At 34.5% G+C, this 144,179-nt stretch overlaps 3 protein-coding genes and 2 long non-coding RNA genes across 5 annotated transcripts; 1 reads left to right on the top strand and 4 right to left on the bottom strand.

The window, feature by feature from the left end:
* Positions 1-62,465: 62,465 nt before the first annotated feature.
* LOC113739450 (zinc finger BED domain-containing protein RICESLEEPER 2-like) lies at positions 62,466-64,064 on the bottom strand. The gene is made up of 2 exons (XM_027266669.2): positions 63,936-64,064; positions 62,466-63,155 (listed from the first exon to the last, which is right to left on the bottom strand). Exons 1-2 carry the CDS (start codon positions 64,062-64,064, stop codon positions 62,466-62,468), a joined length of 819 nt encoding a protein of 272 aa, XP_027122470.2.
* Positions 64,065-79,739: 15,675 nt separating this feature from the next.
* LOC140006480 (uncharacterized) lies at positions 79,740-82,444 on the bottom strand. Its single transcript, XR_011814117.1, has 3 exons — positions 82,192-82,444; positions 80,868-80,931; positions 79,740-80,483 (listed from the first exon to the last, which is right to left on the bottom strand). It is a non-coding gene; the product is annotated as an uncharacterized lncRNA (long non-coding RNA).
* A 17,251-nt stretch (positions 82,445-99,695) lies between these two features.
* LOC140014505 (phenylacetaldehyde reductase-like) lies at positions 99,696-109,393 on the top strand. Its single transcript, XM_072065442.1, has 6 exons — positions 99,696-99,973; positions 100,750-100,916; positions 103,318-103,509; positions 105,475-105,637; positions 107,281-107,467; positions 108,980-109,393. The coding sequence occupies exons 1-6, from the start codon at positions 99,868-99,870 to the stop codon at positions 109,134-109,136; spliced, it is 972 nt and encodes a 323-aa protein (XP_071921543.1). The 5' UTR covers positions 99,696-99,867; the 3' UTR covers positions 109,137-109,393.
* Positions 109,394-110,625: 1,232 nt separating this feature from the next.
* On the bottom strand, positions 110,626-111,785 carry LOC113708719 (uncharacterized). Its single transcript, XR_003452630.2, has 3 exons — positions 111,613-111,785; positions 111,032-111,156; positions 110,626-110,940 (listed from the first exon to the last, which is right to left on the bottom strand). It is a non-coding gene; the product is annotated as an uncharacterized lncRNA (long non-coding RNA).
* Positions 111,786-113,171: 1,386 nt separating this feature from the next.
* Positions 113,172-115,483, bottom strand: LOC113714011 (uncharacterized). The gene is made up of 8 exons (XM_072048425.1): positions 115,219-115,483; positions 115,043-115,139; positions 114,819-114,943; positions 114,413-114,719; positions 114,177-114,328; positions 113,953-114,073; positions 113,625-113,853; positions 113,172-113,553 (listed from the first exon to the last, which is right to left on the bottom strand). Exons 5-8 carry the CDS (start codon positions 114,269-114,271, stop codon positions 113,411-113,413), a joined length of 588 nt encoding a protein of 195 aa, XP_071904526.1. The 5' UTR covers positions 114,272-114,328; positions 114,413-114,719; positions 114,819-114,943; positions 115,043-115,139; positions 115,219-115,483; the 3' UTR covers positions 113,172-113,410.
* Between the last annotated feature and the right edge of the window lie 28,696 nt (positions 115,484-144,179).

Raw genomic sequence — 144,179 nt, 5'->3', positions numbered from 1 at the left:
ACTTACTGAAATTGATCTGAAAAATTGTGTGAACAAAAAACAAGTTGTAGAGCAAGTTTCAGCTGAAAATAATGAATACGTGACCTCGAAAACGCGACCTTAGGTCGTGTATTGTATCCCACATATTGTCTTTTGTAGGTTGCTCAATTCTGGACAGATTTCATCCTTGCTCTATTTTTGATCCAATTTCAACTGATATTTTCTCAATGATAGAGGCTGAAATAGCTCTTATACAAAACATGAAAGTTATAGTCCTTTGAGTTAACTTTCTAATGTATCAAAAATCATCCAATTTGGAGCTCTATGGACTGAAACATGACCAAAGCACCTCAACTGATCAGAACTCTGTTTCAAGTTTCGACCATGAAAATGTACTCCTGTATTTCGAATTTTTGACAATGAAAAAGATTCGATTAGACTTTGATGTCTCATACCAAATATATATCTATCTCTTAGTTTCAAAATGATTTAAGAATCACCTCAATCCAATGTTTGTAACTCAAGATATAGCTAAAATACTACAAGGTGTCAAAATTGGAAAACTTGCATTTCATCCTTAGAGTATTTTGCACTTCATGTTCTCTTTATACCACTTCTAATCATCATCAATCATCCAATTATTTTCTCAACTCAATTCATTTGATGATTGAATCATTAAACCTAAAAAACATGAAATTTTCACCATTAAAATCCATAGAAATATAATTTTTACAAACGCATATTTTCACTAGAAACTTAGTTAATTAGATATAAAAGTAGTTAAAACAAATCAAAACTAATTAATAAAACACACTTAAAATATGCACTTATCAAATTCTCCTATAGTTGAACCATTACTTGTCCTCAAGCAATAAGAAATACAAACCAACAATGATCCAAAATTTTGAAAATAAACATATGTGCACAATTCAACTTCATTTCCTTAAAACAAGATAAACAACCATTATGCAATCATTCAATTAAGTTCAAGTACTCATAATATCAAGTAAAGGAGAGCCAATTATACCACAATTGTAATTAGTTCACTTCAATTTCTCATTCTTACCCAATTTCACCATCAAGCAAGTCATATGATCAATAAAAATGCTTCCTAAACTCATGATCATATTTTTATTCAAAATTAAAGAGGAATTATTTATATAGTATATCTACAATATATACTTAAGTTCTGAAAGTGCCTTTTGATGCGACGATTGACATTTTTAGATGAAAATTGCCAATTATTCAACACTTTAAATTCTCAAGTTGTTTTGCATACTCTTAATTCAAGTACCGTTTTACGTGAAAGTCGATATTTTTAGATAAAAACTCCTGGTTACTAAGTACAAGAACCATTGGAGTAGAACAAATTTTATTCTCTCTCTTTTTTGTTTTCTTTTTTCTCTCCTTTTTTTTCAAAATAAAGATAATAATTAGTCCCTCAAAAGAATAATCATGAGAAGATTATTGCAATTATTGGTCATATTTATCACTTAACTTTATAAAATCTAGTAAAAATAAGAAATTTCATTAAATATACAAAATTTAGACATAATTTTCTCCACTTTACAAAATACACTATCCTACAAATGTAATAAATTATAATCACATAATAGTCATTTTCAAGTTAAATAAGAAATGAAGTTTTTAACTCACTATGACGCCCCCACTTCTCCCAAGGGCGAACCCAAGGGTATCCGCGGGACGCCTGCCCAACTCTCGCCAGAACTCAAGACAATTTTAATTCAAACTTAAAGTCTAATACTAATAATGAAAATCAGAATAAAGGTACGAAGTCATTTCCATACATAAATATTCAATCTTACATCACAATTTCAAACTTACAATTACTTTTCCCAAAATATACAACATCCAAAAGTGTATAGTCGATTACAATCAAAACATTAATACAAAAGTGCCTCAAGTCGGCATTTCCTTAACTTCTTCCATTCCAATTTTTCTTAAGGAAAACAAACTAATGGGATGAGCCAATACTCAGTGAGGCCAAGAAAATCATGCAAGCACATAGTTCAAGTAATAAAAACATTTATACCATAAATAAAGCGATAAAGTCAAGTAATTTACAATTAACAATTAAACACACTTGAGTACGATACAGGAGCTCTCAGGAGCTAATTTCCACTTGCTTCGCCATGGCTGAATCCGATACCCCCTCGTAATGACACTCCGTCATTCGAGTAGATATTATGTCCATAGAAACTTCATTTATTACTTCCTTCATCTATCATTCCACCTTCTCGGATCTGTAACTAAACACGCACGAAAAGGGCGATACTCGCCGAATATGCCGAACAAGATCTCAAAATATCAAGTTTTGTTTTGTTATTCTCTTGGTTCATCAAGCTTCTCGACCAATCCCATGCTGGCTCGAGTTGCAAGATTTGATAAGAGAATTGGGCATCCCCATAAATCGAGGAGGTTCACTCCACTTGACATCACGACACGCATGACACGCACGATAACACAACATGCACACGAAAACAATTATATTTTGCCGATGAAATTCACTCCAATTGACTTTAAAAATCAAGTTTAATGCAAGTAAAGTTCGAATAAAGGAGAGCGAGTGCGATAAAGTACATACTCGTCTCATCAAGTAACATTTACGCATATGAGTAAGATAGATCAAGTAAATACATTAAGTTATGCACTTGACACTCACCTAGTCAAAATAAAAGTGGTGCACAATCATGTATTTAGGCGTCCCTTGTGAGATTCTCTTGAAGGTCTCCTTGAGTGCCTGAGCAAATAATTTACAGTTACACACTATCACTTTTAAACCCTTTATTAACAAGAAAGAGATTGTACCCTTGTACAATCTAAGAAAATATCATGAAAGAGAGCCTTAATTACTCGTAAATTGAGACTCAAAAGTGGGGTTTAATAATTCAAGAAAAACTTATTTTCATCTTTAAAATCAAGTGTCAAAATGGTCAAGCAATATCGAAGGGAAATGGAGAGTTTCTAAAAACTCAATTCCCTTTAAGTTCAGAAATTCCAGATTTGAGGTACATTTTTTGAAAAATCATATCTCACTCTCCACAGGTTCAAAATTCGAAAACTTGGTACCGTTGGAAATTACTTCCAAAATACTAAATATTCCTAGAAGGCACTTTTCCATGATTCAAAATGGAGGACACTCAAATTTTGGCTTCAAGTTGCTGATTTGGACTCCCAAGACAGATTTGGGGTTGGTTTTTGGCAAATTTTGGAAATTCGGCAAAATTCACAGAATGTGAACTAGCCTCTCAAATTTGAAACACAATTAGAGTTATAATCAAGGTTTAAAACACAATAAGTGGAACTAAAATTGGAGTTTTGAGCGCCAAGATATAGCAGTTCAAAATTGGCTGAAAATTCCTCATTGATCAAGATATGCACCTCATTGACTCTCTAGCACAGCAACAAAACAAAATAGGTAACTTTGAAAAGCTAGCATGGTTCACTCAAGTCAAAGGGATACCGTTAGAAAACTGGAAGTGTCTAGTTTCAAATGCTACAAACGGCACTCGATTTCGATATTGGAGCAAAGAGTTATGATCATTTAAAGTTCGCTACCAGAGCACCTCTGTACACGTTTTCCAGATTTGAAGAATTTTCGAAAATGCAACCTTTAGCCAACCAAATCAAGTGATTTTTGGTGAACCACACAACCTATATAACATATCTATATCAAAATCAAGACAATTTTATCACAAAAATTTCGGACTAAATTTGCGGCAAGAACAGGGCAGAATCGGCCCTTCTTCTCTTTGGTTTTCCTTTGAGTTTCTTTCCACTTTTTCAACTTATGACCACTAGTTTAACACGAAATCAACATAAACAATACCCAAAATCATCATATCAGTCCAACAAGTCCATTGTGGGATTTCATAGAGTCCACTCACATGACTTTCAACCAACCAAAATTACCCACATGAAGCTACAAGCTTCCAAGTCCAATCTTACTTACAAAAATCAAGTTTAGAAGGTTAGATCATTCACTACCTCTTGGGTGTTGTAACTCAGAAATTTTGGTCACTTTGAAGCTCCAAGAAAACCGTGAGAATGAAGCTCTCTTCCTAGTCCAAGATGATCTCCAAGTTGTTTTAAATTTGTACGGTGAATTTGAGTTGAAAAGGTGCAAGATTGAGTGAGATGAGATGGAGTTTTGGTTCCTTCTTCTTCCTTTGGTGAAGTTCGGCCAGCTTGGGAGAGAAAGTAAGAGATGGTTGCTGATGGTGAAGCTTCTTGGAGAAGCTTGGTAGGTGGGTGGCTTTTGTGCACAAAAGTCAACTCTCTAATAGTACGCGTATGTGTGCGTTTCGTGCCCTTTTCCTTTCGGATTTATTTTACTTGTGCACTAAACCTCTAATGCACTTCCTTAAGCATTCTAATTATTCACTCTTAGCAGTTTAAATCAAGTTTCTTAAATCTTCACTTGGCCGCTTCGGTTCAATTTATGCCAATTTTTGATTCGCGCGCGACAAAGTGAAACTTAAAAGAAATTCTTGTAACGATAATAGAAGTAACTAATAATAGGGTAATTAATCAGAAAAATAGTTATCTTAGAAATAACCATGAGTACTCACACATTGATTCCTCAAGTCTCCAATTTGCCGCGCAGTGTGATTTTCGAAAACCTTTGACGCGAACACGGGGTAACTTAATTAGAACTCATTCACCTCTACTTCCTCAATTAATTTTTTTCAATCTACTATTGATCATTCTTAATTCTCCAAGGTAATTGTACTCTCGGCTAAAATATTGCATCGAAACATGTATACTCGTTATTCCTCACTTAAACGAACTTTCAAAAAATTCAATTTGCTAATGGGACGTTTTAAAAATATAAGAGAGACATTGTTCGATACGAATGGACTTAAAATTGTTGGAATAAATTATTCGAAGAAAACGAGTGAATAAATATTTAAATAAACCAATAATATTTGATAAAAATAAGAAAATTTTTCAGGTCCTCACATCCTCCCCTGCTTAAAAAGAATTTCGCCCTCGAAATTCACACCTAGAACAATATCATTCCCTTCATGGTTAAGCCTATCAGGTCAATCACTAACTTGCGTTTTTCAACCCATACTTCACAATTTCTATTCATCCCACTAGCAATGAAACCTTGATTTTTCCCAATAAGCATTTTAACTTCCAAGTCATATGGCAGCTTAATCGGCTTCATGTCTACCTCATATAGGTATTTTCATTTCTTTAATACAAATATTATAGCCACTAACCCCAAATCATGAGTTGGATACTTTCTCTCGTGATATTTTAACTTTCTAGAAGCATATACAATCACCTCATCATGGATTATTAATATACATTCTAAACCATCCTTTGAAGCATCTGTATAAATCACAAAACTACCTCCTCCGCTCGATAAGGCTAACACAGGTGTATCGGCTAAACACTTTTCACTTTTAAATTTCCTCCTCACATTTAGAATCTCAAATAACTTGCCAAGTCTTGCACTCTTAGAAAAAATCCATGGTAAACCAAAGGTAATATTCGGCTAACTCTAAGAACTCCAAATTTTTTTCCTCTTAAACAGCTTCCACTTTAGCTGAGTCAATAACAATTCCTTCCTTAGATATTGTATAACCTAGAAAGGCTATTTCTTTCAATCGAATTCACATTTATTGAATTTAATGAAAGCTGGCGCTCTCTCGACGTTTGTAAAACTATCACTAGGTGTTTTTCATGATCTTCTCAAACCTTAGAGTATACCGATATATCATCAATAAATGCTACCATAGATTAATCCAAATACGATTTAAAATCCCAATGCTTTAAAGCTATAATTGCTGCTAGTGCATTAGTCAATCCAAAGGGCGTAACTGAAAATTCAAAGTGTCTCCATCTTGAATTGGGAATAGTTTTAAACACATCAGTTTCTAGGATCCTCAACCAGTAATAACTCTACTTTAAATTCAACTTGAATAATACCACGGCCCATTGCCATTGATCAAAATTCTTGTTTATGTGAGGCGATAGAGTATTTGTTCTTAATAGTCACATCGTTCAAGTCTCGATGGTCTATAGATATAGCCTCAAACTTTCATTTCAAATATGATATCCAGTCCCTTAATCATTAGGTTTATTAAATCTATCAAATATTTCCTTTCACTAACCCAAATCTCACAACTTTAATATATCAATTTAGCAATCAAATATTGGGTCCCAACTTCAACACTAAGTTCTCAATTTGGTCCCGATCCCTGGTCACCTCTAAGACCTCGGGGTTGTCCATTTTTTAAGTACAATCTTGACCACGTCTAATATCGTTCGTGTCTTATTATATCCTTTCAAATCAATCTTACTATTTTGAGGTTAGATTATCCATGAAACTTAGATGGAGCGAATTTCAAGAATCAATCCATTTTCACACCTCTCTTGATTCTTAGGTTGGCTTATTGGTCCAGAGTTTTGGTGCTCAACCAACCGTGCTAAGACATCAATCGTATGGTCAATAGCAGTAGCTACGTGATTGTTTTCCTTCATTTCTAGGGTTTCGATTCGGTCCAGCAGTCGCTCCTTAATCATCCCCTTGAGACTGGGGTTGCTTAACCCCTCGCCCTTGATCATTTTTCACTTCTTTGGCCGCTCATAAATTTAACATTTATAAAGGCATGACGTAATATGGGTGCACATGAAACAAAGTTGAAAAGTGACAATTTGATCATGCAAAACGAAAATAAAAGGGAAGACACCGAAATAATCATAAATGTGTACAACCCAATCATAGATTTGAAATCATAAAGCAATAAAATCAAGCGTCTAATAAGTAATGTTCAATTGCTTCACAAGGTAGTAAACATAGTCAAGCAAAACACAAAATGCAATGGCCTTTGAATAAGCATCACCCCGACTAATTTTGACAAAACCATTAAAGTAGACTAAGTCACTAGCTTAGTGATTGGTGGAGCCAGAAGTCTCTGCTATTTCAGTAGAATCATTTTCATTTCTTGCACTAGGAGTTTTAATCTCATGTCCCTTATCGAGTAGCTTACCATTCTCCACTTGTTCAACCAAGGTAACACACCTAGCCATCGACTTATCCGTCTTGTCTCTAATTTCGTGTACTACCCTAACAAGTCAGTTCTTAGCTTTTTGGAGCTACTCACTAGAAGCCTTTGTCTTTTCCTTGCTCCTTAAGTACCTCCGCCTCTACTTCAGGAATTCTAGTAGTCTGGGTATCCACAATTGCCCTCAGTTCTCGATTATCCTCTTAAACTATCCCAATTTTCTCAGACAACCGCCCCTGGTCATCGATTACTGCTAACACCACGTTATTTGAGTACAAGTAAGTCCTCTGAAAATCACATGAAGTTCTAATTTGGCGAGTTGGATTATACCTCCAACGAGCTCCCCTAGACCCCCCGACAATAGCGACCAGCATGTCTCCCTGAGACGGTTCAATACCATTGTTACTTTCCGTAACTAAAAATTAAAATTAAACGGGTCCAAGTATACTAAATAAACTAGATTTGATCATCTCATACTATCTCACATATCTCTTACAAGATCGAGACTCTCAATTGTCCATTAATTCAGACCTGGGTTCCAATTTTCATCCACACAAGCAGTCACTTAAATTCCCAACCAGTTCCACAGTCTGACATCCTAAACATTTAAGCCTAGGATACACTACAATGATCTAAAACCTAATCTCTGATACCAACTGTGACGCCTCCACTTCTCCCAAGGGCGAACCCAAAGGTATCCGCGGGACGCCTGCCCAACTCTCGCCAGGATTCAAGACAATTCCAATTCAAACTTAAAGTCTAATACTGATAATGAAAATCGGAATAAAGGTACGAAGTCATTTCCATACATAAATATTCAATCTTACATCACAATTTCAAGCTTACAATCACTTTTCCCAAAATATACAACATCCAAAAGTGTATAGTCGATTACAATCAAAACATTAATACAAAAGTGCCTCAAGTCGGCATTTCCTTAACTTTTTCCGTTCCAGTCCCTGTTAAAGAAAACAAACTAATGGGATGAGCCAATACTCTCAGTGAGGTCAAGAAAATCATGCAAGCACGTAGTTCAAGTATCAATAACATTTATACCATAAATAAAGCAATAAAGTCAAGTAATTTACGATTAACAATTAAACATACTTGAGTAAGATACAGGAGCTCTCAGGAGCTAATTTTCACTTGCTTCGCCACGGCACGATCCGATACCTCCCCGTGATAACACTCCGTCATTCGGGTAGGTATTATGTCCGTAAAAATTTTACTTATTACTTCCTCCATCCATCATTCTACCCTCTCTAATCCGTAACCAAAGCCGTACGAAAAGAGTGACACTCGCTGAGTATGCCGAACAAGATCTCAAAAGATCAAGTGTTGTTTTGCTATTCTCTTGGTTCATCAAGCTTCTCAACCAACCCATACTGGCTCAAGTTGCAAGATTTGCTAAGAGAATTGGGCGTCCCCATAAGTCGAGGAGGTTCACTCCACTCGACATCACGACACGCACGATAACACGACATGCACACAAAAACAAGTATATTTTGCCGATAAGATTCACTCCAATCGACTTTAAAAATCAAGTTTAATGCAAGTGAAATTTGAATAAAGGAGAGCGAGTGCGATAAAGTACAAACTCATCTCATCAAGTAACATTCATGCATATGAGCAAGATAGATCAAGTAAATAGATCAAGTCATGCACTTGACACTCACCTAGTCAAAATAAGAGTGGTGCACAATCACGTATTTAGGCATCCCTTGTGAGATCCTCTTGAAGGTCTCCTTGAGTGCCTGAGCAAATAATTTACAATTACACACTATCACTTTTAAACCCCTTATTTACAAAAAAGAGATTGTACCCTTGTACAATCTAAGAAAATATCATGAAAGAGAGCCTTAATTACTCGTAAATCGAGACTCAAAAATAGAGTTTAATAATTCAAGAAAAATTGATTTTCATCTTTGCAATCAAGTGTAAAATGGTCAAGCAATATCGAAGAGAAATGGAGAGTTTCTAAACTCAATTCCCTTTAAGTTCAGAAATTCCAGATTTGAGGTGCATTTTTTGAAAAATCATATCACACTCTCCGTAGGTCCAAAATTGGAAAATTGGTGCCGTTGGAAACTACTTCCAAAGTACTAAAGGTTCTTAGAACGCACCTTTCCATGATTCAAAATGAAAGACACTCAAATTTTGGCTTCAAGTTGCTGATTTGGACTCCCAAGACAGATTCGGGGTTGATTTTTGGCAAATTTTGGAAATTCGGCAAAATTCACAGAATGTGAACTAGGATCTCAAATTTGAAAATCAATTAGAGTTACAATCAAGATTTAGAACAAACCAAGGGGAACTAAAATCGCAGTTTTGAGCACTAAGATATAGCAGTTCAAAGTTGGTTAAAAATTCCTCATTAATAAAAAATTTTCAGATTTGAAACATGAACTTTGAGACTTCAGTTGGGCATTGAAATTGACCTGGAATAGCACCAAATTTGGTAAAATTATACTACCATATAAGGGCTACTCCTCTGTTAAATTTCATATAAAAATTCATACGAAAAGTCAGTTAACAAGACCACTAAAGTTCCAGGAATATCCAAGGCAATTCTGCCTTATGATTCTGTTTTCCTTTTTTTGAACCTTTAGCCAATGAAATCATCTCAAACATAGTTCATTAATGAAGCAAAATTCTAAGAAACATCCAACATATATTTGGTAGGTGATTAATACCCAAAGTTTCAAAATAACAAGTCCCAATTTGAGCTAAGCCATCGGCTAGCCCAAAATTAGGGTTTTCTTTCTCTGGTGCAGGTCTGTAATTTGACCATAACTCACTCAATTCAACTTAGAATGGGGAATGGTTGATGGCATTGGAAACTAAATTCATAAGGCTACAATTTCTCAAAAGAAATCATTTTAAAATTCTGTCCATAGCTAGATCAAATTCAAGCAACAAGTAGCACCTCATTGACTCTCTAGCACAGCAACAAAACAGAACAGGTAACTTTGAAAAGCTAGTACAGTTCACTCAAGTCGAATCAAGGGATGCATTTTATACCGTTAGAAAATTGGAAGTGTCTAATTTCAAATGCTACAAACGGCACTCGATTTTGATATCGGAGTAAAGAATTATGATCATTTAAATTTCGCTGCCAGAGCACCTCTGTACACGTTTTCCAGGTTTGAAGAATTTTCGAAAATGCAACCTTTAGCCAACCAAATTAATTGATTTTTGATGGAAACTTTCCACACAACCTATACAACATATCTATGTCAAAATCAAGGCAATTTTATCACAAAAATTTCAAACTAAAGTTGCGGCAAGAACAGGGCAGAATCGGCCCTTCTTCTCTTTGGTTTTCTTTTGAGTTTCTTTCCACTTTTTCAACTTATAACCACTAGTTTAACATGAAATCAACATAAACAACACTCAAAATCATCATATCAGTCCAACAAGTCCATTGTGGAGTTTCATAGAGCCCACTTACATGATTTTCAACCAACCAAAACTACCCACATGAAGTTACAAGTTTCCAAGTCCAATCTAACTTACAAAAATCAAGTTTAGAAGGTTAGATCATTCGCTACCTCTTGGGTGTTGTAACTCAGAAATTTTGGTCACCTTGAAGCTCCAAGAAAACCATGAGAATGAAACCCTCTTCTTAGTCCAAGATGATCTCCAAGTTGTTTTAAGTTTGTACGGTGAATTTGAGGTGAAAAGGTGCAAGATTGAGTGAGATGAGATGGAGTTTGGTTCCTTCTTCTTCCTTTGGTGAAGTTCGGCCTGCTTGGGAGAGAAAGTAAGAGATGGTTGCTGATGGTGAAGCTTCTTGAAGAAGCTTGGTAGGTGGGTGCCTTTTGTGCACAAAAGTCAACTCTCCAATAGTACGCGTACGCGCGCATTTCGTGCCTGTTTCCTTTCGGGTTTGTTTTACTTGTGCACTAAACCTCTAATGCACTTCCTTAAGCATTATAATTATTCACTCTTAGTAGTCTAGATCAAGTTTCTTAAATCTCCACTTAGCCGCTTCGGTTCGATTTACGCGAATTTCCGATTCGCGCGCGATAAAGTGAAACTTAAAAGAAATTCTTGTAACGATAATAGAAGTAACTAATATTAGGATAATTAATCATAAAAATAGTTATCTTAAAAATAAACCATGAGTACTCACACATTGATTCCTCAAGTCTCCAATTTGCCGCGCGGTGTGATTTTCGAAAACTTTCGATGCGAACACGGGGTAACTTAATTAGAACTCATTCACCTCTACTTCCTCAATTAATTTTTCTCAATCTACTGTTGATCATTCTTAATTCTCCAAGGTAATTGTACTCTCGGCTAAAATATCTCCTCGAAGCACGTATACTCGTTATTTCTCATTTAAATGAACTTTTAAAAAATTAAATTTGCTAACGGTGCATTTTAAAAATATAAGGGAGACATTGTTCCATACGAATGGATTTAAATGGTTGAAATAAATTATTCGGAGAAAATGGGTAAATAAATATTTAAATAAACCAATAATATTCGATAAAAATAAGAAAATTTTTTGGGTCCTCATACTCACATACATTTATCTCAAAAGTAGAAGAAATTTGAATTACTAATAGTATGGAACTTGTAGCCCATTGGAAAAATTTTTAAAAATTTAAAACTTTTTTGGGGCATTTTGTAATTTTGGACAAAATTTTGAAAAAATTTTGGTAGAGTTTCTCCTTATAAATGGATAAAAATCCCTACCAACAAATCCAGTTTTGAACAAATTAAAGCACAAAAAATATTTTCAAGGCAAGTCCAAATCATTTCAATCACAACCAACATATACAATCTTAATTCTCCCCCCCCCCTCGCGCACTTAACATGCACATTATTCTCAATGTGTAAAAAGAAAAATCAAGATAAAGTTGGTATATAATAAAGCTAATAAATATAAAAAGAATGAGCATAATAAAGAATTTACAAAAAGTCAGAGTAACCTTTGAAACGGAAGCTTTAAATTGTAGAGCCTTTGAGATGAAATCAAATTTCAAATCTTTTAAATATTGAAATATGATAATAGAAAGATTTAGAAACTAGAAGTAAGAGATTTTCAGAGAGTTTGTTAGAATAGCTAAAATACTCGATGCCTCTACATTGGGTTTTGAATGTTATTTATAGAGTTTTTTGCCTTCGAATTTCATTTTCATTTGATTGCCGACACTTTCATCTGAATTTCATTTGCTTTTTTCTGCCGACACCTTTTCTTCTTCTGATTGGTTGCTTTTGAGATTTTCTTTTGAAATTTGGCTGACAACTTTATCAAAAGTCTGTCGGGTCTTGAGCACAAGAACCACCGAAAGGATCAAAAGTAGATTCTGACGATGACACAACTGATTCATCTTTTTTGTCTTGCTTCTGCAAATAATTCAAATATTCTTTAAGTATCTCCGGATTTTGCATCATCTTCTGCATTAAGAAATCATTTGCAATTGTCTTTGAGGTTGAGCTGCTTGATTTTTCTTTTTCTTTCTTATGTGGAGTTGTTGGGGTATTAACTCCTTCTACTATCTGCTGATTTGAATTTATCCATTTGAGCTTTTCTTCTGTTTTTAAAAATCTCAAAACATTCTTTTGATCACAGAATTCTTGATTGAATCCTATCCACCATTTGATCTTGAATTCTCTGACTAGTGACATTGAATGTGGTTTTTCTAGTTCTTGATGAATTTAGAAACTCCAGCAAAAAATTCATGAAACTTTGAACTCCATGTAGAATAAAATTGGCCTTGTATACTCTTCCCCCCTTGCTTTTTTGAGATAAGTTTGAAATCCCATTAAAACGTTTGGAGGTAGAATTTTTTTTGAGGTCCAAACCATTGCCACCAATGATTAAACTGAATTGGGAATTCTCTGGTGCAAGTTTCTTTGAATGTGAAAAATCGTGAATGATTGAAAGGTCTATACAAAAAAGCACAATACCATGCCATTTTGTAATCTTGATAAGTGAATCCATATGGAATAAACCTAACTGAGAAGGATTTCTTTGAATAAACAGAAGTCCATTCATTAGGAGAACAAACTTTCTTTATAATGCATTTTGAATGGCTGATTATTTTTGGGTACTTTTTATCTGGAATAGGGAAAATTTCCACAGATTGAGTATCTGTGAAAATTAATTTATAATAATCTAAATTTTTGGATGGGTCATCTGGTTGCCAAAAGCATTTTGAAGGGAAAAGTATTTGAGTAAAGGAATTGAGTGTATTATAAAGAAATACTTCTTGAAATCTAGTTAAAGTAATGTATTGAGTAAAAGGTTTGGTGAAATAGGGATTTTCATTGGTTTTCTCAAGGGTTCTTGGAATTTGTTGAATTAGTGTTATTTGAGAAGAAGTTGGAGTACAAGCAGCTTGACTATAAGTCAATGCTGGAAAATCTTGCAATAATTGATTTTGAGTTACAGGAGTAAGACTCATCTCATAATCTTGAGGAGTCTTGGTCTAGAACTTCCTGCTTTTGAATCCATAATCCTGCAAAATTTAACAAATAATACAACTTAATTTTTGTTTTTTTCTCTCTGATCTCATAATTATATCCTTCTATTGACTCATCATCTTCTCCATGGACTCTTTTAGCCCATTCTCTTTGTAATATTGTAAGATCAATCATTCTCCTTTTTGCAAAATATCGATCTCTAATACTAATTGTAAAGATCGAAGACAACCTAAGAGGGGGTGAATTCGGTGGTTTAAAAATTAGCCAAGATATGAGTCACGTTTTAAGAACTCGCCCTCTTTTTTTAAAGGACCACACAATAGAGCAATTGATGAGAAAGTACAAGTGCTTGGAAGTAGAAGAGATAGACAATTTATATTGCAAGACAGTAAGCAAAAGGATAGAATAACAAACTAAGTTTCAAACTCCACTTGAGTTTGAAAACCACTTTATATAGCAAGTTTCTTCAAGTTGATCAACTTATAACCAATCTCTTGTGTACAAAGGAAGGATCACTTCCTCCTCGCTCTAAGCTGCACTTGGTCAAGCAAGAAAGTTTTACTATCACTCGGATAACCCTCACAAATCTACACTATTGAAGAAATAGAAACACACTTGAAAAGCTTATTGAAAGTTACACAACTAAGAGTACAAATCTTTTTTAAAAAGCACTCTCACACTTGAATCACTCAAGATCTGATGTAGTCTCAATGTGCAAAGTTATTTTGAAGTGGTTGACTTTGTTCTATTTATAATAGACCAAAAAATTCTTCAATTAATGCTACCAACGGACAGAAGACAGCTGAAAAGTCAACTAACCATTGGTGGTGTCGAACGTCCAGTAGGCTAATTTTCTGCGTCCGAACGCAGGTAGAGAGTTTAAGAAGTTTTCTTCAAATGTTTAGGACGTCCGGTACCTCCAGAATATGCGTCCAAAGGAATGATGCAAAACTGGAAATTCTTCTTCAATTCGTTCAGACATTCGGTGCCTCCAATGTTTTGCGTTCGAAGTGCCGCAACGTTTGTCGAACGTATGGCACTCAGGTATTGTACGTCCGATCGAGGTCAATGAGCTTAGAGGACTAGGCTTATCATCTTCGGATGTCCGAGAGTGGGTTCTTCATGCGCCCGAAGTTACTCAATGGTTGTCGGACGGCCAATGCAGTCTTTATGTGCGTTCAACAGCTATTTCATATATGTTAGCCTTTGAACCTGTTCTGATCCAATTCTGAAAAGATCTAATCAGAGAATATTAGTAACATCCATTTGTTTTGTAATCATCAAAAGTTACGGATTGAGATAAACAATCTCCCCCTTTTTGATGATGACAAAACAATGGATGGAGTAAAAAGGTTTTGGATACAGCTCCTCCTAACTTAATGCATTCAAGGAGTATTTGCAACTTCCCTTCAGAATAATGTCCACTCATGATTATTCACAACTCCCCCTCAGAATAATGTTTACTCCCCCTCAGAATAATGTTTACTCCCCCTTAAAATGACTCCCTTTCACATATAGATTACATGTCCATTTACATATCCATATCTCCCCCTTTTTATCATCATTGAATCAACCAGTAAAATTGTCCATATTACCAACAATGTGATCGTTTATTGGCTCGCCAATATTATCACTAGGTATTATCAGCAAGATAAAACACAGCAACACCCATCCAAATTGAATTTAGCAACACAGCAGAACAGCAACATCATCTATCTAGAGCCAAAACCAAAACATCATCAACCAGAAACTAATACTGGCAGATAAACTGAAATAAGCAACATTCAACATAAAAGATAAATAAATAGTTTTACAGACCAATAGTGGAGTAAAATCCTTAAGACAGAGCACACCAAATATTTTTAAGTGCAGAAGATGCAAAAACCTACTATGAACTATTATCCTAATCATGAAGTGCAGTAATCTAGTAGTGCATATATGGTGATCTTAGAGGATCCAAGCCTTCTTCTAGCCAGGCGAAACTGGGCAGGGTCTTCTTTCTCAGTGTCCTCATTCTCATCATCATCATCCTCTTCAGTCTCTTCTTCAATCGCCGAAGTTTTTCCCTTGTCCTGTGGTTAAGAACTGGAGGCACGATACTCTGGGGTAGTCTTAGTGGTTGGCTCAGTTCTAGGCTCCTTTCGGTGTGCATTTTTATTTTCTGAAGGAATGGGAGGTACAAGTAGATTCCTTTTGGCAACGAAGGTGGCTTGTTATTCAGAAGTCATGGTTATCATCAATCCATCTTCAAAAAGCAGAATATGTTGTTTGAGGTCATCAAGCAGAGAGATAACCTCAAGGTTGGATGAAGTATGCATAGAAGCTGACCTTCTAGGATGAATGGTGAAGGGTGTCACATACATAGACTAGTCTCGAGGAGTCCTAGGAATTACAGGAGTTGCATGAAGATTTTTTCTCCTAGACTCAGAGACAGTTTCTTTGTAGCACCAATGACCCTCAAAAAATTTCAGATTTTTTCTTTCAAAATAAGTCTTTGAAAACACAGTTGATGCACTATCTTTTGGAGATTTGTTAGTAAGGAAATTTCAAAATGAGTAACAATAGGAGTCAGAAATTTTTCATAGAACAATTTTCTACGACTGTCAGTGCTGATTTTGAGCAGAAATTTGCACATGACAAAGCCAAAATTAATTCAAATTTTTCAAGAAAACAGTAGAACAGATAAAGTTTCATTTTATTTGCATCAGTTCTGTGACCATCAGTGGGCACCAATAGATTTGAAATTATGATAAAAATGATCAGATTTTGAGGACTAAGATCTTCCAATCTTACCTCAGTAGAAGTATTAAAGTGAGACTGAAAATAGGTCGTCAATTTTGCAACATGAAAGTGATGGTATGCAGAGGAAAATTCTTCGTAAGAAAAGAAATTTGCAATTTTACCTTTAAAATCATCTTCAATTTTGGTTTCCAAAATAGAGTTGACAATTTCATGATTCAGTTCTATGTTACCAGAATTGACACGTGAGATGAGACCAGTATGTGATTTACCCTTTCTAAGGTTTACAAAAAATTGATGAAGCATGTCAGGATAGTAGGTGTTTGGAATGATCAAAAAATGGGTCCATTTTTTGAATTCAAAAAAATTGAGAACAGATTCAAGGTCAAGCTTACGGAATTCATAGGGAATGATGGTCCTTTGAATGATGAAGCCTTTCTGCGAAATCCATTCAAACCTCTCCCTAGCTTCATTATCGATGAACTTGGGCAGGGGAGTTGGTTCAACAGCAGTTTGGGTCTCTGGTTGTTCATTTTCTGGCTGCTTTATTTTTCCTCTGTGCTGAGTAGTTTGGCAGTACCCTAGACACCAGACCTTGTCCTTGGTGACTTCCTAGTAGATGGTTCATTAGTCTGCTGTTCCTCAGCATTTTTCTCTGTAATCCTGCTGTTTTCTAGAGGGATCAGCAGTTTGCCTTCACTTGGATTGAGCAATGCTCTTCCTTTTGGCAGTCCTTTTTCCTTTTCTGGGTGATTTCGTGGTGGTTACATCTACATTGGTAGGCTGCTCCAGTTCCTCTTCATTGCCACTTATTGGATGCCCTTCAGATTGATGTTCCTCCATCTACTCATCAAATGGTTCAACAGATGGCTCTCTAGTTTGCGCATTCTGCCTTTTCCTTGCAGATTGCTTCGTTTTTCCACCACGATGTCCAGTTTTCTTTTTGGGTGATTTGATGGAGGGTTCAACAACTTGAACATCTTCATCCTCCTCATCACGAAACTTGAAGGTGCGTCCGGCACTTACTAATTCTCCTCTAATTCTCACCATGATTGCAATGAAGTGTAGTTTTGTTGTGTAATGTGATACAAATATGTATCAAATGATAAGGAGTGCGGTGTGAACTACAGTGGATGCACGAACTGTCCACAGAGAGAGAAATTTTTGTGGTTAGGGTTTTGGGTAAGAATTGGAATTTTTAGTGCAGTTAGCGGTTAGGGAAAGTTTATGATGCACAATAAACTCCCAATAGGTATGTGAAGGTGTCGGTTAGAGTAATTTCTTGGTACTTGTTCTGAGAAGAGATGAAATTAAATTTTGAAATTGAGGGAATATGAAGAGTTGCATCCGAGACAAAAGGGTAAAAATGAACAGAATAACGCAGAGGGTTTCTTTATAAGACGCAATTTTTGAGTGTCGAACAATCAAGCGAAATAGAGCGTAAGACACCTCCGTCCGAACCAAAATTTTCTGGGTAAATGATTAAGAACACTGTCGGATGTTCGTTCTAACACATCGGACGTCCGATAAAGAGTAACCAGAGAATTTTTAGAGTATTTTTTTGAAACGCCCAATTTTGTTCTCAAAAACAAAAATTGATCCAGTGGTAAGACTTTTGTGAGAATATTAGCAATTTGATTTTTTGAACAGACATATTGAACACAAATTTCACCCTTGTGGACAAGATCGCGAATGAAATGATACTTTATATCTATGTGCTTTGCCCTAAAATATTGGATGGGATTTTTTGTCAAATTTATTGCACTAGTTTTATCACAATACATAGGCACACAATCATACATCAATCCAAAATCATTCAATGTGTTTTTCATTCACAATAATTGAGCACAACAAGCTCCAACGGCAACATATTCAGCTTCAGTTGTAGATAATAAAATAGCATTTTGTTTCTTGCTAAACCAGGATACTAAACAATTTTCAAAAAAATTACATATACTTGTTGTACTTTTTCTATCAACTCTACAACCGCCGAAATCAGCATCAGAGAATCCACACGAAGGAAGTTCATGACACTTAGGATACCACAAATCAAAATTCAATGTTCCTTTTAGATATCTAAGAATTCTTTTTACTGCATTTAAATGAGATTCTTTTGGACAAGACTGAAAACAAGCACATAAGCACACAGCAAACATGATATTAGATCTACTAGCAATTAAGTAAAGCAAAACTACCAATCATGCCTCTATACTTCTTTTCATAAATTTTTGTACCTTCTTCATTCTTGTCAAACTTGGTAGATGTGCACATAGGTGTTCCGACCTGCTTTGAATCCTCCCTTCCAAATCTTTTGAGCAGTTTCTTGGTGTATTTTGTTTGATTGATGAAAGTTTCATCTTGGGTTTGAACCACTTGGAGTCCAATAAAGAAATTTAATTCTCCCATCATGCTCATTTCAAACTCTTTTTGCATGATATTTGAAAAATCCTTGCACAAACTCTCATTAGTAGCACCAAATATAATATCATCCACATTTATTTGCATAATTAAAAGATCAATGAACTATGCTTAGTAAAAAAGGTAGTATCCACAATACCTCTTTTAAAATCATTTTCAATCAAAAAATCACTCAAACGTTCATACCATACTCTTGGAACTTGTTTTAATCCATACAAAACTTTTGAGAATTTAAATACATAATTTGGATAAATTTAATTTTCAAAACCAGGAGGTTGATCAACATATACTTCTTGATCAATAAATCCATTTAAGAAAGCACTTTTAACATCCATTTGAAATAATTTAAAGTTCTTGAAACATGCAAAGGCCAAAAACATTCTAATTGATTCCAACCTAGTTACAGGTGCAAATGATTCATCAAAATCAATTCCTTCTTCTTGAGTATATCCCTTGGTTCCAAGTCTAGCCTTATTTTTTACTACCTCATCTTTGTCATTCATTTTATTTCTAAAAATCCACTTTGTGCCAATGATAGAATGATCTTTTGGTCTAGCAACTAATGTCCACACCTTGTTTCTTTCAAATTGATTTAACTCCTCTTCCATAGTTAAAATCCAGTTCTCATCTTTCAAAGTATCAACAACATTTTTGGGTTCAAAGTGTGAAACTAATGCAAAATTATCCATTAGTTATTTAGAGGAGGAACGAGTTTTGACCTTCTCGAATGGATCACCAATGATGAGCTCCTTAGGGTGGTTTTGAGCAAATTTTCAAACTCTTGGAAGATCGTTAGGTGTACTAGTGTCTCTGTCACTGTATTCCCTTGCTGAATTGTCTTGAGTTTCATCTTCCTTTGAATCATTTTCTGGTGAAGCAATGCGTTGGTCAGTAATTGTGAGTTTTTTTAGTTCTTCTCGAATACCTGCATCATCATCTTCACCACTACTTAGGGAAATGTCACCATTAGATTCATCAAAAGTGATATGTATAGCTTCCTCTATAACCAAAGTCCTTCGATTGTAGACTCTAAAATCTCTCTTATTCTCACAATATTTCAAGAAAATTTCCTCATCAGATTTTTTATCAAACTTTTCGAGATGTTCCTTGATATTTAAAATGAAACATTTGCACCCAAAGACTTTAAAATATCCAACTACAAGCTTTTTATCAAACATCAGCTCATATGAGGTTTTGTTCAAGATAGGTTTTAAAAGAACTCTATTCATGGTATAGCAAGCTGTATTTATAGTTTCAAACCAAAAGTATTTTGGTAAATTATATTCACTTATCATGGTTCTAGCAACCTCTTGAAGAGTTTTATTCATTCTTTCAACAACCCTATTTTGTTGGGAAACTCTTGCAATTGAAAATTCATGTGTAATACCATTGTTGTTACAAAATTCTAAAAAGCCACAAAAATGAAATTTTGAGTCATTGTTACTTTTGATTTTGATAATTTTCAATCCAATCAAATTCTGAACTTTTGCAAATAGTGAAACAAAGTTTTTGAAAGCATCATCTTTGAATGCAAGAAACATTACCCAAGTGTATCTAGAGTAATCATCAACAACAATAAAGCAAAATCTTTTGCCACCTAAGTTGGTAGTTTGTGTAGGACCAAATAAATCAAGATGTAAAAGTTCTAGAAGTTTTATAGTAGAAACATATTTCTTTGGTTTAAAAGACACTTTGACTTGTTTTCTAAATTGGCAAGCATCACAAATTCTGTCCTTTTCAAATTTGATCTTTGGCAGCCCTCAACAAGTTCTTTTTAGAAATTTCTTTTAGCCAATCCATATTGAAATGACAGAGCCTTCTATGCCACAACTAGGGGTCCTCATTTGCTATTTTGAGACAACTAAGACTAGAAGAATCAACTTTTTTAAGGATAACTACATAAATGTCATTAACTCTTTTTCTTTTGAAAACAGTGTTGAATTTTGAGTCAAGAACAAGGCATTCATGCTTTTTAAATAACACAAACAGATTCTTATCACACAATTGACTAATACTTAACAAGTTATAGTTCAAATTATCAACTAAAAGAATATTATGAATAAAGGTTTGACCATTCTTACCAACATCACCAATTTCAATAGTTTTGATTTTGTTATCATCTCCAAATATTACCTTTCCGCTTGTTTTTTACTTGAGTTTGATGAATTGTGATGGATCACCAGTCATATGTCTTGAGCATCCACTATCTATGAATCACTTTGATTCCTTAACAATGTTCACCATGTTCACTTACACAAAAGTTCATAAGATAATATTTGGTACCCTTTATTTTTTAGGTCATTGAGAGTTAGCATTATGTCTAACCATCCATATGCATCTCATGTCATTTCTCATATTTTTCCTAACATAACAATTGCTTTTTATGTGGCCAAATTCATAATAGAAGCTACACATAGTTAATGAATTATTCAAATGAATAGGTTTAATAAATCTGATTTGCCTTTTCCTATAGATAGTAAACTCATTTGCACTATGATTCAACCTTTTCTAATGAGTATCAAAATGGGGCTTTGTATCATTTCTTTGAAAACAGTTTTATTTTTTATGTTGAAACATTTGACTAAAATCATCCATTCTTCTTTTCAAGTTACTTTGTTCTTTCTTGAGCATGACATAGAAGTTTGTCTTTCTATCAAGTTCAGCATGCAAATCATTTTTAATCCTTTTCAGGTTCTCATTTTCATTTCGTAGACATTTATTTTATCAAAAAAAACTTGCACTGTCTTGAATCAGAAAGTTAATCTTCTATTTTAATTCCTTATTTCTAACATAGGATTCTTTCAAATTGTTATGCATTCTTTCTATAAAAGAGTTAGCATCATCTTCAGATTCATTATCACTATCAGTTTGAGAGTTACAAGTAGTTACCTCTTCATCACCAATGGCCATGAAAGGCATTTGGGCAGACTCCTCTTCTTCTTCGACTTCACCTTCTTAATTGCAGTCATTCCAGGTGATCTGAAAATTGTTAAATCTTGGTTTTCGTTCAACCTTGCTTTCCTTCCTTTTCTTTATTGGATATTCATTTGCGTAGTGTTCAAGTTAGCCGCATTCAAAGCACTTATCAATTTACTTTTTATTGAGCTCTAGCTGCCCTTTGTTTCTCAAGTTGTTGAACTGATTTGGAAATGAATTGCTGGGTCCACCTTTTCTGAATCTCCTCTTGTTGAGTATTCTTTTGAAGCTTTTCGTGATGAGTGCAATATCACTGTCATCACTTTCCATGTCATCTTCATCTAAGAAGGCTGAATCATCTTCATCTTGTGAGACTTTTATTGCAATATTCTGTCTCATATTTGTATCTTCTTCCTCCTACACCTTGGACTTGAGTTTCAACTCATAAGAGATTAGAGAATTAATAAGAAATTCAATGTGCAAGGTATTTAGATCTTTAGTTTCCTCACTGACAGACACTTTACTCTCCCAATTCTTGGATAAAGCATTCAGAATTTTTCTATTTTTCTCACTTAGAGAGTAATCCTTTTCAAGTACTTCTAAATCCTTAATAAGATCATTGAATCTGCAATACATCTTGTCAATATTTTCAGGAGATTCCATCTTAAAGGATTCATACTTAGTGACCAGAATGAACTTCTTTTGTTCTCTCACATTCTTACTTTCTTCATGGATTTCTGAGTTTATCCCAAATCTCTTTTGCAGATTTACAGCTTTTGATTCTAATAGACACATTTGAATCTAAAGCACTGTATAATACATTCATAACCTTGGCATTTAAAGTAAGATGAGTTCTATCATCACCAGTCAACTCACTCCTTATTTTTGGTCTCGGCTTATGAGTAATTTCATCAATAATAGAGGGCATCATATGGACCTTCATTGACAATAAACCACAACTCAATATCAATAGATTATAAGAAAATAATCATCATCTCCTTCCAACTTACATAATTTGATCCATTGAATATTGGGGGTCTAGTAACGGATTGTTCTTCAAAAAACATGGCATTGTTGATTGTCATTTTTACTCCGAAACTGATTGAGTTTAATCTCTAGGAGATCAAGTTCTGATACCAATTGTAAGGATCAAAAATAACCTAAGAGGGGGCTGAATTAGGTGGTTTAAAAATTAGCCAAGATATTAGTCACTTTTTGAAAAAGTGACTAAAGGACCACACAATGGAGCAATTGATGAGAAAGTACAAGTGCTTGGAAGTAGAAGAGATAGACAATTTATATTGCAAGACAGTAAGTAAAAGGATAGAATATCAAACCAAGTTTCAAACTCCACTTGAGTTTGAAAACCACTTTATATAGCAACTACTTCAAGTTGATCAACTTACAACCCATCTCTTGTGTACAAAGGAAGGATCACTTCCTCCTCGTCCCAAGCCGCACTTTGTCAAGTAAAGAAGTTTTACTATCACTCGGATAACCCTCACAAAGTTACACTATTGAAGAAATAGAAACACACTTGAAAAGGTTATCGAAAGTTACACAACTAAGAGTACAAATCTTTTTTCAAGAGTATTCTGACACTTGAATCACTCAAAATCTGATGTAGTCTCAATGTGCAAAATTATTTTTAAGTGGTTGACTTTGTTCTATTTATAAGAGATCAAAAAATTCTTCAATTAATGCTACCAATGAACAGAAGGCAGTTGAAAAGTCAATTAGCCGTTGGTGGTGTCGGACGTCCGGTAGGCTAGTTTTCTGCCTCCGAACGCAGGTAGAGAGTTCAAGAAGTTTTCTTGAAATGTTTAGGACGTCCGGTACCTCCAGAATATGCGTCCGAAGGAATGATGCAAAACTGGAAATTCTCCTTCAATTCGTTCGAACGTCCGGTGCCTCCAATGTTTTGCATCCAAAGTGTCGCAACATTTGTGGATGTTCGATACTCAGGTGTTGTACGTCCGATCAAGGTCAATGAGCTTAGAGGACTTGGCTTATCATTTTCGGATGTCCGAGAGTGGGTTCTTCATGCGTCTGAAGTTACTCAATGGTTGTCGGACGGCAGATGCAGTCTTTATGTGCGTCCGACAACTATTTCAGCATATGTTAGCCTTTGAACCTGTTCTGCCCCAATTCTGAAAAGATCTAATCAGAGAATATTAATAACATCCATTTGTTTTGTAATCATTAAAAGTTACGGATTGAGATAAACACTAATAATAGCTTTTGAAGGTCTCATCTTCACTTCATCACATTTTAAAATATCATAGACTTCAATTCTCTTAATTTTTTCTCCTTGAACTACATAATGTATTGTATCTCTTGAAATAATACGAAGATATTTTTTTTGTATTATTTTTATCATTGTATCTTTTTCGGATTGCCTTGAGCAATTGCTTACTTTGCTCTATTTCCCTGTAGAAACTCTCTTATCAAAAAATCAGGAAGAGAATTATTTTCTCCTTTGATAAATTCTATTTCAAAATCAAATACTGATAAAATTGTTTGCCATCTAGCAAAAATTTGTTTTAAAACTATATTTTGAACATCTTTTTGTAAAACTTCTTTTGCCGATTTACAATCTATTCTAAGTAAAAAAATTTTTGTTGTACAAATCATTTTGATATTTTGATATACATAATACTATAGATAAAATCTCCTTTTTAATAGTAGAATAATTCTTTTGTGGATCAGACCATGTTCTCGAATGAAATCTAACTAATTCTTCTTTTAAATCATCTAGTCTTTGTTTTAAAATTCCTCCATATCCTAATTCTGATGCATTGGTTTCTACTATCATAAAAGCTTTAGGATGAGAAAGACATAAACATGGTAACGATTCAATTTTTTCTTTAAGATATCTAACCTTTTGAGTATGTTCTTCAAACCATGGTTTAGGATTTTTCTTTAATCTATTAAATAATATGGAACATTCTTGTCTTAATTTAAGAAAAAAATCTGTAATATAATTTAAACATCCTAAAAATCTTTGCAATTGATTTTTCTCTTTTATTTTGATCTGGAAATTTATTGTAAATTTTAAAGCTCTATTTATTGGCTTTATTGTTCCTTTATCTATATCATGTGCTAAAAATCTTATTTTAGTTTGGAATAATTTCATTTTAGATGCTAATACTACCAATCCATTTTTCTTAACTACCTTTAAAAATATATTTAGATGTTTAAAATATTGTTCTAAAGATTCTGAAAATATTAACACATCATCAATATAGACTATACTAAATGAACTATAAGGGTTGAATATATCATTAATTATATTTTGAAATTCTGAATGTGCATTTTTTAATTCAAATAGCATTACTTTCCACTCATAATGACCAAAAGGTGTTGTGAATGTTGTTTTATATCTATTTTCAGGAGCTATTATTATTTGTCAATATCCTGATTTTAAATCAAATTTTGAAAATATCTTTGCATTATATAACCTATTTAATAAATCCTTTTTATTTGGAATTGGATATCTAATCCATTGTAAAACTTTATTTAATGGTTTATAATTAATAACTAATCTTGGAACTCATCTTTCTTTTTCAACTTGATTCATAACATAAAAGCTGCACAACTCCAAGATGATTTTGAAGGTGTTATTAATCCTTTATCCATTAATGTTTTTATTTCTTTCATACAAAATTCTAGTAATTCAGTATTCATTTGTATAGGTCTTGCTTTTATTGGAATATTTTTCTCATCAAAATCCTTTTCATAAGGCAAATTTATCATATGTTGTTTTCTAACCCAAAAGGCATTTGGAATGTCTGCACAAACTTCTTTTTTAATTAAATCTTCTAATTCTAAAATTCTTTTTTGGATTTTTATTTCTTTTAATTGTTCTTCAATTTTTAAATAAAATTTTTCTTCCTTTATGTAATTTATATGTTGTTTAATTCTAGTAATAGTATTTATTGTTTTATAAATAGAGGATGATTGTAATATTTGTAATTCTCTTTGTCTAATTGGAGTTAAAAACTTAAAAGTAATAGTTTTTTCCATAATATTAGTAGAGACTCCTTTATATGCTACTGAAAATGGATATATTTGAATTAAAAAGGGTGTTCCTAATATTATATCATTACTTATATTTTTTACAATTAAAAAATTATGTCTAAGACAATAATTGTTATTACATATTGATCCTTTTGTAAATTTATATTTTACTTGTAAATTTTCTCCATTTGCTGCCATTAATGTTTCATTTGCTCTTTCACAGTATTTTGTGGGAATTATTCCATCTTTTATACAGCTTGAATCTGCTCCACTATCCAATAAAGCTACACATGTTTCTTTAAAATCTTCTACTATTATTGTGACTAAAGCATACCACTTTTGAAATGTCATTTTTTCTATTATATTTAGATATTGTTGTTCATTTAGTGGTTTTCTGGAATAATTATGTCTTCTGTAGTTAATGTTTTTGAAGTAGAAAATTGATCTTTTTTATTTTCTATTAATGTCATTTTGGCTTCTATTTCTAAATCTTTAGTTTTTAATTATATAATTTCTTGTTGTAATTGTTTCACTTGAGTCTTTAAATTATTAATTTCTGCTTGAAGATCTTTAGTAGTTTTTTTTTCATACTATTTATATTAGGATATTTATCTATTAATTTTGAAATACTAAATGGTTCAATTATTTTTGGCATCTTATCTTCTTGTATGATTAAACTCTTTAATCTTTCTAAATATTCTTTTTTAGCTAAAGGATCGTCAATTTTTTCTATTATATCTAATAAAAATTCTTTATCTTCCTTTTTTGTAATTACATTTATGTATTTTGGGTTTGTAATTACATTTATATATTTTGGATTATTTGAACAATTACAATCTTCTTCACCATCTGAACTACTTATGTCATTGTAATAATCATCTTCTGTACTTTATTCTTTTTTATTTATTAATAAGTTGATTAATTTATTCTTTAGTTCTTCGTCTTCTGCACAGATTTCATTTATTTTTTCTTTCAATTTACATTTATTTGTTTTATGCCATACTTTCCCACATTTATAACAAACAATTTTCTTTTTATAAAATTTTTTGCTTTTCTTTTTCTCATAATTTTCATCTTTATTAGATTCTTTATATCTTAAGTATTTTTGTCCTTTTTACTTTTCTTTTTATATGCTGATGATGATTTAATTCTTTTTATACCAAATGCTTCACAAAATGATCATACTTCTTTTGTTTTAGAACCATACTTAATCTAAAGTTTTAATTCTGAACATAATATTAAACCTTCTTTTTTCACAAATGCAAATAATTGTCCAAAAGCAATATTTTCAAATGAAATAACACCTGTTCCTATTTCTTTTTGTAAGTTATCCATTATCCTTTGTGAAAATAAACTTGGTAATCTTGTGATAAATCTTTCTTTCCAAAATAAATCATTACAATCTGATCTTCTTAATACATTTGTTAAAAACATGTCTTTGTACCATCTAAAGTCTGACAAAGTTGGACATCTTAAATTTGTTAAAAATGTTTTATTCGCATTTAACTCTTCTTTTGGATTCCCTACAAAATACATTACTATTGTTACAATTAAAAATTCTGCAGCATTTGATTGTACTTGAATATTTCCTTGATCATCTTCAATATCTTGTGTATGATCTAGTATTGATAATTTATCTTGAAGTGTTAAAGCATTATCCCACCAATTTTTTAATTGTCCTGTAAATCCTGATACTAATAATGTTGCAATATTTCTTTCTTGAATATTTTTAAACTTATAAGCTAATCTAGTCATTCCCATTTCTTGTAAAGTATTTTAATACTTCATATTCTGCTCTTCCATCTGTATTCTATTCATAAATTGAATTTCCATCATATTTAGCAGTATGAAATTTTGAACTTTCTTCATATTGAATATCTGGAGGAGTAGGTCTTGGATAGTAATTTCTAGTGCTTACTAATTGCCAATCTTTTTTATTATTTCTGAAAGATTTTTTTCTTCTTATTTTATTTATTTGATTATCTTCTTCTTCTCTAAATTGATCTTCTATAGGTGAAATCATATTTTCATCATTTTCTGAATAGTTTGATTCTTCTGATGATATTTTTTCATTGACTATATTATCCAATGTACTTATTTTAGGAGTTTGAGTTTGAGATTCTATTGTTAAACTCTGCAATGTCTGAGCTATTCTATTCAATATATTATCTGTATTATTTATTTTTTGAGTATAAACACTTTGAACTAACTCTTGTTCTCTTTCTCTAGTTAAGCTTTTAGGTTGAAAATGTGGTGCTGAAATATCATTAGGAAATCTTGTAATTGGTTTTTGAATATTATCTATTTTTGTATTCATTACTTCTATATGTTGAGGTATAGTGTGAAGAATTTGATTTGTATAATTATTTTGTTGATATAATTTTTTTAATATCTTCCAAATTTATATTATTACTACTACTACTACTTGATTCAATTTCTCTACCCTTTTTAAAAGGGGATGCAATTTTATCTCCTTGTCCTATATTAATTTTTACTTCTTGTAATGGAGGATGAATTGAAGTTATTACTTGATCGTCTTTTAATTTTCATTTTTATATAAATTAGTTTGAACAATTATTTGTGGAGTATTATATGCATCATCTATTCCTACTTTTGAAATATAGAATGATAACCAAGTAAAGAAAGCAAAATCAAACTTTCTTATCTCTAATTCTTTCTTCCATTCTAATATTAATTTTTCTTTACATTCAGAAAATAATTGAAAAAATCAAATTCTTTTTTCTGTATTTTCTTCATCATCAAAATCTTTTTGTAAGCATTTATGATTTATTTTATATTCTCTAATTATTACATTTATTTCTGCTTTCATTTGAGAATGTGTTGGAAAATATCTGATTGATTTTGATTAACTACTTCTAGAACAGGAGTTTTAAACTTAAATGTTGAAGAACTTTCTAAAGGAAAATTTGTATCAATTGTTTCGTAACTAGATCGTCTAACTGGTATCCAAGAATGGCTTGAAGTTGAAGATCTTTCGCTAAATGAGCAAATCTCATTAAAATTTTTTCGTTAGGGTTTTTTATAATATCTTCTGAATTTGTTTGTTCTATATTTCTTGATATTTGTGGATTTTGTATTATAAACTCACTAGGTATAGTGATTTCATTCCATTTTAGTCTTTTTGGAGTATAAGTAGTAGGTCTATTTACATCAACCTGTAATAATATTGTTTCTTCTTTTAAAGTTGGAGTCATAATGAATTTTAGATTTAATTATGAAGACAAAGATCTATAATACATTCTGTAAATTACAGCAAAATTCTTTGTATATTTTTCAAATTCATCACCTTGTAAATGAATATCTAATATTACTGAATTCAAAACATGTGGATCAGTTAAATCTACTGAAAAATTTGGAGCACAATTAAAGTAAATTGGTCCATTACATACATTTGTTTGAATCATAGATAAAAGTGAAGTTTTATATCTTTTAAATCTTGTGTCTCTTAAAGCTAAATATATAGAAGCATCTACTCCTAGATGGAATAAAGGTTTTACTGCAAGCTGAATTAATCCTATATGAATATATCTATATCCTTTACTAAGATACTTTTGAATTGTATTATGATTTAATAATGGAATGGATTGATATTCTTCTTGAATAGATATTGTTTCTTCATGAGTTTTAACGAAGAAATCTGTTTTGAAATCTAAGGGACCTATTCTGTAAATATGTTCTATTTTTTCTTCGGAAATAGTCCATTCTGAATTATTTACAGGCATATGATATTCATGACTTTGTACTATATTTGCTTGTTTTGAACTAGATCCTATCTTCAATTGTCTAAGAAATGCGGCCATGTTTAATATCTTGTTTAATCTTTTATCTTATTAGGAACAACCGAGGTTAAGCGTGGAACATCCTATCCTGGACTTACCAACCGACCTACAAAGCTCCAAAGTCATACCAATGATTAAGATAAAATTTTTAAATGAGATATTTAAACATGAATGCATGAATTAGAAATTTAATATAGGAAATAATTTAAAATAACAATAACTAAGGTATGGCTCTGATACCAGAACCAACCCAAGTATATAATAAAGCTAATAAATATAAATTAAAAGAAAAAATAAATGAAATCTGTGCAAAAGACGAAGAAATAAAGAATAAATTAATAAATTTATTAATAAATGAAAAAGAACAAAGTACAGAAGATGATTATTACAATGATATAAGTAGTTCAAATGGTGAAGAAGATTGTAATTGTTCAAATAATCCAAAATATATAAATGTAATTATAAACCCAAAATACATAAATGTAATTACAAAAAAAGAAGATAAAGAATTTTTATTAGATATAATAGAAAATTTTGATGATCCTTTAGCTAAAAAAGAATATTTAGAAAGATTAAAGAGTTTAATCATACAAGAAGATAAGTTGCCAAAAATAATTAAACCATTTAGTATTTCAAAATTAATAGATAAATATTCTAATACAAATAGTATGAAAAAAGAAAATACTAAAGATCTTCAAACAGATTAATAATTTAAAAAATTATATCAACAAAATAATTATACAAATCAAATTCTTCACACTATATCTCAACATATAGAAGTAATGAATACAAAAATAGATATTGTACAAAAACCACGATTTTTTGAAGTTTGATTTCATCTCAAAGGCTCTACAATTTAAAGCTTCCATTTCAAAGGTTACTCTGACTTTCTGTAAGTTCTTTATTATTTGTGATTTTGTATTATAAACTCACTAGGTATAGTGATTTCATTCCATTTTAGTCTTTTTGGATTATAAGTAGTAGGTCTATCTGCATCAACCTGTAATAATGTTGTTTCTTCTTTTAAAGTTGGAGTCATAATGAATTTTGGATTTAATTGTGAAGACAAAAGTCTATAATACATTCTGTAAATTACAGCAAAATTCTTTGTATATTTTTCAAATTCATCACCTTGTAAATGAATATCTAATATTACTGAATTCAAAACATGTGGATCACAATTAAAGTAAATTGGTCCATTACATACATTTGTTTGAATCATAGATAAAAGTGAAGTTTTATATCTTTTAAATCTTGTGTCTCTTAAAGCTAAATATATAGAAGCATCTACTCCTAGATGGAATAAAGGTTTTACTGCAAGCTGAATTAATCCTATATGAATATATTTATATCCTTTACTAAGATACTTTTGAATTGTATTATGATTTAATAATGGAATGGATTGATATTCTTCTTGAATAGATTTTGTTTCTTCATGAGTTTTAACGAAGAAATCTGTTTTGAAATCTAAGGGACCTATTCTGTAAATATGTTCTATTTTTTCTTCGGAAATAGTCCATTCTGAATTATTTACAGGCATATGATATTCATGCCTTTGTACTATATTTGCTTGTTTTGAACTAGATCCTATCTTCAATTGTCTAAGAAATGCGGCCATGTTTAATATCTTGTTTAATCTTTTATCTTATCAGGAACAACCGATTGCTAATTACTTTCTACAATATTTCCATCTAAATAATTTTGAGCACTTCTACTGACACATAAATTAATTCCTATATTACAGTCTAACCACCTGAAAATTATTTCCTTCTATATTATAGTCTAACCACCACAAAGTCCTTGATATTTACAGTTAGAACTGATTGTGAAGTAATAATAAAATTTTATAATGAAGCTGATGAGAAAAAATTTAGTAAAAGATGGCGGAATTTTGTAAATACTAGGTACTGCACATAGAATAACAAACCATGATTCTCACTTCTGAAAAGCTTCTACACTTTGGATTTGTTCATTCACTAATTTTTTTTCGATCCAAATTAGACAGATTAGTTTGGTAGAAAATTAGCATATGCAGTAAATTTTTATTTAGTCAAGATCAATTAATGCAGATATATAGAACCAACAATATTTAGTAAAAGGCCGGAATTTATTTATGGCATATGTCAACCAGCACAACATCATATCATACTGAATGAACATCGAGTGAGACCATTGATATCTTTTGAGAATTATTTTTGGCAATGCAAAAACCTTTCAATGAGGGGCCAAATTAATCATTAGATAGTAAGGCAAATCACATATGACAGACTCGAAGAAAATGAAGCTCGCTTAAATTGGCTGTCACTTGTTTTAGAAGATGATTATCAGAAAATTTACTACGAATGAAAATTTTCAGATATACAATTTTTACAAAAAACACAGTTGCAAAAATTTGTGGAATTACACATAAGGGAAATTTGTCAAGAAATCCAAGATCCGTGCATGAATGAAGAAGATGATAGGCAAGAACAATTAGAAAATGTCAAGGGTGACAAAGGAATGTATAATCTAGAAAATATGTTAGAATATTAGAAGCAAAAAAAAAGAGAAAAGAGATTAAAATAATCAACCAATCAATTAGAATATTAGATAGTCAGTCACTTTGTTGGCTAAAACAAATGAAAAATAGGTCACAATCAAACATGAAAAACAGGAATGTCGAGATAAGATATCATATCAAGTTACCGCACTAATAGCTTTGAAGCGCTTTCATCGAATACCATGATAACTACCAAGTCCTATTAGAAACTCAAGATGACTCAAGCCATAACTAAAAACGTCAAATACCTATCAAGATGAGTCACAGAACAATTAGCAACTTTGATGCTCATCAAGAAAACACTGTAGTAGCAATAATTTAATAAAGGAACAGGAGTGACGAGCGCGGGGTATACATATATCAATTAACTCATCTACAATCAAGTTTTTATTTATAAAATTCTAAATACCCTACATGCGATTTTTCACAAGTATACGAGTCATTTATTGAGTATAAGGGTTTTAGGTGTCGATTCCACAGGAAAGATGATCAATTACCGATGTTTTTTGAATTTCTTTATTATTTAGACTATCACAAATACAATAAATTAAATCTATACTATAAAAGTAACAAAAATACAATAGAAAACTCCTAAAGGTATGGAATTCCTTACTACTCTTACAAATGGTATTACCGGTTAAGTGAATGCTATTATCTTGACTAGTTATGGCGTAATTTCCTAATGCATGTGAAACCTATTCTCGTAGTGAATTAACTATATTTATAACTAAACCATACCTACTCTCGTGGTTATGAAATTAACTACAAACTCATTTTATTATGAAATTACATGAAACAAATCACTAAAGTCATATAACTGCACCCCCTACTCTAGAGAGTGAACTCCCTAAATTTATCACTTTCTTGATGTGAGGACTCGTAAAAATTATTTTTTTTCGACCCCTATTTTTGTTTATTTAATTATTTATCCGAATATTTGCTCCGATTATTATTTTCTAACCTTATTAGACTTAAATACATGGAATTATGACTTCATTATATTGTTAAAGTGACTCGTTTCAAAAATTATTTTTTGGAATCTCGATTAATGTAAATAGCGAAAACGTGTCTGAAAACTTTAGCCAATTGGAAGTACAATAAGTTCGAAAAATTGGAGACATGTACTATGGTCCTAAAATAGGTAATTTTAGGTTTAAATACTCAAGTGATAGTTAGTGGTATGATCGTTATAAGAATCTCTCGAAAGTTTCACTCTATCGCACCTAAATTAGAAATACGCGTTTTCAAGCGCGCGATTAATTGAGGAACTTTAGACCATTATTTTGGAACAATTAAGAGTGAATAATATTTATATGAATATAAGTGTATTGGAGGTTTAGTGCACTAGTGAAATAAACTCAACAGGAATCGGGCACAAAACGCGCACATATACGCGCGGAGGAGAGTTGACTTTTGCACCAACTTGGGCCACACATTGAAGCTTCTCAAGGAAGCTACATTTCTTATCAACTCTCTCTCTCTTCCTCATAAGAACAGCCGGCCATCAAGCTGCAAAAAACAACACCCAAGTTCTTCATTTTTCATCCTCATTTCTTCAACAAAAACACCACTAAATGCCACCAAAATTTAACCATACTTAGCTTAACACTTGGAGAGTTCATCTAGTTACAAAAGAAGGGAACTTTCCACAATTTTCTTGGACCAAGAGAGGACCGAAATTTCTGCTTAGCTCATCTGTAAGGATCAAAAACAACCTAAGAGGGGGGTGAATTAGGTTTTCTAAAACCAGCTAAGATATAGGTCACTCTTTTTCAGGCCTACCTTTCTTTCACAAAAACCACTCAATGGATCAGTATACAAGAAAGCACAGGTGTTCGTGAGATAAAAAGGTGAACAGTTTATATAATAAAGCTGTAAACGAAAGTAGAGAAACAAACCAGGCTTCAAACTCAACTTGAGTTTGAACAATACTTTATATAACAAGCTACTTCAAGTTGAACAATCTTGCAACCAATATCTTGTGTACAAGGGAATGATCACTTCCTTCTTGCCCCAAACCACACTTGGTCAAGCAAGAAAGTTTTACAAGCACTCGAATAACCCTCACAATGCTACACTATTGAAGAGACTGTGTCACACTTGAAAAGCTATATGAAAAATGCACAAACTAAGAATACAAATATTCCTTTTGAGTATTCTAATACTTGAATCACTCACGATCTGATGTAGATTTGATGTGCAAAGTTATTTTAAAGTCGTTGACTTTGTTCATTTTATAGGAGACCAAAAAAACTCTTCAATAAATGCTGTCAACGGATAGATGGCATCTGAAGAGTCAACTAGCCGTTGGTGCTGTCGGACGTCCGATAGTCAGTTTTTATGCGTCCGAACGAGGTCAGTGAGTTTGAAAAATTTTCTTGAACCTCTTAGGACGTCCGATCCCCTCTCACCATGCGTCCGAGGGTGAGATGCAGACTTGAAGGTTCCTCTTCAATTCCTTCGGACGGCCGATGCGTCCAATATTTTATGTCCGAAGTGTAGCAACGCTTGTCGGACGTCCGATACACAGGTATTGAGCGTCCGATCATGATCAGTAATCGTAGAAGCCCTGACTTGTCTATTTCGGACGTCCGAGACTGAGTTTTTCATACGTCCGAAGTTACTCAATGAATGTCGAATGTCCGATACTCTCATTTTGTACTCCGACATCTTTCTCATCACTTTTAACCTTTTTTATTCTCTTTTTGCTCTGAGTCCACAGACCTGTTTTAATGCCATTTCTGAAAGTAATCTTTACAAAAAATATTAGTATCATCCGTTTATTTTGTAATCATCAAAATATATGAATTGAGATAAACAATCTCCCCCTTTTTGATGATGACAAAACACTTGGATGGAGGAAAAAAAGAAAAGTAGAAATACAAGTTGGGATTACAACTCCCCCTAACGAAGTGCACGAGTATACGAAAAGAAACGCAACTCAGTGAAAAGAAACGCAACTCCCCCTAAAACCGACTCCCCCTAACTAATTTCTTTATACCACCATCAGTGCTAATCCATTTCTCTCCCTTTTTGTCATCACAAAAATAGAATATTAGCACGATCCATCATGAACATTAGCAACAAAGATTTTGCAATCAGATAGTATCAGTAACATCCATTCATGCTTAGCACAATCATAACATAATATCAGAAACATTCATTCAAAAACATTAGATAGCAACATCACATTAGAAACATCAGATAGCACCAGAAACACTTAGTCATAGCATCCAAAAACAGTAGAAAATATCCAGTTGTACAGACCAGAGGTACAACTCTTGGTACAAAAGTTTAGCAATGCAAAAGATAAACTATAGTCCTAAAATAATATATAGTGACCTAGCAGTGCCTAGATAGTGATCTTAGATGACCCAGGTCTCCTCCTGACCAGACGAAACTGATCAAGATCCACTTCTTCCTCAGTTTCTTCATCGTCTTCTTCATATGCCTTCTCAATAGCTGGAGCCTTGCCTTTATCCTTGGGCTGAGAGCTGGAATCTGGTGTGGCCTCAGTACCAGTAGTTCGCCCTATGGGCTCAGATCTTGGCTCTTTCTGATGGATATTTTAATTGTTTTCAGGTACAAGAAGGTTCCTTTTTTCAATGAAAGAGAATTGTTGAGCAGGGATCATGGTCATCATGAGACCATCTTCAATAAGCAAAACATGCTGTTTGAGGTCTTCAAGCAAGGAGATGACCTCAGAATTGGAAGAGAAGGACTTGCTGGCAGACTTTCTAGGATGAATAGTGAAAGGAGAGACATAGTCTGGCTGATCACGAGAAGTCCTAGGAGTGACAGGGGTTTCATGAAAATTTTTTCTTCTAGACTCAGCCACAGTCTCCTTATAACACCAATGGCCATCAAAAAATCTTAAGTCCTTTCTTTCAAAATAAGCTTTTGAAAAAACTGTTGAAGCACTGTCTTTGGGTAATTTTCTAGAAAAAGGTATTTCAAAATGGGCAAAGATAGGAGTCAGAAATTTATCATAAGATAGTTTTCTACGACTATCAGTGCTAATTTTGAGCAGAAACTTGCACATCACAAAATCAAAGTCAATGCGGATTTTTTCAACAAAACAGTAGAAAAGATAGAGTTCCATTTTGTTTGCTTCTGTTCTGTGGCCATCAGTTGGCACCAACAGATTTGAAATGATGGTGAAGATGATCAAATTCTGAGGACTGAGATCATCTAATCTTGCCTCAGTAGGAGTATTGAATTTGGTTTGAAAATAGGTTATGAGTTTAGTATAGTAAAAATGATGGTAGGCAGAAGGAAATTCCTCATACGAAAAGAAATTTGCAATTTTTCCTTTGTAACCATCTTCAATCTTTGTTTTCAAAATGGAGTTTACAATGTCAGGTGTTAATATGATGTTCACAAAGTTGACCCTAGAGATGAGTTCTGTGTGTGAGTTACCCTTTCTAAAATTAGCAAAGAATTGATAAAACATGTCAGGGTAAAAGGTATTAGAAATTGTCAGAAGATGAACCCATTTTTGGAATTCAAACAGTTTAATAACAGGTTCAAGATCAAACTTACGAAATTCGTAGGGAAAGATGAACCTTTGGATGATGAACCCTTTTTGAGAGACTAACTCAAATCTGTCTCTGGCTTCATCATCAATGAATTTTATAAGACGAGTGGGTTCTGTTATGGGTTGAGATACTAGAGTCTTTCAAGAGCTTTTCCCTTTCGAGATTTGTGTGGCAGATGCCTCCACATTTTGAGTTTCAGATCTTTTCCTTGGAGACTTCCTGGTGGAGGGTTCAGGTGTTTGCTGATTCTCAGTAGTGTTTTCTTCATTCTGCTGATCAACAGAGGGATCAGCAGATGGCTTTTTCTTGGATTGGGGAGTGCTCTTCCTTTTTGCAGTTCTCTTTCTTTTACCAGATGACCTTGTGATAGTTTCATCACCCTGGATAGCCTGCTCTGGTTCATCATTTCCACCAACACTGTTTCCTTTAGAGTTCTGCTCTTCCATATGCTCATCAGATGGTTCAGCAGTTGTAGTAACCAATTTTCTTTGGGCGGTTTGCTTCACTTTACCACCACGGATCACAATCTTCTTTTTAGGTGCCTTAGTAGATGGTTCCACAATTTCAATGTTCTCATCTCTAAGCCTAAAGGACCGTCCGGCACTAGTAGATCCTCTTCTGATTCTAACCATGATGCAATGTGGATGTGGTTTTTGATGCAGAATGAGATGTATAGAGGAAGAATGCAGTATGAGCACCCGATAATGCACTGAAATGCCGCAAGGAGAGAATTATGAGAAGTTAGGGTTTCGTATGTAAATTGGAAGTTTTGGGATAGTTGGGGGTTAGGAGCGATTTTTATGGGTGGTTAATGAGCAGTAGAGGTGTAATAGAGTTGGTTGAGTAAATTTCTTGGAACTTGATTTGATGAGAGAGGAATTTGAATTTCAAATATGAGAGGAAACTGAAAGGTTGTGTCCGAGACTATGGAAGAAAATGAACTGAGAAGAATGGGTAATTGCCTTATAAAGCTCAATTTTTTAGTGTCGGACGTCCGAAAGAAGTGAAGCGTCCGACACAACCGTCCGAACCGGTGTTTTTCTGAAACTGGACGAAGAACACTGTCGGACGTTCGATAAAGATTGACTAAAAACGAAACTTAGAATATTTTTTCTGAAACGCCCAGTTTTGTTCTCGAGAACACAAATTGATCCAGTGGAAGAGCTTTTGTGAGGATATCAGCGATTTGCTCTTTAGAACAAACAAACTCAACACGAATTACCCCATCGGAGACAAGATCGCGAATGAAATGATGCTTTATATCAATGTGCTTAGTCCTAGAGTGTTGAATGGAATTTTTTGTCAGATTAATTGCACTAGTGTTGTCACAGTACATAGGTACACATTCATATACTAAACCAAAATCATTCAATGTGTTTTTCATCCATAACAATTGAGCACAATAAGCACCAGCAGCAACATATTCAGCTTCAGTAGTGGACAATGAGATAGCATTTTGTTTTTTACTAAATCAAGATTCCAAGCAATTTCCAAGAAAGTTGCATATACCAGTAGTACTTTTTCTATCTATTTTACAACCACCGAAGTCAGCATCAGAGAATCCACATAAAGGAAGTTCATGACATTTTGGATACCACAAGCCAAAGTTTAAGGTTCCTTTAAGGTATCTAAAAAATTTTTTTACCGCATTCAAGTGTGATTCCTTTGGACAGGATTGAAATCAAGCACATAAGCATACAGCAAACATGATGTCAGGCCTACTGGCAGTTAAATAAAGTAAACTTCCAATCATACCTCGATACTTCTTTTCCTCAACTTTTATACCTTTTTCATCTTTGTCAAGTTTGGTAGATGTGCACATAGGTGTTCCAACAGGCTTTGAGTCCTCCATTCCGAATCTTTTCAGCAGCTCCTTGGTGTATTTTGTTTGATTTATAAATGTTCCATCTTGGGTTTGAACTACTTGGAGTCCAAGGAAGAAGTTTAATTCTCCCATCATGCTCATTTCAAATTCTTTTTGCATGATGATGGAAAAATCCTTGCACAAGCTCTCATTAGTAGCACCAAATATGATATCATCCACATATATTTGCACAATTAAAAGGTCTCGTGAGTTTTGTCTTGTGAAAAGTGTAGTATCTACAATGCCCCTTTTAAAATCATTTTCAATCAAAAAACCACTCAAACGTTCATACCATGCTCTAGGAGCTTGTTTTAATCCGTATAAAGCTTTTGAGAGTTTAAAAATATGATCTGCATAAGATTTATTTTCAAAACCAGGAGGTTGGTCAACATAGACTTCTTGATCTATAAAGCCATTTAAGAAGGCACTTTTTACATCCATTTGAAATAATTTAAAATTCTTGAAACAAGCAAATGCTAGAAACATTCTAATGGACTCCAATCTAGCTACAGATGCAAAGGACTCATCAAAGTCTATTCCTTCTTCTTGAGTGTATCCCTTAGTCACCAGTCTGGCCTTATTTCTAACAACCTCCCCTTTGTCATTCATTTTGTTTCTAAAAACCCATTTTGTGCCAATGATAGGATGGTCTTGTGGTCTGGCAACCAGGGTCCAAATCTTGTTTATTTCAAATTGAATTAACTCTTCTTCCATAGCTAAAATCCAGTGCTCATCATTCAATGCATCAACAACATTTTTAGGTTCAAAATGTGATACTAATGCAAGATTATCTACTAGGTGTCTAGAGGAACGAGTTTTGACCTTTTCAGATGGATCGCCAATTATAAGCTCCCCGAGGTGACTCTGGACAAATTTTCAGGTTCTTGGAAGATTATTAGGAATAGTGGCATCGCTGTCATTTACTTCTCCAGCTGCACTGTCCTGAGTATCAGCATTGTTTGAATCAATTTCTGGTGAAGCAGAGCCATGATCATTGATTGTTAACTTCTTTAATTCTTCTTGTACACCTGTATCATCATTTTCACCACAACTCATGGAAATGTTACCATTAGATTCATCAAAAGTAATGTGTATCGCCTCCTCTATAACCAGTGTTCTACGATTATAGACTCTGAACCCTCTTTTGTTTTCACAATATCCCAAGAAAATTCCCTCATCAGATTTCTTGTCAAACTTTCCAAGATGTTCCTTGATGTTTAAAATGAAACATTTACAACCAAAGATTTTGAAGTAACCAACAACAGGCTTTTTGTCAAACATGAGCTCATAGGAAGTTTTGTTCAAAATTGATCTTAAGAGAACTCTGTTCATGGTATAACAGGCTGTGTTTATGGTTTCAGCTCAAAAATATTTTGGTAAATTGCATTCACTAAGCATGGTTCTAGCAGTCTCTTGGAGAGTTCTATTTTTTCTTTCTACAACTCTATTTTGTTGGGGGACTCTAGCAATAGAGAGTTTATGTGTAATACCATTGTTATCACAAAAATCTGGAAAGCCGCAAAAATGAAATTCTGTGCCATTATCACTTCAAATTTTGATAATTTTCAAGCCAATCAAATTCTGAACTTTAGGAAACAGTGATACGAAATTCTTGAAAGCATCATCTTTATGTGCAAAAAATATCACCCATGTATATCTGGAATAATCATCAACAACAACAAAACAAAATCTCTTACCACCAAAACTTGTAGTTTGTGTAGGACCAAACAGATCAAGGTGTAAAAGTTCAAGTGGTTTTGAAGTAGAAACATATTTCTTGGGTTTAAAAGATACCTTGACTTGTTTTTTAAATTGGCAAGCATAACATATCCGGTCATTTTCAAATCTAATTTTGGGAGACCTCTAACAAGATCCTTTTTAGAAATTTCTTTTAGCAAATCCATATTGAAGTGACAAAGTCTTCCATGCCATAACCATGGGTCCTCATTTGCTACTTTGAGACATTTGAGATAGGAGGAATCAATTTTTTCAAGAACAACTACATAGACATCATTAACTCTTTTTCCTTTGAAAATAATGTTGAATTTTGAGTCAAATATGAGACATTCAAGCTTCTTGAACAATACAAACAGATTCCTATCACACAATTGGTTACACTTAATAAATTGTAACTCAGATTGTCAACGAGAAGAACATTGTGGATAAAGGTTTGACCATTCTTACCAACATCACCAATACCAACAGTTTTGGCTTTGTAATCATCTCCAAACGTTACCTTTCCACTTGCTTTTTGGTTGAGTTTAATGAATTGTGATGCATTACCAGTCATATGTCTTGAACATCCACTATCAATGAACCATTTTGATTCTTTAGCAATGTTGTCCTGGTTCACCTCTTCATCTCCAATGGCCATGAAAACCACTTGAACAGATTCCTCTTCTTCTTCAATTTCACTTTCTGAGTTGCAATCATTCCAGGTGATCTGAAAATTGTTGAACTTTAGTTTTCGTTCAACCTTGTTCTCCTTCTTTTTCTTCATTGGACACTCATTTGCATAGTGTTCGGGTTGGCCACATTCGAAACACTTATCAGTCAGTTTCTTGTTGAACTCCAGTTTTCCTCTGTTTCTGAAGTCATTAGACTGATTTGGGAAGGAATGCTGGATCCGCCTTTCCTGAATCTTCTCTTGTTGAGAATTCTTTTGAAACCTCTTGTGATGAGTGCAATATCACTGTCATCACCTTCCAAATCATTTTCATCCTGTGAGGCTGTTTCATCTTCGTCTTGTGAAACTTTCAGAGCAATACTCTTTCTTACCTTGGTATCTTCTTCATCCTGCATCTTAGATTTAAGTTTCAGTTCGTAAGAAGTTAGAGAGTTAATCAGAGATTCAATGGGTAAAGTATTCAGATCCTTGGCTTCCTCAATGGCAGTCACTTTGCTTTCCCAGTCCTTTGGTAGAGCATTCAGGATTTTTCTGTTCTTTTCACCTAAAGAGTACACCTTCTCAAGCACCTCTAAATCCTTGATCAAATCATTAAATCTGCAATACATTTTGTCAATATTTTCATGAGGCTCCATCTTAAACGATTCATACTTAGTGACCAGAATGGATTTCTTTTGCTCTCTCACATTCTCGCTTCCCTCATGGATCTCTCTAAATTTGTCCCAAATTTTTTTTACAGATCTGCAGCCTTTGACTCTAATGGACTCATTTGAGTCTAATGCACTATATAAAACATTCATAGCCTTGGCATTTAGAGTGAGATGAGTTCTATTTTCAGCAGTCAACTCACTTCTAGTTTTTTGTCTTGGCCCATGAGTAATTTCATCAACAATAGTCGCGTTATATGGACCTTCACTAACAATGAACCACAACTCAATATCAATAGATTGTAAGAATATAATCATTCTTTCCTTCCAACTCACATAGTTTGATTCATTGAACATTGGAGGTCTAGTGACAGATTGTCCCTCAAAGAACATGACATTGTTAGTTGTCATGTTTACTCCCAAGCCGATTGAGCTTAATCTCTAGAAGACCAAACTCTGATACCAATTGTAAGGATCGAAGACAACCTAAGAGGGGGGTGAATTAGGTTTTCTAAAACCAGCTAAGATATAGGTCACTCTTTTTCAGGCCTACCCTTCTTTTCTCAAAGACCACTAAATGGATCAGTATACAAGGAAGCACAGGTGTTCGTGAGATAAAAAGGTGAACAGTTTATATAGTAAAGCTGTAAACGAAAGTAGAGAAACAAACCATACTTCAAACTCAACTTGAGTTTGAACAATACTTTATATAACAAGCTACTTCAAGTTGAACAATCTTGCAACCAATATCTTGTGTACAAGGGAAGGATCACTTCCTTCTTGCCCCAAACCACACTTGGTCAAGCAAGGAAGTTTTACAAGCACTCGGATAACCCTCACAATGCTACACTATTGAAGAGACTGTGTCACACTTGAAAAGCTATATGAAAAATGCACAAGCTAAGAATACAAATATTTCTTTTGAGTATTCTAACACTTGAATCACTCACGATCTGATGTAGATTTGATGTGCAAAGTTATTTTAAAGTCGTTGACTTTGTTCATTTTATAGGAGACCAAAAAAACTCTTCAATAAATGCTGTCAACGGATAGATGGCATCTGAAGAGTCAACTAGCCGTTGGTGCTGTCGGACGTCCGATAGTCAGTTTTTATGCGTCCGAACGAGGTCAGTGAGTTTGAAAAATTTTCTTGAACCTCTTAGGACGTCCGATCCCCTCTCACCATGCGTCCGAGGGTGAGATGCAGACTTGAAGGTTCCTCTTCAATTCCTTCGGACGGCCGATACGTCCAATGTTTTATGTCCGAACTGCAGCAACGCTTGTCGGACGTCCGATACACAGCTGTTGAGCGTCCGATCATGATCAGTAATCGTAGAAGCCCTGACTTGTCTATTTCGGACGTCCGAGACTGAGTTCTTCATACGTCCGAAGTTACTCAATGAATATCGGACGTCCGATACTCTTCTTTTGTGCGTCCGACATCTTTCTCATCACTTTTCACCTTTTTGATCCTCTTTTTGCTCTGAGTCCACAGACCTGTTTTAATGCCATTTCTAAAAGTAGTCTTTAAAAAAAGTATTAGTATCATCCGTTTGTTTTGTAATCATCAAAAGACATGAATTGAAATAAACATCATCAAACAAAGTAAGTAATGATCAAACCTTCTAGTTTTGATTTATGGAAGTTCTAGTAAACCTTTAAACTCTTGTATGCATGTGGGTGATTTGTTTATGATGGAAAAATGGTTGTGTGGGCTCTATGAACTCCAACTTTGGTTGATGGATTAATTTGGTGATTGATGATGATAATTATGTTGGTTTAGTACTTAAATTAGTGGTATAATGTTGGGTCATTGTTAGAAACTCAAAGATGGTGCAATGACCAAATGTGACCATTTTGCCCCTGCCTTGTTTGAGCACTTTAATGCCACATTTTGAGGTTCTAATGACTTGTATATGTTGTTTATATGTTATACTGATTGTGTAAAAAATTTCATGGAAAAATAACATGATTTTGTTGGTCAAATGAAGTGATTTCCAAAGTTTAGAAATCTGGAAAAGTTTCCCGTATTGGCCCAGGCAGTCATCTTGTTTCGGCCATAACTCTTTACTCCGATGTCAAAATCGAGTGCCATTTATTGCACGGGAAACTAGACATTCCCGGGTTTCCATTGGTATAAAATTCACATTCTGGTTCCACTTGGGTGAGCCACACCATTCGTTTGGAAATCACTGTCCTGTTTCGCTCATAACTGGAAGGCAGATTATGAACTGTGATTTTATGTTAAAAAATGAGCTAGTTGTGAATGGATTTTGAACATGGTTTCTTCTAAGAAATTATAGCTTGATGAAATTATTTTACAACGCCACCAAACACGCTCAATTCTAAGGTGAATTGAGTGAGTTGTGGCCAAAGTTTGAAATTGACTCAAAGAGAGGATTTCTCCTTTTGAACTAAATCCTTAGCTAATCTTGGTTTGGGACTTGTACTCAAAAATTATTGGTGTTAATCACCCCAAATGTTGTCTTGAACACCTCTTATATATTTCTATGTAAATGAACCATGTTCGATGTGACGTCCCGACAGATGAGTGTGAGAACCGAAAATTTTTGTTTATTTTCGAGACATTATTTTGTTTCTTGTTTATAATTTTATGCATTTCTTCAATATATTAATTTCATATCCATTTTTTTTGAAGTAAATATAGTTTTCAAATCATTTTCTTGTTACAAGTTAGTCCACGTTAATTTTGAAAAGTATTACGAACGTGGGACCCGCTAGTACGGTAAATGTAATATATTTTTGATCACTTGTTGGAGTTTTGTACTAAGTGATATTATTTTACAAGGTGCTAAGAGATAATTAGATGTTACTTATATGGATTATCATTGGAGAGACAATAGGATAAGTTTTAAACCAAAAGGTGACAAGTGTCACCTTCCAATTCACTCTTGGACTTTGACCTAACTTTCACCTTTACTAAAAACCAATTTTTGACCCAATTTTCTTTCATTTTTCTTGGTCTTGGCGGACCCATTTGAGGACCAAAACATGAGAGGAAATTTCTTCATTTTCTAGCCTCAATTCTTGCTCAAATCTTGAGTTTCAACCACCCAAATCACAAACTACACCATACAAATGCTCAACTAGGAAGCTTAAAGGTTTTGGTGGAGTTGTTTTGGAGGAGGAAAGTCTAAACTACCATTTTGTCTTGAGTTTCCAAGGTATTTTGCCAAGAACTTCCTCTTTACTTCAATTAATTGGTGATTAGTGGCTTATAGTTGTTTTAGATGTTGTTTTGTGGAAGATTTCATGGATTGAGCTAGAGTTATGTTAAATTTCAGTTGTAAGATTTCAATTCTGCCCTGTTCTGACCAGTGTTATTCGGCCATGATGGAAGCCGAATCAGGCTTAGGTTAAAACATGAAAGTTGTAGAAAATGGTGTTAGCTAGCTTCCTGTAAAATTTCAGCTTGATCCGAGCACTGTAGCTTGTGCAAAGTCCAAAAGTACCCCTAACTGTACATGAACCCTGTTTCGCGCCCAGATTTTTATTTTCGTGTAGTTTTTCATTTTTGACCATGAAAATGCATGATTTGGCTTTTGAGGTCTTCATAAGAAATGTAGATTTATGTCTTGGATTCGAAACACCATAAGATTCGTTTCAATCCAATAAGGGTAGCTTCAGTTATGGATATTGTCTCGAAAGGTGTTAAGCGGAAAATTTACGCTTGTGGGTGAATTTCTGGTTTCTAGGGTTTCAATTTGGGGGTTTTCTAATGGTTGGCTTTAAGCTTCTAATTGGCTTGATTAAAGAGGGTTTTGTGGCCTAATTGGATATGTTTTATCATTTACGAACTGTATGTGCAATTGTGGTTGATTGGATTGGTATTGGTGTTGTTATTGTAGGTTGGACAAATGAAGCATTTAAGGGGAAATGCTGTCCGAACCTTGAGTGTATATAATTGCTTTGAATTTGTGAGTTAGGGCTTCGATTTGGACAAGGTAATGAGATATGATGGATGATTCCTGAGCCGTGGAGGTGAGTGACCTTAAACTGTTTCCAAAGTTACTTTTGAAATGTTTCTTGCATTGTTTCTTTGGTTGCATCTCCTGTGTGCCGGCATACGAGTTCTTGACATGGTTTGGCTTTAATGAGTTCTTGAGGAGTCTTGTGCTGGACACCAACGTCTCCACCACTTTCGTGAGTTTGTGATATGATCTGGGGCACCGATGCTGCTCCCCCTTATTGTTTATGGTTTTGTGATCTATTTGAGCGTTGGGTGTTTAGTTTCAATGATTTCACTGGCTCACGAGAGCAAAAATACGTGCATTTGATACTTGAATCATGACATCATCGAAACACATTATTGTGAAATATATTTGCTTACTGATTTTAATGGTTACTCACTGAGATTCTACCTCACCCCAAAAACTATTTTATTCCCCTCCACAGGGCTCGTGGCGAAGGAAGAGCTTGTAATACTTATTCATGCGACTGGATGGCCTATATTTTGTATAGTTTAGTTTTGGAATTCCTCCTGTACCATAGTTGGTATCAAGGATTAGAGTGGCGCAGCGGAAGCGTGGACGCTTCGCTTTTGATATGTAATTCTTGGATAATTGATGTATATTTGAGATTTATCTTGTAATTTAATTGAGGACGTTAGTGAGTGAGTGAGTCCCGGTGAAAGTTGGGCAGGCGACCCGCGGAACTCTTTGGTTCGCCTTAGGGGGGGTGGGGTCGTCACATTCGAGGTACCCTTTAGGCCAAACGTCTTAAAAACGGCAAAACGGAATTCACAAGGCAACTTGCCTTGGAAATTTTGAAATCTTGGTGATTTAGTTCACCAACCTCCTGTGCATATCTATCCATGAAATTTGGTAGAGGGATAGCCCTTATATGGTAGTATAATCATACCAAATTTGGTGTTATTTCGAAACCGTTTCGATATTCAACTAAACTCCCAAAGTTCAAGAATCCTATTTGGAAAACCCTTCTTTAACAAGGAAATTTTGGTAACTTTGGGTCACCATATCTTGGTGCCCAAAACTTCAATCTTCATTTCACTTATTCCATTATAAACTTGGCATGCGACTCTAATAGAGATCCAAATTTCAGAGGCTAGTTCAAATCGAGTGAATTTTGCCGAATTTCCAAACTTGGCCAAAAACCAACTTGAACCTACCTTGATAATGCAAGTTATCATCTTCAAGCTCAAATTTGAATACCTTCCCCTTAAATTTGTGGCATGGTTCTTTCTAAAAAATTTTAGTACATTAAAATACGTTTCCAAGGTACCAAATTTACCAATTTTTTACAATCGAAGAGTGAGTTATGATTTTTCAAAGATTGTACCAAAAATCAAAAATTCTGAACATTTGAAATGAAATCCGCGCGGGAAGCATTTTGCTGGAATCCGACCTTGAATTAGGCCAGCTTTTGGCCGGATAGTCGGCCAGATTGCTGTTGGGATCTGAAAAAAATTGAGGATGGCTACTGCCTCCACTCCGGCATAGAATCCGGCCGGATTCCGGCCGGATTGTGACGTGGCCAGTCCACTTTCGACTTCGGTCATTCATTTCGAGAATTATTCGCACGTACTCATTCCCATCCAATGATTTTAAGGATAGTAAATCCATTTTTTTTTACTCGAGTCTTATAACTCGTTCTAGTTTCGATATAAAAACAAAGGAACCTGATCTCGATTTTTGAGGTACTTTCTAGACCGTGTTAGTGTGCAACTCTCCTCATTCTTTGGAGATTATTAGTAATAGTCTATTGTTAATTGTTCAAACATCCAAGAGGAACTTTAAGAGGATCCCACGGTGGACGTTTGAACTTCCAGTGCCCTTTTCTTCTCGTTTTACTTGATGAGTGTCAAGTGTGTGTTATTTGAACTATCGTGAACCAGATACATATTTACTTGTTATTGATACTTGAGATTTTAAAATTCGAGACGAAGGTATACTTTATCGCACCCGTTCTCACTTGAAATAAATGACTCGCACTTGAAATACTCGAATGTCTCAATTGCTTGCACATGTTACTTGCTTGCTTGACTTGAAATAGTATGCTATGGCTGCATACGTCGTTGGAGTGAATCTCCTCGACACTCGAACATGCTTGGAGGACATTAGTGAACCTTGGACTCGAGCCGGCATGGGCTTGGTCGGGCTCCTTGGTAAACCATGGGAAAAATTGAAAAGCTTGATCTAGTGAGAGATCTTGCTTGGCATACTCGAGTAGTATTGCTTTAAACAAATGACAGGCGGGCCCGAAACAGGGGTATGTAAGGTGAAAGGGGACAGATTAAGTGGAGTTCTACGGACTAAACCTACCCGATTGACGGAGTGTCAATTCGTGGAGGTTATTGATCGTGCAAGTGGAACATAACTCCTGAGAGCTCCAGTATTCTTGAATTGTTTATGATTACTTTTCTCATAAATTGTTAATCATTGGATATATTATTGCTCAGCTTGTCTATTTGGGATTGTTATTTGAATAATGTGCTTGCATGTGTGTTCTTGGCCTCACGAGCGTTTTGCTCACCCTGTAGATTTGTTTTCCTTAACAGAATTGGGTTTGGAATGAGACTCGGAGGAAATTTCCATTTTTAGTACTTTTGTGGACTTTTGTAATAAGGATCCAATTCTATTGACTAGACATTTTAGTTATTGTATATTTTGGAATGTATTTGATAACCCATTATATGGATTTGATAATTATTAAATATTGTTAAACTTGAACGTTTCCGCACTAATTGCAAATATATTATCTGGATGTGATGTCTAGTACCGTTATAAGCTTAAACGTAAATTGCTTGACTCTTGGCGAGAGTTGGGCAGGCGTCCTGCGAATACCCTTTGGTTCGCCTTAGGGAGAAGTAGGGGCGACACAATTGGTATCAGAGCGCTAGGTTAGCGCTAGGTTAGGGATCTATATGGGAGACATATTAGATACTCTACCCTTAAGACCTGAGACCGAATAGTTAAGTTACACTTTAAGGGGTATTTGGACCATACTAGTGATTGGATTAGGCATGCATAAACGACGTCCGGACTGGATAGTGATTTAATTTCTAATCCGAAAGGTGCTGTTATTTTGCAGAGATGGAAAACGGAAATGGAGTTTCGGCAGCTAACGGGAATGGCCATGCGAATGGTCATGTAGTGCCTCCTAGGCCTATCTACTACCGAGCGCTAGGTGGGAGAGATCGAGTACGCTATTTTTCATCTGACAAATATCCCCGATGTTCGTGTAGGATTACCTTTGCCCACCCGAACCACCTCGTGCTTGCTCTGGACGACGAGCGTCGTCAGTTAGTGGATCTTAACAGGGATTTTCAGGCAGATGTGGACGAGTTTAGACAGATGGTTAGCACTCAGGGCGAGAGGATCGTCGAGCTCGAGGAGGTGATAAAGGGCGAGGTAGCTACATCTGCTATTGTTAATGAGGAGTTTCGGAGCACTAGGGCTCAACTTATTAGGTTGAGGGAGGAGGTTCGTGATAGGGCTTCCGGGATTCTAACTGATGCCACTAGGCTAGTGGATGAGGCGATGGGAGTAGCTCAGAACTCTGAGGAGGAGGAGGATCCTGAGGAAGAGGTTCTTCCTGATAGTCCTACTGCAGACTAGGTCTAGGCAGATTGACCTCTCTTTTGACCCTTTTGACTAGTACCACTAGGTTTAGCAGGGGTGATGCTAAGTGATGAGACCATTGTATTTTGCATGACTGTGTGGCTTATTTTTGAAACACTTGCTTTTACTTTAGTCTTCTGTGACTAAAAGTACTCTTGTGACACCTGTGTGATATTTTTTTGTGACTACCCCATGACTTGCTAATTGTATGAACTTGATATGCTAATGAATGTAAATTATTGTTATTTTCAATATTTTCTTGATTTGTTCCTGTTTTCTATTTTGCACCGCATAATTTACTTATTTCTTGCACTAGGCACGCCTAGGTTATGGAAAGGCTAAGAATGGATCGAGGCCATGGTCGAGGCTGTGGGCGAGGTACTAGACAGGCCCAATCTCAAGAGAATGATCAGGGATCGGCAACTGGACTGACCTAGGGCCACGAAAATATTGAGGGTAATCAAGTGGCTACTTCCATTAATAGGATGACTGATATCCTAGAACGCTTAGCTGATAGACAAGGTCCTGGACCGCTTAACCAAACTGGGGGACAGGATAGGGGTGAGGATAGAGCCTTAGAGAGGTTCTTGGAATTTAACCCGCCTAAGTTTCTTGGTGAACCTGATCCTGAGGTAGCAGAGAATTGGTTAGAAAGGATGACCAACATATTCACTGCTTTAGACTACACTGAGAATAGGCGAGTGAATTTTGCAACCTTCCAGTTTGAGGGAGTAGCTCGTGCTTGGTGGGACATGGTGAAAGAAAAATGGGAAAGAGTTCAAACCCCTTAGACTTGGGAGAATTTTACGAGAGAGTTTAATGAAAAATTTCTTTCGCCCTTAATCCAAGAAAAGAGAGAGGATGAATTTATCAAATTGAAATAGGGGACTCTTAGTGTAGCGGAGTATGAGGAAAAATTTACTAAACTTTCAAAATACACCCCTGAATTGGTAACTAATGAATGGAAGAGGATAAGGCAATTTGTACAAGGGTTCAATGTGGAAATTTAGGAGGGTTTGGCCGCAGCCCAAATTTCTACATTTACTGAAGTTTTAGAGAATGCACAAAGGGTTGAGAGTGCAAAATTGCATGTGAGAGACTTTCACAATAGAAAGAGACATTTTTCTGGCTCTGCATCCGGGCAGGCTAGTAAGAGTGCACAACCTTCCAAAATGGGAAGAGGAACAAAAGGAACAAGAATTGCTGGAGTTTCTAGGAGAGTTCTATCTAGAGGAGGTCGTGGTGGCCCAACTCAAGTTAGGGGAGCGCTTTCTACTGATTCGGCAGTGACCCTTCAGGTTACTTGTGGATATTGTGGGAAACCCAATCACTCCGAGAATGACTGTTGGAGAAAGTCGGGGAAGTGTTTATTTTGTGGTTGTGCTGAACATCAAGTCGCGAATTGTCCGAAGACACCAAAAATGGGAAGTAACACTCAGAGGCCAGAAAAGTCAACCTCTAAGCAGACCAGTGCTGGAAGAAGTCGACCGAAAGTGCCGACTAGAGTTTATGCCCTGGACTATCAGCAGGTTCCTGAGGCGACTGAAGTGGTTGAAGGTACAATTTCAATCTTTCATCATTTAGCTAGAGTTTTAATTGATCCGGGTACAACACTTTCTTTTGTAAACCCTAACTTTATGAGTGGGATAGACTTGAAACCAATTAAGTTACCGTATGACTTGAAAGTTAAAATACCTACTGAAGATCAAAGTTTAATTGCTAACCTGGTATATAGAGATTGTGAAGTTTGTGTCGGGGAACAAAAACTATTGGCCGACCTGGTAGGTTTAGCAATTAAGGGATATGATGTGATTTTAGGAATGGATTGGCTAGCCTGTTATAATGTCCAGTTGAATTGTAGGACGAAAATTGTACAATTGTGTATTCCAGGGGAGGCAACCCTGAAACTAGACGTAATGGGTAAATTGGCTTCATATGCACTTATTTCGGGAATTCGGGTTAGAAAATTATTAAGTAAAGGAGTTCAAGGGTATTTGACTTTTCTTATTAACACCCCTAGTAATAAAGTGAATTTGGAGGACATGCCTGTAATGAAAGATTTTTCAGATGTTTTTTCCAAAGAATTAGAGTCTCTACCTCCAGAACGAAAAATTGCTTTTAAGATTGATGTGACTCCGGGAGTGACACCTATCTCTAAGACGTCATATCGGATGGCTCCAACTGAATTGAAGGAGTTGAAATTGCAACTGTAAGACTTGCTGGAAAAGGTTTTATAAAAGAGAGTGATTCTCCGTGGAGAGCCCCAGTTTTGTTCGTTAAGAAAAAGGACGGGAGTTTGAGACTATGTATAGACTATAGAGGCTTGAATGAGGTCACTATTAAGAATAAGTACCCATTGCCCCACATTGATGAATTATTTGACCAATTGCAAGGGGCTGTAGTATTCTCGAAGTTGGATTTGAGACAGGGTTATTATCAGTTGAGGATTTTGGAGAAGGACATACCCAAGACTGTTTTTAACTTGAGATATGGGTATTTTGAATTTATTGTGATGCCGTTTGAGTTAACAAATGCACCTGCTGCTTCATGGATTTAATGCATAGGGTCTTTAAACCTTATCTAGATCAATTTATGATGGTCTTTATTGATGATATATTGGTGTATTCTAAAAATGTGAAGGACCATGAGAAGCATTTGAGAATTATTTTGCAAACTTTGAGGGAACATCAATTATATGCTAAGTTTAACAAGTGTGAGTTCTGGTTAAAAGAAGTGACTTTCTTGGGACACATAATTTCTAAAGATGGGATTAAAATGGATCCAGTTAAAGTTAAAGCTGTTTTGAAATGGAAACGACAGGAAAATCCTACCGAGGTTCGGAGTTTTATTAGATTAGCAGGGTATTACCGGAGATTTATCAAGGATTTTTCTAAAATTGCTGGACCAATGACCGAGCTGACTAAAAAAAGTGAAAAGTTTATTTGGAGTCCTAAGTGCGAAGAGAGTTTCTAGAAATTGAAAAGACGCTTAACCAAAGCCCCAGTATTAGCTCTATCCAATGGGAAGGATAGTTTTGTGGTTTACACAGATGCATCTAAGGAAGGTTTGGGGTGTGTTTTGATGCAGAATGACAAGGTGATAGCATATGCCTCTAGAAAATTGAAACCGCATGAGGGAAATTACCCGACCCATGACTTGAAATTGGCAGCGGTGATATTGCTTGAAAGAAATGGAGACATTACTTGTATGGAGTAACGTTTGAAGTTTTTACTGACCACAAAAGTTTTAAGTACTTATTTTCACAGAAGGAACTGAATTTGAGGCAACGTAGATGGATGGAATTTCTATAAGACTATGATTGTACGATTAAGTACCATCCAGGGAAAGCTAATGTAGTGGCTGATGTTTTGAGTCATCAAGTACAGATGGCTGGATTGATGATTAAGAAATTCTAATTATTGAAAGAAGTTAGTTATTGGAATCCTCGACTAGAACCGAGGAAAGTAATTTTGGGAAATATTGTATTGAATTCCACTTTGATGGAACGTATCAAGGAATCTCAAGAAAAGCACACTGAAGTGCAGAAGTGGTTGGAAAATGTTAAAAAGGGAGACAAGTCAGACTTTAACTTGGGATCGAATGGAGTATTGAGATTTCGGAATCGAGTAGTTATACCAAAGGATGAAGGGCTTAAAAAGAAAATTTTAGAAGAGACACACCGATCAAAGTTTATGATTCATCCAGGAGGGAATAAAATGTACCAAGACTTAAAAAGTCTGTATTGGTGGGAGAACATGAAGAAGGAGATTACTCAATTTATCCAAATATGCTTAATTTGTCAACAGGTTAATGCCGAACATCAGAAACCATCGGGACTTTTGCAACCTCTAGAAATAGCTAAGTTGAAATGGGAGAATATCACCATGGATTTTGTATCGGGATTACCAAGAACACAGAGAATCCATGATGCGATTTGGGTGATAGTGGATAGATTGATCAAATCGGCTCATTTTCTGTCAATTAACATGAAGTACCCATTGGAGAAGTTGGCCAAGTTGTATTTGGATGAGATCATTAAGTTATATGGAAACCCTGTCAGTATCGTGCTGGATAGAGATCCAAGATTTGTTTCGAAATTCTGGCAAAAGATGCAAGAAACTTTAGGGACTAAATTGAACAGTCTGAAATGACAATTCAGACAATTCAGACAATTCAAACTAAAGCGATGGACAGTCTGAAATGACAATTCAGACTCTTGAAGATATGTTGAAAACTTGTGTTCTGGATTTTGGAGAGAGTTGGAGTAAGTTTTTAACTTTAGTGGAATTTGCCTATAACAACAGTTTCCATTCTTCTATTCAAATGGCTCCGTATGAAGCGCTTTATAGTCGAAAGTGTAGATCTCCGATTTGTTGGGAGGAAGTAGGTGAACGGAAGATCTTAGATCCGACCACAGTGTCATGGATTGAGGAAGTTAATGAGAAGGTAAAGTTGGTACGCCAGAGAATCCAGACTGCCCAAAGCCGTTAAAAGAGCTATGCCGATAATTGGAGAAAGGATTTAGAATTCGCGGTTGGAGATCTAGTGTTTCTCAAGATCACACTGTTGAAAGCAAGTTTGCTGTCTGGAAAGGGAAAGAAGTTACAACCAAGGTTTGTAGGATCTTATAAGGTTATTCAGCATGTGGGGAATGTAACATACAAATTGGAATTACCGCCGAGTTTATCTCGAATCCATAATATATTCCATGTGTCTATACTTAAGAAGTACCACCCAGACCCTTCACATTTCTTACAACCAGAAAGTATTGAGATTGATGAGACCTTAACCTATGAGGAGAAACCGGTTAAGCTTCTGGATAGGAAGGTGAAGGAATTGAGAAATAAACAGATACCATTAGTAAAAGTCCTCTGGAAGAACCATGGGTTGGAGGAAGCAACTTGGGAGGTCGAGGAAGCAATTCGAGAAAAGTATCCAGGCCTGTTCACCAATCAAGATAAATTTCGAGGAAGAAATTTTTCTTAAAGGGGAGAGGATGTGAGGACTCATAAAAATTATTTTTTTTCGACCCCTATTTTTGTTCATTTAATTATTTATCCGAATATTTGCTCCGATTATTATTTTCTAACCTTATTAGACTTAAATACATTGAATTATGATTTCATTATATTTTTAAAGTGACTCGTTTCAAAAATTAATTTTTGGAAGCTCGATTAATGTAAATAGTGAAAACGTGTCTGAAAACTTTAACCAGTTGGGAGTACAATAAGTTCGAAAAATTGGAGACATATACTATGGTCCTAAAATAGGTACTTTTAGGTTTAAATACTCAAGTGAAGTTAGTGGTACGATCATTATAAGAATCTCTCGAAGGTTTCAATCTATCGCGTCTAAATTGGAAATACGTATTTTCACGCGCACGATTAATTGAGGAACTTTAAACCATTATTTTGGGACAATTAAGAGTGAATAATATTTATATGAATATAAGTGTATTGGAGGTTTAGTGCACTAGTGAAATAAACTCGAGAGGAATCGAGTACAAAATGCGCGCGTATACGCACTGAGGAGAGTTGACTTATGCACCAACTTGGGCCACACATTGAAACTTCTCAAGGAAGCTACATTTTTTATCAACTCTCTCTCTCTTCCTCACAAGAACAGCCGGCCATCAAGCTGCAAAAACAACACCCAAGTTCTTTATTTTTCATCTTCATGTCTTCCACAAAAACACCACCAAATGCCACCAAAATTTAACCATAGTTAACATAACACTTGGAGAGTTCATCTAGCTACAAAAGAAGGGAGCTTTCCACGGTTTTCTTGGACCAAGAGAGGACCGAAATTTCTGCTCAGCTCATCAACCAAAGTAAGTAATGATCAAACCTTCTAGTTTTGATTTATGGAAGTTCTAGTACACCTTTAAACTCTTGTATGCATGTGGGTGATTTGTTTATGATGGAAAAACGGTTATGTGGGCTCTATAAACTCCCACTTTGGTTGATGGACTGATTTGGTGGTTGATGATGATAATTATGTTGGTTTAGTGCTTAAATTAGTGGTATAATATTGGGTCATTGTTAGAAACTCAAAGATGGTGCAATGACCAAAAGTGACCATTTTGCCCCTGTCTTGTTCGAGCACTTTAATGCCAAATTTTGAGGTTCTAATGGCTTGTATATGTTTTTTATATGTTATACTGATTGTATAAAAAGTTTCATGGAAAAATAACATGATTTGGTTGATTAAATGAAGTGATTTCCAAAGTTTAGAAATCTGGAAAAGTTTCCCGTATTGGCCCAGGCAGTCATCTTGTTTCGGCCATAACTCTTTACTCCGATGTCAAAATCGAGTGCCATTTATTGCACGGGAAACTAGACATTCTCAGATTTCCATTGGTATAAAATTCACATTCTGGTTCCACTTGAGTGAGCCACACCATTCGTTTGGAAATCACTGTCCTGTTTCGCTCATAACTGGAAGGCAGATTATGAACTGTGATTTGATGCTAAAAAATGAGCAAGTTGTGAATGGATTTTGAAAATGGTTTCTTCTAAGAAATTATAGCTGGATGAAATTATTTTCCAACTCCACCAAACACGCTCAATTCTAAGGTGAATTGAGTGAGTTGTGGCCAAAGTTTGAAACTGACTCAAAGAGAGGATTTCTCCTTTTGAACTAAATCCTTAGCTAATCTCGGTTTGGGACTTGTACTCGAAAATTCTTGGTGTTAATCACCCCAAATGTTGTCTTGAACACCTCTTAGATATTTATATGTAAATGGACCATGTTTGAGGTACCCTTTAGGCCAAACGTCTTAAAAACGGCAAAACGGAATTCACAAGGCAACTTGCCTTGGAAATTTTGAAACCTTGGTGATTTAGTTCACCAACCTCCTGTGCATATCTATCCGTGAAATTTGGTAGAGGGATAGCCCTTATATGGTAGTATAATCATACCAAATTTGGTGTTATTCCGAAACCGTTTCAATGTTCAACTAAACTCCCAAAGTTCAAGAATCCTATTTGGAAAACCCTTCTTTAACAAGGAAATTTTGGTAACTTTGGGTCACCATATCTTGGTGCCCAAAACTTCAATCTTCATTTCACTTATTCCATTATAAACTTGGCATGCGACTCTAATAGAGATCCAAATTTCAGAGGCTAGTTCAAATCGAGTGAATTTTGCTGAATTTCCAAAGTTGGCCAAAAACCAACTTGAACCTACCTTGATAACGCAAGTTATTATCTTCAAACTCAAATTTGAATACCTTCCGCTCAGATTTGTGGAACCGTTCTTTCTAAGAATTTTTAGTACATTAAAATACGTTTTCAACAGTACCAAATTTACCAATTTTTGACAATCGAAGAGTGAGTTATGATTTTTCAAATATTGTACCAAAAATCAAAAATTCTGAACATTTGAAATAAAATCCGCGCGGGAAGCATTTTGCTGGAATCCGGCCAGTTTCTGGCCGGATAGTCGGCCGGATTGCTGTTGGGATCTAAAAAAAATTGAGGATGGCTACTGCCTCCAATCCGGCCAAGAATCCGGCCGGATTGTGACGTGGGCAGCCTACTTTCGATTTCGGTCGTTCGTTTCGAGAATTATTCGCACGTACTCGTTCCCATCCAATGATTTTAAGGATAATAAATCCTTTTTTTTTTGCTCGAGTCTTATAACTCGTTCGAGTTTCAATATAAAAAAAAAAGAACCCGATCTCGATTTTCAAAGGAACTTAAACTCGATTTTCGAGATACTTTCTAGACCGTGTTAGTGTGCAACTCTCCTCATTATTTGGGGATTGTTAATAATAGTCTATTGTTAATTGCTCAGGCACCCAAGAGGAACTTCAAGAGGATCCCACGGTGGACGCTTGAACTTTGAGTGCCCTTTTCTTCTTGTTTTACTTGGTGAGTGTCAAGTGTATGTTACTTGAACTACCGTGAACCAGATACATGTTTACTTGTTATTGATACTTGAGATTTTAAAATTCGAGACGGGAGTGTACTTTATCGCACCCGTTCTCGCTTGAAATAAATGACTCGCACTTGAAATGCTCGAATGTCTCAATTGCTTGCACATGTTACTTGCATGCTTGACTTGAAATAGTATGCTATGACTGCATACATCAATGGAGTGAATCTCCTCGACACTTGAACATGCTTGGGGGACGTCCACATCTCATTGGCGAACCTTGGACTCGAGCCGGCATGGGCTTGGTCGGGTTCCTTGGTAAACCATGGAAAAAATTGAAAAACTTGATCTAGTGAGAGATCTTACTTGGCATACTCGAGTAGTATTACCTTAAATAAATGATAGGCGGGCCCGAAACAGGGGTATGTAAGGTGAAAGGGGACAGGTTAAGTGGAGTTCTTTGGACTAAACCTACTCGATTGATGGAGTGTCAATTCGTGGAGGTTATTGATCGTGCAAGTGGAACATAGCTCCTGAGAGATCCAGTATCCTTGAATTGTTTATTATTACTTTTCTCATAAATTGTTAATCGTTGGATATATTATTGCTCAGCTTGTCCATTGGGATTGTTACTTGAATAATGTGCTTGCATGTGTGTTCTTGGCCTCACGAGCGTTTTGCTCACCCTATAGATTTGTTTTCCTTAACAGCATTGGGCTTGGAATGAGATTCGGAGGAAATTTTCATTTTTAGTACATCTGTGGACTTTTGTAATAGGGTTCCAATTCTATTGACTAGACATTTTAGCTATTGTATATTTTGGGATGTATTTGGAAACCCGTTATATGGATTTGGTAATTATTAAATATTGTTAAACTTGAACGCTTCCACACTAATTGCATTTATATTATCTGGATGTGATGTCTAGTACCGTTATAAGTTTGAACATAAATTGCTTGAATCCTGGCGAGAGTTGGGCAGGCGTCCCGCGGATACCCTTTGATTCGCTTTAGGGAGAAGTAGGGGCGCCACACTTGAACTAGTGTTAAATTCCAATTCTCATTTCAAACTTAACCCCTTAAGATTATCACAATTAATAGCCGTTTAATCATGATTAGAAAAGCAAAATTGATAAATAACTTGCTTAAAATAATATTATCAAATAGCCAAGTAAATATTACTAGTAAGATATAACAAGTTCATCCATAACTCTAGGCATAAACTTTAGAAACATATATTGAAATACAAATCCAAAACTTACATATTAACCATACTTAAGATTCCAATACAAAAGATAAAGAGTTGAAGAAGAGATAACCCTTGTTACATGAGTTTCAACCCCGTCTTCTTCATCTTCATTTGCATCCTAATCTAGCCAATACACAAGAGTACATAACTACCTAAACTATTCTATACTATACTGATCTAGCTAATGAACTAAGGAAATTCTAGTTTTTTTTTCTCAAACGGTATTCTTGTTATACATAAATGAACTTGATAATACAAGATCTTAGTTACATAAAGGGACATTAGTCCTATTATCCTCCTGTATACTCTCTTTGAGCCACAGGGGGAAACTTTGTTTCCAAATTACCTTGGAAACTTTGTTTCCAAATTCTATCTAAGGAAATTCTAGTGAGACTACATTTTTGGTGAGTTTCTCTAACCTTCCAAAGTTGTGAAAATGATCTCCAAAGACTACTATTTATAGAGGATTCAACAGCCAAATGAGTTTTTTCTAGTTGTCATTTTTTACTCTTGAAACTCCCATGAGTTGTTTCTCCAACTTTCTACCTCTTCTTGGTCAAATACAACCAAAATTACTTATTGGAATTGATCTAAAGAATTGTGTGAACAAAGAACAAGTTGTAGAGCAAGTTTCAGCTGATAATAATGAATACATGACCTCGACAACGTGACCTTAGGTCGTGTATTGTATCCCAAGTATTACCTTTTGTAGGTTGCTCAATTCTGGACAGATTTCATTCTTGCTCTATTTTTTATCTAATTTCAACTGATATTTTCTCAATGATAGAGACTGAAATAGCTCTTATACAAAACATGAAAGTTATAGTCCTTTGAGTTAACTTTCCTATGTATCAAGAATCATCCAATTTGGAGCTCTATGGACTGAAACATTAAACCTAAAAAACATGAATTTTTTACCATTAAAATCCATAAAAATACAATTTTTACCACTTAAACTATAAAACGCATATTTTTTACTAGAAACTTAGTTAATTAGATATAAAAGTAGTTAAAACAAATCAAAACTAATTAATAAAACACACTTAAAATATGCACTTATTAAACTCTCCTACAATTGAACCATTGTTTGTCCTCAAACAATAAGAAATACAAACTAACAATGATCAAAAATTTTGAAAATAAACATATGTGCACAATTCAACTTCATTTCCTTAAAACAAGATAAACAACCATTATGCAATCATTTAATTAAATTCAAATACTCATAATATCAAGTAAAGGAGAGCCACTTATACCACAATTGTAATTAGTTCACTTCAATTTCTCATCCTTACCCAATTTCTCCATCAAGCAAGTCATATGATCAATAAAAATGCTTCCTAAACTCATGATCATTTTCTTATTCAAAATTAAAGAGGAATTATTTATATAGTATATCTACAATATATACTTAAGTTGTAAAGTGCCTTTTGACGCGACGATCGATATTTTTAGATGAAAATCGACGGTTATTCAACACTTCAAATTCTCAAGTTGTTTTGCATACTCTTAATTTAAGTACCGTTTTACGTGAAAGTCGATATTTTTAGATGAAAACTCCTGGTTACTAAGTACAAGAACCATTGGAGTAAAACAAATCTTATTCTCTCTCTTTTTTGTTTCTTTTTTTCTACTTTTTTTCTCTCTTTTTTTCAAAGTAAAGATAATAATTAGTCCCTCAAAAGAATAATCATGAGAAGAGTATTGCAATTATTGATCATATTTATCACTTAACTTTGTAAAATCAAGTAAAGAGAAGAAATTTCATTAAATATACAAAATTTAGACATAATTTTCTCCACTTTACAAGATACACTATCCTACAAATGTAATAAATTATAATCACATAATAGTCATTTTCAAATTAAATAAGAAATGAAGTTTTTAACTCACATACATTTATCTCAAAAGTAGAAGGAATTTGAGTTACTAATGGTATGGAACTTGTAGCCCTTTGGAAAAAATTTAAAACTTTTTTGGGGCATTTTGTAATTTTGGACAAAATTTTGAAAAAAATTTGGCAGAGTTTCCCCTTATAAATGGACAAAACTCCCTGCCAACAAACCCAGTTTTGAACAAATTAAAGCACAAGAAATATTTCCAAGGCAAGTCCAAATCATTTCAATCACAAGTCAATCACAACCAACATATATAATCTTAATTCTTCCCCCCCCCACTTAACATGCACTTTATCCTCAATGTGTAAAAAGGAAAACCAAGATAAAAAAAAGGAATACTCCCTATTATTGGAATTGATGTTCATGAAGTGTCACAAACAATTATCTGTTTATCTCCAAAACTTCATGAGTTCCATTGGATAACCATTAGTAATTGAATCTAAGAATTGAAAATGCAAAACAAACTAGGTAAGGATCAAAATGTGCAATAGTGACAAAGGCATAAAGGTTTTTTTTTTTTTTTGCAACTAACTCTTTGCCAATGTTTCCCATGTCATCACACAACATTTTCCAAACTTTTTATGCATTTAACACAATCATCAACATTTGTTACCTAGAATATGAATTATAAGCATGTCTCCTTCTCTAGGTAATTATAACATCACCATATAATAACAAGATTAGAAGTAAAATGCAATCTAAGGAATATACATTATGATATACATTATGCACATGTTCAATTTTATCCCTAAAATGTCACTAAAATTGCTAAATTCTTCACATATTCCAAATTAATCACCCAATCAATCTCTATATGAAGATTAAGCAATCAAATTGGCTAAAATGTCACCATATAAGGAATGTATCTATGTAAGTATCATAAACAAGTCACATTTTAGCAATTTGAACCATCCAATTATGCTTAACAACATTTCAAGAGCAATTACTATATTGATCATAAAATAGGAATATGCATAAATTAAAACATTATATAGATAATCACATTCCCATATTTGATCGTCTAAACATGCTTAAAAATGTTAAATAAATCACAAATTCATCATTCAAAGTGTATCATTAAACTCAAAAGATATGCAAATGACGAATTTTTAAAATACCAAGCTAGATTCAAGAAATTTACTTCAAATTGGTAGAGTGATGTTTGGTGATACAAATGATGCAAAAAGCCCTATGAAATCACCCCAATTGACCTCCAATTGATAGATTTAGAAAATGTGAACCCTAGCCTACAACCAATTTCTGAGATGTTTTATGTGAATTCTAATCATTTATAAAGGCTCTATGAAGGTTAAATGATGTTTGTTGAATGATTTCATGTAAGGAAATAATGTATAAGAGAAAACTGGTGAAATGTGTGTGAGTGTGTGTGGAAATACATGAGGTGAAAGAGAAGAAGAGAAGAAAATGCAACTTGCGTTTTGTTTTTTAAAAGAGGAACCCTAAAAACGCGACTTAAAAATGTGACTTAAAAACACGACCGTGAGCTCATGTTTTGGAGTCACGTTTTCTACTTTAATGATGCAAAAAGGAATACCCGGCTTCTAGAAAAACGCGACTTTAGGTCGCGTTTTGTTGCCTGTATTTTCTGTTTTATTGTTGCAGAATAGAATACGCAACTTGAGAAAATGCAACCTTTAGTCGCGTATTGAGTCGCGTTTAGGCCTGTCAATCGGATCTAATGAGCCAGGGTTTTATAAGCTCAAGCTTAGCTCATTTAATTTATTACACCTTCGGGCTTTGAGCTATGAGTTTTGGGTTAATAAATGTGAATCTCATACTCAACTCACATAATATTCGAGTTGTGAGCCTTATTCAGGTTTAGCCCAAACTCATATAAAAATTTACTCAACCAATAAAAAAAGTTAGAGGTTTAGATAGACATTATCAATATTGGCTCTCAAAAAAAACCGGTAGCGTTGATTTTAACTCTTGGACGGAGAAGGAGCTGGTAGAATAAACACTACATTCTAGTCTAAATATCAACAAGAAATCAAATAATTAATGAAAATTTTTAAATATTGCTACTAACCAGTAAAATCAGGATCAAATTCTTGTTCAAAATCAATTTCCTTAGGTGCATCTTTAATCCAATCTTGAGCCCAAATTAATGCTTCAACAGTGGAGGGTAACAATGAGCTACGAAACTTGTTCAAAACACATCCTCCTTTACTGAAAGCACGCTCAGATGCAATTGAAGAAACAGGAATAGCTAAAATGTCTCTTACCATCATGGACAATATTGGAAATTTGGCTGCATCAGTTCTCCAATAATCCAATACATCAAATGATTCTTCTTCATTGGCCTTGCTTGGATATATCTTTTCCTCTAAATAAGAGTCCAACTCTATCTTGCTACAAGTGCTATCTTCTTCCTCGTCAAGGCTATAAAAATCATCCATGTAATTCTTCTTTGCTGTGAAAGAAGTGCTGCTGCCTGTCCCTGTAGTTTTTTCATTTTGTGAAGTTATATCCTGCTAACAACTCACTTCATAAGCCTTTACATATTCGATGAAAAGATCCTGAAGTGTTTTGTGAACACAATCTAACATATATGGTGCTAAATAGCTCTCATAAATCTTGCTAAAGATGGTCTTCAAATTTCTCATTTTAGACCTGGGATCTAAAACAAAAGCAACAGATAGCAAGATATTTGGCTCTTTTTCTAGCCAATATTTCTCAAATTTCACCAATATGTTCACTGCCATGCTTCCAAGAAATGGACTATCTTCTATAGAAGTTTCTCTTAATAACATGAACACATGGTAGATTTCACGAAGAAACACATTAGCTATGCAATATTTGCTGCCAGAGAAAATTTTTGTGACAGTGTAAACAATTTCTAGAAAACCATGAACAATCCGAGCTTTTTCCCAATCATCAGCCAATGGAGGATCCCTGAAGTTCAAATCACGAGTTTTCATGCGGTCATAAGCTCTCCTATAATGTAATGTAGATTCAAGCATTAAATATGTTGAGTTCCAGCTTGTACATATATCTAGAGATAACATTTTGCCTCTGGAAATACATTCCTGGTTAGCATAGTGTAGAAACTCAAGTTTTCTCTTTGCAGATCCTCTAGCATATTTCACGGCATTCCTAACCCTATGAATACAATCATTAATCTCATCCAATTCTTCTTGAACAATCAAATTAAGAACATGTCCCTAACAAGGAACTTGAATATTGCTCCTATTTACCAATAATGCACCTATAAATGAATAATGCTCTTGCAGGCATCTAGCAACAACATCATTAGTTGAAGCATTATCCATAGTTATGGTGCATATCCTATCAATATTCCACTCTAGCAAGCAATTAATAATTATATCAGATAGATTCTCCCCGGATGCCTTCATTAGAACCAAGACAAAATTGATAATTTTTTTATGCAATTTCCAATGATTATCTATGAAATGAGCAGTCAATGCCATGAAAGGAAGATCCATCTTAGATGTCCAAGTATCTGTTCTCAAACATACTCTTGGTTTGGATTGCAAAATAATCTCCTTCAATTTACTTTTTTCAAATTCATATATTTTCATGCAATCACTTTTCATTGTGTTTCTAGACACAAATTTAACCTTTGGATTAAGACCCAGAGCATACTTCTGAAGTGATTTATCTTCAACGAAATTGAATGGCAGCTCTCGATTAATTATAAGCTTTGTTAGATCTTTTCGACTACTCTCTTGATCAAATTTCCAAATAGAGTTATTAGCTCGATCTGAATTACCTTTGGGAAAACTAAAAAGTGTTTGCCTTTTTGACAATTGTCCACCCATGGCTCTTTTGTGGGCTACACATATGCCCCCAAATATATGTCGATGCAAATGAGTTGTTCCTCCTTTGCTGCGGCAGGAGAAAACTTTCTTGCAATAATTACAAGTACATTCCTCCTCCTTTGATGAAATCTTGGTGAAATGGGCCCAAACTTTGGACCTCACCTTCATTTTTCTTTTCCTCTTTTCACCTTTATTTGCTTCTTCTCCTTCAGGTTCTTGTTCGGCTGCAGTTTTTGTTGCTTCAACATCTGTGATTGTAATAACAATGTCTTCATTGTTTGCATCTGACATCTAATGCCAAAAAAAAGACATTGTTAAAGAGGTAAAGTATTTATCAAATTAAAGGATTCATAAAAGCTAGAGCTAAAGGGCAATTCCAGATAGTAAACCAAGATATATTAGACCATTACATGACCCAAAATTTGACATCCATAATTAAATCACAAAAAATAAAAAAATAAAAACCAAGGTGTAGTTTATAAGTGCCATAAAAATAATAAAAATAAAACTCTAAACAAAAAAAGGAAAAACACATTGGATCGGAGAGATAAAGGATTTGGAGACCAAAATTAAAAGTTACCTTGCCTCTGGTTTTGAAGACCGAGATTGAAAGTTGTAACTGGAGAATCCGAAGTGCGAGCCTACGAGGTGGTCAGTGGAGGCGCGAAGAGTTCGAAAATTGTTGGTCTTTGCCTCTTTGGTGAAGTGGCTGGTCATGAGAGAAATGAAATGTGACGGCCTCACCTCTCCCTAGGGCATATCCCAGGGTTTATTGGACCGTCTGCCCAACTCTCGCCAGGACTCACTCACTCATGTCTCTAGAAAATAACTTATATCCCTGGAAAATAAGTAACACCACAAGTTCAAACTTAATATATACATTGATGCTCAGATCCAGTTACAAGGTTTATACATACCCAAATACATTAACGTGTTTACAGTCCGAGTCCAATCAATCCTTGTCGAGTGCTAGCTTGAGTACCATTCAAAATTCAAAACTAGACTACTCTGTACAAGTCTCACGCCTTGCTCGTACCCCCTACTAAGAAAAACAAATTGAACGGGGTAAGCTATATGCTTAGTGAATAATTGGGGGTAAAAATGTAAAAGCACATTCAATTAAGCATAGAAATCCAAATATTTTACATCAATACAGAAATGTAACATCACAGTGGTAGGATACGGGTGGCTCCAAAGCCAGTTCAATTCCCCGAACTTGAACGCCTGTTGACACTTCGTCAACCAAAATACTCATAGACCGTAGACTCCACTTAACTTTCCCCGTTCACCTTATCAACCCCCGCTAGCCAGTCAACAGCACACAACAGCTCGAGCGAAACAAAATAATTTAGCTTTCATCAAAACTTTAACAAAGAACTAAATCCCAAGGTTAGCATGGAACTATCGTCGACCAAGGCCCGGCCGGCTCGAATAGTTCGTCTATCCTTGGAATCGGGCTGGAACCTAGCCCTGAGATATCCAATCTCTCAATAGATGGTATCTCTCAACAAGGTACACAACAAAGTACTTACTCCAACAGCACACAGCAAAAGAGGTTTAATTCAAGTCATGTAATCACCCCCATCAGCACACAGCAAAAGGGTGATACTCAACATAAGGTAGGTATTCTCACATATGAAATCAAAACAAAGGATGGCTTAGGTCGAGTGAGATAAAGTACACCTTCGCCTAAGTACCCATTTAACATATACAAAACACTTTAACAATTTCACATCAATAAACAACCCAATTACTCACTTGATAAAGTTTGGCACGAAAAACGATACAAGTCACCGAGCTTGACCGTCACCGTCAAAAGTCTCATAGTCTGTATAGACAGATTATATACACACATAAGTACCCATTTAACATATACAAAAAACTTTAACAATTTCACATCAATAAACAACCCAATTACTCACTTGATAAAGTTTGGCACGAAAAACGATACAAGTCACTGAGCTTGACCGTCACCGTCAAAAGTCTCATAGTCTGTATAGACAGATTATATACACACATAAGTGAAACGACCATACAATAGCAGTTTATAACTTAAACGATCGAGAACGGTCAAAAACGGTCAAAAATAATCAAAAAATGGTACAAAACGGGTTACACGATTTTAACCATAATTGGAGCTGTGGTTATCGGATCAAAATGTACTAGATAGTGTCTCGAAGCTTAGAAAAAAAGTTACAACTTTCATGAAGACACCTCAACCCAGTTTTCAGTGTATCCAAGTCAACTTTGCAAAATACAGAACTAGAACTCCAAAGGCAAATTTATATCTCTAGCGAAAATTTGGCAGCATGCCCCTTGTTTTTACCTAATTTCCAGCCATTTATGGCTTCAATATTTTCTTCAAATAGTCCCAAAGTCACACACAAAATAATCTCATTTCAATAGCCATTCCATAGGCTCAAACTCAAACAAGTATAAAATTAAACTAGGTACATGTCCGGAAATGAAATGGAAGGCATAAATCAAAAGACAGATTTGCCGTCACTTAGCGTAACGAGCACAACCGAAGCTACACTTATCGGATTGGGATGAAATTTATACCATTTCGAATCTAAGACAAAGGCCTACAACTTTAATGGAGACCACTCAGTCCAGTTTATAGTGTATCTAAGTCAAAATCTCAAATTATAGAACCAGAATCTCACATTCAGGCTAGTCAACCACACTATGCGTAAATGACAATAACTCAGGCTATCGAAGTCCAATCGAGACAATTCTAGGGGCTTTGGAAAGCTAAGACATAACACTACAACTTTCATGTTTTGGTCAAACACTAATTCAGTACACATCAGGGTGAACAGATGCGGTCAGATTGGTGAAATGTCAAAACTGTCCCTAAAGTTCTTCCTATGGCAGTCAGGGATATGTTTGTCTTTTCACATGGTACGGTGCTCAGATTGAGCTGAAATTTTACAGGTAACTATAAAATATCATTCTCTACAACTTTTATGTTTTATTCCAAGCCTAATTCGGCCTCCATCATGGTCGAACAGGACCAGACAGAACCAAGCAGTGAAGAGCTCTAATTCTGGAATTTAATGAATTTAAGGTGCAAACTTCATATTTCTAGCTTGAACCGCTACCTCAACCTCCTATCCAAGATTATATACACCATATACCACCTAAACAACAACAAATACAGTTAACCAACTCAACCCTAACTCAAGAACATGCACCATATCCATCCAAACCACTAAAATAACTACCATTTGGCACAAATATGCATTGTTATCCAACCTTAACCAAATTTAAGTAAAAGATAAGGAGAAGACAGCCATGTACCTGCCAAAAACTCCCTTGTAGGTGTGAAACCAAACACTTTCTTCCCAAACTTTTACCACACGCAACTACCTAAGCACTCAAATGAAGGTTTAATCGGTTTGGATTCATTGATTTTGCTCAAATGAAGGTGATTCAAGGTGAAACTTGGTGGTTGCTCACTTGGTTTCTTTTTCTCCTTTTCTCCTCTCTAAGTCACGGTTCTAATGTATAGAAATGGAGGCTAAAATGAAGCTTCAAGAAGGTTAAGAATATATTAATAAGCTTGGGTCAAAATTAAGTAGATTACCGCCAAATGTCGCCGTAGGATTCAATCTCAATTTTTTCTTTTCTTCCTTTTCTTTAGTCAACAAAGGTGGCTGGATTAAGGGATAATTTAGGGCTAATTAGTCAAGTAAAAACAAGGGAATTAAGATAATAAAGTGGTGGTCAAGTGGTGTAATCCATCGGTAGAGAACGGTACACGTCGGTTCAGCCCGATTTTCCTTAAATCGCATATACTAGGGTTTTAACTTATAATTCACTAACTTATTATTATCACCTCTAATCCCACACTTAATATCATCTAAAACTCATTTTTAATCACCAAATTTGACCCACACTTCGTATCGGATAGTCGCACTATGGATAGGCATAAACCCTAATTCACGCTAACTTAAAAAACGAAAAGTGAAACCCTACTTTCTAGGTTCATTTGCACTTATTGTGGGGTGATTGAGTAGTAAAGCTATTAAAAAGGAATAAACTCCAAATAAAAGGACATTTAAGAAAAATGTGAGGGATTTTACAATTCCCTTGATTCCAGTTAGGGTTTCGGGTAAAATATGAGAGATTTGAGAAAACCGAATAGTCACAAGTAAAACTAGGATTTTTTTATTAGAATTTAGGGTTTCTAGTCTTTAAAACAAAACAATGTCTTAAAATAAAAATAAACTAAAGGAAGCGTAATATTTTTTTTGAGACTAAACAACAATAGTATCCTAAAAGTTGGGGTATCACATGAAGGGTAACCAAACAAAGTGCTTCGGTCAATTCGGTGGTCTTGTCACTTGTGGAGCTTTGACTATTTGTTCCTTATGAGCTGTGAGTGTGACTATGAGTATGAAGACCAAGCTTTGGCCTTTGGGTTCTCTTCTCAAAGACTAAAGACTCTTCAGTGAAGACAATGAGACAAAATGATTTATTAGGCTCTAAAGACTCTTCAATGAATAGTCAGACTCTTCTTGAATGAATAGAAATTAGTCAATGAGACAAAAAGACTTTATTAATTGTACAGTTAGTTTTAATTACTAAATATTGTACAATATTTATAGAATTGATTAATTATATATAATATAATACTAAAACATAAATATTATGTATAATACCTATATATATAATTATATTACCAAAATATAAATATTATAAATTTTATCTATATTACATTATATATAGGGCCGAGCCTAGGGGTGTTAACGAATCGAATCGAGTTCGAATAGTAGGTTGATCGAGTTCGAGTTCGATAAAGTGTCTAAAGCTCGAGATCGAGCTCGAGATCGACGAATATCAATTTTACATGCTCGAATTTGATTCGTAAGAAAATCGTGAGGCTCGAGCTCGTACTCGAAATTGTTCGAATATGTATTCGAGCTCGAGTCTGCTATTCTTCGCAAGCAAAATTTGCTCTTTCATTCAGTCTTTTCATCTGTCATTTGCATTCGATAATTCAAGCATTCCCATAGAAATTTACAAAATCAAAAATTTCAAAATCCAAACTCATCCACATGATAAACTGGCTTGAGACAAACCAATTTTAAGTACCAATTTAAAGTCCAAAGCATCAATCAAATTGTCAACACTTTTCAGCCATTATGCCAACCAATATCCAAATTCATCTGTATTTTAACATCAAATCTAACATCCAAATTCAGAGATAAGTCACACAACCAACGTCCACCATGTCACACAAACAGGAAAAACAAAGCCAAAGTGTCAACATTCAAATAAAAAATGTGAAACAAATTTTGCAATTAAAGACAGTAGCATGCTGTCCATTCCACAATAATCTTTTCCAGCTTTTGCTTATGGATTCCAAATTTTCAACTCCAGGCCCTACATAAAATAAATAATTTAGGTAATTAAATAGTAGCGGTAAAATCTAAAATAAGATATTTGAAGAAGAATCGAAATATTAAATACAAACAATATACCTTTCCAATTATCACATTCATTTTATGGGAAGTAGAATCTCTTTTGCTGCCTTCACTTTCTACAAAATAATAATAATAATAATAATAATAAGTTAGAACATAACCATTTCACCACCATCTTATCATTGTACATCCCTATCAACATATATTTGATCTTACAAAAAATTGAGTACGCAATTATATATAGACCTCTAGATTTACGCCAGTTGCAAAATATACAAGTTACTGAATTGTTGGATGCCTCATTCTGTTGGAGACAAAGCTTCGGTGCAAGTTTTTTGCAGGGAACATATTTTCGATTTAAATACTTGGACCCTTACAGCATGTTACAAGTGTTTTAATACACATAATGATTATTAAAAAAAAGTCTTCTACTTACATAAATTGATAAATTACTTGTTAAATCTTCTTGAATCCTTCCAAGAAATTTATTCATGTTTCAAACACTATAATAAATAATTTTAGAAATTAATTCCAAATAAATATATTCATCCTTCAATCATTATAATTTAAATCATTGAAAACACCAAATTCTGAATTCAGCCATTGCAAATTCTTCCCACAACTTAATTAACATAATATTCAAATTAATTGTATGGTTGCAGCCACTGATCACCATCGATGAAAGAAATATTCAGAAAAGGTGTAGCTTGTGTATCATTGAGCTTTTGGGCATAAGGCACCCTTAGTCTTACAACCAACTACGTTTCGGTATTCTCAGCCCCAATAGACATCAAAGAAATACAGAAAGGAAGAGAAAAACTCAAGATCCAAGCTTCAAGAAATACCTGCTGCACGCCTGCACCTGCTTCAAGATCCAAGCTTCCGCTCGCCGCACGGCTGCACCGGCTGCACAATCCAAATGGGTTTGATTTGACAACAAATGGGTGGAGTTGGCAACAGCGAAATGAAACGGCTGGACTGCTAGAGTTAGCAACCCAAATGGGTTTGATTTGAAATTGGAATTAGGGATTGAGGTGAGGAATGAGGATTAAGGAATAGGGACTGAGCCACTGAGGTGAGGAAGCTCTCGATTCGTTGAAAGAAAGAAGATGGCGGACAAGAATTGAAGCTGCTTGACCTAATTAGAGTCTAATATGTGAATTTCTTTTTTTTTAGAATTATTTGGAAAGACAAGAAAACCCCTAATATATTTTGAATTTTAATAGGTAAAACATGTAATTAAGTTTACAACTATATATATTTAAGTAATTTTATAAATATAAAATTATATATATTTAAATATACCTTAAGCTCGAAAAGCTTGCGAGCTTGTCGAACATAACTTTTTAAGCTCGAATTCGATTTGTTGGAATATTCGAATAGTTCAAGATCGACTCGAGCTCGATTTGACCGAGCTCGAGCCGATCATTTGAACGAGCTGCTCGAGAACTATTCGCGAGCAGCTCGATTCGTTGACACCCCTAGCCGGGCCTATCGGGCTTGAGTCTAATAAAACCCAAGCTCAGCCCATAGGTAATGTGAGCCTAGTTTTGAGGTCCAAACTCAGCGGCTCACTAATATTGTAGGCTCATCGTGCTTTTTATCAAGCTGAACGGATCGGGTTCGAGCTGGCCCGGCCCTATTGACACTCCTAGTCGCGTTTTGCAATTTTTGTAATTTTTCTGCAAAATTTTTCAACTTTTCAAAATTTTGACTTTTACCCCAGATGCTCAAAATGCATCCTAAATCATCTTTTTGTCAAAATTATCAATATGCACACATGTAGAATGATCAAAACATGTATTTTACCCCTTTCTAACGAATCAAAAACAACTTTTACGCAAATAGAGGAATTGGATTCCTTGATCAAATTTCGCGTTTTTCACCTTATTTGGTCACTTTTGCTTCCATTTCCAATACCTACAAAATAAACAAAATAAAATAACATCAACACATATCAAAATGATAAAATCGCACTACATTGAAATAAAAACCAAATTATTGAGTTGCCTCCCAATAAACGCTCCTTTATAGTCATTAATTTGATTATTTCACCTCATTTTTCAAGGAGATTTTGTCAATGAATAATCCACAATTTTAGGATGTGATGGATCATTAAAAGGTGATTTAACAACAAAATACGCGTGTTCTAATGATGTGAGAGGTGGAAGTGGCTTACCTATCTTAAGTGCTTCATAGATATTAGCTTGAATGTGTGTCACTTAAGAACTCACCAAAGGAACATCCACTTGCGTTTCTTGGGTAACGACATCTTTAGAACCTATACTTTCAACACATTCTTCAAGAGGGGTGAAAAATGAATCATTGATACTCATCTACAAGAATATTATCTTATGAAATGGACATTTTTTCATTGAAACACACATTAGATGCATAATTTTCATCAAAATGCACTCCATTTTCACATGCAACATACTCACCATTCATGTTAGGGTCATTGTGCATATCATTAGAAGAAATAACTTCCCACAATACATGTAATTGATCTTGAATTCTACCAAAGTGAGAAGCTAATGCATCTAACCTTTCTTCAACCCTATCAAAATGGTCGGAGGTTGCATTAGTTAACTTTTCTATAGCGAATTCCCAAGACGGCTTAGAATCGTTAGCTAATGGTTCACTTTCTAATTTCTAAGGCAAAGATGCATTAGTTAACTTTATATTGCTAATTCCCAAGATGGTTTAGATTCAAATTGAACACATTTGGATTGATAATCATATAAATAAGGAGAAGTATTATATGCACATTGATTATCCCAACCATAAACATAAGATTGTCCCAATTAGAACTATTTTGACCAAAACAAGGATTGTAATGCCCAAATTTATCAAAATAATCTACATTTTATACTTGCCTATATGTATGAGTAGCATGATAATTTTCACACAAGTCATAAATCATATGATAAGAATTGAAAGCATTAGCATTTCTCTTTTGCTAATTTCATGCATAATGGTGTTCAATTGAACTTTTAACATTATAACATCAAATTTAACCTTTAAACATCTCAAACCATTATCAAATGACATACATTTGATAATTTATTGTTTACCTCTATGCTTAGAGCTTTGCATGTAGTAACCATTCGCTACCGAACTTCCACTTCTTATGCATTGTCCGCACATATTTTCTACTCTCCTTGAACCCCTAAACATGCTCCCAAAGTTGATCAAAAGCAAGTTTAGTCAAGAAGAATTAGTGACTTGATAAATACAAAACATACTAATAAAGACTCAACAAGACACTCGACACAACAAAAATAAGTAAAATAAGTAAAATGTCTAAACTAATAAAATAATTCTTAGCACCGATATTGACTAAATCTTTCCCGGTAACGGCGCAAAAAACTTGACAAGCGTGGGTATACATATATTAATTAGCTTATCCACAATCAAGTTTTACATTTATAAAATTCTAAATACCCCACATGCAATTTTTCGCAAGTATATGAGTCATTTATTGAGTATAAGGGTATTAAGTGTCAATCCCACAGGGAATATTATCAATTACTGATGTTTTTTAAATTTCTTTATTATTTAGACTATCACAGGTACAAGAAATTAAATCTACACTATAAAAGTAACAAAAATACAATAGAAAACTCCTAAAGTTATGGAATTCCTTACTACTCTTGCAAATGATATTACCGGTTAAGTGAATGCTATTATTTTGGTTAGTTATGGCATAATTTCCTAATGTATGTGAAATCTACTCTCGTAGTGAATCAACTATACTTGTAGTTAAGTCATACCTACTCTCGTGGTTACGAAATTAACTACAAACTTATTTTTTCTATGAAATTACATGAAATAAGTCACTAAAGGCACATAAGTGCACCTCTACTCTCGTGAGTGAACTCCCTAGGTTTATCACTTTCTTGAACTAGTGTTGAATTTTAATTCTCATTGCAAATTTAATCCCTTAACACTATCACAATTAATAGCCGTTTAATCATCATTAGAAAAGAAAAGTGATAAATAATTTACTCAAAATAATATCATCAAATAACCAAGTAAATATCATTAATAAGATATAGCAAGTTCATCTATAACTCTAGGTATAAACTTTAGAAACACATATTGAAACACAAATCCAAACCTTGCATATTAACCATACTTAAGAATCCAATGCAAAAGATAAAGAGTTGGAGAAGAGATAACCCTTGTCACATGAGTTTTAACCCCTCCTTCTTCATCTCCATCTTCATTCTAATCTAGCCAATACACAAGAGTAGATAACACACATAACTATCTAAATTATTCTATACTATACTGACCTAACTAATGAACTAAGGAAATTCTAATGAAGACTAATTTTTGGTGAGTTTCTCTAGCCTTCCAAAGTTGTAAAAATGGTCTCCAAAGGCTGCTATTTATAGAGGATTCAAGAGCCAAATGAGTTGTTTCTAATTGCCATTTTTTACTTTTGAAACTCCCATGAGTTGTTTCTTCAGCTTTCCACACTCTTCTTGGTCAGATACAACCGAAATTACTTGCTGGAATTGAGCTGGAAAGTTGTGTAAACAAAGAACAAGTTGCAGAGCAAGTTACAGTTGAAAATGATGAATATGCAACCTCGAAAACGCCACCTTAGTTCGTGTATTGTATCCCACGTATTGCCTTTTGCAGGTTGCTCAATTCTGAACAGATTTTATCCTTGCTCTATTTTTTTATCCAATTTCAACTGATATTCTCTTGATGATAGAGGTTGAACTAACACTTGTACAGAACATGAAAGTTGTAACACTTTGAGTTAGCTTTCCAATGTATCAAGAATCATCAAATTTGGAGCTCTGTGAACCAAGAAATGATCAAAATACTCTTGACTAGTTAGAACTGTAACGCCCCCACTTCTCCCTAAGGCGAACCAAAGGGTATCCGCGGAACGCCTGCCCAACTCTCGCCAAGACTCAAGCAATTTCCGTCCAATTTTAATACAATACTAGACGTTACGATTAAATATCATAAATACAATCAGTGCGTAAGCATTCAAGCTTATCAATATTCAACATCTGCCCAATCATTACATCGGGACCTCGAAATACATCAATATTCAAAATATACATCAATCACAAGTCTAGCCCCAAAGTGCAATGGAAACCCTAAAACAAGAGTACGCCAAGAGGGGGTTTCTCCAACATTTCTCCAAGTCCAATCCTGTTAAGGAAAACAAATCTACAGGGTGAACAAAACGCTCGTGAGGCCAAGAATACACATGCAAGCACGTTGTTCAGGTAACAAGCCAAACTAACAGTTCAAGTGATACATTACAAGTAATTCATAAAACCAATGAAATGTAAACAGAAACAATTCAAGGATATGGTAGCTCTCAGGAGCTAAGTTCTACTTGCTTTGCCAGTTCATTCGTATATCTTCCCGCGATGACTCTCCGTCAACCGGGTTGATATTTCCAAACCGTAGATCACCACTTACTTCTCATCCGTCCACCCTACACCGCTTCGGGCCCGCACGACATTTATAAAGCTATACTCCATGAGTATGCCAAGCAAGATCTCTCAAATAGATCAAACTTATCATGTGATTCTCATGGCTCCCCAAGGTTCCCGACCAAGCCCATGCCGGCTCGAGTCCCAAGGTCAGCCTATGAGTTTGGGTGTCCCCCATGTATCATGTAAGTGTCAATGAGATTCACTCCAACGACGTATGCAGCCATAGCATACCATGTCATGTCATAAAGCATTCGACAGGTCTAAGTAGGTATTTCAAGTCATGTAAACCAGGTAAATCATGTTAAGTAAGAGTCATTTGTTTCAAATGAGAACGAGTGCGATAAAGTATACACCCGACTCCATATTTTTCAAAACCAAGGAGGCTAAGCAGGTAATTCGACAATCCAAGCATAAATCAAGTCCATAGAATTCATGTAGACACACATTTGACACTCACCAAGTTATGCGGGCAAGTAGATTCAACCGAGAGTTCAAACTTCCACCGTAGGATCCTCTTAAAGGTCCTTGTGCGTGCCTGAACAACGAATAGTAGACCATTACTACAGGTCCCCAAGTTGTGAGAAAGATTGAACACGAGTAGGGTTTGGAAATATTTTGAGAATTTCATTTGAGTTTGTCTTTGAAGTTGGATTCGCAAAAGGGTACAAGATTCGAGTAAAATCGGATTATGATTCTTGAAATCATTGGACGGAAGCAAGTACGAGTAAAAAGATTGCAAAACAAACGATCGAAATAGGAAGGAGGCGGGCCACGTCACAATCCGGCCGGATTCTTGGCCGAGTTGGAGGCAGTGGCTAGCCTCCATTTTTTTTTTCAAATCCCATCACCAATCCAGCCGCTAATCCGACCAAAAACTGGCCAGATTCAAGGCCGGATTCTGGTAGAATAGTTCCCGCGCAGATTTCTTTTGAAAGTTCCAAAGTTTTAGATTTTTGGTGCAATTTTTGAAAAATCATAACTTATTTTCTACGAGTCAAAAATTGGTAAATTTGGTACCATTGGAAACGTCTTCCAAAGTACTAAAATTTCCTAGAAAATATCTTTCCATGAATTTAAGTGGAAGGCACTCAAATTTTGGCTCAAATTTGGTAACTTGAGTTACCAAGGTAGTTTTAAGTTGGTTTTTGGCCAACTTTGGAAATTCGGAAAAATTCACTCGATTTGAACTAGCCTTTGAAATTTTAAAATCTATTAGAGTTGCAATCCAAGAGTATAACAAAATAAGCAGAATGATAACTGGAGTTTTGAGCACCGAGATATGGTGACCCAAAGTTACCAAAATTTCCTTGATAAACAAGGGTTTTTCAGCTTAAATCATGAACTTTGGAAGTTTGATTGAACATTGAAACGGCTTTGGAATAGCACCAAAATTGGTATGGACATACTAACATATGAGGGTTACTCCTCTACCAAATTTCATGAATAAATATGCATGGGAAGTTGGTGAACTAAATCACCAAAGTTTCAAAGTTTCCAAGGCAATTTGCCTTGTAAGTTCCGTTTTGCCGTTTTCAAAACGTTTAACCTAGAGGGTACCTCAACCATGGTCCATTTACATAGAAAAGGTCTAAGGGCATCCCAAAACAACATTTGTGGGTGATTAACACCAAGAAATTCAATTAACAAGTCTACACCAAGCCTTGCATCAATTCTGTCCAAAAGTAAGGGTTTTCAAGAGCAGGGCAAGTTCCATATTTTGATCACAACTCACTCAATTTAACTCCGAATTGAGCATGGTTTATGGAGTTAGAAAATATATCCATAGAGCTGTAATTTCACAAAAGAAATTGTTTTGAAATTCAGCACACAACTAGCTCGAATTCGAGCCTCAAGTCGCAGCTTTAGCATTGCATTCCAGGAAAACAGAGAAACAGAACAGCCAACTTTAAATGGTTGGTTCGGCTCACACACATGGAACCAGAATGTGTATTTTATACCATTGGAAAGTTGGGAATGTCTAGTTTCAAATGCCTCTAACGGCACTCAATTTTGACATCGGAGCATAGAGTTATGGACGAAACAAGAAAGCTGGTCTGAGCATTACGGGAACAGTTTCCAGGTCTACTAGCTTCACAAAAATAATTCCTTTGACCAACCAAATCTCAATATTTTTCCATGAAATTTTGTACACTATCCATACAATATATAAACATTATATACAAGCCATTAAACCCTCAAAATTTCACAAAAAGGGGCACGATCAAAACAGGGGCAGAATTGGAACTTTTTCTCTCATGCACTCCTTGAAGTTTATACTAGCTATGCACTATTAATCTACCATTTTGAGCACTAAACCAACATTAAATCCATCATCAAGCACCACATCAGCCATCAACCCAAGAGTGGGAGTTCATAGAGCCCACATTCAAAATTTTCCAACAATAACAAGCCACCCACATGAATATCTAAACTCCCAAGTGTAAAACAACCTCCATAGGCCAAGATTAGAGTGTTGGATCATTACCTACTTTGGTGGGTGTACAAGAGCAGAATTTCGGTCCCTTGAAGTTCCAAGAAAACATTGGAAAGTGAGCTTCTTTGATAGCTAGATGAACTCTCCAAGTAACAAGCTAAGTGTGGTGAAAATTTGATGTGAAATGGTGCAAGTTTGTTGAGGGAAATGAAGAAAAAAATGGAAGAACTTGGGTGTTGTTCTTTGCTCCCCTTTGGCCGGCTGCTCTAGTGAGGAAGAAAGAGAGAGTTGATTCAATTTTAGCTTCCAAGAGAAGCTTCATTTGTGTGGTGTAAAATGGAGCAAAAGTCAACTCTCAATAGTACGCGTAGGGTGCGTTTGGGCTCGATTTCTCTCGCATTTATTTCACTAGTGTACTAAACCTCTAATGCACTTATATTCATGTAAATATTATTCACTCTTATTCATCCCAAAATAAGGGTCTAAAGTCCCTCAATTAAAATCGCGCGTATGAAAACGCGTACCAGCAATTTAAGCGCGATAACGCGAAACCTCCAAGAAATCCTTATAACGATAATACTAATAACTATCACTTGAGTATTTAATCGTTAAAATACCTAATTTAGGTCCATTGTATAAGTCTTTAATATTCCAAGCCTATTGTACTCTCAATCAGGTAAAATTTCCAAGCACTATTCACTGTTCTCACTAAACGCGCTCCCGGAAATTAATTTTTGAAACAAGTCACTTTAAAATTGTAATGAAACTATATTTCCACGTAATTAGGATCAATAAGTCTAGAAAATAATTACTCAGAATAAATGAACAAGTAAATAATTAAATAAGCTCAAAATAGGGTTTTAATAGGAGTTTTACGAGTCCTCACATGAGTCGAGTATTAACTCCTCAAATCTCCAATAAATTTGTATCCATGCGTCTTTTGGAAAACTATCCACGCATGAGTAGTATATGCTCACTTAGAACTTATTCATCTTTAATTCTCGATTAACTTTTCTTGATCTGCTATTGTCCGTTCTTAATTTCCCCAGGATAATCATACTCTCGAATATAATATCACCTTGAAATGCTCGTGTTCATTATTTCTCACCTAAACAATCCTCCGAAAATTGAAGTTGTTAACGGGACATTTTAAAAGCATAATAAAAATATTATTCCATACGAATGGATTTAAAATGGTCGTAATAAATTATTTGGGGAAAACAGGTGGATAAATACTTAATTAAACCATTAATATTCGATAAAAATAAGAAATTTTTCGGGTCCTCACAAGAAGTCTATTTCATCTTTCGATCGTGAAAATGTACTTCTGTATTTCGACTTTTTGATAATGAAAACGGCTGAACTGGACCTTGATGTTTTCATACCAAATGTAGATGTATCTCTTAACTTCAAAAAAACACCTTAATCCAATGCTTGTATCTCAAGATAGAGCCAAACTACCACAAGATTTCAAAGCTGGAAAACTTGCATTTCATCTTTTGAGTATTTTGCACTTCATGTTCTCTTTTTATCATTTCAAACCATCATCAATCATCCAATTATCTTCTTAACTCACTCTATTTGATGATTGAATCATTAAACCTACAAAAATATGAAGTTTTCACCATCAAAATCCATAGAAATGTAATTTTTACCACTTAAACCACAAAATGCATATTTTCACTAGAAACTTAGTTAATTAGGTATCAAAGGAGTTAAAACACACCAAAATAATTAATAAAACATACTTAAAACATGTAAAATATGCACTTATCAAGGAGTCCTAACAACTAGGAAAGGAGAAATTTGCAGCAGAGATGAAGAAGTCCTGGAGAGAAAGAAAAACTCATGTCCAGCTCCAAACTCAAGCATCCACTCTAAAAACGGCAATTGCAAGAACAAATTCTAGACAATAATCCAAACTACTTTTGGATTATTAACTAGAAAATTATTTTCTTGTTCCTTCTTTTTGTTTCATATTGGAACCATCAATTAGTATATTCAAAGTTTTCAACCGTTGTACAAAGTTCATCAATCCAACCATTGTACAAAATCCATCAACCAAGTAAGTATTTTAGTTGACGTAAATTTTCTTCATTAACAAAATATTTTGTCTCATCTTGATATCTATAAGTTTATGTTGCGTTAATTTGTTATAATCCAACATCAAAAACTTGCCTAATGTTTCTTCTACTAGTGTTTAAATAATTTTATACTGAAATTACAAATTAATTCTTAAAGGCCTTTAAGTCACTCTTATGTCCAAAAGTACCCATATCTGAGATAAAGACTTTAAAGATTTGAACATGTCGATAAAAAATTAAGAAATAATTCAGGTATAATAGTATTAACAAAGGTAGTGATTGAGAAAATCTTTATTTGGCTAGGAATTGTCCCTACTTTTTGTTGTATTGTAATGCATTAATCAACTAAATAAGGTCGTAGGTGAGGAACTTTATTCAAAGGGTAATTTTGGAAACAAATTGTAAGAAAAGATAAGAAAATCAGTTTAAAAACTAGCAAGAAAAATAAAAATAATATAAGAAAATAATAAGAAGTCTTTGTAAAACACAAACTCTAATAAATAATATGGTATTAAAATTATCAAAGTAAGAAGGACCAATGAAAACTTGTAATCGTAAAAGGTAATCGTGCTCAATACTCAGATCGTTTACACCCCACTAGCAACTATAAAAGGAGGAATCTACAGTAGAGATGAACAAGCCCTGGAGAGAAAGAAAAACTCACGTCTACCTTGTGACAGCCCCACCTCTCCCTAGGGCAAACCCTAGGGTATCAGCGGACTGCCTGTCCAACTCTCGCCTGGGCTCAGTCGTTTAAAGTACTAATAACACCGATGAAACGGACGAGATATCTTCCAAGTAAGGGAATGAAACCCTGAGTGAAACATAATCATTAATCTAACATTCAGGCTTAGTATTTAGATAACTAATTGTCTGCTACCACTCCATACTCAAAATTAAATAGCATAAGTCGAACTTACGGATGCAAGCTTACCGGTCTGTTTAAACAAAAGTTACAACATCAAAACACAAGTACAAGCAAAATAAAGCTAAGAAAGCTCTTGATCAAGTCCCTTCCCGATCTGTTAAGGAAAACAAAGGGGTTCCAAGTAAAAAACCAGGAAACACATAGTCACATAAGGTCACGAAATAACCAAATAAGCATCGTACAGTAAAATAACAAGTAAATCACAGTTCAATTTAAGGATACAGGTGGCTTTCAAAAGCCAAAGATCCACTTGAGCTTGATCATAATTGCCTTCTGTTGACACTCCGTCAACACTTGTAAGCACGGTATATAGGGTCCATAGAACATCACTTTCACCAATTTTCGTCCATCAATCAACCCCCTACCAGGCCCGAACTCCATAAACAGTAGTTTAGTAATACTCGAGTATACCGGTTTCAGTGTACAGTAAACAGTCCTCAAGGTTTATCGGCCTTCTCGACCAAGCCGTTGCTGGCTCAATACGACCGACTCACCTATGAGGTTGGATACCCAAATAGTAATAGTAGTTGATGGAATATCATCCAAGCAACTTAAGCACAGTCATGTATAGCAATATCTCATTTCATGTTAACTTATTCAGTAAGTGGAGCCTCGGTGGAAAAACAAGGAAGGTCAAGTGCGATAAAGTACACACTCGCCTAGATTTTAAATAAAACAGTGTTTGGCTCAAACAATAAGTATGCAAGTATTCCACATAACAAGTAGCAAGTAGTGAAACACTCACCTGTCAAGGAAAAGTAGCAATTGACGTCAAACGTCTCAGTTACGATCACCTTCGTTGCCCAAACCTAAGTCAACGAGCGAAACCATTAACAATTGGATTCGTTCCTTACTAAAGTATAGGTTCATTAAGAGACCAAGTGAGTAGCCTAAACTACTTAATCTATCATGCAAATGAGGTCCAAACCATCGGAAAAGTTGATAAGAAAACAAGTTTGGTATGTACATGAAAGTTCGGAAAAAGAAGAGTTTCACCGAAGCTCAAAAGTTTCATTACGGTTAAACTGTCACGCCCGACCAACCTCGGGAAAATGGTTATTGCTCATTGTGGAAAAATCAGAATTAGGTTCTATCAGTGGCGTTGGAAACTAGGTTCACAAAGCTATATTTGTCTAGAAGAAACCATTTCCAAAATTCCAACGTAAGTGGTTCAAAATTAAGAAACCAAAAGAAATTTCTGGGCTGTCGCGGGTGAACAGTACCGCACGGACAGCCAACTTTCAAGACTCGCCCCGAATCGTTCGGTTCAAACCAGAAAATGATCTTGGTACCATTTTAAAGCTCTACGAATCTATTTTCAAATGCCACAAACGGTACTCAAATCCGATCACCGAGTAAAACGTTATGACCTTCACAAGACTGCTGGTCAGTAACTTTCTGGACCCAGTCCAGTTTTGCTCCTTGGCTTATAACTCATAACTTATGCAATCAAATTGGCTAATTTTTTGTAGACAACCTCTACACATATAACCCAACATATATCAGTCACATTTGTAGCGAAAATATGCATGAAAATATCATGGAAAACCAGGGCAGTAAGTTATGGGAAATTTCGGCCAGCCCTCTTCCAAAAATTTCTAACTTTCATCCTTCTTGATATTCTCACTCCTTGCACCTAACAAGTGTTAGATCTAACCAAATAGGGGTTTAAATCATATTAATACCTCATAAACACACATGAACAAGGGTTAGACATTTCATCAAACACTTTTGGTATGCACACTTACTAACTCACTTACTACTTGTTTAGTTCAAGAGTTTTAACCACAATTTCTAGTTTAGGGCAACCTCTAGTTTGCCCTCAAGGCGTTAAGTACTTCATATAACACAATAGAACCAAAGATTAAGGATCACACACCTCATAAATAACCATGACCAAAGTGCAAACATTTCATCAAACACTTGGTAGGCATGCCACATAACTCAACTACTCTTTGGTTTATTCCAAGAGATTACTCTAAATCTCAATCAAACAACTTGTAGTTTGCCATTAACACTTTGATGCACATGATATATTACCATAAAACTACCATTTAAAGTGTACTTACCTTTCTTGTAAGATGCTTGAGCCACCAAATCAATCCACCAAAAGTGAGAACTTCAAGCTTGAATCAAGCACTAGATTGGAGGAAAATTTCTCACTAACTCGAACTCTTTCTCTTTTGATTTTTGCTCAAGTTTAAGCTAGGGTTGAAAGCAAGATGTTGGAGCTCTCTCTCTCTTCCTTGCTAAGCCCTAAGAAATTCAGCCATAAGGAGAAGAAAATGGCCAAGTCCAACTTAAATTGGTCTCTTAACCCTTAATCAACAAAATGCTTGGGTAGGATTTTGCCACACGGTCACTTCTTGTTCACAACTTCTATTAATCCTTTGACTAATTATGTTTCAACCCTTCCAAATGTACCAATACCTATTTAACACCACTAATATCTCACATAAAGTCCCTACCACAAATAAAAACCACTTGGTACAATGTAAGTGGTGAAAAATGAAACTAACTCAACAAAATTGTTTTAGTTGAAGTGAAAGGATATGAAATGTAATGCATGGAAATTGTTTTAATACATGTAGAATGCTATGCAAGGGCATATTATAAGTGGTAAATGAGTTAAAATTAACTCAAGAAAAACGTTTTAAATTTCTTAGAGTATACGATAGCACATAGGGGATACAATGCTAGGGCTTATAATCCGTGGTTTCATTCTTAGAATAAGGCATGTAGTTTAGAAAAATTGTATTTTAAAGTGAGGGTTCTCACATATCTTCAAATTCAAGCATACACTCTGAAGACGGCAATTGCAAGAACAAGTTCAAGACAATAATCCAATTTTGGATTGTTAGCTAGAAAACTATTTTCTTGTTCCTTCTTTTTGTTTCATATTAGAAGCATCAATTAGCATATTCAAAGACTTCAACCGTTGTACAAAGTTTATCAATCTAGCCATTGTACAAAGTTTATCAATCTAGCCATTGTACAAAGTCCATCAACCAAGTAAGTATTTTAGTTGATGTAAATTTTCTTCATCAATAAAATATTTTGCCTCATCTTGATGCCTAAGATTTTATGTTGCATTAATTTGTTATAATCCAACATAAAAAACTTGTCTAAAGTTTCTCTACTTGTGTTTTAACACTTTTATATTGAAATTACAAATTAATTCTTAAAGGCCTCTGAGTCAATCTTATGTCCAAAGCACTCATACCTAAGATAAATAGGGGAAAAAGAGACTTTAAAGATTTGAACATGTTGATAAAGAATTAAGAAATAATTCAGATATAATAGTATTAACAATGATAGTGACTGAAAAAGTCTTTACTTGGGTAGGAATTGCCCATACTTTTTGTTGGATTGTAATACGTTAATCAACTAAACAAGGTTGTAGATAGGTGAAGAATTTTATTCAAAAGGTAAGTTAAGAAACAAATTTTAAGAAAAGACAAGAAAATTAGTTAAAAGCCTAACTAGAAAAATAAAAATAATATAAGAAAGTAATAAGAAGTCTTTTGTAAAACACAAACTCTAATGAATAGAGTATTCAACCTATTAAAGTAGGAAGAGCCAATCAAAACTTTTAATCGTGAACGCGCTTGATAGTTCGATTGTTTACAGCCCTAATTCATGAGAGCAATACGAACAATTACGTGTGCATGCATTTTGAAAAGAGACTCATTTTTGACTGTGTGTCAACTCTGCAGCAAAAACTAATTCTGCGGTTTATTTGTTCGACTAATGACTGATTATGCCTCGATTTGTCATTTCCCAGGCCGCCCCTTTTATAGCGAACATATCTACACTGGCATTTTAAAGTACATATGTTCTGTAGCCAATAGGACCAATTTTGTCTTCCGCCAATTCTAATCTAAGCAACAATGTTCCAAAAAAAAGAATCTAAGCAATACTGTCTCATTAAAAATTGATGTCAGCATTGGCAAAGATTGAAGAAGGGAGAAATGCAATTCTAGTCACTAATCTTTGGCTTACGTATTAAATTAGTCCATAATATTTTGATCAAAATAAAAATGGTCTCCGAACTTTATGATTTTAGGCAATTTTAGGACAACCAACAAAAAATCATAATAACTAACGATCAAAATAAAATTAACGTTAGTCAAAAGTTTTGAATTTTCATTTCTAATTTCTAATGTTTGAAGTTTTGATTAATATGGACTCTTATGTCTTAAGTAGTTACAATTAAGAGTTTTTAAAATGAAATGGTATGTAAATTGAATTAAAAATATGACAAATATGTTCTAAATTTTTATAAAATTTCATCAAAATGCGTTATGTTGGCACAGCATTATCATAGTCCAATTAGCATCTCTTTGTTAAATGAGTTATAATTGGATGACAATATACCAATAATACACCAAATAAAAATGAGTAGAAGAAAAGGAAAATTCTAGTTTTGAAATATAGTTATTACTACACAATTCTTGCAGGTCTTATGCACGTAGGTTTCAAATTCTTGTAATTAGTCATTATACTTAAAAAAACCAGTGAAGGTAAAAACCAATCTGAAGTACTTTTAGTGATTGTTGGAGTTATTTTCTTTTATTTTTGGCTGTCTATCTTACCAATTAAATTCCTATTTAATTTTAATATCTTTGTACATTGATAATCATTTGGTGATTCAAATAGTTTTACAAAATACCAACTGCATTTGATTCAATTGGTTAACCACCGAAATGCCAAAAAAATCAAAAAAAAAAATTTTTTGTAAGTGAGAGAACTTGAATCCAAGAACTCTTATTTATAATCCCTTTCACCTTATCACCCCGACCCAACCCCTCTCGCTAGGGGTGGCAACCGGTCATGTCATGTCATTATCGTCTCACGTTGTTGTCGTGTTAATGTCAAAAAATCTCAACTCTAGTCTAGCTCATTAAATTTTCGTGTCATGTCGTGTCATGACTTGTTTATTAATGGGTTGACATGAACTAACCCATTCAATCCGTTAAAAATTTATGTCATAATAATCATTAATAACATGAGCAAACCTATTTATAAGATAAAATCATTAATCTCAAATTAAAGTTTTCAACTTTTTTAAACATAATACATAAAAAAGTTTTCAAAGTGAAAAGCCATGTTGATCTTATAGTTTTTCACCTAGAAAAAGTCTAATAACTATGCAAAATCAAACATGAGTTCTCAAATTTTGTAGTTGCAATCTTCAACCCAAACTGGTAAGCCTTTGCAACCATCCAGCTAACAGGCCTCTATTTCTTCAACCATTGTTTCAATCTACATAAGTAACACAATGGAAAAAATAATTTAATCTTTAGATACAAATTACAAATGAATAAATACATAAAAAAAGGAAATTCTAGAAGTCTAGTTACCTTATATAATTTTACTAGTTGTGTTAGAAGCCTGGATTGACTCAGAAGTTTGTGAATTGTTGTTCAATGTCATGATGTTTTCAGTGAATTCATCCAAATTCAATTATATAGTATCTAACAATGATATCAAAGATACTTTATTATTAAGCTTGCATAGAAATATTAAATAAAAATGTAAGACGGAAAAAAAAAAGGTTTGTAATCATTACCCCCGTATCTAAATAGCCAATCTCGAGTACAAATTAAACCTTCCACAACATTTGATTTGACACACCTGCGATATTGATCAATAATTCATCCTTCAATACTAAAAGCTGATTTTGATGCAATAGTGGTAATTGGAATAGCTAAGGCACCATGTGCCATTTTAGAAAGATCAGGGTAGCAAAATTGATTAGTTTTCCAATAAAGAAGAATATTTTTGTCAATTCTACGTTCATCTAAGTACAAATTCAATTCACCTTTTTGTGCATTTGCTGCTTGCTCTTTACTCTCAAAATTATCAAACTCCTATTCAAAAATTAAACAAAACATCAATATTAGTTTTAGTATATTAATCAAATAATATAAAAAATAAACATACCATGATTTATAAAAGAAAGAATCAAAGCAAAAATGAATATTACCATTAGAAGATTTGAAACCCAACTGCCATCATAAGTATCACTATTTTGGGAAGAACTCACAACTACTTGACTAGACGTTTTAGAATTCTTGTTCATATATTCTTCAAAAAATAAGAATAATTTTTCTTTGACTAATGCACACTCTCTAAACTTTTCACATAAAGAATCTATAAGAAAACTCTACAAATTGTATTTTATAGTAGGGATCAAGAACAGCTGCTATAACTAAAATAATATTATACTCTGCCCAATACTTCTCAAATTTTGCATTCATTTGAGTAGCCATGAGGGAAAGAAAATCATCTGAATTTTTCATCTCAGTCATAAATATGTTTGACAAAAAATATTTGTGGAAAATACAGATTAGTTATTCAATATTTTATTCTAGAAAAAGTGCAAGTGACTTCATAAAAAACTTGTAAAAACTTGCATATCTTTGTCACTTTGTTCCACCTATCCATTGATGGACAATCTTTGAATGCCAGGTCACTCAATTGTAAGTCAAGAAAAGCTGTGAGATAGTACGTCACTGTCAAGCGTTGAATTCCACCTAGTAGGAACATCTTGTTTGAGAGCTTTTTTACTATCTAGTGAAAAGTGAAAACCAGGAAAACACACTCAAGAAATCTTTGCTTTCTAACTCATGATCATTTCACATATTTCACACACTCCTTTATTTTATCTACACAAACATCAATTATCTTCAATCCTTCTTGAACAATTAAATTTAGAATGTGAGCACAACAGCAAATGTGAAAATGGTCACCTTAACAAATCAAAGCATCTTACAAATTCAGCTAATCTTTTAGCAACTTAATTGCCACAGTGTTGGATGCAGCATTATTGTCCAAAGTAAGAAAGAATATTTTTTTTTCTCAATTCCCCAATTGCACAACAACATAAATATCTTTTCAGCCAAAACCCTACTAGAGTGTGGTGGAGGGATATAAAAAAAATTCAGAATTCTTTTTTGTAAACTCCATTCATTGTGAATGAAATAGGCCGTAAGAGAAACATAGACAACAGTAGCACTCGATGTCCACAAATCAGAAATAAAAAAACAAATTCTCCCTTGGCAATCAGATAGCATAACTTTCACTTAGTCTCTATTGCATGCATTTTTAGAACATCCATGTTGACAGTATTCCTAGTGATATGCTTGACCTCTGCATTTAAATACTCAAAAATCTCCCTAGTCCCCTCATATTCAACAAATGTGAAAGGCATATCATGCTTTATGATGTAGGAAATGAGTATCTCTCTAAACTTGATTAAGTTTATGATCTCTGAGAGAGCCATCCTTTGTGTCAATAAGTGCTTGTCTAATGACTTTCATGTTTTATTTAGGACATACAACAAGATGGCTTTTCATGTTTCCAATCCCATTTTGCTTTTAGAACGATATAACTTACTACAATGGATGCAACTACATCTTTCACTGTCATCTTCGCCAATAGGTTCATCTTTAAAGTCATTTCACACTTTTTACTTTCTTCTCTTTTTATTTACAGTTGATTTAGCTACATTATCCTAATTCTCATCTTTTTCACTCGTTGACTCTGACTTTGAATTAGAGAGCTATCAACTTCTTGTTCTCCAAACAAATCAATTGCTATTGTACCATCATTTTGGTCCATATTTATCCTACAATAAAATGAATATTTTATCAAAATTGAATAAAATAAGAATCAACAAAAAAAAAGAAAATTCATACAACATGAATTGTTTGATTATAGAATATAAGATCAAGTTTGTAAATTGGAGCTAAATACTCTCAGTAATTTCTTTTTTTTTTATACAAAGATGAAAATTTTACTTAAGATTCACTAACAAATTAAAAAAGAAATTAAAAGTTTACAGGAAAAATATGTTTGGTCAACATAGTATGAGAATACATAAGAATACAAAATCTTGTATACAAATAATATCAATTGTTCTTGTAACAAAAAGCATATTACTTGGACAAAGATAAACATATTATGTGACGACCCCACTTCCCCCTAAGGCGAACCAGAGGGTTGGCGGGTCGCCTGCCTAGCTCTCGCCAGGACTCACGCAAGCAAACCGACCAAATATCCACGTATAACTTAAACCAAAACACAATCCGCCATCCGATCATGCCAACTTTTAAGCGGCTTGAATACTAAAACACATTAACTTCAAAGACAACAGCAACCGAAGTTAGCCAATCGGCGGCTCCTAAACACCTCACGCGTTACATTCAAGAAGTAAGGTCTTACAGTTTCCAAAACATGAAATTTCATACAGCCCGAGTATATATACACATACAAGCCAAATATTATAATCAGGGTTTACACATCTCCAGCTTCAATCCCAAAACAAAACTATATCGTTTAATTCAAATACATTACAAGTCACAAAACGAAGTAGATACATTCTTAAGAAGATATAAGCAGCTCAGATTTCTCAAACCTCAAGACCTGTCAAGGAAAACAAATAAACGTGGGGTGAGCTAAAGCTCAGTGGTGCCCCAAAATCATGCAATCACTCGAAACAATTAACACGCATTGATTCGACTGAAGTAAATAAATAGGGAAGCAATAATATTCAAGTATACCTTAGACTGGTCGAGGGATTCACCCAACGACATTACATCCAACACTTATATTTATAGACTGGTCGAGGGATTCACCCAACGACATTACGTCTAGCACTTGATTGTTATAGACTGATCGAGGGATTCACCCACCGACTTTACGTCCAGCACTTGATTGTTATAGACTGATCGAGGGATTCACCCAACGACTTTACGTCTAGCACTTAATTGTTATAGACTGATCGAGGGATTCACCCAACGACTTTACGTCCAGCACTTGATTGTTATAGACTGATCGAGGGATTCACCCAACGACTTTACGTCCAACACTTGATTATTATGACAAGATAAGAAACCCTCCCACCCTTATGGTGTGGTACATTCCCCTGCCTAGTAATTTAGCACTTAGCAAACGCAAGCAAGATATTCACGAAAAACACTTCAAGCAAGTCACCACTCTAAAGGCTAGTGTGATAAGGTACACACTGCTCACTTCGATGGATCAGCAATCATTTTTGGCAATTATCACATAACGAGTCGATAAAGCACTTTAACCAAATAGTCATAAAACAGGCAGGGACACTCACCAAAAGTGAAGCTCAAAAGTCAAGTTGGGAATCGAAGTCCACGTCCTCGCTACACCCTCACAGCAAGCTAGTTCACACACGAAATTCTGAAAAATCTCTGCTCCCTCTCGGCTCTCACACACACGGCAGGTTTGATGATTCTGGCTTGGTGTAGTGGCTTCAACTGATGGAGGTGGAAGCTGGTGATGTTGCAGCCGTGAAGTTGGGTGCAAATGGAGTTGATGGTTCCCTGATCTCTTCCCTCAGCTTACGGACAGGGCAGGAACGAAATGGAACTGCAGCTCGCGGCTTCTTCCTTTGGTCGATACTCACGAGGAACAGCTCTCACTCACTTGCTCTCGGATGCTACAATGAAGGTGAGGTGCAGCTGTGGTTTGATATGTGAAGTGGAATGAATGAAGTGGTGCCGTGGTTATGGAGATGTTTGTGGGCAGAATTGGTGGAGTGTAGGATTTGGTTTGCTTGTAGAATTGGTGAAGTTGTGGTTGGCTAATTGGGGCGGCAGTGGAAGGCTGTAAGAGGGAGTGTTTGGCCGTGCATGGTGAGGTTGTGGTGAAATGGAGGTTTTGTGAAATTGTGAAGGGCACTTTGGTCTTTTCACCTTGCTCCCTAACCTCGACTAAACTCTCAATTCTAATCTTATTTCCAACAATAATCCCCCAAGTGTGATTTGAAAGCCTAATTATACGTTAGTATACTTAAACTGTTTTATCGAATATATGCCGATTACGATTTAGTATTAAGGTTCCTGACATTCTTATTTTATTAATTACTTATTAAAATCAAGTTTGACCAATATATAAAAATCTAACATTTTATGCTAGTATGAAAAGAGAATTTAACCTAGCTCTACGAGTCTTAACTTAGATTAGCGGAACCAAGGAATTCATTATTTTGGAAATTATATTTTTTCCACGTAAACATGTTTTACGTACTTAATTGCAACAAGTAAAAGTAGTACTAGGAAATATTAGAGAAATAAAAGAATGTAATTGTCGTACGAAATGTTATTTATATAAGCATTTTCAGGGTTCTCACATCCTCCCCTCCTTAAAATGAATTTTGTCCTCAAAATTCTTACTTTTTTTTTTGACTAAATCAAATGACTCAATCATGTAGTTCGAAACTCAAGTACGAAGATATATTTTCTATAAAAGATTTCACTCACCAAATTGTCGTACTCAAATTGTCCAAAATGATTTACTAGAATTCGATTTTCAAAATTAACAATTTTAGAAATGATACAGCTTCTTTTGTCCCAAGACGGCCAACCGAAAATCTTATTCGTTCGGGGAAAGCTTTTTTTTTTTCACGTACCTTTCGTAACCAAACTAATAACAGGATATCAAATACACATTTGGAAAAATTGTGGTCTATATATATATATATATAAATGACTATTCGAATGGAATACAAGAAGAAAGGAAATTGATTTTGGTCTTGATGGTCAAAATTTCTAAATGCATTCGACTTTTGGTAAGAGGTTTAACATTTGTTATTTGAACGTTTGATCAAGAAAAATCATTTAACCCCACAAATCATTTTTGAGAATAAAATGCTTTTAAGAAAAATAAGCAGACATGCAGGTTCGTATTTACTTAAACTTTGGTCCAACGCCTCTACTCTTCACACATAATCTGAGAATTTGCTTTTATGCCACATAAAACTTAACTATTTACTCTCCAATTCATGACCAATATTCATTCTTATTTCTAAGAAAAGGTCCAAACCCAAACTCTGCCTGATTTTCAATTTTTATGTGAGTTCAAGGTGTATACATATATATAAATATTCTTTTTTGTAAGTAAAATCAATATGAGAATTGAGAAAAAGGAGAGTTAATTAGTCATGTAACTTATTCAACTATATCATGTATTCAAATTGCTCAAATCACGATATTCCTATCTTATTTTTATTCGATTCATATATATATATATTGCACTATTCTAGGATATTTCTAAATTCTCAAAAAAAAAATTTTTTCAACACCATAACAAAGTAGACGCGTAATCATCAACTTTCATACACACAATATGAGTCACATTGTACACCAATTTCATACAACTTCAAGAGCCAAACAATTCACGAATACATTCAATATTTTCATACATAACTCAAACTTCAATCTTTATAAGCATGAAAGAAAACAATACAACAATACACAAATTATTATAACCATATAGCTAATAGCTCAACCCTTAGTTTAGATTCAACTTAACCTTAGTGGATTGTAGGTCTGCCACGTCTAATATCAAATCAAATAATATGATCATTACTTAAGTACATCCATGGCTCTTAAGTATTCTAAATGATCTCAAACATTTCATACATTGGCTTTTCTAATAACCTAACAACTAGTTATCTTTATCCTTTTGGACATTAGTCCCAAATAATCCTCCAGTAAAACTTAAGGAACCACAATGTCATCGATAACTCACCTCACATGGCAAATTCGTCAACTTATCTCACCTCAGTTTTAAAAACTCTCCTCAAGGTTTAGAGCTGTTCACAACTGCATAGTTCCTGTCTAAACTACTATTTCACTCAATTCTATGTCTAAACCATTATTTTGGGTAAGAGATGGCATATATTCCATTTACCATTGAATGACTAGTAAAATTATTCATCTTAAGTACAGAATTGGCACTAATCTTCAAGATCTCACTATTGGCTCTTCACTTTTATCTTTCAAAAGCTAAACTTGATACTTTCGGTTCTACTTTTCTGGATTTGATCTCTAGTCACATCATAATGCAATATACTAAATTCTTCCAAATTTGCAAATACACCATTGAATGAAATATCTGGTATTCGGGTACAAGAATCCGACAATAGGATAATTTACATCTCAGGCTGGCCAGTCCCAAGAGTAACTTACCTACATTTGAGATTCCTACCCAACATACATATCTAATATCCCCAACTATAGACTTTTGTTTCACACTTAACAAGCCAATCCCCACAGTCCGAGAACCTTTTCCCGGTTTGAGCTCGATAAGAGCTCTGATACCACCTGTGACGACCCCACTTCCCCCTAAGGCGAACCAGAGGGTTGGCGGGTCGCCTGCCTAGCTCTCGCCAGGACTCACGCAAGCAAACCGACCAAATATCCACGTATAACTTAAACCAAAACACAATCCGCCATCCGATCATGCCAACTTTTAAGCGGCTTGAATACTAAAACACATTAACTTCAAAGACAACAGCAACCGAAGTTAGCCAATCGGCGGCTCCTAAACACCTCACGCGTTACATTCAAGAAGTAAGGTCTTACAGTTTCCAAAACATGAAATTTCATACAGCCCGAGTATATATACACATACAAGCCAAATATTATAATCAGGGTTTACACATCTCCAGCTTCAATCCCAAAACAAAACTATATCGTTTAATTCAAATACATTACAAGTCACAAAACGAAGTAGATACATTCTTAAGAAGATATAAGCAGCTCAGATTTCTCAAACCTCAAGACCTGTCAAGGAAAACAAATAAACGTGGGGTGAGCTAAAGCTCAGTGGTGCCCCAAAATCATGCAATCACTCGAAACAATTAACACGCATTGATTCGACTGAAGTAAATAAATAGGGAAGCAATAATATTCAAGTATACCTTAGACTGGTCGAGGGATTCACCCAACGACATTACATCCAACACTTATATTTATAGACTGGTCGAGGGATTCACCCAACGACATTACGTCTAGCACTTGATTGTTATAGACTGATCGAGGGATTCACCCACCGACTTTACGTCCAGCACTTGATTGTTATAGACTGATCGAGGGATTCACCCAACGACTTTACGTCTAGCACTTAATTGTTATAGACTGATCGAGGGATTCACCCAACGACTTTACGTCCAGCACTTGATTGTTATAGACTGATCGAGGGATTCACCCAACGACTTTACGTCCAACACTTGATTATTATGACAAGATAAGAAACCCTCCCACCCTTATGGTGTGGTACATTCCCCTGCCTAGTAATTTAGCACTTAGCAAACGCAAGCAAGATATTCACGAAAAACACTTCAAGCAAGTCACCACTCTAAAGGCTAGTGTGATAAGGTACACACTGCTCACTTCGATGGATCAGCAATCATTTTTGGCAATTATCACATAACGAGTCGATAAAGCACTTTAACCAAATAGTCATAAAACAGGCAGGGACACTCACCAAAAGTGAAGCTCAAAAGTCAAGTTGGGAATCGAAGTCCACGTCCTCGCTACACCCTCACAGCAAGCTAGTTCACACACGAAATTCTGAAAAATCTCTGCTCCCTCTCGGCTCTCACACACACGGCAGGTTTGATGATTCTGGCTTGGTGTAGTGGCTTCAACTGATGGAGGTGGAAGCTGGTGATGTTGCAGCCGTGAAGTTGGGTGCAAATGGAGTTGATGGTTCCCTGATCTCTTCCCTCAGCTTACGGACAGGGCAGGAACGAAATGGAACTGCAGCTCGCGGCTTCTTCCTTTGGTCGATACTCACGAGGAACAGCTCTCACTCACTTGCTCTCGGATGCTACAATGAAGGTGAGGTGCAGCTGTGGTTTGATATGTGAAGTGGAATGAATGAAGTGGTGCCGTGGTTATGGAGATGTTTGTGGGCAGAATTGGTGGAGTGTAGGATTTGGTTTGCTTGTAGAATTGGTGAAGTTGTGGTTGGCTAATTGGGGCGGCAGTGGAAGGCTGTAAGAGGGAGTGTTTGGCCGTGCATGGTGAGGTTGTGGTGAAATGGAGGTTTTGTGAAATTGTGAAGGGCACTTTGGTCTTTTCACCTTGCTCCCTAACCTCGACTAAACTCTCAATTCTAATCTTATTTCCAACAATAATCCCCCAAGTGTGATTTGAAAGCCTAATTATACGTTAGTATACTTAAACTGTTTTATCGAATATATGCCGATTACGATTTAGTATTAAGGTTCCTGACATTCTTATTTTATTAATTACTTATTAAAATCAAGTTTGACCAATATATAAAAATCTAACATTTTATGCTAGTATGAAAAGAGAATTTAACCTAGCTCTACGAGTCTTAACTTAGATTAGCGGAACCAAGGAATTCATTATTTTGGAAATTATATTTTTTCCACGTAAACATGTTTTACGTACTTAATTGCAACAAGTAAAAGTAGTACTAGGAAATATTAGAGAAATAAAAGAATGTAATTGTCGTACGAAATGTTATTTATATAAGCATTTTCAGGGTTCTCACATATTAGTTGTCACTACTTTGGAGCAAATGAAAATGAAAGTCCAATGTTTTGAGTTTTGATCATCAGACCATGGTCACCATGCAACCATGTAGTCTAGTATTAAGCCAAAATTTAACCTTCAAAAACATTAGTAGAATTCCAACTCCAAATGCAATACATCTATTATTTGGTGTAAATGTAAATATTTACGATAGAATTCATAATCATGTTAAACAAACTTCAATGAAATCCTAGTCAAATAATTTTTAAAATTTTTTCTTTTAACTTTTGACCAATATAAACACATGCCTGATGTATAGAAAGATCAATTAAATCATTGTAACTACTAAACTTACCTATTCAAACAATATACTTGCCGGTTCCAAACCTGTGATTTAAAACTTGTGATTTAGGGTTGGGTTTAAGAAAAGAAGTATGGCCAAAGGGTGTAAGGTTTGGAATTTAGAGAAAGACAATTAGATAAATGCGTTGGAGGAGGATAAATGAGCCATCTTGCATTACATTGATAATTTATTAGTTTGGTTTGTGGGTTTGTAGATTTTAGAAATTACCAAAATTGCCTCTATAATTTGTAATATTCTAAAAAAACTATTTTGTATTCGGTTAATGTGTCAACCTGCAGGTTGGCCTAACCCGACCCATTTTTAGTCGTGTCATTAATAGGTTAACCCAATAATAACTCACTTGAATTTGGGTCATATTAATACCTGCTAATTTCGGGTCGTGTTTGAGTCATGCTATTGTGTCGTACCAGAAATTGCCACTCCTACTCCTCCCAAATCAACTTATTTTACTAGTAGTATATATTCCTTATTTTTTAAGGGATATTTAATTATGTCTAAAAAAAGGATAGAACTCATAATTCATTAGTAATAGTGCAAAACAATAGCATGCATAGACTATAGTACTATATTTGACACTAACTATGCAAAAGAAAGAAGTATATGAGATATTAGTTGCATGAAGCAAATCCAATTAAAATAAATAAGTTTAATTAGAATTTTTATTACCCATTTAATATAATTTCATTTTAGTTCGCATCTTATTTCATCCTAAAATTCTTAACGTCAGTATTTAAAATTAAAATTCGAGGGAATATAGTGATTCAAAATGAAAGTATTGAGAACCAAAAGTGCAATGTCAAAATTGTTAACTAACGGCAATTTATGTTGACCGTTCGTGATTTTGAATTTTCATTAATTACTCTAAGGGTATGTTTGGTTCCCCACAATCAAGTGAAGTCTGTATAGAAGAAATTTTAAAAGCTTAATAGCCAAATACATCAAAAGTTAATTTTATTTCAAAAAGATTGTAGTGTTTTCTGTGTCTAATGATATATTGTGGCATTAATTTAAATATTAATCACTTCCCTGGTTGATTTATCATCTCATGTAAATTGTCGAGACGTTTGCTTCATGGTCTTTATTTCTATAAGCATGAGCTATTGTTGATTGGGATTCTTGATGTCAATTAGTAATTATATATCCTGAATAATTACTAACTATCCAGTTATTAATTTGGTACAATAAACTGAGATACTTTGTACGGTGGCAATGTTTATTGATTTAAGTGCTGGTTAATTGTTCCTGAAATGGTTGCTTGTCTTCAATTTTTGCACGCTTTATGTTAAGAGCATGCATCAGTTATTCACAAATATTCAGAATACCTTGAACACCAATCTGCTTATGCACTATAAGCTAGTATACTGGTTTTCTACTAAGTTAGAGAAGCCGAGTGGGCGAAATTTTGGACTGAAGAGCGAAGGAAGATTATTTCCTTTTTTTTTTTTTTTTGTAATCTGCTGAGAAGGTGGGTTTCAACCTCTTGATCAGTGTTTGGCTCGTGAATACCGGATATCCTTGAATTGCATTTCTAAACAAGTCTAATGATTTCTGTGAGGTATGATTTGCTCCCACATTGCTCTTATCCAATTCATTGAACATAGTTCTGTTTCAATATTAACTCTAAACATAATATGTAGGGTGTTCGTGCGAGATTGGTAGACAAGGACTTTGCTCCTAAGGTATCTATTAATCTATGTTATAAATGTCAAATTTCTTGGAAGGCGTTGAACATTTGATGAGAATGATATTAAGAAACAAGAGGAAAAGCTAGGGGCAGTTGCTTCCTTTCTTGGATGAAGTTGATGCTCAGATGTGAAGAGTACAACATGAGGTTGATGATGAAGATGAAATGGAAAATGAAGATGAGTAAGATGGAATGGAAGATAACGGTCCAAATAATGATGGTGAATTCGAACAGTACAACCAACAAGGGAGTGGACACAATTTAGGATTGCTCTAGCACGAGTAATGTTTGTTGACTATCAAATTAGATAAAGCCATCATGCAAGTTGAAGTTTCATAGGAAATTATTCAGACTAAATTGAATATTAGAATGGCCATTTACTGAAGAATAGTAGTAATGTATAATTGTGCTTTTCTTTCTCATTTTCTTTTTTGCTTAAATCACTTTGTTTGCATATTCATCTATTGAAATTTTTTGTAAGATGCAAAACTCAAACATTTATAAAAGGTACATGCTATGACTTCCCTCCTCAATTCATATAATAGAGTAGGTTTTTAATTTTCTAAAATTTAAAGTTCCTAACTTTAAAAAGGTATCAAGGTTTTAACTTGATAAATATGAACTACTTTTTAAGTTAGAATATGTAATTAGTTTTTATTTAATATAATTTAATTAAGAATGTATTTTTTTGGCAGAAATGGAACTAATTGGTTTTTTTCTTTAAAGCTTTAGTAACAATTAGTTAAATGCAAGAAAAAATAAATTATTAAAGGCACTAATTGGTTTTTTCCTTGATGCTTTAGTAACAATTAGCTAAGTGTTAAAAAATTATTACATAGGAAAAAGAAAAAAAGAAAAATTTTAGATGGAAACAATTCTGATTCTTAATGAATTCTTTTCCCATCCAAACAAAGAATTTGGAATTTGAAATGAATTCTGTATCAATTCTATGCATTTCCCAAACAAAAGAATTCCAATGTTTTGAAATTCCAATTCACAGAATTCTAATTCTATAGAATTTCAATTCCAATTCTGTAGAACCAAACGCACCCTAAATGTGCCTAATATCAGAAATTTGGGGTCTAGATTTATTTTGAAAAAATATTAGGGACCAGTTTAGTGCACGGGATGAAAATTGCAATTATCACATTAAAGAATACATCAATTTTTTTAGTCCGAACGAAACATGATTATAGAGGTGACAATTTTCATCCATATCTATTTAACCGTCCATATTCACCTCACCTAAATGGTTTTGGATTAGGGAAAATGATCAGTTTCATCCCTTACATTTTACAAAAATATTCTTTTCGTCCCTCATTTTTAAAATGAAGTAAATTTATCATTGTAATTTAACAACTTAAACTATTACATTTCTGAAGTCAACTTTCAATCTAATTCGAACCACCCAGCAACGTGATTACAAAATTTTGGGGTATGATCGGTAGATTATTGTTAACTCAATTTGATATTCACGGGAAATTTAATGAACCAAAACAGAAAAAAGAAAAAAGAAAAAAATTATAATATAACAAAGAAGGATTAATTTTTCTTATATTGTCATTGTATATACTGATGGTTCTAGATACTTGATATATTATTTCAATTTAAATTTAAACATCAAACTTTATATGTATTGTATACATCTAGATTTGCAAATGTGTATACTAACGATACATGAAAACATTTATCCAAAAAAGAAGCCTTATTGTATTATTTGGAATATTATTTGAAATAATTGCTGTAGTACTTTTTGTAATGTGATGTATGTGAGATAAAAAGGTAATTGGAATATAAAAAGTTGGGTTGAAAAACGTGTTTATGATGCAAGCGAAATATTTTTTGGAATAATTTCACTGTCCAAGCGAAATAATTTTTGGAATGACCTTTTTATGTTATAATTTTTTAAATTTTTTTCTTTTTTGGTTCAATAAATGTCATATGAATGTGATGGAGTTGACTGAATGATCTATAAATTCTATCCCTGAGTTTATTATTGGATTATTGAATGGTTTGATTTAAATTGAAAGTTGGCGATATTGCAGCTTCAGTTTTTAAATGTCAAGAACTAATTTGTTTCGTTTTAAAAGCGAGAGACAAAAATAATATTTTTGTGAAATATAAGCAAAAATAAGTTATTCCTTTTGGATTACTAAACAAAATTTATATGGATATCCAAGCAAAATCAATTGGTTGATGATTTTAAGTGGATAATCCACATAATCCATCTAAATCCATTTAAGAAAGTAACCAGCAAACCCAATTACTTGCTGCTTGACAGAAAACTAATATCAGACTCACAAATTTTTCTCATCCAAAAATTCAATGAAAGTCAAACATCCCCACACGGATTCCATTGTTTTCCTTTCACCACTGATCATTCTCCATTTCTAAGCCAGGTTGGCGATCTAGCCCAACATGATGCTATCGCAAATTCTTCTGTTCACTTTCTCCGGCTTTATCGCAAATTCTTCCGTGAACATTTTGATCCCGACATGAAAATCATCCCTTTTTCTCCCGAAATTTTGGCAAAGTAGGCGCTGGAATAGATGAGCCTTTTTTCCTACTGGCAGTGACTGGGTCAGCCGCAATTGCCACATCAAAACCCCCATTTGATGACTTTAGTTCTCCTAAGGAGGATATCATCTTCCTACTTCAGTACTTTGATGCCTTTGCAGAATTCTACTTTAGATTGTCTAAATAATTTGAACTTTGAAAATGAATGGCACCGCTGGTTCCAAGTTTCAAAGCTGGTCTTTCCCCCCCTTTTTGATAAACAAGCCAGCAAAGAGTGTCCTAGTCTCTTTCATACCCAACTAAAAAAAAAAAATTGTCCTAGTAAAGCGGGTGACGTGGCTAATTTAGAATCGCAGGTCCATGGGTGGGGTCATAGACCGAGTATTTGCCAATAATCTACCAACTTTTCAGGAGCCCGCCATTCAAGATTCAATTCTCTGTCCTGATCTCATAGTACGGTGCTTGATCGAATTTAGAGGGAACGGGCAGGGACTTGCCAGATCAACCACCGTCCCTAAATAGTCCGTAACATTTTTTTTTAATATTTTATAATTTTATATAAATTTTTTGTACATCTAATTTTTAGATGTGACATTTTATTATTATTTATATAAGTTTCATATATAGTAATTGTATTTCTATTACTAAATTTTATAAATAATTCACTTAAAATTACATTCTATTCGAAAAATAAATTGTTCAGAATTGTGTTTTGTTAAAGGCTTGCTCCAACTATTAAGGCCTTCTGAATTCGGAACAAGAGCACGGACAGTTATTAGAGACAATTTTATTGGTTATTTTTAGCGAAGGATAACGTCTACAGTCTGCACTGACACAAAAGGTGAAAACAATGAAGACAGTGTGTGTAACAGGGGCTTCGGGTTACATAGCATCATGGATTGTCAAGTTCTTGCTCCAGCGTGGTTACACTGTCAAGGCATCTGTTCGTGACCTCAGTCAGTATTTCTTCCAAACCCTTTAATTTTTTTTTTTTCTGTTTTGAATACAATGTTTTACCATTTTTTTTTTTTTTTGCTTTTGTGGTCTGTGAAACTGCAATTGTAGGATATGGGTCGTGACAATCATAAGATACGCAGGTTGGTTTTGGGGGGCTCTAATTTTGTGGACTATTGGGATTGTGATTATTATTGCTTGATTTTGTTGTGCAATTTCCGTTTTCCTGATGGGGAGAATTTGTTGATGACATTTGGAGATTGAGGATTCTGAATTAACAGGTTTTCATATTCACGTGTGAAGAGAAAAGGGCTTTTATGATGATAAGAGAAAGAAGACTAGGTTTAGAAATTTCAGGATTGATGAATAGCATGTGATTTGATGCAAATTTTTTTTTTTTTTGGTGGTTTCCAACTTCAGCTGCCTCCCTCCTCCCTCCCCCAAGCGAAAGAAAATAAATGAATGTATAGGAAGCAATATATTAAATTCGTAAGGAAGCAATATATCTCTTTTTGTCTCCGTATAGCATCTGCTACTGGCAGCAAGTGTCCTGCATGATGTTAATTACTCTTGACGCAATCAATTTTCCAAAACTATTATGCTTTTCTCGGCCATTTGGTTGTTGAATCTTGTCAATGCTTACTGCCTCTTTCTAATCATGTCAGGGTCATCATCTAGTCCTGTAATTTTATAATATTACAATCCTGTAGAAAGATATATTGCTTCTCAGCTTAGTACTTTATTTTGAGCTTTGTTTTAATTTATCTGAATCATGTAGATGATCCAAAGAAGGTAGGACACTTGCTTGCGCTTGATGGAGCTGAGAGACTTCAGTTGTTCAAAGCTAACCTACTGGAAGAAGGTTCTTTTGATGCTGCAATTCATGGGTGCGATGGCGTTTTTCATACAGCATCTCCTTTCTACCATTCAGTCACTGATCCTCAGGTTCCTTGAACAATTCCTTTTCTCTTATTTGAATATTCACCTCCTTCATTTCAATACTCTTTCTTCGAGGCGAAGGTAAGACACGAAGGCCATAGCTGCTCCTGTATAAGGAGTGAGATATTGTAATGTAGCCGGGGAATCTGCCATTTCGGCTACCACAATGGTGTATTCCATTGTTCCCCTTTCCTGGAAAGTAGTTACTACTTGAGCCACAGAAGATGCTTTTTGACCAATTGCTACATAAGCAGTACTATTTAGCTTGTGGATATAGATTTTGGTGTATTCCATTGTTCCCCTTTCCTGGAAAGTAGTTACTACTTGAGCCACAGAAGATGCTTTTTGACCAATTGCTACATAAGCAGTACTATTTAGCTTGTGGATATAGATTTTCTTCTCATGGTTTAACTTAAATTCCATTTATATGGTAAAAATTTCTTTCTATCATTTAAATCTTTATATGTCTCTGCATGCTTCGCAGGTTTCTCTTACATAGTAATGATAAATGAGAAAGCTTTAGTGCACTGTTTCTAATTGACTTCATTTGTTGCCTAAAAGAATGTAAAAGAAACTGTGGTTGGATTCAACAATTGCTTTAGTAAGTATAAATGGGTTTTAGATAAATAGAAATGTAAAAGAAACTATAGATAGCTCCAATAATTACTTTAGCATATGTTAAATGGTTTTTGATAATCTTTCAGTGGCTTATTAGTAGTTAACTGCTTAGCGTATATGTGACTTTAGTATGTTTGAGCACCCATTTGTGTATGGTTTCTAAGCTTCTTTCTTGTCATTATTTGCAAACTTCAGTAAGTAAGCTGATAGATGCAATATGCAGGTGCTATCAGCTATAAAATAACTGAATCTAGTAATCCAATAGGCTTACCTGCCCAAAAAGAAGAAGTGTTAACATGTGCAGGCAGTTGTGCATTAAATGCTTGCCATTTTGCTTAATTCTTCTCAGGTTTCATTTTTCTTTAGTTTAAAAGATTTGAAAGTTATCTTGGAATCCCTTTACACAGGTTTATGACCATTTTAACATTATAATTCCAGTGACTTACAAGAGTTCAAGATTGATGTTTAGTCTTAAAAATTCTGTAGTCCAACAAAAGCTGGTCAAGTTTTTGCTACAGTAGTATTTTCCTTGTTTTCTTTTACATTTTGTATAGTTCTAGAGTATCTCCAATCTTTGTCTATTTAAACATTTGAAATTACTCATATGTTGCATCTATTGCAGTATGGGTTCATTCTACTCTATGCTCTCTGATGCATAAATTTTTGAGCTAATTCAAATTTTTGTTATGGCTTAGATTGTGTTAACTATTATTGCCAATAATCTCCTTTATTCTACATTTTGGGAAAGAGAAACCACTATCCTACTTATGTTACAAAAGAAAATACTCGAGATGCTTTCCTTCAAATTTTACTAAACAGCATTTACAGTGGTCTAGTTTGTGCAGTCTCTTTGAAACAAGAAAGTAGAAACAGTTGATCCATTGTAGAGAAATGTATGGTATAGATGTTAAAGGTTCTCAGGCTCTTTGAGGGACTCTAAAAAGAGTAGATGGTCTTTCTGTGAACGGCTCAGGGTGCTAAAGTCTTGATGTTCTAAGAGTACAGGTATTCTGCAAGAGGAATCTTGAATTGAATTAAATCTTATGGTGGAGATCACCTTAGGCTTCGATTGAAACTGTTATCTAATGGGTGTTGGAGATTGGGCTTGCTATTTGATTACAGCATAAAAAAGGAGCTCCAAAGCTCTTTCATAACTAATCACCCATAGAGTCTGCAAGAAGGGGTGAAAATGAAAATAAATAGAAGTGCCAGGTTAAAGAAATATTAACATCATATGCATATGGATGTTTGAAGAGTTTCTTTCTGGTGGAAACAAGTTTTAAAGTTCTTTTTCTCAAGTTTTTGTTGACTGTATTAATCTGATAGGGTCGTACAGTGAGGTGAAACCAAATATTTGATTTCTGTACAATGTCCAATAACCAATTTACTATTTAGTAACCCAAAAGAAAATCCTCTGTTGGTTGTATTGGCTTTATTGGCACTCCTTATTATAAGTGGTATCAAAATCACGGGCTATCCTCAAAAACTAGGAGAGTAATTGTTTAAATGGTGTAAATCTTACACATCTCCTCATGGAAGCTCAGTAATTTCTTTAAAAGAGCCTCACTGTTGAACCTTTTATTTCGCCCTTCTATTTGACTTATTGAATAACTGAGGAACCCTGAAAACCATGCTTCATGGAAATGAGCAGTATTCAATGAAATTGAAGACAGTGAGTTATATATATATATTAAATATGTGTAGTGAATAACTTTATATTAAGTCCATCTTGCCAAGGTGAGTAATTTTCTATCTCTGTAAGTCACCAAGAGCAATTCTTTTTGGACAGGCTGAATTGATTGATCCTGCTCTAAAAGGCACTCTTAATGTTCTTGGATCATGTGCAAAATCACCATCTGTGAAAAGAGTGGTTTTGACATCCTCTGTAGCTGCAGTTTACTACAATGGCAGGTCTCGTTCTCCTGATGTGGTGGTTGATGAGACTTGGTGGAGTCTTCCTGATTTATGCAAAGAAAACAAGGTCTGTAAATGTTAGTTTCCTTTCTGTCTGAGTTTTATTGCTAAATTTAAATGTTCTTAAATTAACTAAATATCTGCTGTCACATATATTGAAGACCATTGGACTGTGTCCCATAACACTTTTGTTTTACATACCTTTTGGAGTAAAATATAGATGTGGTTCCAGAATATAATATACTTGAATCGTGAATGCTTAAAAAGGTGCATGTCTTTAAAATGGTGTACATATTTGACATCATAATGCCATTGAAAATTTGTGAACATAAAATCTTCATTATGCATCAACTGCAAAAATTCCATTAATGTAATTGTTACAGGTACTGTTATTTGCTGTATTAGAAGTTGAAATTAGGGCACTATAGAGTGTAGACATTAGAGAATTTATTTGTTTGAAATAGAACATGTATTCAGCTTTTAACTACCATCTACCAAAGGCCTTAGGTTTTCATTGACTTCTGATGGATTTTTTTGAAGACATTTAAGGCCAGTGCCACCTCAATGTTCTTTCTGTCAAAGTTTCAGGATATCTACTCCACATTTGCATTTGTCCATTTGAACTAGAGATTAGTTCACTGGACTTGCACTTAGTCTATTAACATTTGTAACTTTTGTATAAATATACTGAAAGTTTTTTTTTTTTGTGAACCTTAAGAATTAAAAGTCTCGAGACAAAACATATTTATGTGAAAGCAGAAGTAGGGTATTTCGAGGAATTTGGTAATTGATGACGCTTGAGCTATGATGCTTGGCAGTTTTCTGGAACTCTGGAAAACGAAACATGGCCATATGGTTGGAGGAAATATAAAATACCTTCATGTATATATCAGATGGTCTTTCTGCTCCTCGAAAATTGGGAATTGGATGATGTTAAATTTGGGGACAATATGAACAACAATTAATGACCTGAAGAATTTCTTTGAAAATTGAGTAGAATATGATGGCAAACTTTGGAATAGGAAAAATTTGCGGAAAGGGTAAACTTGGAACTAGATAAGCTAAAACCAACTAAAATATTTCAAAACCCCTGTGGCTCACGTCATTAGCTTAGGCTGAGCTGTTGAAATCCAAAAGGTAAAGTTTCTGGATGAAAGCAGTAAACAAATTCAAATTGCATAAGCTAATAGAAATTTTGTACTAATGTTGTAAATCCTACAGCGAGACCCTGAAATAAGTAAAACTAAATGACCCCCATTGGAATCCAAATATGTGCATGATCCTTATCCAATTCTATTGAGGATTTCCATCATTTGATTTTGAGCTTATTATACTTGATAGGGTTATTTTCTCTACTTTAGTTTGCTAATTATGAATAAAAAATGCATACTTAATAAATTCCTTTCGGGAAAATAACTTTTGGTGCTCTCGACAAGCCACTTCTATTATGTTCCGAATTCCTTTTCAGCTGTTATCACGAATGTGATGCCAAACTTTTAGATGCTTGAGATGCCCTCTCTCTCTGTGATAGACACTGGCTCACACGGGGAACTTTTTTTGTGGATGGGGTGTTATTGCCTTCTTTGGCATGAAGGTGATAAAAAAGCAATTGGAATAGTATTTAACAAAAGCTCCATGGCTAATAGAGTTTTTGTTTGTCGAACGATACTTTTTGGATTGATGCGGAGATTTTAGATTGTTTATAGCTCCCATGATTTTGTTTTCGTGTCCAAATACTATACTAGTAATAGCATCTTTTCCCACTGGCATGTTAAAAGTATTCTAGACAAGTGTCATTTCTATCTGCCATACAAACTCCATTTCAGCATAACCAAAATCAATATTTCCACAAGATTTGGGGACAATGTGCCCATGGCACTTAAGTAAATTGTCCTTGTGTACATGCCTCTTTTAATTGATATTGTCATAATAAGATCACTGTTGGTTAGCCAGTCTATGAAATGAACATGTATTCTTGTGAATTAACAATCATAGTTAAACATGTTATTCTTTCCTATTGTTTTTCTTCCAGTTATGGTATGTGCTCTCGAAGACATTGGCTGAGGATGCTGCCTGCAAGTTTGTAAAAGAGAAAGGTCTTGACATGGTTACAATAAACCCAGCTATGGTGATTGGGCCTCTATTACAGCCAACACTTAACACCAGTGCTGCTGCGATCTTGAACTTAATAAATGGTATGGATATTCATATTAAACAAAGAGAATTCAATTAATATTTTTGGAGATAATTTGTTGGTTGAATCTATGTTTATTTGTTTTTTGAGGCCATGGTCGTGCATGATGCTCTGTTGACTGTTTTTTGTCTTTTTTTTTTTGCCTTGGTTCTGCTTTTTGAGGGAAATTGAGTGGACGGGAAGCAATTTAGAGCTGATGTTTTTTGAGCTGGTGAAGCTACTGATGGTGATGAAAATGGTGCATAGACAGATGTTTTTAGAACATGCAAATAAGCATTTATTTTTAAGTTTTTGCCTTTTTGACTCGCACCTTTGACTTTCCATTACTTTATCTATACTTAGTCATCGACATCGATAGTGTAGACTACATACCTTCTTATATTTCTTTAAAATTAAAGTATGTAAAGAATAGATAAGTGAATTAATGGTAACATGCTCAAAAAGAATTAATAGTAACATTCTGGACAGTAATGATTCATACTCATTTGTGCTTTATCAGAATATTGATTGAGCATTCACTTGTATGCCAGGGGTTGTGGTACATCCCATGCTCTGAAAATTTACTGGTCAGGAGTTTAGTACTCACTTATCTTGCTATGACAAATGCATTAGATATATTGTATAAGGTGGGGACAATGTTAGTCTTTATAGAACTTCTAAGTATCTGATAAAATTGAAATGAACTTGAGAATAAATGAAAAAGGCCAAAAAACCAGTGAGGTGGCCTACCTATGTACTTAGGAGCAACGTGCTATGGAATTTGCCATGTTGCAAAGCTTGTTAGGAGTTCTCTGCCTGTGTCATGAACTTGAGTTTTGCCAAGGTAGACGTCATGGTCATTTGGAGGTTCACTAGAATTTTATTTGTTTGTGTGTTTGTGTATCTATGATGGTATTTGTATATGTGTATATGCTCCTTTTGTTGATATTTATATATGTTCTTGTTTGCTGGATCAAAACCTCCCAAACATATTCATTTTTGTGTCTTGCGAAAGCTTTATCCAGTGTGCTTGAAGGGATGTTTACATTGTTTTAAAGTTCCAGGTGCTTTTTTAATCAACTATTGAAGTCTTTGAATTATTACTGCAGTATTCGGTAAATGGCTATGAGGGGTAGGAATGGGTACCAAAATTAATGATGCCCGTACATGTTGCTAGGTAGACCACTATAGCAATCAATCAATGGGAATGAAAGTATTAGATCTTTCCCCCTATGACTCCCCACTTATAGCTTGAGTTTTGAATTGATTAACTCTTTGATAGAACGAAACTCATTCCACTTCCAACCAAATATGTAATGGGGAATGACCAACACCATACTAATAGTGAGATTTGTGGTTCCAATTCTGATTTCAATTGTGGAGTACAAACCAAACAGCTCATAAGTTGTCAGTAAAGACGTGGTTATGCTCATGGAAAATGATTTTCGTTGTATTTTCCTCTCTTTGCTTGGTTAGATTCATTTATACAAGAAGGAAGAGATGCTGATATGAAACTTGTCTTGTCTGTCATTAGATATTGTGTATTGTGATCTTAGACTGATTTTCATGCATTGAGTGTCATTGAATTGTTTATGCAATTTATTTTGATATCTTAATATTATGGAAATGTTGTTTGTTCATTGTTATTTTCTACATTCAATACAGGTGCAGAAACATTCCCAAATTCAACATTGGGCTGGGTTGATGTCAGAGATGTTGCTAATGCCCATGTACTAGCTTTTGAAAATCCGTCGGCAAGTGGAAGATACTGCCTGGTTGAAAGAGTGGCACATTACTCTGAAGTTGTGAAGATCTTGCATACGCTATATCCTTCTGTGAAACTTCCAGAAAAGTAAGTTTAAGCTCTGTATTTAGACTTGATAATGCATATACAAGTAGGGATTCACATCTGCAACATAAATTTATGTCTGGAATGCTTCATGCATGTATGTGCATCTGTAATTTTTCTGTTAGGATTTATTATGATGTGCCACGTGGATAAATCATATCTGGAGGCTATTACCTATTAATACCATCTGTTGACGATGGAAGACAGAATAAATATTAAGAAACTCTTGTTGCAGAATACAATTTCCATCATCTGAGTAAAATTAGTTATTGATTAGAGCTTGTATAAAATAGGCTGTTCTCTATTATGTTTTAGAAGTTCTGGTCAAGGTTTATGTTGTCGAATTCACAAGATTTTGAAATTTTCCCTATTTGAAATAGGATTAAGTTGCCAAGGAGGCCTTGGTCAAGTGACTAAGGTTGAAACCGTAAGAATTAGAGCACCTGGGTTCAATTATCCCGTAACCCTTCCCTGCTTCTTAAACGCCATTCTTCCTTGCTTAAAACAAATAATAAAATAAAACAAAATATTAAAAAATAGGTTAAGTTACTTCGGGAAAGTTAATACTGACTATATAGTTAATTTAGTTGGTACTTAACTAAGGAATCCTTTTCCTTGTAATAGTGATCTAGTTCTTGGAATCTTTGCTCCACAATTACTAAACCAAGGACAGCCTACTAATCCTGGCAACCTGATTAGGTAGAAAAGTAGATAAGGATGAGAATATCATTAGTTGTAGAAGATCTGTTATTGAACATAGGGGGATTGTTTGGGGTGGCCAAGAACAGAATGGGTGGCCTTTTGAAGAGTTGGCTTTCATCAATTCAAATCAAACCACTGTGTCAATTTTTTGAGATAGTGTACTTCAAATTACAGCTCTTTAAGAATGTTTACCTGAAAGTTTTGACCTTTCTTCATTGCAACAAGACTTTTTACCTTTCTGAATTCTGATCTTCATCTGCTTTTATTTGATTTCATGTCTAAATGGTGAGATCCGTGTATAATATGTGAAGTTATGCACAAAAATTCTGGTTTTTTCTTTCCCCTTTGCTGCTTTACCAGATCCTGCTGTGAGAAGATCCATTATTCGTACAATCTGTACCTGAAATATCAGGGCTTATATTAAGGCATTCATTTAAGGGTACTGATATTCACGACCCTTCTAACTTCTTGAACACCCTTACTATGTATTTTGGCTGCTATATATGCTTGTCATTTGGCTTGGAAAAATAAAAAACCGAGTAGGGGTGTCCAAGAATCTATAAAAGGGTATTTGAGTATCAATGAACTTCATTCCAATGTTCTGCTTACTGCAATTAATCTTTTGTTGTCTAATCATGGATGAGTTTTCCTGTCCATCACCTGCTGTTGATGTATTTTTACTCGTCAAACACCAGTAAGGAAGCCAAAATTATCATTTCTATCAGTTTGCTTTTATTGGATTTTTACCATTTTCAACAATATTTATTATTCTTATGGAGCTTCTAATGTTCTTTGGTAAACTAATCTTTGTAGGTGTGCTGACGACAAGCCATTTGTGCCAACGTACCAGGTTTCAAAGGAAAAGGCAAAAAGCTTAGGCCTTGAATTCACGCCCCTTGAGCAAAGCATCAAGGAAACAGTTGAAAGCTTGAAGGACAAGAACTTTCTGGGCTCTTCTGCTGCACTGTGAATATGATCTCAAACATGATGAGGAACATTTCAGAATTGGTGTCATTGCCTATTGAACATACGTTTTGCAAACTCCTATTTGAACCGGGTCTGTCTGACTGGCTTATCTGCCTCGACAGAGATTTGGCAGAGATCTACCTATGAAACAATAAAGGACTCATCTTTTTGCTATCATGGAAATTTGAAAAGGAAATGTCTTTTGCTTTTCCTTGTTCAAATTCAAGGTTAAAGCAATGATGAGTAGATTTTGGTGCGTAATCATGTGGCTTACCTCTCTCTCACTTATTTGGGGTCAGTGTGCTAAATTGCCATTTGATGAGACTTTATAAAATCAAGGAGCAGCTTTACTAATTAATGTCAGGGTAACAAATTGATAAAAGATTGAAGTTTATGTGCTGAATTATATCCATATTATATGTATATGATCATTAAGAACATTAAGTAGCTCAACTTTATCCATGTCTAAATTGTTCAAGGCTTTGTGAGTTGTGTTCAGGCTCCTTAGCAACCCTCTAGTGGGGCTTAATTGTTAGGTTAAGTACTCGGTAAGCTGGTGAAAATTATGAATCACATGGGATAAAGTGTAAGCAAGGTTTAAAGGACGCTTAAAGTTTTATGCCACTAACATGAAGTCATTTTTACGTAATAATGTATGGATGCGTATGAAGCTTTGACTAATGTGATTGATAACATGTATTGCTGAATGTACTTGTACACAGCTCACATGGTCCATAAAGGTAGCCTGAGCCTTGAGGTACTTGCTGAGCAATTAAATTCATTCGGTGGATATTATCTCTGTTTTCGGCAAAGGTAAAACGAATGTGAATTAGTAGAGGATAAACGTAAGGGAGAACTGAGGTAGCATCCGGCTCAAGGAATTGTGGATATTGGAATTTATATGTTTGTAGAGGCTTAGATTGTTACTAGGTGGGCATGACCGCGCTACGCGCGGTGGATCAATGCAATTATGCCCTGTCTTGTATTGGTCATTGAGGATGAGAGTTGAGTGTGGAAGTGAAATAGGCTGAAATCATATAACGAAAAGTAAAAGCAAGAAAGGAGTAAATGTAGGAGAGTGGTGTATATGATAGCTGAAAATGTTAGAATGGAATTATATGAAACTGTATATGGAATTATATCTAAAGTTTTATTTATAAAGTAGAAGGTGATGATTTGATAAATTGGATACGAAATGGTGGATAATGGTAAAATATATTGTGGAAATTTTTTGCTTTTGAAATGCATGGTATCATATTACAATGTACAATTTTTTGGTAAAATAAATGACAGTTATGTATGAAGTAGGTGAATTATTACTAAGATGGATAAGAAGGTAAATGTTTATTAAAAGGAAATTGTTATTGGATGTAAAGTTTAATTTGTAATTGATTTTTATCTTTTTGTAGTATTTGTATCTATGAAATCATGTTTATTGATCAATCACAGAGTATTAATAAATAAGGATAATATAGTTCATGAATAATGTTACAGATACAAAAAGTTAATGACTAATTATAATAATAAATTGGCTAATTATAATAATGGATATGAAATACAGGGTACCAAGGGAAAATTTTTTCATCCCCATTGCTGTTAAATATTAAAATAGTAAAGATGGTCTTCAATTCTGGAATGAAAATAAGGACGTCATTGTGCTGGAGTTGATGTTGAAGAATGAAAGCTTTCCAATTTTTTTTGAGCCGCTTGCCTTTGATTCCAATTTCTGTTATGTTATCTCCAGTTTTGAGAGCTATAAGTGGAGTTTTTTGTTCATTGAGAAAGTAGTCAACAAATCGTGGGATTTTCTGATACAAAAAGTAAAAGTTAGTCAGCTAAGTTGAAGGAAATGAGTTAGGTAGAGAATAATTTAAGGAAAATATAATAAGGATTCTTTACCAATGTATATGGGTCGGCTGAGTGAAAGTTTTGATAGAAGCATACTGAAGTGGATAAATCTTGCGAAAAATGAGGTTGAAGTGAAGATGTCACTATTTCTTCATGAATTGGCGGATCAGCATGAACTGCACATAAGAAATATTTTTGTTGGAATAAATAATGTAAGATTGGAACATTACTATGAAATAGAAAGGATAAAGATGTATTATGAATGTATACAATTTTGTTGAAGATGAAGGTTGGTTAGAGGGACTGTCCAGCTGAGATTTGCAATTCACAAAAATTAATAACATCAAAAAATAAATTCCCAATATGTCGAAGCAATAGTATGTGATGTTCATTAGTAATATTTTGTTCACAATATTTATCCCATCCTGCTCCAAACGAGTCAGCATTTACTGTAATATTCCATTGTTTTGTTCCATGCATGAAGGTAATTGTGTGACGGCCATGTTGAGATAGTAATGATTTGAATAGAGGAGGTAAAACCTACATATGATATTAAGATAAGAATATTTTAGATGAAATGTAAATTAGAGAAAAATTTGGAAATGTATGCTATTGAGCAAAAACGAATGTACCTGGCCTCTATTTTTGCATCGGATGAGAAAGCAACATCTTTGTGAAATAGTACTTGCCATTTTGAAGAAAAGTAAGGTATGGATTTGTTGTAGTTGGTAGTAAGGTTTAAAATTCAAGTGAAAGATGAAAGTTTAGAAATGATAAAAGATTTTCAATCTGAAGGAGTTATGAATGTATGATAGGAGTAGAGTTAGGAAGTCTAGGATAGAAAAGATAGGTATATATAGAGAATGAAGAAATTTAGGAAAATTTTTTTTTTTTAACGAAATGAATGTATAGGAACAGGAATAATTAATGAAGATGGTTGAAATAAGAACAGGAATAATTAATGAAGGTGGTTGAATATGTAGTTGGTGCATGTTGTCAGAATAATAAAAATGAGATAACGTTGTTGTAAATGCGAATGATTCAGGAATGAGCACGTGGTTTGGTTTGTAAATCTGTATTTTTATACGTGTAAGAAAGGTAAATTGAAGAAGAAAGATAAATGGAAACAATTTTGATAAGATAAAACATTTAATTTGACAAATAAAGGATTTTACGTGGAGAAGAAAAGATTGTTATGTAATCTTGAAACAAGGAAGAGTATAGTTAAACAGCGGTTATTCTATGATTTCTGGCAATGATAAGTTGTTGAAGAAAAGACAACAGCAATACTATGATTTCTTGAAATCATAAATGGCTCAAAAAAAAGCTTCAAACAGCTTCATCATGGCCATGGAACTATTACAGACATTGCTTGTCGACTGTTATTTAGCTAGTTACCCTTCAAAGAGTTTATTCTACTGTTGAATCAAACATTATCCAGTAAGTCAGAGCTTGCAATAGGTACCCTTAACTTCTAGAAGAGATACTTAGGCAGAATACACTAAGGAGCACAATAAAACAGTAAGGCCAGAGAAAGAGCAAGAAGTCGTGGCAACACAAGTCCCCGGTGATTTAATTACAGACAACATAAAAAGTTACAACCAAGGAAATTGCAATCAGAAAAGTTGGTCTATCGGGTTAATATTGCCATATGTTCTAAATAAGCATTGGCATTGGCATAACAACTTATCAAAATAGGAGAAGGTATACACCTGGTCAATGTGCCGCAAAACACCACTATTTGAAGCCAAAATACTCCATAACAAGAAAAAAAAAAAAAAAAAAAGCAAACTAAAACTACAAAAGTAACACCCAGCCATTATGATAGATCACAGGATACCAAGAACCAACTTGTGAACAAATTCCGTTTGATACTTTTTGTCATTTCCTTATTGTACATTGTGATTCCAAAACTAAAGGAAGATATACATGTTAGGGAAACTGGGAAGCCTATCAGCAAATGACACACATAAAACTGCTTTCTGGTGATAAAAATGCCTGGCAGGATTGCATCAGGACCATCATTTGGGTTCTATATATAGTTTAGCAAGAGATATAGGTTGCTATATTGGAATACCCTTCCCGCCTCAAGTTCTTATCTTATGCTATTTCATCTTTTTTCCTGTGATTTTTTTACACAAGTTCACGGCAGTAAAAGAATCACACAATTGCATATAACAGATGGTAAAAATAAAGCTCCAAAGTAAGTAGTATGTCTACATTTAAAGAAATGTAATTCTGAAACGAGGAACAACATAGTTAAGTAGTAGTCATTTTGTGATTTTTGGGAATCATAAGTTGCTAAACAAAACACAACAGCAATACCATGATTTCTTAAAATCATAAATTGTTGAACAAAAAGCATAGAGCAACAATTTAGTTTCAAAGTAGCAATCCTAAGTTTCAAAAGAAACTGTAGAACATGAGAACTTAGTTCAGTTTTGGCTTCTTGCTGCAGCTAGTTCCTTCAAGTTGAGATGCATTCTTTTCTGGTTCTTCAGCCTGATCAAACTTTTGATTTAGTGAAACGCGAATCTTTGAAGTTGGATTGTCTTCTTCAGTAGTTACAGTGCCTTGAGAAGAATGAGATTAATTTGGAGTAAGAAAAAAGGGTTATTTATCTGTGATAAGTATATTTATATACCTGAAGTTGTGATCTGTGAAGGGCCATCCTGATTATGAACTGATAGAAAGGGAATGATTGATTCATTGATAGAAGAAATTGGGGTAGCAGCATCGGCAATTTCAGAATAATAAATAATTGTATATCGCTGCTTTGTATCTGCAACTTGAGTTTGTACTGGCTTAATGTGTACCAAGAACCACTTTGAGTCAAGTTCTTTGTGGATGATTTCAAGTGGAAGTTCAATGTTCTGTGAATTAGAAAGGATTTAAGAAAAAGCTTTCAGAAAACAGAGAATATGGTTTCAGTTTGTGATTTAGGATAAGTGAATAATAAGTTGAACATGAACCTGCTTAAAGTGTTCCATTATTTCAAGAGCATTGAACGTCAGCAGTTGTTCAGCTTGTTCTCCAAAGATAGAAGCTGTGATAACTCCAGTATGATCCCGTAAATCCACATCAAAGCGACACCTACAAAAATGTTTGTAAATAAAAGTTTAGCATGTGTAAAAAGTGATGATGATAGTAAACTTTAAAGCTTTTTTGAAAAAAAAGATTGGTTTTAGTAATGAACCTTGGTTCAACAGGATGTCTTTCTTTACAAGTATTACAGCTAAAAATGACTTCATGTGCTGCTGCAGTACCTCGATAACATTTTTTGCAGCTCATATACTAGTATTTCTGAAATATGTGCTGGAAACTGAACTGTGCTTTGACCCATGTACTCTAAATTCAGAAGTAAAAACTATGAATATGTTGTTTGATAAATAAATGTACCGTAAAATAAACTATCAGTGAAGATGTTTATACCTTGTGGGTAGGATTAACATTGCAAATTAAGGTGGTCTTTTGATCTGGTTTCAATGAAAGTTTTGGATTGTATCTAGTATAAGTTTTCTGTTCCAGAATAACTGTCAACTCCTTGCTATTTCTTATTGCCCTATAATAAAATAAGGTTAAAGAAGTAAAGAATAAATTATATTGCATGAATCATGAACTGCTAAGAATGATAATGAAAGGGAAGAGATAAATCAAAACCAATTCTTTAGTTCCCTTGCTTCTTGAATTGGAGGATCAACGAGGATTGCAGAATCAAACCATGTGGACAAAGAAACACCTACAGAGAAAACTTATTGACTCAGGATCATTTGTTAGAGAGACTTATATATGGATATAAATGTATCAGATGATGGTTAGGCATTAAATTATAAGTTACCATTGTAGTTGTTGACTTTTATCCTTCGGGCAATAATAACAGGATAGTTGTTCATGGTAGAAATTATCTGTTCTCCTTCATTTTTGATGAAATCATCCCACATAGAAAGTACAACAGTTTGCAGTCTACTATGAAATAAATAATTAGTATTTAATAAGATATATGTAATAAGAGAAATTATAACTACTGATCGTTATATATAAGATGAGAATTGGACATCTTACTTTTCATTCACAAGCACAAACTTTTGAACAATAGACTCTCTGTAGTGTGTAGTAATTGCCTTTTTCTCCAATGCTTCAATAACTATTCCAAGGACATCTAGAAAAAGGAAAAATTTGTTGAATATTTCATGCAGAGATATGCATACTATTTACATAGATCAAGTAATGAGATATACCAACTGATTTAGTCTTATCGTCCATATACTGTGCCAAATTTGTAAACTTTGTATAGTTGAACTTGACAGGCATTATATCTTCATCATCAAGAACCTCTTCAATAACAGTTTTGCTCATGATTGTCCACTGATGAGTTATTTCAGCAGTTTGATATTTTGGTAAGATTGGCTTCACTTCAGCATTGGATATGTTGTATTTCTTATAAACTTGAAGGATTGAGCTCATTCTAGGGATGTCATTGTTGAAAATAATGCCTTCAACTTTTGATCCCTGTTGTATTATAACATAAGTTACCACAAACTAACCTTCCAAATAGCATCAATAAGACAGACAACTGGAATGCAGAAAACAATAGCATCCTTATATAACGTTTTGATAATGGAACAGAGGAATTTAATTACATATCACAGTGCATGGTTTATACTTTTGCAAGAACGATGGCACAATAGGCAATATTATTTTCTACGAAACAATTTGTGTACCTCAGCGTCAATAAATATGAACTTTTGCTTTTTTGTTGGAGTGGACATTGATTGAGTAACTTGCTGTTTTTCTTGAACTGTGATTTTGCATGTCCAACTTTGCATTTCAGGCATAATTTCTTTTATTGTGAATAACTTTTCCATTCTGCATTTTCATGTATACAAAGGAATAAAGATATCAGAAGGATTTATATATATAGCAACAATCATTCTTTAAAAAGAAGAAAGTTATTATGGCCATAAAGTACCATATTAGTCAAAGAATAATGAATGGACAAATCTGTATGATATACCTAAACTGTAATAACATCAGTGCTGAGTTAGCTGAAATATTTCTTGGAATACAACATTTCTAGTCTAGCAATCAACTTTAATGTCTCCAAAAGTTCCAGGCACAATGAGAATTTTAACTGCAGCTGATGTTTTAGCTCTAGATAAGGCTACGTACAACTGTCCATGAGAGAAAACCGGCTCACGAAGGTAAATGCCCACATAATCAAGAGTTTGTCCTTGAGATTTGTTAATTGTTAAGGCAAAGCAAAGCTGAACAGGAAATTGTGTTCTTATAAATGGGAGACCGTTCTTTTCACTATCAGATGTTTGAAGAGGAATTTTAGGCAAAAAGATTCTTTTCCCTTGGTGCTGGCCAAAAGCTATTTCAGCACAGATTGTATGCTGCCTGAGCTCTCTACAGATGAGACGTGTTCCGTTACATAATCCTTCTACAGGATTCAGATTTCTCAAAAGAATGAGGGGACAATTTTCTTTAAGCAACAACTTGTGAGGAGGAAGACCTTTTGGATTTTGTGAATTGAGAAAATCTTCATAATCTCCTTGATGACGCTGATCAACAGTTTTATCAGAGCTAACATAAACATGAAGATTTCCGAGAAACCTTTTTATCATGATATCATTTAGCTCATCAACTGAACTATTTTTTGGAGTAAGAATGGACCTATTGATCATACTATAAGGATCATTTGAATAAGCCAATAAGTTTGGAAATACAAATTTTATCAACCTGGATATAAGAAAAGTAAATCAAGATACATATAAAGGGCAAATTTAGAAAGACAAAAAGTAGTAAAAAGAAGTGTAGCTGAATAACAATTATATAACCTGTTTAGAGATTCTTCTTTTTCATAATATGGAATGACCATGTCATTCGGTAAGGTTATTTGGCCCTGTGCATCAATAGGCTCTCTTCCTTCACCCACCCTTAAAAGAAACTCTGAGAATACTGGGTCCAAAATGGCCCGCATATTTTCTATTAGTTTCAACATATGAAATTTATTCCATAGAGGTGAATTAGGAAGGCTAGCTTCTATGAGAGTTTGTTTTGAAGCTCGCTCAATCACAAGTAAAGTTTGTCGAAAATCTCCTCCAAAAACTAGCACCTTTCCTCCAAATGGCAGCTCAGATTCTATTATGTCTTTAAGCAAATGATCAAAGGCTTCAATAGTTTCTTTTTTGGCCATTGATGCTTCATCCCACAATATCAGTTTTGATTCAAAAACTAGTCTTGCAATACTACCTTGCTTACTGAGCTGGCAAGTTTTATTTGTTGATAAATACAGTGGTATTTTAAATCTAGAATGGGCTGTTCTTCCACCTGGAAGAACAGATGCTGCGACACCGGATGTTGCGACTGCAATAGCAACATGTCCTTGAGATCTTAAAGTAGCTAAAAGTGACCTATAGAGAAAGGTTTTACCAGTTCCACCCGGACCATCGATAAAGAAACATTGGCCAACAGAAGAAGAAATTGCATGCAGAATTAAATCGTAAGCATGCCATTGCTGAGCATTCAATTTAAAAAGCAAAAGCAGATCTTCTGGTAATACTTCAATATTCCTTTCACTGTCAATTTCCTTTGTTAACTGTTCATGATATGCACTTCTAAAAGTATCTGGAACTAAATGGTAATCATCAATATTTTTACCCATCTGTTCAAGCAATCTGCTAATATCTTTCAAAACTTTACTTCTGATTTCAGCAGAAGAATAGTGATAAAGTTCTTGTGATCTTTGATAATCACTACATAACTGTTGTTCAAATTTGTCCCAGAGTAATTTTGGATCAGTGGGTGAACAATGAACAAGAACAGTAGCAAATAACAGTCTCAATGATGATGGCATTTGAAAAATTGCTACTTCCTCAAGTGTATCTTCTATATATGTATCAGACTGTAATAGACCAAGGTTCAAAGCAGCTTCCTTGAAGCAATTCATTTTTTGACCATTAACAGTTAAAAGGTCATCAAATGACGTAGGTGCTCGCACATGATTTAGCAACAGTCTAAGATAATACATTTCTCCTTCCTTAGGACTAACAGTTACGAGTCTTCCAATAACCTTTTTACGTTTTCTCCCAGTCCAAATTTTAAATTTAGTGGACCAAACAAAATGCTCAGGAAAGTCTCTATAAAAGCATTTCAAATTTTCAGCTTTTGAGTTTCCTTTGTTCATTTCAAAGAACTCGGTTAGCATGGTCTTTGAAAAATCAATCTTTCTCATCAATTCCAAAAGATTTGAATTTTTGTTGAAATTGATAAGCTGCTGACCAGGAAGATGAACTTGAAGAGAATAAACTGCTGGGGTCATCTCATTTAATCGGAATTCATAGATTCGCCAAAATGCTTCAGGGGGTGAAATCCATCTTTCCTACTGGAACTCTTTTATTTCATTGACATTATCAGAGCTTCCTCCAGTAACAATCTTAAAACTAACAAGATCATGTCCTTTGAAGATATATTTGTATAAATATTTCACCAACTTCAGAGTAGAACAAACTTCTACATTCATGTGGCAATCAAAAAGGGCCAATAGATAAGGACAATATGGAATAACCCATCTATTGTCAAGCTAATATCTACGCACCTTTATCTTTTTACCATCATCTCTCCTCCTATAACATGGATAACTGTCTTCAGCATGGACCGTTTGTTCGCAGAAATTTTTTGAATAATGATTCTTGCATGAACCATTCCTCATACATGGGCTAGTTTGATCCATAACTCCGCATGGACCATGAATCATGTGTTTATGAACAAGAGAGTATAGATGAGGATTAGGGGGCTCAGCAGATACTATCCTATCATAAGACTGAGGATTCAACAACTTGAACTGTGGTTTCAAAATTAATAATAAATGAGCATGAGGAAATCCTCTTTTTTGGAATTCAATAACATAAACACATGCAGCTACTTCTCCAAAGATTTTCTTATCTAAAAGTTCAGATTTAAGCATTTCAAATTTTGCTCTGAAAACTCTAGATAAAAGATCTGGTCTATCTTGAGGTTTTTCTGTAAATTGCAGGTTGTCTTGAATTTCTTTCCACATTGAATTGCATGTCATTGTAAGAAAAATATCAGGTTTTCCATACTTTTGAACCAAGGCCATGGCATCAAGATATCGAAGCCTCATATCTCGTGGTCCGCCTATGAATGAAGCTGGTAATATCACTTTACGACCAATCTTTGAACCTGCAGTCTGGCCTACTGAAAGACTATCCATCACTCCCTCAAGAATTTCAGTCCGAATATCATTCTGTCTTTTTCGTTGAAAATCCAACCTAGAAGTTTCAATCTTTACATAGCCATCAACAGAAAATTGCTGTAATAATCTGAGTGTGTGCAGCAACATGGATTCATCGTTATCTCTTATTTGAAATCTATAACAATAATATTCTCTAGTCGAGACAGTATATTCCTCTTTCTTGCCATGGTCAGCAGCTATAAAAAGAAAAGAAACAATATATGAATGAAGAAATGTATTTATTTTAAATAATATTCAGAAATTTGAGAAGGCAGGATGGGCACTTGCCTCTTCTTTCCAGATCAATCAAATCAGAGGAGTGTTCAACAGCAAATGGATCAATATTAATTTCATCCTCACATAAAGCATCACTTCTCTCTCTCTTATAGACTCGTTTAATTCCATGGTGCCATCCAGATTCACCCCGAGGAAATAATAAAGGATATTGTAAAGGGTCATAACAACCGTAGTAGTGCTGAATCCTATGACTTGTATTTGAGTGTAGACCAGAATATGTGCTTGTTTATCAAGAGACTCGTCATCACTTTCAGTCCATATTGCAGCAACTTGAGAAGTATAAGGGAGATTATATACACGCTGGTCTAGAGTTGGGTAGCAACTAAGAGCAATGTTGAAGTTGTTAATATTTGGCACATCTCTGAGATCTTTGAAAAATCTAGCATAAGGATTCTCAGAAAGAATATCCATCAACAACCTTAAAGTGCTCTCACGCAACTTGTCACAGCTAGCTACTCTTCTTTTGAGCTCCTCATCAGTATCAAAAAAATATAGCTGAATTCCAGAAGACCTATCACCTGATTATGATAAGCTATTGAGAAAATGGTAAACTTGGCCTTGAACACGAAAAGTATAAACACCCTTCGTATTCTTTGTTAATTCGAAATCCTATTTTGCAGCAAATGCTGTAAAAGCCAAGTTGTTATTATAGGTACGAGCTAATTTTCTAAAATGCTCACTCTCTTCATCATTTCCTGTGAAAAGACGTTTGAGAGCATAAGGCATGCGATGAGCGACAATAGAGATTTCCCCTTTGGAACAACAAAAAGTAGGAGGTTCTAAATAAAACCTCTTAGCCCCACAATATTGACAGTCAGGAGCATTAGGAAGAAGTAAAGGTGCATCAGGAATATGATCAATTCTTGAAAGATATGTCCTAGCACCACTACCATTTGCCCCTGTAGATGGATCAATATAGTTGATAGAATAACAAAGTCTAGTTTTGCAAGACGGAGAAAATAGTATAAAAATAACTTAGACAGTATTAGGGTCACTAATAAACGAAATGCAACCTGGTACGCGGGCTTTGTAAAGAACAGGATGGCTACGTTTTGGCCTGGAAGGAGTAATAGTACCGGTAAGATTACAACGATTTCTATGTCTTTTTCTTCTGTTGGCAACATCAGCCTTTGCTTGATGTTGCAAAGCTAAATTTTCTTGCAAGGCTGGATAACTACAATAGCAAATCTTAATAAGATCTCCATTGCAGAATATCTTGGTATAGATATATTACAGATATGGTGGATAGTACATTTTCTTTTTTTTTTCTTCTGTAATTAGAAGAAACCAAAGAAATAGCAAAAGTTATTGGCATAGATAATAATTTAAAGAACCAATATTATACCTTTTTAGAGAGACATCTAGGTTCAGAATCAACTTGAGTAGAAGAAGATGCAAGGTCTGTTGAAAAGTGATCCAAAGATTTGTAGCTGATAACATTATTGATTTCTGAATTTGGCTCATTCATATGATGAAAAGTATTATCTGAATTCTGATTCTGAATATTAAACCTCTGGTTAATCTCATTAGGCAGAACTGTACTGTTTTGAGGACCCCAAGTCAAAGTTTTTGATGAGGTGTTCTTGCGTTGCTGCCTAGAAGATTAAACAGTAGACCAAAGATTAGAAATTGGAAAGCATGCTTCTTTTTACTTGTTAGTAATATTTCTTAGCTGAGGATCCAATGTAGTAGAAGAAGGAATAGAGTTTACTGACGAATAACTTAAAGATTCAGAGCTGATACATGTTTGAAGATCAAATTTTGGCTTATTCTTAGCAGAAAGGATAACAGTGTTTTTTGAGATAAGAGATGATTTTGTCAATACGGTATTCATGTACCTTTTCCTAGAAGACTGTGTTGCATGATAATCATGAGAAGATCCACATTGTTCTTGTCTTTGCATAATCATACCAGTTTTTTTCCTACCTCTTCCACTCCCTAGCTCACCAATAAGTGAAGTTTCTGTAATGTATATAAATTAAAGGCTAGATTTGTAGCAGGATAGGATGCCTAACTAAAAATAAGGCAAGATACTGGTATAACAATAGAGTGACAAAGACATGGCTGATCTGTAGGGAAAAATTAGGCTGGATATACCTTCAGGAATAATAAAAAGTGGATTTGATTCAATGGGAACAACAGAAGGAGGAGTAGGACCAGAAACATTAGTGACAGCAGCTCCACTACTGGCCATGAAGTCCAATCCCTCTTTAATCAGAACATCCTGATCATTAGCAAAACCAATCGACCTATGTTGTAACATTTCATTCAGTGTAACATCGTTGTTCCGACTATCCTGAATGTTACTGTCTCCACGTGAAGAAGAATTAGGGAAGAATACACCTATTTCAACATAACCGAGTGGAACACTACGAACAAAAGAACGCGATGATTCTTTTCTTTTCTTTGCAGCCCTAGCTTCACTTCGGCGGCGTAAAAGCGCAGCCTTCTCGTTTTGGGGCATTTCTGCATATCATTTTCGGCGTATTGCATTTCTATCCATCTAACTTAATTAACCAAAGAACAAGGAACAGAAAATAATTTACAAAAGCACAGACAAAAGAAAAAGGAGACAAAAGAGAGAAAAGTAGTATCTAAAACCAACACAACAACGAACAATAAAATTCAACTAACAGAACCAGGAGAGAAATAGATATACAGTAGAAACAGATGTAAAGATTAATATCTATTGAATACAACAGGAAAATAAAGGAGTAAATGAAAACTAATCAATAAATGGCATCAAAATACGAAAGATCTGTCAAACAATTATTGGACAGACTCATATCCTTTTGCAAGACTTTAAGAATAAACAAAAACTGCCAGAACAAAAACTAAACAGGGGGAAAAAAGAACAAACATGTAACTTACAGCAAAATTTTTAAAAAAAATAAGTTACAGAGTATTTAATAGAAAATATCGAAGAAATAAAAAACTGGTAGAATAAAAATCTATAAAAAAAAAAGAGAGAAAGATCGGCTAACCTGAAACAATTCAAGCTCCAGATATATAACAGAAGATGAAGAAGAAAGAAAGTTCTTTACAGCAACCACGGACGAAGAAAACTGCACGCAAAATGTAAAGAGGAAATAAGAGAAAAATGCAAAACACAAATAAGAATAAATAATGGACAATTGAAAGGTAGAAGTAAGAATCAAAGAACACAAGAAATTTCTTGTAGGTGACAATTAGCATCAAACAGCTTCATCATGGCCATGGAACTATTACAGAAATTACTTGTTGACTGTTATTTACCTAGTTACCCTTCAAAGAGTTTATTCTACTGGTGAATCAAACACTATCTAGTAAGTCAGAGCTTGCAATAGATAACCTTAACTTGTAGAAGAGATACTGAGGTAGAATACACTAAGGAAGACAATAAAACAGTAAGGCCAGAGAAAGAGCAAGGAGTCGTGGCAACACAGGTCCCTGGTGATTTAATTAGAGACAACATAAAAAGTTGTAACCAAGGGAATTGCTATCAGAAAACTTGGTCTATCGAGTTAATACTACCCCATGTTCTAATATTTATCGAACAGCCAAAAAAATCAAACTGGAAAAGGTGAAAGGCAAATAAAAGGCATTGGCATAACAACTTATCCAAATAGGAGAAGACATACACCTAATGAATGCCGTGCAAAACACCACTATTTGAAGCCAGAATACTCCATATCAAGAACAAAAAAGTAAACTAAAACTACAAAAGTAACTTCCAGCCATTATGATAGATCACAAGATATCAAGAATCACTTGTGAACAAATTTCGTTTGATACTTCCTGTCATTTCCCTACTGCATATTGTGATTCCAAAACAAAAGCAAGATATACATGTTAGGGGAACTGCGAAGCCCATCAGCAAACGACACACATAAAACTGCTTTCTAGTGATAAAAATACCTCTGAGGACTGCATCAGGACCATCATTTGGGTTCTCTATATAGTCTAGCAAGAGATATAGCTTGCTATATTGCAATACCCTCCCTCTCCTCAAGTTCTTATCTTACGCTATTCCATCTTTTTTCCTGGTTCTATTAGCTCCAAAGTTGTACTTTGCAATGAAAAATTCAGGTAAAAGAAGGAATTTCCAAATCAGTTTCTAAAACTGAATAATCCAAAGACCATATGTTAAATCCATATACTCCATCTCTGAACTACCAATCACCATTATTTGAATAAACCCAGGGAAAAAAAGAACCTAGGTGGCTCAGGTTCCTATCAAATCTACAAAATTGCACAAGAAAGAAATACAAAGGGCAAAAAAATGTTCACTTTGTTCTGTCTATTCTGATGGATAAAACGTCGGTTGGCAGCTAACTCATCTGACCAATCTTTATGAAAGAGAGCAAAATGAAGAAGCAGCTTCGAAGGAACAGAGCAATAAAAAAGAAAATGAGAATCGAACAAAGCAACTCCCAAAGACAATCATGTAAAAGAGAAGATAGGATGTTGTGCTATAAACAATGATACAAAAAAGAAATGCAAAAATTAAAGACATCACTAACCATTAGCACAAGAAGAAAATGCCGGCAACAATGCATAGCTCTATCTGCAGCAGTGGGTTGAACAGAGCAAAGAAACAGCGGTGGGTTGGACAGAACAAAGAAACTGGTACAGTCCTCCTTCCGATAGCCATCAACAGTAATTAGAATTATGATTTTTTACAAATACAACCCAAAGGTAAATAGAAATTGACCTCCTGACATGATCATGAAGAAGAAGAAGGAAATGGTAAGAGCAAAATGAATTTGTTATGGCCGGTAAGAAAATTATAATGGAAGGGTAAAATTGTAATATAACTGTCCTTATAGTCAACTAAGCTCAGTTATCACAATGATGACAATCAAGTCCCAACACATATGGGAAAAGCCGAAACAGAAATGCTGCTAAAGGGGTCCAATCGGGTGCAAGGAAAGTGAAGGCATGCAGCATTCATTTGAAAAATAGAGTAATAACATTTCCATTCAGAATTTTTGTTTGCACAATTGTGATATAACATTTCCATTCGGAATTTTTGTTTGCACAAGAGAGTTGCTTTTTTTTGTGATGTGGCAAAATTGTAATATAACTGTCCTTATAGTCAACTAAGCTTAGTTATTAGAATGATGACAATCAAGTCCCAACACATATGGGAAAAGCCGAACAGACATGCTGCTAAAGGGGTCCAATCGGGTGCAAGGAAAGTGAAGGCATGCAGCATTCATTTGAATAATAAAGTAATAACATTTCCACTCGGAATTTTTGTTTGCACAAACAAGGACAATCCTCACGTACAAGGACGACCACAAATGGTCCAATAATATTTTGCCACATCACAAAAAAAAGGATCTCTCTTGGCACACCTCTACGCATTTAGTACATATGTGTTGATGATAATACAGTCAATGGCAAGTCAAACAGCGGAACAAGTAACTTTAATACCTTTGTTTTCAAACTCGGACCGGACCGGCCGGTCCGATTGGATTGAACCGGAAATCGGCCAAGTGTCCGTTCCGAGTTATTCTAAAAAATCGGATGTATAAAACTCGGTCAAACCTGATCAAAAATCAGATTTGACCAGGTTTGACCGGCAAACCGGATGAACCGGGGTGATATCAAAGCTTTCAGTCCACTAAGAGGAAATTTCGCATTTCAATCAAGGCTTGCTTGCAAGTACTAGCTGTGGGAATTCTGGTGGGCCCAATGGAAAGATATAATGACAGCATTCTTAATTGAACCATACACCGACATGGCATGTGCAGCCGAGACTTCAGCCTCAATCCTGCTGCCCAAATTTTTTTTGAAAGGTCAAAGTATTTTCAATATTATGTTTTGGCCCCTAGGTTGTTAAAAATTATTAATTTATCTCAAATATTTCATATTTTATAAATATTATTTTAAAGTTTGGTGTTATTTTTTAATCAAATCTATAATTTTAATTCTAAACTTGTTAATGTTCATTGAATAATATAAATTGCTACTTGATCATTCTAATTTCTTTGTATTTTCTTGTTAAATATATTTGAAATATTAAATATATATGAATATATATTTATTAATATTAACATGTTCTTAAGTATTTTTTACCTACAATATTTTAAATTTTAAATAATTTTTATTTATGACGTCATCCGGTTCAACCCTGATCGAACCCGGTCGAACCCATTGATCCCTGAGTTCGACCGAATCGATGTCCGGTCCGAGTCTGAAAACATAGTTTAATACTTTTGCTAAGTTGAATAGTGCTATGTATGTCTACTTTCAAATTCCAAGCATCTTTTGTATGGTATTTTAGTCAAGATGCTCAATACTACGTTAAACACTAAATCCTAACATTAGATTCTATTTCCTATAACTATGCATAACTAGTAGAAGTCATCTTCTGGGTCGTCAATGTAGACCACCTCATCCTCAAGGTTTGTAAAATAGTGAAAAGAGTGAATTGAGTGACACTATACTCAATAGGCAGCAATTACTCCTTTATTGGATCATGTAACTATTTATGTTTGTATATAAATCATGTCGCGCCCCATTTTTCGTGATGAAAAAAAACGTATTTAAAATCGTATTTACAAAAGATGTGATTTTATTTAAAAATAAGTGAAAAAAGACCTAGAATGGGACTTTAAAAAATACGATAATTTGGGTCCAAAATTTAGTCTAAAAGGGTTTTTTAAAAAAAAAAAACAGGAGTCGACACTCGGTATTGAGTTTGGATGTACCAAATTACCCAAAAATATTTGTAACAAAATAAAATAAAACTCTTTTCGATAACTCTAGGTCTTTGAAAACAAGAGAAAATGAATTCGAGAGTTACGATTAAAAAAAGAGAAGGGAAAGATTCTATAAACTCAAACCTAGGGGTGGCAATTTTCGACACGACCTGAAAATACGACACGAACCTAATACAAAATTAATGGATTTGAGTTGAGGTTTCGTAGGTTCGGGTCAGAATTGGGTTGAACACGATGAACCCGAAAAGAAAACAGGTCGAATTCGGGTTAACCCATGGGTGACCCGATAACCCGTTTCCGAATTAAAAATAATTTAATAAACATAAAAATTATTTTATCTAACTAAACTAAGTTATTCTTTTTTTCCAAAGGCATTAATCACTTAATCTTAAATGAATTTATTTAACTTGTGTGAAGTTGAAATTATTATCTTTGGACAAATAATGTATTATATTATTTTTTACTTTTATACTGTTTTAATTTATTTTATATTTGGTTTGGGATCAAACACTTTTACGGTATTTTAATTTATTTTAGACTTGGTTTGGGATTATTTATTTAAATTTTATTACTTGATTATGTAATTAGTCTTGTGCGAAATTGATTTTATTAAAAATTACTGTGGTAAATTAATAAATTAAAATTAAGTTTAGGGTAATTTCGGGTCGACCCGCCAACCTGCGAACCCGAATTTTTCGGGTTCGGTTTAGGTTCGAGTCAGCAGGTTTCCTGTTATCCCCGAGTCTCAACCCGACCCACCAATCCAATTTGGGCCCGATTGCCACCCCTACTCAAACCTAAGGTATCTTTTCAATCTAGTCCAAACTAGTTGCGAGGTTTAGTTAAAAATTTTTCTACTCTAAGTTTAAAATTTATCACGTTTGGATGTTTCTTACATGGATGTAAATCTAAATTTAGAAAATGTTGGAAGGGACAAATGTCCATCCAAGGATTTAATTGATGCCAATCGCATTAATTACAAAATCCAAAATAATCCCTTGAAAGGGGGTCAGGAGCATGTACAAATGAAATTCAAAGAAAAGAAAAGACAATTAAATTATATATCTAGATATAAGTGGCCAACGAATAGGGATGCAATATAATGGGTACGGGAGGCAAAACTCGTGACAGAATTTTCTTATACAGAGACTAATGAGACATTTAAACTAAAAAACTATAATTGTCCATTTCCCATGTTCAAAGAATAATTCTCCTAATTTAGACAAGCAAATGAATTAATTTATTTTGCAATTTCTTATATGAGATTCAATCCTAAATGATATGATTAATACATATAGAGGGTATGTGATGACCCACCTCCCCCTAGGGCGTACCCCAGAGTTTAGCGAACCGTCTGCCCAACTCTCATCAGGACTCACTCACTCACTTCAAACAAAATAGGGTACAACCTCAAGAATAAAGGAAATAAGTTACCAAGTTTGAAAAGTACAAATACATTCATTTCTGTCTCAAACATGCATATAACCCCAAATACATCAAAAGATTGGAGTTCTAAATACATTCAACCCTAATCGGGCGACTAGTGCGAGTACAATTACAAAATTTCAAAAAAACTAGACTACGCTAGCCTGTACCAGTCTCACGCCTCGCTCGTACCTCCTATAAGGAAAACAAATGGCGTGGAATGAGCTAAAAACCTAGTGAGGTTCCAAGTAGCAAGTTGACCATTATTTAAAAGTTCACGTATTAAAGTACCAAAGTAGCGAGCATAACCAGTCCATAAAGTGAGCAATAACACTTCAAGTAGCAAATTTCAAAATGAGCGAGTGTAAAATTCTTTTCTAAAAGAAACAAGAACACTACGAATAACAACCAAAGTATAAGGATACAGATGGTTCTTAGGAGCCAATTTCCCGTTGCTTCACCAGAGCTTGATCAAGTATTAGTTAACACTCCGTCAACCTTCAAGTAAAGTAACCAATCCAGTTGTGCTTCGCTTAACACCAATCCGTCCACCATTCAACCCCCTTACGAGGCCCAAACACCAACTAAACACTGGTGGTAATACTCGAGTATACCGATTAGTCGAGGAGGTATCACTCCAATTGACAAAATAAGAGACCCATGGTTCGTTATCTAATCGACCAAATCCTTGCCGACTCGACTCGATTAACTAGTCAATAGGGTTTGAGTTCCCAAGTAGTCACTATAGTCGATGACCAATTGACTTAGTCAAGAAAAAAATATGAAGACGGGAATGAGAGGTACCTCCCACTCGTATCAAATGTGGTACATACTGCCGCTCAACACTTACAAATTAAGCACAAGTACAAATACAAGTGCAGGTCAATGCGAATCAAGTCACTTGTACAAGCATGAATGAGATATCAAGTGATTAGTTAAGTTAGGTCAAGTGCAATAAATTACACACTTACCCGACCCAACCAAGCAAATCTTATCCAATCATGTCGGTAAAAAATTTAATCAAGTATCAAGTTCAATCATGTATTTGGAAGCACTCACCAAAGGTCTAGTGCTTTTCAAAATCACGTTCAGGTGTAACTCCTTGGTTGGAGTCCAAATCTGCAATAAAATATCATTTAAGAGCTTGAAATCAACTAGGGTTCGAAACATAGGAGTTTCGCTTCAAGAAGATCAAGTAAATGAAACTCATTTAGATAGTATTCATGTTACTTATCAAACTCTAGAAAATTCATGCTCGCTCTTTTGGTGTCGCTAAAGAAGCAATTAAAACTTTGGAATTCACATTTGAGACTAAAAGACGAGGAAAACATATTCAGAGTAGTCACTACTTTCATTTTTCCAAGGGGATGAGTTTCAGCCAGATTTCAGCTTATATACCTTCACGAAAGAAAACTCGAATACCATAGACAATCCAAGTTCAATTCGATCTCAAATCTTTGCTCAAGTTGCGAGTACACATGCCTAACCCTCGAATAAAAATTTGGGTAGCATGCCCTTTGTATTTACCTATTTTCAGCCATTTATGGCTTCATTATTTTTCTCAAATCAGCCTCAAAGTCACACATAAATAGTCTTACCACAATAGCCGTTCACTAGGCTCAAAGTCATTCAATTACAAATCAATGCTTACAATGCGACCGGAACTAATGTTCAAGACAAATAACACAATAACAGGTTTGATGTCTCTTGGCGTTTCAATCACAACTGAAGCTACGCCTATCAGTTTAGGGTACACTTTATACCGTTTCAAAGCTAAGACAGAGAACTACAAGTCTTATGAAGACATTGACAGACATTTCATTCATTTTCAAGGTCAAAAGGTGCAATCTTAGAGAAAACAGAAAATTGCCCGCGAAACAGTACATTTGGCAATCAAGGGTATTTTTATCATTTCACATACTACCGTGCTCCGATTGAGCTGAAATTTTTCAGGCAATTATTTAACACCATTTCCTACAACTTTCATGTTTTGAACTAAGCATGATTCGGCCTCTAACATGGATGAATTAAACAGGTCAAAAGCAGGACAGATTTCTCTCTAAAGCTGGAAATTTAATGATTCAATGCTTACTAATCACATTCGTATCTTGAATCACTATCCAAGTCCCTATCTAAGCTCCTCCACATCATATACTATATAAATAACAATAAACACACTAAAAATTCCAAACCCTAGCTCAACAATCCAACATATCATGCCAAAATAACAATTTAACCGTCTCAAGACAGGAATATAAGATTCAATCCAACTTACACCAGATCAAGGAATAGAAAAAGGATAGGCAGCCATAATACCTTTCCAAAAGTACTTGTAAGTGAGAACCAAACACCTTTCTTTCAAAAAATTTTCCACACAAAGTTTGCCAAACACCACAAGATAAGTTTAATCGGTTTAGGTTTTGAGATTTCACTCAAACAAGAAGGATTCAAGGTTAAAGTGGAACTTTTCTCTCTTGGTTTTTCTCCTCCCTCAAGCTCAGCCACAAGATGCAGAAATGAAGAAGAAATGAAGTAAACTTGGTGATAAAAATGAAGGAAATTGGTTGGTCAAACAACCCTTGGATGGTTGCCAAGTGTCGCCTCAAGCTTCAATCTCAAAATTTTTTTCTTTTCCTCTCTTTTATTAGTCAATAATTTCGGCTGATTAGAGGAGATATTTAGAGCTAATTTTACTGAAATAAAAGTAAGGAGATTAAGGTAATAAAGTAGTGTTCAAGTGGTGCACTCAATCGGTAGCGAACAGTACCCGTCGGTTCAAACCGATTTTCCTTAAATCGTGCGTACTAGGGTTTTAACTTATAATTCACTAACTTATTATTATCACTTCTAATCACACACTTTTTCTTATCTAAAACTTACTCTTAACCACAAAATTTAGTGCACACACCTCACCAAGTGATCACATGGCCAAAATGCACCAAAAACCCTAGTATGCACAAAAATCCCCTAACTTATGCCCTTCCTTTAGAAAAATTATAACTTGAGTTATAAATATCAAAAATTCATACAACTTGGCCTGTTAAAAACTAGACTTCAAATACTAATAATCTTTAGACGACATCTCAAAGAGATTGAGTTCATAAGTTGGTCCAAATTGAGCCATAAGCTACTGCAACATTCCTATTGTTACTTGTGCATGGCAGAATTTTTAGTCAACTTTGCCAATTTTCTGGAATTTATAGAGATTGAATCAAATTCTGAATTTTACACCGTAGGAAGATCTATGAGTCTAGTTTCAAACGCAACAAACGGAACTCAATTCCAACTTTCCTATACGAAGTTAAAGCCAATTTTCCAAATCTGCGCAGAGCCTCCTGTGAAAATTTCTAGATTTTCTAACAACTTGAGATTGTGAAACTTTTCTTAACAAAATTCACTCCCTTGACTCAAATTCAACCATTAAAGCAACCAAGAATCAAAAGTTAGTGAGTTCACATAAGGGTTATAAAGACAAGTAAAGTTTCGGGGTCTCACAGGGTAGGGGATAGAGGATAATATAATAGGAAATATCATGCAAATGAGAAAAGATTCTAAAATAAAAATTATGCAAAAAAATGTAATGAATATCTTACAAAAAAATGAATCTAATGCATGAATGAAGGGTTTAGCGTTGGAGTAACCCATTTCTAAAAGCTCTTACTAGCATTGGACTAGCAAGTACGTGGAAGGAGAAGCCACAACTAGCGTTAGACTAGTGTGGTGATGTCATACATTAATAATACATAGTAAAACAAATAAGGTATAAATTAAAACGAATAAACACATAAGAGCACATAGCATGTAACACGTAAGTATAATATCTAAATCCAAAATTTGTAAGGAAAGTTAAAAAAGCATATAACACATAAATCACATAAACACACAAAACCTACCTATTACAACAGGGAATCTAAGTACAATGTAAAATGGGGAAATATAAAAAAAAATTAAACCTATTTATTTTATCTATTATAATAGGAGACCTAATTACAATCTAAAGTGGGAAAAATATGATAAAATAAACCTATTTATCCTATCTATTACATTGGTCTATCTAATTACAATTTTTTGTAAAAATATTACCTATCTATTACATCTTGAGGCATTTAAACACCTCTCAAATAATTATAAAATTAACTAAACAAATATAAGAAAATTTGAATGAACATTTGAATCAAATAAATAACAAAGCATATAAAAATATATAAACACATAGGAGCACATAAGAGCATGTAATTGACATTTAAATAATAATAGGGGTACCTCCATTTGAAGCGGTGACTAAGTGGAGTCAAATTGCCCTATTTGTATTCAAAATAAACAAAAAAATCATGGCACCAATTTAATTGAAAATAATAATAATGATGATAAAAAATACTAAATTAACATTAATATGTTAAACATAAAGAAATTTAAGAACATCCAAAAAATTACAAGTTAAATATATTCAAAAGTGACATAATTAGCTATTAAAGAAAAGAAACAATTATAATAGAGAGAGTAAAAAATTCACTAGGGGCTGAATTGCAAAAATAAAAAACTTTTGGGGTCAAAAATATAATTTTCCTAAAATTTAGGGTTAAATCAAATAAAAGATAAAGTTTAGGGACAAAAATATAATTAATTAAAGGGCATAAGTGAAAGAAATTTAAAATTTTTTGAGCCATAGTAAAATTACTCAAAAGATGAGGGACTACAGTGAAAATTTTGGTTTCTGATTTGTAAGAAAAGGGTTTTGGGCCATTTATTTTTATTTACTTGGGCCGAAGCCATCCAGCCCAAAAGAAAAATGTGGGCTGTCTTCATGAAAAATAAACATAAACCCAGATGAAAAGCCCTAAAAACAAAACTCTAGTCCAATCGAAATTAAAGTGAGAAGCCCATCAGAAAATAAAAAAATTAGCCCAATCCATTTTTCTTCTTTTTCTTTTCTTTCCTTTCTTTTCTTTCTTTTCTTCTTCTTTCTTCCTTCTTCCCTCTTCTTCTCTCCGGTGAAGCTAAAGATTCCTTCCTGCTGGCGGCTATGGCCACCGTCAGCGGTGCCACCAGCGGCAAATTTTTTGATCACAAAATTTTTTCAATATACACCCTCAACTCGATTTTTCGCGTAGAATCTGTTTTTGGACGTCGTTTTTACAAAAAAAAATGAATCGAGAGTGGCGAAAATAGCAAGAAGACAGCCTGGTTTTTATTTTTTAAAAAACTGTATCCTTCACCAAAAATCATAAAAATTATACTACAACACTCCTTATAACTTCTACAATTCAAGTATGATTTTAATTTGACAAGAAAGCAACGTCAAAAGTCTAAATTAAAGCAAAAATAGCCCCTAAAAATCCATTTTTTTTGCCTTTTAGACTACAAAATCAACAAAAACTAATTAAACAACCTCTCCAAACCATTAACTAGTCATGATTATTCATTTTAACAACAATATATGTACAAAATTAACATTTCAATTCGATTTTCCATTTAAGTATTTTTTCAAATACTTGGCATGCATACACAAGAATAATTTCCTTTTCCTTAATCTAGCTTATGCCATTCCTTAACCAGCAAAAGCAAGAGAAATTAAACAACCAGAATGTATCTAATATGCTTTACAAAAAGCTGAAAAATACGTCAATGAAACTGGAGTTTCTTGGTTAAAACTTTGAATGAATTCCTAAGCCTGAACCGTTTGTTTGCTTGTTGTCTTTACTTCTTTCCTTCACTTTTCTTTGCTCTGAGGATAGGTGCATTTGAGAGCCAAGAGAAGAAAAAAAAATTGAGTGATGTGTGTGTGTTTGTGTAGTGGAAGTGCTGTGAGTGAGCCAAGGGGTATGTTGGAAGATTTTTTTTTTTTTTTGTTTTTGGAAAAGAGGAGGATCGAGAGAGGGAATTGAGAAGGGAAAAAATTGGAGTTTTTCTTTTGTGTCGCTTGGAAGAAAAAGAAGTAGCAAGGCTGAGAGATTAGTATTGGGTTTGGTTCTTGTCAAAAGATGGTTTTTTTACCAAATGAAAAGAAATGTGCATGGAAATTGAGTGTAAAAATGGGTTAATAGTGGTTTTGGTAGAGAAAATGATTAAAATGTGTAAGTTTGGTCATGATTTGATTTTGATTTTTTTTTTCATAATTTTCTTTTCTTAAAATAAACCTACAAAAATGAGAAAAAATATACATTAAAATGCAAGAAAATAAATGACTCATCAAATAGAAAATATTCAAGAAAACATTAAAATTTGACACACATTTGGTGTCTACAGCTTGCCCCTCTTTGTCTATAGTTTCAAAGAAATTTAAGACAAAGACGTAGAGACCAAATTGTTTACCTGTTTCTGCCAATTGTACCTGAGATAAAATAAGTAAGCCAACACTTTGTTAAAATTGTTGAATAAAATGATGCGATGACATTACAAAACACGTGACCGAACTCATGTAGAGTTGCCTACGTATCCCGCCATGGGAATCAGGTCAAATGTAGTTCGAATATAAGTGAACTATGGTAAAATAGATGTGTATCATGTCGGTTATCTCTACATATATAAAGAAGTCTGAGCTCTCAGAACTTCTAAATATGAAACACAAATGAGTGATAAAACACCGTTGCTAAACAAATCAATCAAGAAAAGAGATAGAGTGATGCACGGTGGACGCTGAGACTCGCCAACAGGAAATTAAATTCAATCTGTCAAGAAAGGAGTAGAAGGGTGCGCAGTGGAAGTTGAAAATCGCCAACAGAAAATTAAATTAAAATTAAATTCGATCTATCAAGAAGGGAGTAGAAGGGTGCGCGGCGGAAGTTGAAACTCATCAACAGAAAATTAAATTCGATCTATCAAGAAGGGAGTAGAAGGGTGCGCAGCGGACACTGAAACTCGCCAATGGAAAGTTAGATTCGATTTGTCAAGAATCTAGGTTGTTCAATGGGACTGAATCCAAACCCAGACACCTATCAAGAGAATGAAAGTATACTCGAAACTTAGATAATGGGTGGGATTAAACTCGAGCCCAAATAATTAGCGGAAGAAATGAAAATGCAAATTCTATACTATCAAACTGAAAGATCAAAATGCATGTTGCTTAAAAGGTAATAAAACTTACTCGGTGGACTTATAACTTTCTTGATTTTTCGAACCTCAAAAGAAAGGGAATAATGATTTTTCTTTTCTTTCTTTAGAAATGTACAGTCAAGTTTGGAGTTCAATCCTTCTACCATTTGCCCCAGTATGAATCATGTTTAACTAAACTAGTATTGTGTCATATAATTTTACCTACAACAGGAAAAAAAAAGGAAAAGAAACAATTGTGATGTAAACACTGCCACCACTATGTGATCCCTTTACCTTGAGAACCGTGTAAACATGAGTTTCAATATCGACAAATCGCTCCCTTAAATTTGGTTCACAACCTCTTCAGAATCTTTGCAACTTTCTAAAATTAATTATCCGTGCTTTATTATCATAGGACCTTCAATTTCATGACTCCTTTGGGATAAATTAAAGGGGATTGTCTTTTGAATGAGATCCAATAAATGAGAAATATAAACTATTGAAAATGAATTATTCATCATGCAATGATGCTGATATGAAATAAACAATGATATATAATAAATAAAAAAATAGTAAATAGAATAGCAAAACAAAATTGTTGGATTTATGAACGTGTGTCCAAGAATCAAAAGTTAGATACATATTTAGAGGACGGCCTTTGATGAAGAAAAATGCTCCATCTTCAACATCATCCATTTTGGAATTCATTGTCGACAAAAGAGCAACAGCATGAAAGAAATCCAAATCAACATTGTCACCAGTTTTCAGACCTTAGCATCTTGTTCTTCGTTCATGATCCTCTTGTATTCCAAAACCCTACCTTAGCGCCCTTTCGGGTTTTCACTAAGGTTACCCCCATCCTTTTTTTTCTCTTTTGTTTTGTTTTGTTTTTCTTTTCTTTTCATTTTTTTCTTTCTTCTTTTCTTTCTTTTTTTTTTTTAAATGTGCCCTTTCAGATTTTCTGTATCAATCCAGTCATATTTTGACAATTACTGGCATCAGTGAGACAATCCTCTCTGACATATTCCAAAAAAGCTGTATTACATCATTTGTCAATTGATTAAGAAAATTTTCTTCAAAGCACGGCAAAAGATGAAAGTTGGCAACTTTTGGCTCTTGTAATTAGGATCAGATGGAGTAGTGAAGAAAAGGTTAAGATTTGAAAGTGGATCATATGATGGGTTTGCAATCATTTGAGATAACATTCTCTCAAAAATTTTGCTTCGGTCTAGGGTTGGAAAGAAATTGCCCCAGTTTAATTCTAACCAAATTTCTCTATTTTTTTTTCTTTTTCTCTTTTTTTTTTATTCTCTTCTTTCTTTTCTTTTTTTTTTCTTTTTTCTTCGAAAAAGAAATGAAATTGCCCCAGTATGGGGTTAGTGATCTTAAGGGACTGCCAAGCGAAAAAAGAAGGTTTTTCTGAAAAGTCAAAAGGGAAAAATTAGGGATAGGATATCAAAATGAAAAAAGGAGAGAAAGTCTGTCATAAATCTGTCTCTTGCAGTAATTTAAAAAAAAATTTATAATCAAATGAAAAATTTTTTGCACATGCCTGCATTGATTTGTTGTGAAAAACCTTGTCCGTCCATTTTCATAAGGATAAGCACTTCTCCGGATAGCACTTTCTTAACAATGAATGGTTCTTGCCAATTGGGAGCAAACTTTCCTTTAGCATCCTCTTGCATTAGAAGAATTTATTTTAAAACTTTATCTCTGACTTCAAACAAACGAGGCTTAACGTTTCTGTAATAAGCACGAGCCATTCTTCACTAATAAGCATTCAATCTTGTTTCATCAATTAGAAACAACTGCTCATAGTGTTCCCTGATCTATTCAGCTTCTCCTATTTGAGCTTCCATCAAAATGCGTAAGGAAGGAATTTCAACTTCTGTAGGCAATACTTCTTCCATTCCATACATAAAAGAGTAAGGAGTTGCTCCGGTGGAAGTCCTGATCGCCGTTCTATACGCCATCAAAGCATAAGGCAGCTTTTCATGCCAATCCTGATGTGCTTCAAACATCTTACCAATGATCTTCTTCAAATTTTTATTTGCGGCTTCGACGGCTCCGTTCATCTGAGGCCTATAAATGGCATAATTTCGATACCTGATCTTAAAGTGTTCACATAACCCATCCACCATGTCATTATTGAGGTTCTTGGCATTATCGGTGATCAATGTCTCCGGTACGCCAAAACGACAGATGATGTTATTTCTTAAAACATCTGACACCATTTTCTTAGTCACAAACTTATAGGATGCGGCATCAAACTATTTAGTGAAATATTTAATTGCTACCATAATGAATCGATATCCATTTGAAGCAGGAGGATCAATAGCTACAATCACATCCATTCCCCACATCGAACATGGCCACAAAGCAGTCATACTATGCAACTCTGTAGGAAAAACACATATAACATCACCATGCATTTGACATTTGATACGTTTTCTGATAAAATCTACACAGTCATGCTCTATAGTAAATCAAAAATACCATGTTCTCATGATCTTCTTAGTAAATAGATGCTCATTCATGTGTGGTCCACAAATGTCACTATACACTTCCTTTATCATATAATCGATTTCCTCTTCATCGATGCATCTCAGAAGGCCCAAATCAGATATTTTCTTGTATAACACTTCTCTATTTAAGAAAAATCTTGATGACATTCTATGTAAGAAACCTTTTGCAACAGAATCAGCATCAGGAGGGTAGGTCCCATTTTCATGAATTCCTTAATGTCATTGTACCAGGGGCGACCATCAAAGACCCTTTCCATAACTAGACAATGCGTTGGACTATCCTGAAGTTGAATCTGTATAGGTTCAATCACCATCTCATATGAATGTTGGATCATCAAAAGCAAGTTGCTAAAGCATCAGCAAAAGCATTACCAGTGCGGGGGATATATCTGAACTCCAAATTCCTGAATTTACTGGCCAAACTAAGCAAATTACAATGATACATCATAATTTTTGAATCCCAAATTATCCACTGTTTAAGCGTCTGATGCACAAGTAAATCAGAATCAGTGAACGCTATTGGTCCTAGATTTCCATGTCTAATGCCATTTTCAATCCAAAAATACAAGTTTTATATTCGGCCATGTTGTTGGTATAAGAAAATTGTAATTTGACAGTAGTAGGATAGTGTTTCCTCTTAGGCGATACCAAAACTGCTCCAATTCCAACTCCAAAAGAATTTGATGCACAATCAAAAAATAACCTCCATCTAAGATACTGCTCACTCATGTCCTCAACTGCTCCAATGAACAGAATTTCTTCATCAAAAAAGTAGGTATGCAATGGTGGGTAATCATTTTTTCTTGGATTTTTTGCTAAATGATCTGTTATGGCTTGTCTCTTAATTGCCTTTTGTGTTGTGAAGACAATGTCGAATTCAAAAAGGATCATTTGCCACTTAGCCATATGTCCGTGGGCATCTACTTAATAGGTATTTTAGAGGATCAGAACGAAAAATCAGGTACGTGGTATAACCGAGCAAATAATGTCTCAACTTCTGAATTGCCCATACTAAAACACAACAATTTCTCTCAAAGAAAGAATAGTTGGTCTCATATGCTGTAAATTTCTTATTCAGATAGTAGATGAATTGTTCCTTCTTCCCAGATTCATCATGCTATCCCAGAATGCATCCAACAGTCTCATCAAGAACAGACAAATACATAATCAGAGGTCTTCCCGATTGAGGTGGCACTAAGACTGGAGGATTTAATAAGTAATTCTTGAACTTATCAAAAATTTACTGATAGTCTTCATTCCAATCCATCGGCGCATTCTTTTTCAACAATTTGAACAAAAACTCATAGGTAGAGGTTAACTGTGCAATGAATTGATCAACGAAATTGATCTTTCCAAGAAAACTCTTCACATCTTTCTGAGTTTTTGGAATGGATATATATTGCTCTAATTTTCGCAGGATCTATCTCTATACCTTTTTTGCTGACAATAAATCCCAATAACTTACTAGCCAAAGCTCCAAAAGCACATTTCGCAGGGTTCAACTTCAAATTATACTTCCTCAATCTTTTAAACAATTTCTTTAAATCAACCAAATGGTTCTCGGCCTTTTTGAATTTAATTATGATATCATCCACATAAACCTCCATCTCTTTATAGATCATGTTATGGAACAAGGTAGTCATGATCCTCTGATAAGTAGCTCCAGAATTCTTCAATCCAAAAAACATCACTCGATAACAAAAGATTCCCCATAGGTTAATAAAAGAAATTTGCTCTCTGTCTTATTCTGCCAATAAGATTTGATGGTACCCAACAAAACAATCACCAAAAGATTCAATCACGTGTTCAACATTATTGTCCAAAAGAATATAAATATTTGGCAAAGAAAATCACCTTTCGGACTGGCCTTATTCAAATCTCTGTAATCAACACATACTCGCACCTCCCCAGATTTCTTAAGTACTGGCATAGGATTTGAGAGCCATATGGGATAATGAAAAACCATGATTGTCTTGGCGTTGAGTTGTTTCACGATTTGTTCCTTTATCTTGAACCTCATTTCTGGTTTAAATTTACGTGGCTTCTGCTTTACAGGTAAAAATTTAGGTCAGTTGGTAACTTATGAACCATTATGTCCGTAGAGATCCCTGGCATATCATCGTATGACCATGCAAACACATTTTGAAATAGTATTAAAAATTTGATCATTTCCTCATTCTGTTTCTTATTCAAATGAATGCTAACTTTAACTTCTTGAAATAGTATTAAAAATTCGATCATTTTCTCATTCTGTTTTAAATCCCTTGAAATGGACTCAAATTCTTTTTAAGTATCGCTCTTGTTTGGAATTTCAAATTGCATGATTTCAAATTCATGAGAGATATCGAGATTGCAGCCATTAAATTCTAAAATAGTGACATCCAAAGGGTCAAAGAATGTTATCTGTGGCCATCTAAAAATAGAATAGAACATTTGTAATAAATAAATAGAAAATAATTTAAAATGTAGGAGAAGTCTTCTATTCCATTAATTCAAAATGCATCGAAACTTCATAAAATGACAAATATACAGACATGATTGTTATTTAAACATATATCTAACCCAAACCTTTATTTCCATTTCAGTAATTTCCTTGAATAAAACAAACTATATTAACTGAAACGAGAATAAAGGTCCAAAAAATAAAAGCAATTTCTTTTAGCAAAAGATTCAGACCATAGCCTTATCTGGATATGAATCTATATCAAAAGACAATCTCTTTAAATTTACTAAAATTTCCTTCTAGAGGGAAGATAATCAGTAGTCCAATTTTGAATGGCTCCTTTGGTAATTGGCAAAAATTTTGAATTTTCTAATGGCTCCTCCCTACAAATAACCCCAACAAATAATTAAGATAAGTCCACTTCAACCTTTTCAACAGGATCCTCCTTCTCTGACAGAACACCTCTGACGGGCGTGAAAAGGTTTGATATAACGGTGGGACATATAACATAGTTTACTTACCCTCTTTTTTAACTTGTTTCCGAGCTTGCATTTCCCTTCTATCCTTAGCAGTTGGATGAAATTCCAATCCAAATATATCTTTTTGCGTCAGGATCTCTATCGGCTCCAAAATTCCTTGTAATTCCCGTCCAAGACCTTTTCCTATTTCATATCCATCTCGGATCATCTCTTTAGCCATCATGATACTGGCTTCTAGCAAATCTGATTTAGTAAGCGACTTATCTCTGGATACCCATCCTATGGAGACGATATCAGCAACATGATGAGATGAAATTGGAGTCTTTTTACTGTCTTCACCTTTGAATTTTGTGTTAATGATCATAGTATAGTCATCCTCAGCAAACACTGTAATGAGTTGATCATTCATGATAAATCTCAACATTTGATGCAGAGAAGTTGGCACTGAATTGGAAGCATATATCCAAGATTTTTCAAGCAAAATATTGTAAGTACTAGAGAAGTGCATGACTTGGCAAGTAACTTGGAACTAAGTAGGGTTTATCTCCAATACCAGATCTGTTTCTCCCATAGATTCTCTCCTTGAACTATCGAATCCTCTAACCACAGTTATAGACGGGCGAAGTTTGATGTCAAGAAATCCAAGTTGAGTGAGAGTATTCCATGGATAAATATTCAATGCTGACTCATTATCCACTAAGACCCTCGACAATAGCTTTCTATTGCAGCATACCGATGTATATAAGGTTTTGTTGTGCCCAATCCCTTCTGCAATCAAATCGTCATCGAAGAAGGTAATATGATTGACAGCAAGTGCATTCCCCACAATGTTAGAAAATTTATCCACAGGGATATCTTTAAGCACTTGAGTCTCGTTCAAAATTTTGAACAATGTTTCTCTATGTAATTCAGAAGTCAAGAGAAGGTTTAGAAAAAAAATCTGAGCAGGCATCCTATCCAACAGCTCTTTTATTTTGTACTCACTTCTCTTTAGCATCTTTAAAAAATCCACAGTTTTGTTTTCAGACACAAGAGGCTTGGGCGGCGGAGAATTAATATTCAATCTAGATTGAACATCGATTTCAGGGTTTCCCACAATTCTCCCAGACCTGATAATAGTAGATACATCTTCCTTCAAGCATTTCTTATCTCCAATCAACAGAATAAGTTTCTCATAGTTTCATGACAGTTCTTACAAGTTATTGACAGGCATTTGTTCTGAAAATTCAAGGATAACAGGCTCTGATATATCCCATTCAAAAGATGACAGATCCAGAATAAAAGAAGTTTTAGAATTATTAACCTCGAAAGGCCCTCCCTCTACTATAAATGGCTTATCTTTCTCAAACACAAGAGATTTCAACTTTTTCTCAATATTATCATTAGCCATGGACTTTTTAGTAGACAACAGTTTTCTCATTCTCAAGTGGTTAGTCTCCATTATGTCAAACACCTCCGTTTCATCTACAATATACTGAGTGAGATCGATAAAATTTTCATCAGTGATAATAACCCCCACAGTGCTCCTATGCTCAGGTAAAGAATTCTTACTGACATTCGGTACGTTTCTCCATTTCTTTTAAGAAGGATGTCTCTAGAGTCAATCATTTTCTGAATCTTGTGCTTTAGAATCCAACAATTACCAGTGCTATGACCTGAACTTCCAGAATGATAAGCACAGATTGCTTGTGGATCATAATCAGCAGGAGGACCTCTGGAATAGAGTTTGGGAGGAACGGTGCCAATTTTTTTAGTTGCTTTTAATTGCTCAAACAATTGATCAATGAGTCGGCCCAAATTGGTGAAGGTTCGAAATTGCTTCTGAGTTTGAATTCTGCTGGTTTGAAAAAGATTTTGAGTGGGGTTATTATTTTATAGGGTTGGTCCGGAATAATAAATGAGACTGAGGTGATTTTGAAAGATAGATTGTGAGATTGGATGTAATGGTAAGGTATTCAAGTAATTTGACCGAGAATGATGGAATTGGGCAGTAGTGTGGTAGACCGATTGAGGGTTAGGGTAGTGTGGGTAAGGAACAGAATAGGTGGGATGCTTTCGAATTTTGGGTCTGCAAGACGTGCCTTGATCCCTTATAAAAATAATTTCTCCTTCTTTCTTCTTGAATGAGGGTTTTTTTCCATTGTTGCTTTGATTCTGCAAAGCATCCAATTGTAACTTTAATGCTGATACATTAACAATATTTCCAGTTTCGACAAATTCATTGTACTCCTCCAACTTGTTAATAATAGCAGCAAATGAATTTTCAATCATGCGAAAGATCTCTTCAAAGTAGGATGGATTGTGAGCCTTGATGAAAGTATGAATAATATCCTCCTCAGTCATAGGAGGTTCTACTTTGGCTGCTAATTTTCTCCACCGTTTTGTGTAGGTCTTATGATCTTCCGATGGCTTTCTTTTCGTACCCTCCAGTGTTATTCGTGTCGGTGCCAACTCATAGTTAAATTCATATTACTTTACATAAACTGTTGACAGATTTAACCAGGTTTTGACATTTCCAGACTTCAAATTTGAATACCAATTTAGAGCATCTCCCTCTAAACTTTTCCGAAATAGATGCATAGGCAAATTTTCATCTTCTGGGTTTACTTAATTTGTTAGCAAACATCTTGAGATGCATTTTAGGATTTTCAGTTCCATCATACTTACTGAATTCGGGGGTTTTGAATCCCAACGGTAGTTGAATATCTAAAAAAAGACACAATTCATCGTAGTCCAACCCACCATGCTTGCTTAATCCTTGATTCTTTTTCATCAATTCATCGAATTGATCCAATCTTCTCAATAGGTCCTTGTCAATAGGTGCGGGTTGTTTCTCCATCGTCGCCTTCTCTTGAGAGGCAATATCCAATACAAAAGGTTTTGTAATGTAGTGGTGGGGTCCCTGAGGGTTAGAGGGAATGTTCAGATTGGTTTGTAGATGAGTTTGAGGGAATTGACTACTGATTGGGTTCATCAATGTGTAATTTGGATACACATAAAAAAGTTTGAATTTAGTCAGGTAAAGGTATTTTCAAGAGGATTAGTGAAAGGTGGAAGGAAAGTTGTTTAGATATTAGATGTGTTGGGCGGTTGATGGTCTTGTGCAGGTGGGTGATTATCGACAGGTTCCTAATCATTTGGGACACTACCACCACTATTGTTTGCAACCAACTGATCAATTACGCACCTATGTGCATCCATTTTAGCACTCAACTCATTAAACTTGTCGAGTACCTCACTTAACTGAGCTCCCAAAGTAGTCAAATAGGCGACACAACTAAGGCAGATCTCTCCGAAGTTTCTGGCACCAAACTCATATTTACAAACTGTCTGAAGACTCTACTTCAGGACCTGATGATGATGGGGCTCCTTCGTGAAACTATGCTTAAAAATACCTGAGAGAGTAAAGGACAAACTGGTTCAGAAATTTGTTCTCGAGTAGACCTGCCAAACTTTTATTTCGAAAGAAGAAAAGATAAAAAAAAAGAAAAAAAAGAGTTAGAAAGCATTTAAATAATTTAGATGCATGTCCTACGGGGTGTCCTTTTCTGCCAAGGGTCGGTCTAATATGATGCAACACCTTCGAAGTGAGTCTTGTTTACAAAACCTGTGTTTCAGAAATAACCTTACAAAAGATAAGGATCATTTTATTGATGAACTTCAAAATCTCATACATTATCTACATCATTTTTCGAAGTTGATTTTGTACAAATCATTAAACTTTTTCAATCTATCTATCACAACGTCTTTTGACTCTCTAGAATAGGGATTCTGCATGTGTTCAGTTTGATCATACAATTTGCCACACCTTCTTTTCAACTTCTGGTATTTTTCTTGCATTTCTTCACATAGTCTTTTATTCTTCTTTACCAGGCCCTTGTTCACTTCCACAGATTGCCTTAATTGTGCATTTTCTCTATCTTTCGCCTCAATGATAGCCATTAATTTCTTGACTTTTTTGGACTGTTTCATCGGTGGTCGCTTAGCATTAGAATTTCTGAGCCACTCCTCGTATTGAGGGGTGACTAAAG

This window comes from Coffea arabica, chromosome 1c (assembly GCF_036785885.1).
Source record: "Coffea arabica cultivar ET-39 chromosome 1c, Coffea Arabica ET-39 HiFi, whole genome shotgun sequence".
In the NCBI taxonomy this organism is placed as follows: domain Eukaryota; kingdom Viridiplantae; phylum Streptophyta; class Magnoliopsida; order Gentianales; family Rubiaceae; genus Coffea; species Coffea arabica.
Note: the sequence above shows the minus strand (reverse complement) of the source record. Positions and strands in the feature narration are given on the sequence as shown.

Coding starts and splice junctions, on each gene's coding strand:
- LOC113739450 (XM_027266669.2), bottom strand. CDS start 64,064: ATGTCAGATGCAAACAATGAAGACATTGTTATTACAATCACAGATGTT. Junction 63,156..63,935: donor AGAGGAAAAGAAAAATGAAG/GTGAGGTCCAAA, acceptor GTTCCTTGTTAG/GGACATGTTCTTAATTTGAT.
- LOC140014505 (XM_072065442.1), top strand. CDS start 99,868: ATGAAGACAGTGTGTGTAACAGGGGCTTCGGGTTACATAGCATCATGG. Junction 99,974..100,749: donor GGCATCTGTTCGTGACCTCA/GTCAGTATTTCT, acceptor TGAATCATGTAG/ATGATCCAAAGAAGGTAGGA. Junction 107,468..108,979: donor TCTGTGAAACTTCCAGAAAA/GTAAGTTTAAGC, acceptor TAATCTTTGTAG/GTGTGCTGACGACAAGCCAT.
- LOC113714011 (XM_072048425.1), bottom strand. CDS start 114,271: ATGAGCTGCAAAAAATGTTATCGAGGTACTGCAGCAGCACATGAAGTC. Junction 113,854..113,952: donor TAATGGAACACTTTAAGCAG/GTTCATGTTCAA, acceptor TCTAATTCACAG/AACATTGAACTTCCACTTGA. Junction 113,554..113,624: donor TTCACAGATCACAACTTCAG/GTATATAAATAT, acceptor ATTCTTCTCAAG/GCACTGTAACTACTGAAGAA.